At 47.6% G+C, this 138,518-nt stretch overlaps 8 protein-coding genes and 1 non-coding gene across 14 annotated transcripts; 4 read left to right on the top strand and 5 right to left on the bottom strand.

The window, feature by feature from the left end:
- The first annotated feature begins 20,425 nt into the window (after positions 1-20,425).
- Positions 20,426-22,160, top strand: LOC121172057 (cytochrome c oxidase subunit 6A1, mitochondrial). Its single transcript, XM_041003851.1, has 3 exons — positions 20,426-20,571; positions 20,733-20,878; positions 21,886-22,160. Exons 1-3 carry the CDS (start codon positions 20,469-20,471, stop codon positions 21,967-21,969), a joined length of 333 nt encoding a protein of 110 aa, XP_040859785.1. The 5' UTR covers positions 20,426-20,468; the 3' UTR covers positions 21,970-22,160.
- A 1,799-nt stretch (positions 22,161-23,959) lies between these two features.
- On the bottom strand, positions 23,960-27,105 carry TRIAP1 (TP53 regulated inhibitor of apoptosis 1). The gene is made up of 2 exons (XM_041003771.1): positions 26,905-27,105; positions 23,960-24,757 (listed from the first exon to the last, which is right to left on the bottom strand). Exons 1-2 carry the CDS (start codon positions 27,049-27,051, stop codon positions 24,674-24,676), a joined length of 231 nt encoding a protein of 76 aa, XP_040859705.1. The 5' UTR covers positions 27,052-27,105; the 3' UTR covers positions 23,960-24,673.
- On the top strand, positions 27,090-31,533 carry GATC (glutamyl-tRNA amidotransferase subunit C). Of its 2 annotated transcripts, XM_041003770.1 has the most exons (4): positions 27,118-27,239; positions 27,318-27,490; positions 29,662-29,765; positions 31,052-31,533. In XM_041003770.1, exons 1-4 carry the CDS (start codon positions 27,159-27,161, stop codon positions 31,102-31,104), a joined length of 411 nt encoding a protein of 136 aa, XP_040859704.1. In that variant the 5' UTR covers positions 27,118-27,158; the 3' UTR covers positions 31,105-31,533. The 2 variants fall into 2 exon arrangements, with proteins under 2 accessions (XP_040859703.1, XP_040859704.1); XM_041003769.1 differs by lacking the exon at positions 31,052-31,533 and having other exon boundaries at positions 27,090-27,239; positions 29,662-29,991.
- Positions 31,534-32,302: 769 nt separating this feature from the next.
- On the bottom strand, positions 32,303-41,890 carry SRSF9 (serine and arginine rich splicing factor 9). Its single transcript, XM_041003733.1, has 4 exons — positions 41,553-41,890; positions 36,418-36,578; positions 34,767-34,939; positions 32,303-32,800 (listed from the first exon to the last, which is right to left on the bottom strand). The coding sequence occupies exons 1-4, from the start codon at positions 41,738-41,740 to the stop codon at positions 32,657-32,659; spliced, it is 666 nt and encodes a 221-aa protein (XP_040859667.1). The 5' UTR covers positions 41,741-41,890; the 3' UTR covers positions 32,303-32,656.
- Positions 41,891-42,140: 250 nt separating this feature from the next.
- DYNLL1 (dynein light chain LC8-type 1) lies at positions 42,141-59,450 on the top strand. Of its 2 annotated transcripts, none has more exons than XM_041003808.1 (3): positions 42,141-42,209; positions 57,577-57,714; positions 59,053-59,450. In XM_041003808.1, the coding sequence occupies exons 2-3, from the start codon at positions 57,583-57,585 to the stop codon at positions 59,188-59,190; spliced, it is 270 nt and encodes an 89-aa protein (XP_040859742.1). In that variant the 5' UTR covers positions 42,141-42,209; positions 57,577-57,582; the 3' UTR covers positions 59,191-59,450. The 2 variants fall into 2 exon arrangements, with proteins under 2 accessions (XP_040859742.1, XP_040859741.1); XM_041003807.1 differs by lacking the exon at positions 42,141-42,209 and adding an exon at positions 57,232-57,377.
- Positions 59,451-62,524: 3,074 nt separating this feature from the next.
- COQ5 (coenzyme Q5, methyltransferase) lies at positions 62,525-75,460 on the bottom strand. The gene is made up of 7 exons (XM_041003799.1): positions 75,266-75,460; positions 70,913-71,062; positions 69,273-69,494; positions 65,530-65,636; positions 64,113-64,201; positions 63,402-63,513; positions 62,525-63,318 (listed from the first exon to the last, which is right to left on the bottom strand). The coding sequence occupies exons 1-7, from the start codon at positions 75,456-75,458 to the stop codon at positions 63,217-63,219; spliced, it is 975 nt and encodes a 324-aa protein (XP_040859733.1). The 5' UTR covers positions 75,459-75,460; the 3' UTR covers positions 62,525-63,216.
- Positions 75,461-79,968: 4,508 nt separating this feature from the next.
- On the top strand, positions 79,969-110,532 carry RNF10 (ring finger protein 10). Of its 4 annotated transcripts, none has more exons than XM_041003867.1 (17): positions 79,969-80,590; positions 88,868-89,064; positions 94,353-94,552; positions 95,517-95,607; positions 96,787-96,971; positions 97,051-97,187; positions 97,937-98,097; positions 100,009-100,134; positions 101,268-101,544; positions 101,758-101,891; positions 102,793-102,910; positions 103,129-103,230; positions 104,192-104,347; positions 107,621-107,721; positions 109,427-109,484; positions 109,578-109,736; positions 110,249-110,532. In XM_041003867.1, exons 1-17 carry the CDS (start codon positions 80,431-80,433, stop codon positions 110,320-110,322), a joined length of 2,436 nt encoding a protein of 811 aa, XP_040859801.1. In that variant the 5' UTR covers positions 79,969-80,430; the 3' UTR covers positions 110,323-110,532. The 4 variants fall into 4 exon arrangements, 3 of the variants coding, with proteins under 3 accessions (XP_040859801.1, XP_040859800.1, XP_040859798.1); XM_041003866.1 differs by having other exon boundaries at positions 110,246-110,532; XM_041003864.1 differs by having other exon boundaries at positions 101,253-101,544; positions 110,246-110,532.
- Positions 110,533-111,946: 1,414 nt separating this feature from the next.
- POP5 (POP5 homolog, ribonuclease P/MRP subunit) lies at positions 111,947-114,582 on the bottom strand. Its single transcript, XM_041003868.1, has 5 exons — positions 114,506-114,582; positions 114,278-114,420; positions 113,050-113,199; positions 112,831-112,914; positions 111,947-112,743 (listed from the first exon to the last, which is right to left on the bottom strand). Exons 1-5 carry the CDS (start codon positions 114,523-114,525, stop codon positions 112,625-112,627), a joined length of 516 nt encoding a protein of 171 aa, XP_040859802.1. The 5' UTR covers positions 114,526-114,582; the 3' UTR covers positions 111,947-112,624.
- A 4,359-nt stretch (positions 114,583-118,941) lies between these two features.
- LOC121172127 lies at positions 118,942-119,045 on the bottom strand. Its single transcript, XR_005886207.1, has one exon. It is a non-coding gene; the product is annotated as a small nucleolar RNA U13 (small nucleolar RNA).
- Between the last annotated feature and the right edge of the window lie 19,473 nt (positions 119,046-138,518).

Here is a 138,518-nt window from a genome sequence, read left to right as displayed (position 1 = left end):
GATCTAAGGATGTCAACTGAGAAGGAGAAAAATGAAAGTATAAAATATTCATCAGAGCTATTCATCACTGCAAATACTTGGAAGCAATGCAGCACTTCATTAGCAGGGGAATGTCTAAGGAAAAAATTGCTTGGAGGTCTGATTCAATGGCTCTATTGGCTAAATCCTCCCCCTTCAACTGCTGGGATATCAGATAGACGCTGGTTCATGTCCCAGCAGCCCCGCTTCGCATCCAGCTCCCTGCTTGTGGCCTGGGAAAACAGTCAAGGATGGCCCAAACCCTTGAGACCCTGAACCCATGTGGGAGACCCAAAAAACCTAGACGAGGCTCCTGGCTCAGTCCTATCTGTTGTAGCCACTGGGGAGTGCTTCAGCAGATAGAAGATCTCTGACTGCTTCTCTCTGTAACCCAAACAAATGAACCTTTTTTTTTTTTTTTTTTTGCAAGTATGAACAGCCTTTATTGGCTACCACGCAAAATAGAGGATTACGACAGCTCCTTGTACTGCAGAAGCATCCGTATACCCCCTCACCTCCCTCCCAAAACAAATGAATCTTTAGGGGCCTGGCGCGGTGGCGCAAGTGGTTAAGGTCCTCGCCTTGCACGCCCGGGATCCCATATGGGCGCCGGTTCTAGTCCCCGCAGCTCCACTTCCCTTCCAGCTCCCTGCCTGTGGCCCGGGAAAGCAGTCGAGGACGGCCCAAAGCTTTGGGACCCTGCACCCACGCGGGAGACCCAGAAGAGGCTCCTGGCTTCAGATAGGCATAGTATCGGCCGTTGCGCTCACTTGGGGAGTGAATCATCGGACGGAAGATCTTCCTCTCTGTCTCTCCTCTCTGTATATCTGCCTTTCCAATAAAGAAATAATAAAAATAAATCTTTAAAAAAAAAAAACAAATGAATCTTTAAAGACAAATAAAATCATACTTGCAAAATGTTTATGAAAACATAAAAAAAAAAAAAGGCCCAGTGCAATAGCTCAGTGGCTAAATCCTGGTCTTACACACACCAGGATCCCATACGGACTCCAGTTGTGTTCCAGCTGCTCTAATTGCCATCTAGCTCCCTGCTTAATGGCTTCAGAAAGCAAAACCTTGGGACCCTGAACCCGCATGAGACACCAGGAAGAAGCTCCTGGCTCCTGGCTTCAGATCGGCTCAGCTCTGGCAATTGTGGCCACTTGGGGAGTGAACCAGCAGATGGAAGATCTTTTTCTGTCTCTCCTTTCTATAAATGTTTTTTGAATAAAAATAAATAAATCTTTAAAAAAGAAAGAGAGAGAGAACATGGGAGAGCATAGCAAAATATCACGTGAATAAAAATAAAACACAAATTCATATGTGTAGAAGAAACAGTTTAAGAAAAGACCAAAATTAATTTCCCAGAGAAAACTGTGTAGAAAATATCCAATTTATATCCTAAAATATAAATACTATCCTAACAGAAAGGTTTGAGTGGTATTTACTTTCTAACTTTCCTGTAATGGAATCGTTTCTGTTATATTATTCTAGCTATATATTTTTTTTTAAGTTACAAAATGTATTTAGAGATAAAACCAGAAGTTGTTAACAGTGGTTGTTTGGGATGGTATTTAAGGGATATCTATTTATTTGACAGGCAGAGTGATAGAGGGAGAAATCTTCCACCTGCTTGTTCACTCCCCAAAGAGTCACAATGGTTGGGCTGAGCAGGCTGAAGCCAACAGCCCGTACTCTGCCCACATCTCCCACGTGGGTGTCGGGGTCAAACACTTGGGCCATCTTTCACTACTTTCCCAGGCACAATAAAAGGGAACTGAGCAGCTGGAGTTAAAATTCCAGGCTCGAGGGCTGGCACGGTGAAGTAGCACCCTTATCCTTCACCTGTGGCACCAGCATCCCATATGGTGCTCTGTTTCTGATTCAGCTCCCCGCTAATGGACTGGGAACGCAATGAAGACCTTGGGCCTCTACGTTCATGAGGGAGACCTGAAAGAAGCTCCTGGATCCTGGCTTTGCCTTGACCCAGCCTTGGCCATTGTGGCCACCTGGGGAATGAACCAGCAGATGGGAGATTTCTCTCTCTCTTTCCCTCTCTGTAATTCTGCCTTTCAAATAAATTCATTTTAAAAATTTTGATCACAAAGATAAAAGGTGAGATAAAAAATTATTATTATTAATGGTTAAGTGCTTATTTTAATCTACTTGATAAACAGAGTGACAGAAAACATTCTTCCAGCCCCTGGTTCACTTTCCAAGTGACTGCAGCAGCCAATGCTGGGCCAAGCCAAGGTAGTAACCCAGACCTCCATTAGGTCTCCAGGTAGGTGGTAAGGACCCAAGTACTTGAGCCATCATCCATTGTCCTCCAGGTGCAGCCTGGACTTCAATGGGCATTCCCCTATGGATTACAAGCACACCAAATGGTGGCTTAATCCACTGCACCACAATGCCAGATCCTGAGTACAAATTCTTGATCATTCTTTACCTGTTACATTCCTTCCCCAAATATAACTGTTACCACTTTCATGTGTGTTTTTCCACATTTAGTTAGGATTATTAATTTAGAAAATAGAGAATCAGACAACTTATTTGGGGACTTGCTTTGTTATTCAATATAATACAAATTTTAGGATATCTTTGCATGTATGACATGTTCTTCAATGACAACAAAGCATTCCGCTGTAATGTTATCTTATGGTTCACTTCATTAATCCCCTGTTGATGGCCATCAAGGTCGTTTCTGGCCTTTGCTTTTAACAATCACTACAAGCAAGAAATCTGTTTCTACCATGTACCTGCATGTGAATATATGGGCAAAACAAACTTTTGGATGTGCAATTGTTGGGGCTCAGTGGTATGTGTATTTTGGGTTTCAAGTTTTTACCATCCCATTACAAAAATCTGTATTAAAAATCACATGAAACCGGCATAGTAGCCTAGTAGCTAAAGTCCTTGCCCTGCATGCACCAGAATTCCATATGGTCGCCAGTTCTTATCCTGGCAGCCCTGCTTCCCATCCAGCTCCCCGCTTGTGGCCTGGGAAAGCAGTTGAGGACGGCCCAAAGCCTTGGGACCCTGCACCCACGTGGGAGACCCAGAAGAAGCTCCTGACTCCTGGCTACACATTGACGCAGCTCTGGCCATTGTGGTCACTTGGAGAGTGAATCATCGGACAGAAGATCTTCCTTTCTGTCTCTCCTCCTCTCTGTATATCTGCCTTTCCAACAGAAATAAGTAAATCTTTTTTAAAAACCATATGAAAAGGAAAAGAAATGGAAAAAAAACAAACCCAATGTTAAATTGTACTGAAAGTATGCCCTGTAAGTGTGCAAAATAAGCAAACACAAATAAAGTCAAAACAACTTTGCATTGAAATAAATGATCAAAGTAATTTACCTGAATATTAAAAGTAATTCGGGGAGGGCAGGACCATGGGTGAATTATATTTTCATTTTCTGGGTATTAGTGAATATGAATTTTTTTTCTGATCAGAAAACAAAATTAACTTTTGAAAATTAAGGACAAAATGCAGCACATTGTCTCTGTAATAAGTCGAAGGTGAAGACATGGGTAAAGAAAACGTGAATAATGTGTCCTGCCTCCATTCCAAACTCATCCCCTGAATAAAAATACTAAAAGTCATGCTTTTTATCCTAAAGCATCTTTTCATCTTTTTTTTTTTTTTTACACTGGAAAAGACAAGATGAAGAAAAGATCTTTAGAGAAAAATATATATATATATTTTAATTCCATCTCCCTTCCCCGGCCCTGTACCCGGTCATCCAAGACTTCCTCCCATTCTGCCAAGCTTTGTGCTCTTGTTCTGCACCCCAGCATCACCCCCTCACTTGGGGCCCTGTTCCCAGGAGACACCTGCGCCTCGGCCTTGGCCGGGCTTCAGCACAAGTCCAAGGCCAGGCCCAGGACGTGCCTGCCTCAGCTCAGGCTGGCCAAGGCAGGGGAGAAACAGCCGCTTCCCCAGCCTGGGGAGCAAGGGGCCCAGGGCCAGGCCTCCCTCCTGGCGGCTTTCTCTCGGAGTAATTAAGAGTGAAATCCCCCTCCTGGTGACCCCGTGCTCCTGGCCCGGGCTGATTTACACATGAAAGGTCTACGCAGGGCCTTGGCTTTCTCCTTTTCACATTCACAATGAGGCACGGCCTAGAAATAAAACCTCGCTGAGAAACAAGAGACAAGAGGCTTCAAAAATGTCTTTGTGTGTGTTAGAGAGAGAACCACAGAGAAGCCCAGGAAGGAGAAGAGTGTGGAGGGCTGTTCTAAGGACACGCTCGCGGAACCTGAATTTTTTGAGTGCTTACTGTGTGCCCGCCAGATGTGGGCCCCACATCTGGATGGAGGAGTCGAGGTTCCGAGAGGATCACCCAGTGAATGAGGGGGAGGCTGGGCCTGCGGAAAGGGTGTGCAGGCAGGTGTGAAGGACACTCCCAGCCTTAGCTGAGAATGGGGCTGCGTTTATCAAAGCTACTAACAAAAACGAAAATAAAAAGGAGATGGGGGCTTTATACGAGGTGTTCCACAGCTCCACCGGCTTTATACAACTCTTTTCTTCTCCCCTCTTCTCCTTTCCTCTCTCCTCCCCAACTCTCCCTTTCCTCTCCTCTCAATTCAAAAGGTACCAAGAAAGAAGGAAAGAGAGACAAATAGAGACCTCCCACCCACTCACTCCTTCCCTCTCCCAATCCCTGCACCAGGAGCGGGCACTGCAGCCTGGGACACCCACTGCCCATAGCAGTGCCCAGCATCCAGTCCCACCCTGCTTCTGATCCAGCCCTCTGCTAATGAGATCCAGAGGCAGCTGCTATTGGCTCAAGTCCTTGGGTCCGTGCCACCAACTTGGAAGGCCCAGATGTTGTGGGCACTCGGGGAGTGAATCAGTCAGTGGAAGATCTCTCTTGCCCTCCCATAAGTGAAAATTAATAAACATCATTTTAAAATGCCTGTAACCAGCAGCTGCATTCCCTGCCCCCCTCCCCCTCAAAAAAAAAAAAAGACAGGCACCCTCATTCTATGTGTCCTCCTTGTAAACAGTCACCTTCTGGGCATGTCTGTTTCACTCATCTGTATCCCTAGTTTCTGGCGCATAGCAGGTGAAATGGCTGGTACATTCATGAGTAAATGCATTGATGAGTTCCTTTCTCAGGTCTCAAAGGGAATCATGCCTGTGTTGTTTGGGGTTTGGCAAGTGTCCCGGGCACCAGAAACGGGAGGGGAACAGAACCAGGCAAGCCCTGCGCAGATGAATGGAAAGGCCTGACTTCTCTGACTCGTAGAGCCCTAAGAAGACAGTCCTGCTGTGAGCCCAGCAGGGAATCCCAGGGTAGTAGAAACAGCCAGACTCCGAGGACAGATGGGGCTTTTTTTTGGGGGGGTGGAGGGGATGTGTGTAGGAGACATGAAGGATTGTGCAGTCTGTCTGATTTGTTTGAGACTCCCTGGGGGTGGATGGGACACACGGATGTGATCAGGTCTTAGCTCTGTTACTTCTCAGTTGCTGTTCAGCCTCACCAACCCTCAGTCTCCACATCTGCAAAGTGGGTAGGGAATAGAATAGCAATGACTTATACTTTATTTGGGGAATACAAGGGGTGCCTCATAAACATTTCAAGTTTTCTAACATCTTTTCTCCCTTCCAAATGTATTTTCACCTCCGCCAGAGCTACCAATCATGAATGCCTAGTAGTAATGTTAAAAACTCATTCCTAGTGGGCCCAGCATGATAGCCTAGTGGCTAAAGCCCTCGCCTTGCATGTGTCGGGATCCTATATGGGTGCCGGTTTCAATCCCAGCAGCCCTGCTTCCCCATCCAGCTCCCTGCTTGTGGCCTGGGAGAGCAGGTGAGGACGGCCCAAAGCCTGGTGACCCTGCACCCGCATGGGAGACCCAGAAGAAGCTCCTGTCTTCGGATAGGCTCAGCTCCAGCCACTGTGGCCAACTGGGGAGTGAACCATTGGACAGAAGAGCTTCTTCTCTGTCTCTTCTCCTCTCTGTGTATCTCACATTCCAATAAAGAAAAAAACTTAAAAAAAAAAAAAAAGATTTCTAGCAAAAACAGTCCTATTAATCACAATAGCAACCACCCCTGACAGGCAGCAGCTGTCTGCTCTATGCTTCCTCAGTGGTATCTCATTTAATCTTCCCTATTATTCTGTAAGGTTGGTTGAGAGGACACAGGTCCAGAGAGGGGCAGTTACTTGTCTAAGGGCACACAGTGTCCTCCTTGGGAAGCCGGAGAGATGGGAACGTCTGTTGACTTGAGGGATCAGAATTCTCTAGAGGGCTTGTTCCAACACACAGCACTGGCCCCACCCCCAGCGGCTCTGAAGCAGAGGGCTTGGGTGGAGCTCAAGAATGTACATTTTTAACAAGTGCCAGGGTGATGCTGCTGCTCTGGTCCTGGAGCATGTTTGAGAGCCACAGCCCAATACCACGCTTTCCCCACTGTCATTATCCCAATTAGGCGTGTTATGTCACGTCCAGCCACATACAATAGGCTTGATTCGAGGAATTTGAAGTCTAGCATTGTTCGGTTAGCACGTGGGATATACAACCCTACAGTTTCTCCTCTCTCTCTTTTTTTTTTTTTTTAAAGATTTATTTATTTTTATTGGAAAGGCAGATATACAGAGAGGAAGATCTTCTGTCCATTGATTCACTCCCCAAGTGAGCACAATGGCCGGAGCCGAGCCGATCCAAAGCCAGGAGCCAGGAGCTTCTTCCAGGTCTCCACATGGATATAGGGTCCCAAGGCTTTGGGCTGTCCTTGACTGCATTCCCAGGCCACAAGCAGGGAGCTAGATGGGTGCCCATATGGGATCCCGGCGTGCTTAAGGCAAGGACTTAAACCACTACGCTATCGTGCCCGGCCCAGTCTCTTCTCTTTTTAAGATCTATTTTATTTATTTGAAAGAGCAGCAGAGAGAGAGGTAAAAGAAAAGAAAGATGTCTCATTCTGTTGGTTCAATCTCCCCCTCCCCCCACAGCTGCAATGGCCAGGGTCATGCCATGCTGAAGTCAGGAGTCAGAACTCCGCCCAGGTCTCTCACCTGGATGGCAGGTGCTTCTACAGGAAACTGAATGGCAAGCGGAACAGCCAGGACTCGAACCAGTGCTGATGTGGGAATGGCGACATCATACTAATCTACTGGACCACAATCCCAACCCCTTAAGCTAGTCTTGCAAGAAAAAAATTAAGTGCTTTAAAAGTGCAAAAAAGTACTCAGAATGCATGAATATGTAAATTGTCCCTCCAGCTGCTCAGAGAAACAGCGTTCTGGGTGAAGAACTCAGCAGAGTTGACCCTGGTCTCAAACAATATTTTCCCCTGCCTATTGCAAAATCCAGGATGATGCGATGCCCACAGTACTTGGCAGGTTTGTCTCCATTATGACCAACCACTGATTTCTACTGACTCCAGATGTGACTGTGTCACATCAAGAATCAACAGATTTGGTTCTCCTCTGTCAGTCATTTCCAGTATACACAGCTTAGTGGTTAGCCCACACATTCCATGTTGGAGAGCCTGGGTTCGATGCCCAGCTCCAGTTCCTGCCTCCAACTTGCTGCCAGTGCCACCCTGGGAAGCAACAGCAGAGATCACCCAAGTAACTGAGTTGTGACATGAAGTGAGTTCCCAGCCCCATAGACTAGCTGATGGGAGCTCTCTCTGCCGTGTGATGGCATATGACCAACAAGAGAAATATGAGTTGGGAAGGCAACCGGGAGTCTCTAAGTACAACTGCATGATTTGGAAAGGTTAAAAAAATTTCACTGGTACAATCGGTATACAGCCTTATGGAAGGCTCAATGCTAAAAATGAACACGTACAGAAAGTCAACTTTGGATGATTATGACATAACAGCGCAGGATCGTCCACTGTAATGACCATATTCTGGAGTGGGTATTGATCGTGGAGGAAGCTGTGCACGAGGAGAGACAGAGGAGTCATGGGAAATCTCTGCAACCTTCTCCATATGGCCAGAGATTTCAAACTGCTGCAAAAATAAACCTTATTTTTCAGAGGAAAAAAATAATACCTCATAAAACCCCAGCTAGTCCACGGTAAGTACAGTAGAAATGAGAAACAAACTGTTGTCATATATTGCTGAGGTAGTTGGGTCAGGTGTGGCTTGCATCATGGAGGGGTGCTGAGTGGGGAAGGAGAAGAGCATCTAAAAATCTGGACCACCAGGACCATTTAAGAAGCCTCACCTAAGAACAGATGTTGGGGCTGGTGACTGCATCTCTGGGTTCAGTACTTGGCTTCGATTCTGTCTCCATCTTCCAGCATGGAATAGGCAGTTGAATCCCCGCCAGCCCTGTGGCAATCCGGACTAAGCTCCGGCTTCAGCCTTTGAGGGGAGTGAACCAGTGAATGGAGTGCTTGCTCCTTAAGAAATGAAAAGTTTTGAAGAGGAAAACGGAATGAACCCTAAACTAGAACTCAGTGGGGTTGGGGTTGGGAGGTTCATATAATTCCTGAAGGTGGGGGAGGGGAGGGTACTCAACCATTAGGTCCAGCTCAGGCTCCAAGGTAAGGCCTCAAACCTGGGAGCAAGAATCTTCATTCAAGTCTCCCATCTGGGTACACTGGATACAAATATTTGCACTATCCTCCTCAGCCTTCCTCAGCACACTAGCAGGCAGCTGGGTTGAAAGATACAGGATGTGGGTGTCCCAGGTCACCTGCTGCACTACAGTGCTAGGGGGCATTGTATATTTGCCAGGTACATATTGATGATGGTTCTCTCTCCTGCCAATTAGGCCTAATGTTGGCACAGAACTCAACAGCCAAGAAAGCATGTTCAAGTGTCTGTCATTGGGCAGCAGACATTCCTGAAGTGAGTCTCAGGATGGGGCGGAGCAGGGTGGGAGGTGAGGCAGGGTGGTGAGGGGAGAACAGAAGGGCTGGAAGGAGGGCTTCCAGGAAAGCAGGGGCTCAGATACTCAGCGGGAGCTTAGAGGCAAAGCAGGAGGTGCCTAACTACCCCCAGGGGACTGTGCTGGCCAGGCAGCTGGAATAAAGCCTGAGGTCCCTACCCTTCAAGGTAGAGATGCCTTGGGGCGGGAAGGGGAAGTACATTTACACAGTGGTCTAGTTCATCCTGAGCACAGGAGGCCCATAGGACATTTTTGGCGCTTGGTTGAAAAAATGAGAAATGTACGAAATTAGAAACCCAGAGGGTTGTGGTGCAGGGGGTCAAGCCACTACTTGCAATCCCAATGCTGGCATGCTGTAAAGGAGTGTTGGTTCCAGTCCCTGCTTCCAAAACAGCTCCCTGCTCATACTCCTGGGAAGACAGTTCCTGGAAAGGCTGCATGTTTGGGACCGTGCCACCTACATGGGAGATCCAGGAGGAGTTCCTAGTTCCGGGATTCAGCCTGGCCCAGCCCTCACTGTTGGCAGCCATTTGGGGAGTGAACCAGCAGATGGAAGAACTCCTTCCACATTTTCCTTTCTCTGGCCTTTTAAATGAATAAATCTTAGAAAGAAAAAAACTTGGAACAGGGCTCCTTGCCTGCCTAGACTCAGTTTTCCCACAGTTCAGTTAACTGACAGCTCAAGCCCCACTGTGGATTCCTCAGCAGGATCCAGGGAGCCCTGAGTCGGGGAAGGGTCTGACTTCCTTCCGGCTCTGATGATGATAGCTATAATAATGACGCTAATAAGAATAATTGGACCCAGATGTTTCAGGACTTCAACTCTGGGCCAGGCACCATGCTGAGAGCTTGATGGCACGTGCCCACCCCAGGAGACAGGCAGGGAGGGCCATTACCATCATAGATATGCAGATGAGAAAACTGAGGCTTTGAGGCTCAGTAACTCACTCCTGCTGCCCAGCCAACAAGGTAGGGTCCTTGGTTTCCAAAGCAGCATTCAGGATTCCAGAACCTCAACTCTCTCACCTCCCATCCAGGGGACCTAGAAACCTCCTGCAGTCACATGGCCCTCTCAAGATCAAAATCCCTGTATATGCAGAATGTCATTAAAGCTAACAATCATTCATTCAGCACGTGTACATGGGGCTGGTGTTAAGCTTTTCCCCACAATGCCAACATCTTATGAGTCATTCCAATCTCCCACGACTCCACTTCTGATCCAGCTCCCTGCCAATACGCCTCAGAAAGCAGCAGGAGATGGCCCAAGGGCTTAGGTTATGGGACTCACGTGAGAGATCTGGATGAAGCTTCAGGCTCCATCCAGCCTGGCTCAGTCCTGGCTGTTGTGGCCATTTGGAGAGAGAACCAGCAGAGAGATCACTCTCTTGGTCTCTGTAACTTTCTTGAATAAATCTTGAAGGGAGGAGGCGGGGAGAGGGTGTGTATGTATGACCAGTTTAAGTCCTGGCTGCTCCACTTCCCATCCAGTTCCTTGCCTGAGGTCTGGGAAGGCAGTGCAGGATGGCCTAAGTCCTTGTGCCTCTCACTCACATGAGAGACCTGGAAGAAGCTCCTGGCTCCTAGTTCTCTCTCTCTCACACACACACACACATGCTTGCTTTTATTCTTTGTCTCTCTGTCTCCTTCTCTCTAATTCTGTCTTTCAAATAAATAAATAACCCTTTAAAATAAATGATGAACCCAGTGTGATGGCCTAGTGGCTAAAGTCCTTGCCTTGCATGCACCAGGATCTCATATGGGCGCTGGTTCATATCCTGGTTGCTTTACTTCCCATCCAGCTCCCTGCTTGTGGCCTGGGAAAGCAGCTGAGGACAACCCAAATTCTTGGGACCCTGCACCCACGTGAGAGACACAGAAGAAGCTCCTGGCTCCTGGCTTCAGATTGGCTCAGCTCTGGCCATTGTGGCCACTTGGGAAGGAAGACTTTCTATTTCTCCTTCTTTGTAAATCTGACTTTCCAATAAAAATAAATCTTAAAAAAAAAACTTTTAAAAAATAATGTGTGATCATCTCCTATGTGTCAGGCATACAGCAGCTAACTGGGCCTCAAAACATTCATGGCCCTTGCCCTCACACAGCCTGGCTTATCACCTTGTTTCTTTGATGGCCCCTTGCACCAGATACAGGTGTGACAATGTTGATACTCAGGCCCTACTCCAGTTTCACAAACTTTTTTTTAAAGATTTTAGTTTTTATTGGAAAGGCAGATATACAGAGAGGAGGAGAGACAGAAGAGAGGAAGATCTTCTGTCCATTGACTCACTCCCCAATTGGTCACAACAGCCGGAGTTTTGTCGAGCCAGGAGCCTCTTCTGGGTCTCCCACACGGGTATAGGGTCCCAAGGCTTTGGGCTGTCATCAAGTGTTTTCCCATGCCACAAGCAGGGAACTAGATGGAAAGTGGGGCTACTGGGATTAGAACCAGCACCCATATGGGATCCCGGCGCTTGTAAGGCAAGGACCCTGGCCACTAAGCTATTGCGCTGGGCCCTCACAGACTCTTTGAAGCTAGAAACTGCATCCTACAAGCTTCCCCGATGACATAAATATGAGACATGCAGAACACCCAACTGGAGCTGAGGCCTCCTAGACAAGCAAGCACTCAGCACACACATTGAGGGAAATTTTTCATAGGGACAGTTGAGGCTGCTGGGGAAGGTTTCCTGGAGGAGATAATCTTTAAGGTAAGATCTGAGAGGTTGAATAGGAAAGACAGGCCAAGAGAAAGGGGAAGAGACAGAACAACAAAGAAGTCACAGTCCTGGCCCTAAGCAGTTCACAGGTGAGGAGCAGGGTCAAGGGACAGTGGCCTGGCAGAGTCATGCTCCCAAGGGCTGTGAGAGCCACAGCCTGAGCAATCAGGGGTGACTTCACAGAAGCAGCGCCTGGAGGGAAGCACCTGCTTCATCACACCTTGTGTGAAGAGAACAGGCCAATGAGCATGTCAGAGCTGGTCTCCAGGGACGGTGGCACCTCCTACAGGGTGGGGGAGGCTGACCATCCTTGGATCTGATGTGGTTTTCATCTCCATTGTCAAAGCTAAAGCCTCTGTTTGTTTGAACAAAGTCCTTCAATGTGGAGTCCCCAGTGCCCAGCAGTCAACGGTGACATCTGAATAAGTGGAGAATTCCTTTGAAATGTGACCCAGAGAACACCTGCTTCTTAGATCCCTCCTCTTTCAGAGGATGCTGTCCCTCCTGGAATAACCGGCGTGGCCACCATGGATGACTCACGGTGTGTTCTTTGTTGCTTTCACATCATTTCAAAAAGTAGAGAGATGGAGACACAGAAAGAGATCTCCAACGTGCTGGTTCTCTTCCCAAATGGCTGTAACAGTCACTGTTGGATCAGGGCAAAGTTGAAGCCTGGAATTCAACTCAAGTCTCCCAAGTGAGAGGCATGATCTACTTGAGCCATCACCTGGTGCTACCCAAGGTGGACACGAAGAGCTGAACACACTTCCAGGTGGGAAGTGGAGCCAAGACTATCCCAGGGGCTCCAACAAGGGATGTGGCCAACCCCAATGCTGTCTTATTGTCACCCTTGATGACTCATCTTTAGGTGAGCATAGATTTACATACTGTCATAACTATTTCCCAATGATCTGTTGTTGGACATATGTTACTTAACCTTCTAATATCTCAGTTTCTTCCTTTGGCAAAAGAAGCTAATCAAAGTACTTAATTTCTGTAAAGAGTTATTTTGAAAATAAAATCAACTTCCACATAAAAAATAATTGTTTATCTGCATTGATTTGAAAAGCACAGCAACAGAGACAGACAGAGATAAGTAGAGATCTTCCATCTACTGGTTCACTCCCAAAATGTCCACAACGGCCAGGACTGGGCCAAGTCAAAGCCAGAAGCCAGGAACTCTACCCAGATCTTCCACATGGGAGGTAGGAACCCATGTACTGGAGCCACCATCAGCAGGAAGCTAGAACGTAAGAGTAGACAGCTGGGGTTTGAACCAGGAACACTGATATAGAATGTGGGTGTTTCAAGTGGTGGCTTAATCTGCCGCCCCCATGCCCATTCTGATGGCACTTACTATCTCAGCAAAAAACAACAAAGAAAAAAAGTATTTGTGCTAAGAAGAAAATTAACATGATATCTAGAGGTTTTTTTTTTTCTAAATCTAATTATATGAAAGAGTTATAGAGAGAGAGTAAGAGACACAGAGAAAAGTCTTTCAGCCACTGGTTCGCTCCTCGAATGCCTGCAAAGGCCAAGGCCAGGCTGGCCAAATCCAACATCAGGAATCCAGCAGATGATGACTGCAGTAACTGAGTTCCTGCGGATCACATGGGAGACCTGGATTGAGCTCCTGGTTCTCAGCTTTGGTCTAGCCCGGTTGCAGCCACTGCAGGCATCTGGAGAGGGAAAACGTGGATGAGCGCTCTCCTCTCTCCCCCAAAACAAAACAAACAACAAACTGTGACATGCTACATTGCACAGTAAGAATCCAAACAAGAAACAAAGTCAGCTTGTTTACAAAATCTTGATTAAGATTTTGTGCTGCTGGGATGAACAAGAGAGAGAAGGCCCCTGCTCTCACGGAGCCCCTAGTTTACTTAGAAGTTAGTGAAAGCGACTGTGAGGAAGCAGCAAGAGCAAAGGCCCTGAAGATGGAAGGGGCTGGCAGATATCAGACAACAAAATGGAACAGTTGGACAGGAGCTGGAGACAGAGTTGGGAAGAGGCTGATGTAAGATGGAGACCAGAGGCCACTGCGGTGGAGATGTAAGGGGGATGGAGTTGCCACGGAGGCCCTGAATGCCAAGCCAAGCCAATGAGTCAGTGCAGAGGAACTCTACCTAGTTCTAGAAGAAGCAATGGTCTGGAGCAAATATTTCTCCTAGTGGTTGTGATGACCACACCCAATCCTGGACTACCTGGACTTGATTCCCAGATCTGCCTCCTGACTCCACTTTCCTGCTAAGGTAGATTCTAGGAGGCAGCAGTGATGGCTAAAATAATCAGATTCCTCAGGGCAGCATTGTAGCATAGTAAGTTAGGCTGCTATCTGTGAAACCAGCATTGTATGTAGCTGCTGGTTTGAGTCCCAGCTGCTCGCTCTGCTTCCAATCCAGCTCCTTGGGAAAGCAGTGGAAGCTAACCCAGATGATTGGGACCCTGCATTCACAGGGTAGCTTCAGCACTGGCTGTTGTAGCTATTGGTTAATGAATCAATGAATGGAAGACCTCTCTCTGCCTTTCTAAATAGATATATATTTTTAGAGACAGACCCATAGTCCTTCCCATATTGTAAAAAAAAAAAAAAAAAAAAAAAAGATTGAGTAAAAGGCAGTAAAAAAAAAGGTGCTTCTGTGTGCACAGACTGCACAAATGCATGAAACTTGCAAATGTGGGAACCTTTGGGAATGGAACCAGAGAGGCTGCAGCATAAGAAATGATTGTTTTTCATTCTTTTCTTCCCCTTTGGTAATTTGAACTTAATATATGGATACTTAAATAATTTATTTAAATTAATCAATTCTGCTTATATGAAAGGCAGAGAGAGAGAGAGAGATCGAGCTGCTAGCTGACATCCCAAATGCCAGCAACAGCCCAGCCAGCACTGCCCCAAGGACTTGAAGCATTAGTACCTGCTGCCTCCCAGGATGTACAATAGCATGGAGCTGGAATCCGGGGTGGAGCCTGGACTTGAACTCAGGCACTCCCACACATGATGTGGATGTCCCAAAGCAGGTCTTAACCAGTACACCAAAGGCCCACCCTCTTAATTATTATTAAGAAAAATGCAGCAGCTAACACTCTGCTCTGATAGGTTAAGTCTCTAATTGGGATGCCAGCATCCCATATGGGAGCCAATTTGGATCCCAGCTGCTCCACTACTAATCCAGCTCTCTGATAACGCATCTGGAAAAACAGAGAAAAATGGCCCAAGAGACCTGGAAAAAGCTCTTTGGCTCCTAGCTTCAAACCAGCTCAGCTCTAGCTGTTGCGGCCTTTTGGGGAGTGAACCAGTGGATGGAAGATCTTCCCATCTCTGTTTCTCCCTCTGTCTGCAAATCTGCCTTTCAAATAAAACCAGAAAAATGCACACTGATTGAAAACACAGACTTTTGCAGATTTGAATACGGCTTTTGTCAAACTTAAAAATCAGTTTTTGTTTCTCCGAGCTGCTTTTTCGTCATGTGTAAAATGGGGATACCAGTTCTGCTTTCATGGAAGCTGTGGAAAAGATGAAATGCAATAATAAATACCAGCGCCAGCACAGTAGAGAGAGCAGAGGCTAAATAAGTATTAGCAGCAATAATTGTTAGTTACTGGGTGCGGTGGGTGAAGCGGCTGAGATTACAACCCCTGTGAGTGTGGGTCAGACTGCCTGGCTTCCACCCCACTCAGCCCCAGGCCTGCACCCATTTGGGGAGTGAACCAGCGAATGAAACATTCTTTGTCTCTTCTCTCTCTCTCTCTCTCTCTCTGCCTTTCAAGTCCAGATAATTTTAAAGAGAAAAGAAAACAACCCAGTATTATTTTCCTCAGGCACACACAGGCGCTAACACGCTCCCCTGAGGCGGGGTTACCTGTCAGGGCTCCTGAGGGGCACTCCGGGGAGTGAGGGTGTCTCTTCCCGTTCTCATCCAGGCACGCAGCCCCAGTCTCTGAGGGGAAGTCCTGAGGAGACCCCGAAGCCTGGCAGGGGCCCCCCCGGGTCTCCTCAGGAACAGGAGAGATCTGTTGGCCACGTTGAAGGTCGCTGGCTTGCGACCCGGCTCGCTCCCGGCTTGCGGGCGGAGCCCGCGCATGCGGAGCCTGCCACCCACCGGGCGAGAGCGGCACTGCAGGCGAGGGGCCCCGCGCTGCCCCGCCCGCTTGCTGGCAAGGCTGGCTCAGCGCCTTGAATGTGCCCAGCCAGCTCCGAGGGGTTCCTGCCCGCAGAGGGCTTACAGTCTAATGCCGGATTGTTGGTAGCGGCTTAATACCCGCTTCTCGGAGGAATTCTTTGTTCTTATCACGCAACTGCTTATAAAATAAGTAACGGTGCTTCAAAATTTCTTGGAAAATAGTATTTGAGAGATATCCAGTTTGGGCAAAAAAATTTGGAAGCGATGTGACTTTTTTCATAATATGTATTTTCTGTTAACTTTTTGAAAATCTCATGTATTTGTAGCAGAACGTTTTTGAAAGCAGTAAATAGTAATTCTCTCCTATTTTTATTTATTTTCTTGCTTATTTATTTATTTATTTTTAAAAGCCAAGTGGTAAAGAGAGAGCGACAGGTCTACTGTTCACTGAATCACTCCCCAAAGGGCCACAGCAGCCAGTACTGGGTCAGACTATAGCCGGCAGTCAGGAGCTCCATCCGGGTTTATCACATGATTATGCAGACTCAAACATTGGACCGTCTACTGTTGCTTTCCCAGGCATATTAGCAGGAAGCTGGATCAGAAGTGAAGCAGCAGGCACTTGAACAGGTGTTGTAATATGGGATACCAGCACTGCAAGTGGTGACTAAGCTACATGCCAACCCCTCCTGATAGAACATTTAAAAGCTAAATATTAAAATAATGAACACTTAGATATAATTTATGTTAAGCTATGAGTATAGTCCTTATAGGTTTTTAGGAATTATTACAAATATGAATTATAATATTTTGTAAGAGTGGACAGAGACAGAGAGACAGACAGACAAATCTTGGCCTGGTTCATTTCCCAAATGCTTAAAACAGCAAGAGATGAGGCAGGCTGAAGCCAGGAGCCAAGAACTCTGTCTGGGTCTCCTACCTAGGAATAGGAACCTAAGGATTTGGAATACTACCTGCATCTTACCCAAGCATATTAACAGGGAGCTGGATTGGAAGCAAAGCAGCCAAGACACTCAAATCAGTACCCAAGTAAGGGATGCTACAGCATTGCAAGCAGTAGCTTCGCCCAGTATGCCACGACGCTGGCCCATTTGTTATCAATTCCACGTGCCAGTCGATGACTCATGAGCTCAGTTGCTGTTTGTTGGACAAGATGTTAAGTGCTGTACAAACACTATCCCATTCAGTTCCTCCACAAGCCTCATAGGAGCCCTGCTTTGTTCCTGATACCAGCTTCCTGTCAGTTCACACTCCGGCAGACGGCAGGTGATGGCTCAAATACTTGGTTCCTGTCACCCACGTGGCTTACCCAGCTAGAGTTCTGTGTTTGGTTTCAGTTTGGCTTGACCCCCGCTGCTGTGAACATCTGGAGAATGAACCAGAAGAGCTCTGGTGTCTCCTCCCTCTAGTGCTTCTCCTAAGATTGGGCTGTGGCTCTTGGCAGACAACTATTTATGGGACTGGGAATTGAAGGTTCTCTTGGCTGGAAGAATCCACAGTGAACAAAGCAGGGAGGATGCAGGCCTGTCCTTGGCTAGGGAGCCTCACTCCTTCACCCCCACTCCCACGTACCCTTTGCCCACCAGCAGCTGCCTCCGCAGTCAGCTAGCTCTCTGCGTCAAGGGAAGACAGTGTTAGAGAGAGAGAGAGCGCGCAGAATGTGGTGGCCTCAGTGTGAGGGTAAATATCACCAGCTGGCAGGATGACGTCAAACCCAGGTCTGGGTGGCTATGGCCTTGGGGAGGTTCCCAGTGTGGAGAGATCTGGAATCCAGGGTAGGGGTGAGGGCAAGGCAGGGGCAGGTGGCAGAAGGGAACACCCCAGGAACGTTTTGTGTGATTCCATCTACCTGTTAGGACGATGCCAATGATGTTTGCTTTCCAACAGGAAGTGGCGGATCCTTTTCTGGCTAATTGTTATTCATGGCAACAGGTTAGTGCAAGTTGGAATCATCGCCCCCCACCCCCAAAACCCAGCAAGCCCCCATGTAGGGCTTTGAGGGTAAAAAGAATCATGCAGAACTGCTGGGGGTCCACCACTTGCCTGAGGCTCTTGCGCATGGGGTCATTTCCTGCACATCCCAGAGTTCCTGTTTTCCTCAGCAGAAAAATGGGGTGAACGGCACCCATTTCCAAGGGGAACTAGGATTCATGTGTACTCAGTTGGCGTCTTCCATGTGCCAAGTGCTGGAGTTATACCAGCAAACAAGACAGTCCCTGCCCCTAGTGGTGTTCGGCAGAGCAAGGCAGATAACAACCCCCTAAATATTTAATAGGGCAGATGGCAGGAAGTGCCTTGCAGATGGGGAAGGGGCTGAGGGGGAGGGTGGAGTGTCAGGGCTGTTGTCCTCTAGGGTGGTGTGGGAAAGCCATGCTGGTAAGATGACTTTTAAGGAGAGATCTGAGCAGAGTCAGGAAGCAACACAGAGGGCTCTCTGGGCAAAAACACTTCCAGGCAGTGTGTGTAAAGACCCTGAGGAAACACCATGCTTGGTGTGAGAAGCCAACATGGCTGGACAAAGTGGGCATGGGGTCAATGTGATAGCTCAACTAGTTAATCCTCTACTTTGCAGCGCTGGCATCTCATACAGGTGTTGGTTCATGTCCTGGCTGCTCCACTTTCCATCTAACTCCCTTCTTGTAGCCTGGGAAAGCAACAGGGGATGGTTCAAAGCCTTGGGACCCTGCACCCTCATAGGAGACCCAGAAGAAGCTCCTGGCTTCAGATTGGCTCAACTCTGGGTGTTGCAGCCATCTGGGGAATGAACCAAATGCAAGATCTTTCTCTGTCTCCCCTTCTGTCCATAAATCTAGGTTTCCAATAAATATAAAATAACAAATTAAAAAGGAGTGGGCATGGCATGGTGGTGGGCAGGATGATGGATAAAGGTGTTTAAGGAAAGGCTGGGTGGGGTCTGGGGTGCACTCTGAGTGAGGTAGGAGGTCCCTGCCTGTCATGGAGAGGACAGATGACACAGAAGCAGACAGCAGGAGGACAGGTTAGGAGGTAGCTGCCGCTGTCCTGGTGAGAGGGCAATTTATGCCAAGTGCCTGGCATAGATACTGACACAAAGTAAGTGGTCAAGAAGTACCAGGCATGGGTGGGCGCTGGAGAACTGTACGTTAAGCCAGTGCTTCGAGCATCCGCCTTCCACCTCACACTGCCTGTGCTGAATTCCAGCTACTCTTGGCTTCTGAGGCAGCTTCCTAATCGTGCACCTGGGAGATGGAGGAAGAAGGCCACCCTGTCCCCACTGTTCATCTTCATGAAACTGCCTGACCTTGAAATGTCCATTTTACACTACTTACCCAAGGTCGCAGAGATAGTAAAGGAAGGAGATGTGATCCCAGTGTTCTCACACTGGAGCCCTTGTTTGTTCCTGAGGCACGAGGACTCTCAGAGGGTCTGCAGGTACACTTCATGGCCACTTCTTCCCCCCAACAATGCAAAACTGTGTGTATTTACTCACAGCTGCATTTTGAGGGGAAAGAATGTAAAGCTTTCATTATTTTGCTTTTATAAAATATATTAACATTACAAACAAGGAGCACACAGTCCATTGTTGTAGTTTGATTACTTTCTTCCATTAAAAAAAAAAACACATTTACTTATGTATTCACAAGGCAGAGTTATAAAGAGAGAGGAAGAGACAGTGAGATCTCCTATCTGCTGATTCACTCTTCACATAGACACAGCAGCAAGGCCTGGCCAGGCTGAGTAAAGACAGGAACCAGGAGCTTTTTTTGGTCTTCCACATGGGTGGTGGAGGCCCAATCCTATGGTGAACCAGCTGCTGAGTCCTGGCTGCTCCACTTCTGATCCAGCTCCCTGCTAATGCAGCACAGGATGTCTAAGATGGTTAAAGTGCTTGGGATGCTGCATCCATGTAGGAGACCTGGAAGAAGCTTCTGGTTCTTGGTTTCAGATGAGTCCAGCTCTGGCTACTACGAACATTTAGAAAATGAACTAGTGGTTGGAAGATCTCTCTGTGTCTTTCCTGTTAACGTAGCCTGTCAAATAAATTACATCTTAAAAAAAAAAAAAAAGAATCGCATAGATAAAAATTTAACAAATGATACAATACTGGGGGCAAAGGCAGGACCAAAAGTTGAAAATACTGAGCCAGGATTAGAATCCAGACCTTTTGGTACTCATTCCAGGGTTCTTTCTGGTTCCAGTTGTCATTCATTCATTCCACATAATTGCATTAAGCACTTGCTACATGCCAGGAACGCTATAGCGATAGACTCTTGGCATCACAGAATTTATATTCTGGTGGGGGGGACAGGGGCAAAATAATGACGACGACGATGATGAAATCAAGTGCCACGAAACACAGCACGCAGAGGATAGCGAGGAACTGGAACGGCGTTTTAGATAGGACAGTTTATGTGCCGTCGACGGACTCAAACCAGGAGGGTGACCCCAAGACCACGACCCTCACCCAGGTGGGAAATCCAGGGAGAGCCCAGAGCACGCGCATGCGCACGGAGGGAAGGCGAGGCCAGGAGGGAGGAGCGCATGCTCCTTCAGCCTTGCCGTTCTTGAGCCCCAAGCCCAGGATTTTGGCAAAAACTCGGTCAGGCAACGAAAGACAGTGCGCAGACTCCTTAGTCCCGGTTGATGTGAATGAAACGTCCGTCAACCAATAGGAGCATCAGTTGGAGGTTATAGTCCCACCCCCACGGTCTCTTCCCTACTTCCGCTTCCGACATTCAGGCGGTCTAGGGCAAAAATGGCTGCGGCAGCTTGGTCCGGGTTTTCTCGGCTTCTTGTTCGGTCCCGCCTCCCGGTGGGGCGGTTAATGTCAAGTGGCGCCCACGGCGAGGAGGGCTCAGGTACAGGGGCTAGGGTCGGGGCGGGAGGTCTCAGCCTCCTTTGGTTGAGGCCGGGCGGGACCGTGACCTTGGCTTTGAGGGCTTTGCGGGGGAAGGAGAGTGGAGAGCCGGTGGAGGGCCCTGGCCCGGCCGGGGGCTGAGCGGTCGTGGCCCCTCCGCAGCTCGCATGTGGAAGGCCCTCACCTACTTCGTCGCGCTGCCCGGCGTGGCCGTGAGTATGCTCAATGTCTACCTGAAGTCGAGACAGCACGACGAGCACGAGCGACCCGAGTTCGTGCCGTACCCGCACCTCCGCATCAGGTCCAAGGTACGCCCCCCGGCAGCCTCTCTCCTTGTAAAAACCCATGCATTTTCCTTGGAGTCGCTTTCCGTGGCCCTTTGGAAGACCCCCCTCGCGTGCGCGAACTCCCTGAAGGACCTCGCATCTTACACAACAGTGTCCCTTGTGCAAAACCTGCAAGGTTGGGAATGGGCAGGTCAGGTGGCTCACCTTGCCAAGATCCGAGCCGCTGGCAGGACCGGCAGCTTCCTCCTTTCCCATCTTCTCAACCCCTGGACCCCGAGTTGATGCAAATACGTGTAGTCGCCTGTTTAAGTCGTTGTTTGCTGTATTTGCGACAAAGGCCTTCGATGCTTCTTAACTGTCACAGCACTTACCCTCTGTAAGACTATCCGAATAGAATCTTCATGTAGACTCGGGCTTTCTGGGTCTTTGAGCCCTAATTCCACCCTTGCACGGGAGCATTAGAAGCTGAGCAGGGAGGGTTTTTGTTTTTCACCAACAGTGTGGACGTCCTGGGGTTGGGAATTCCTGTTTTATCTTTCGCAGCATCCTCGGCCTGTGTCCACTAGATGGCAGTATCATCTTGCCAACCCGCCCTCCCTCACTCTCCCCAACCCCATCCTCTGAGGTCCCCAGATAGGTCCAGAGCCCCAATGCTTCTTCAGAGATGATTTGAGAGTGGGCTGCAGTTTCCCAGTCCAGAGGTTGCCTCAAGTCTGGGGCGGAGCCCCTGCAAGTCTGCATTTAAACAAGCTAAAGCATTTCTACTGTACCCACTGCTACCATGCTGACTTGGGTGGCTAGAAGATTGCATTTCCATAAACTCCAGTAGTTACCAGGGAGAGGCTTCAGAGCTTGATTTTTCTAATATTTGCTAAAAGAAGGGCTTCCTTCATGGCTATTAAAGAGCTCCCTTAAATTATGGGAAGGTTGAAGTATGCAGCAGTTAACAGGCTGATGGTTGACGGGTTGTATTTACGACCCGATCTGTCACAGTTCTGCAGTTACCTAATGACATCTTCACTCCACAGCCCTTCCCCTGGGGAGATGGTAACCATACCCTCTTCCATAACCCTCATCTGAATCCACTTCCGACTGGCTATGAAGACGAATGAAGAGGACCCGTACCTTCACGGGCACCAGGGACCACGGCACTGGTTTGGACCACCACTCTGCATGTGGACCAGAAGAGGACATGGGACCTTAAGCTCATCTTCCTTCCTTGTATTAAAAGATGACGTCATCCTGATCTTCCATCCCTTGGCCTGTGGCAGGAGATGGCCTAAATAAATAACTTAAACTTCAATCGGGTGGCATTCTTTAACACACTTTGGATAAGGTTTTAGCATTGATGCTGTTTTTGTTTCTGCAGTGAAGGCGTGTGGCTGCTGTTCCAAGTGTTTTAGGCTCCAGTCAGCCTGCTGAATAGCTACGACGGGCTTTTGGTTCCTTGTCCTTGGGTGGGGAAGGAGAGCACGAGTTCAGGCCTACAAGCATCAGGCAGGTCACTGACAGGTGAAGGGCTGCAGCTGACACCAGGAGACCCTATGATTCTGAATCCTCCGAAAATGCTCAGTTCTTACTTTTGAGTAAGACTTGTTTTGGCACAGTGGCAGCTGGCAAGTTCAGAAAGCTTCAGGTTAAAAAAAAAAAAAAAGGTGGCACATATCTGCCGATAGCATTGGCTCTGTTGATTCCTGAAATAAAGTATCTTATAGCCGAAAGAACCAATGGTTACAAAAACACCATAAAAGGGCAATTTCCTTTTCAAAATTACAATTGCAGTAGCTGAGGCACTTTTCAGCAAAAAGAACTCAAAATAGGGTGAGGAGCTATCACAAAGAATTGGTCTCCCATTAGTGATTTAAGATGTTAGTCGTTTTTGACAGGATGTGTCCATAAAAGCACAGTAGCTACTTAACAGGGGAGAGTAGCATTAGGTACCTGTTTTCACAGTTCTGCCAATCAAGGAGCTAGTATATGGTTGGTTTACAGCTAGTTCTCTGTCACAGCTCGGCAAGAAGGCTTCCCAGAAGGCACAGGCTACAGGATATTCTGGCAACGCAGAATTGAGGTGGATGGAAACGTGTAAGGAAGAGTCCTGCACTCGTGTCCCTGTGAGTCTAACAGCCGTCATGCTGAGGTCCTAGAGCGCTGTTTGGTTGTGGCTGCTCCAACTTTGGATACCTGACCTGTTGCAGGGTTCCACATAATCTGTGAATAACAAACCTTAATAGGTTTTGGAAATAAAGATTAGTTAGGCAGCCACATGTGAAGCAGTAATTGGTAAACTGGGGAAAATATGATAGGGTTTAGATCATCTGTAAAAAGTTTTACAGTATCAGTGTAAGACTACTGTAGAAATACATTTCAGAAATCGGGTTTCTAACTGCCATATCAAACCACCTGAGACCAATTGGCTTTTCTTTTTCGCTTTTAATTTTATATGATTTTTTTTTGGTGGTGGCAGGGGAAGATTTACAGAGACAGCCAGGGCTGAGCCACTCCAAAGCCAGGAGCTTCCTCCGAGTTTCCCATGCCAGGGCAGGGTCCCATGGCTTCAGGCCATCCTCAGGGAGCTGGATGAGAAATGGAGCAGCTGGAACACAAACTGGTGCCCATATGGGATCTTGGTACATGCAAGGAGAGGACTTTAGCCACTGGGCTATTGCACAGGACCCCTCACTTTTAAACTATTATTATTCTTAGAAAGATTTGTTTATTTTTATTGGAAAGGCAGATATACAGAGAGGAGGAGAGACAGAAAGGAAGATCTTATGTCCAGTGGTTCACTCCCCAAGTGAGCACAACGGCTGGAGCTGAGCCAATCCAAAGCCAGGAGCTTCTTCCAGGTCTCCCATGTGGGTGCAGGAACCCAAGGCTTTGGGCCATCCTCGACTGCTTTCCTAAGCCACAAGCAGGGAGCTGGATGGGAAGTGGAGCTGCCGGGATTAGAACCAGCACCCACATGGGATCCCAGCACATTCAAGGTGAGGACTTTAACCACTATGCTATCACACCAGGCCCTCCTCACTTTTAAATTATTAAAAACCCTCCCCAGTGTATGTGTGAGTGCTGTGTGGTAACAGGAATATAATGACACACTCAATGTTACAATTTATTCCATCTTCATAATCACAGGGCAGGTAATCAAGGCCAAATACCCTTCCCCCCTTAGATCACCAGAAGCAGCATGTGGCATTTGTAGGATCTGCAGTTGGATTAACGGATTCAGGCTGAAATCAGGCAAGAGCAAATGTGCAATTCAGGTTTCTCCTTCCATGACAACTCCAAGCGTCTTCATTTCTGCTGAGCTTTGAAATGGTGATTGCTGCAACATTGCAGAAGGTCTCCCCTCTTAGGCTGACACCTCTGGTTAAGGCAGGGAGCTGTGACTGTGCTCCCAAAGCATTTGTTCCAGCCATTGTGCGCGGAGCCCTTGTCAGAGCATCAGCTTCCTGAGGAAAAGCCTAACAGGTGGTTCCGATGACCCCGGTGCAGTGCGTGGAAGTCAGGCCACCGCCACCATCCTGACTGGTTGACCACTATGTACCTACAAGGTATATTTAAAGCTGTTCCCAGGGTCTAGGATGCAGTTCCAACAAATCGTCCATTTGAGCACGATGAGGTTCTGCCAGATGCCAGAGCAGTCCTCTTAAAGCAGCAGATGCCAGTGGTTCCCTGGTCTCTTACAAGTGAGGAAACCGTGCCCTCCTGGAGCCCGCGGCAAACCCGACGGCTGGGCTCACAATACTGGTTGACGCAGTTCCAGGGTGCTCAGTTTCCTGATGCGAGGGATACAGCTGCAAGGTGTCAAGATTAAGAAGAGCCTTCAGGCTTCTCTTTGCCATGGCCCATGAACTCCAGTCCTTCAATGGGAATCTCTTTCTCCTTGATTGCTTTCTGAGGAGAAAAGAGAACACGTTGTGACGTGGCCCATGTGGGCGCACATCCTTCTCAACTATGTAAATAACATTCAAAATCATTTTAAAACGGTCTAGATGATGCACAAGGAGATAGGACGGCACAAAAGGAAAATCAAACCGTAGCACTGGGTGAGCATTCGCCTGGTAGTTCATACCCGCCCCTTCATCCTACCCTGCGATTACTGGGTTTGATTTCCATCTCCCATTCCCAGTTACTCTAGCTTCCTGTTAATGTACATATTGGGAAACAAGAATGACAGCCCAGGTAATCTGCTTCCTCCCACTCACACGAGAGTTCCCAGCTTTGGCTGGGTTGCAGGCATTGAGGAAGTGAGCAACAACATGAGATGAACATGGCTCAGAGTCATCATTCAACTGCTTCTAGAAAAAAATCACTTATCTAAAAGACAGTGTGATACACACATGTACACCGTCACAGACCTCCATCTGCCCACTGACTGCCCTTTTGCTCAGGGAAAACCCAGAAGCCTGAAACTCCATCCAAATGTCCCACACAGAGGGCAGGGACCCTGCTAAGCGGACCTTTGCTGTAATCCCAGCTGTGTTAGCAGAAAGTCATATCTGAGTGGGTTGCTCAGACCCAGCCAGCCCTCCGTCATGAGCCGCAGGTGCCTCAAGCGCTGGCTTGACTTGCTGTACCACATACCTGACCCAAAGCACACACAGCACTTTTTGCAAATCAGTTTTTGTAGATACTTTTTCAAGATTTACTTATTTCCATTGGGAAAGCAGATTTACAGAGGAGAGACAGACTGCTGATTTATTCCCCACAAGGACACAATGGCTGGAGTTGAGCTGATCCAAAGCCAGGAGCACTGAACCTCTTCCGGGTTTCCCACGCGGGTGCAGGGTCCCAAGGCTTAAGGCTGTCCTCGACTGCTTTCCCAGGCCACAAGCTGGGAGCTGGATGGGAAGCGGGGCTGCTGGGATTAGAACCGGTGACCATGTGGGATCCCAGTACATTCAAGGCTAGGACTTTAACTGCTACTGTGCTGGGCCCACACATAAATAAATTAAAAAAAAAAAAAAAAAAAACAGAAATGCTTGGGTTCAAAGATAGGTTCCAGGACTTCCTGGCTACTGCCCTTGAGCCAGCTTTATTTTTTTTTTTTAAAGATTTACTTATTTGGGGGGCCCAGTGCGATAGCCTAGTAGCTAAAATTCTTGCCTTGGATGTTTCAAGATCCCATATGGGCACAAGTTCACATCCCAGCTGTTCCACCTTGCTGATCCAAAGCCAAGAACCATAAGCTTTTTCTGGTCTCCCACCTGGGTGCAGGGTCCCAATGCTTTGGGGAATCCTCTACTCCTTTCTCAGTCCACAAGCAGGGAGCTGGACAGGAAGTGGAGCAGCCAGGTCACGAACTGGCGCCCATGTGGGATCCTGGTGCTTGCAAGGTGAGGATTTAGCCATCGTGCCATCACCTCCACCCCGGAACTTCAGTCTCCTCTTCTCATGGAATTACTGTGAGGATACTGTTTAGGTTAACTTATCTGAAATGCCTGGCTCAGCACTGTTCTTGCTCACGCAGGGCAGCTGCACACCGCTGAGCCAGAATGAAAATTCCATAGCTACACCTGGAGGAGTGGTTGAGAAAAACGGGCCAAGAATCGGATTTTAACAACAAAACGATGGCCTTCTAGTGTCGAAAGGCTACAGAAAGGCTAGGAGTGTGCCCCGCCATCGCCTATCGGGAATGGTGGGAGAGGCGGTGGCTAATACACGGTTAACCCCACCGTGTCCCACTCCCCGAGTGCCTGGCTTCCACTCGTGATCGTGTCGCCCCCAGTGCAGACCCCAGCGGGGCAGCGGGAGGGGCTCAAGTCACCGCGGAGACCTGGACTTGGTTCCCAATCCCTTGACTTCTGAGTGTCCAGTCTTCACGGACAAACCACGTAGAACTGTGCCCACTGTGTTCTAGAATCGGAATCCAAACGAACGACAGGATGTCATCTTGCCCCCAGGAAAACACAGCAGGAATAATCTTAACTTGGTCTTTCGGAGAGACGCCCGGTCGGCCTCGGCGGCGGATGGGAGGGAACAAGACACCTCGCCCGGCCTGAATCCCCGTCGGGAAGGTGGCGGAGCCCGCTGGACCTCACCTGAACACACTGCTGGTAGCGCTTGAAGAGTTCGGTGCACGGATCCCCGGAGCCGTCCCCCTTGAGGAACTTCTCAGCAAACCAGCGATTGAAGCACTGGTCGTACTCGCGTTTCATGTCCGTACAAGCCTCCCCGACGCTGTTCATGGCGATGGCGGCGCTGGCGGCGAGGGCGGCGCACCCTGATGTCGTCACTCGCAGGCGCGTCGCTCCTCGTGGACAGTGTTGTGGTTTCCTACGGGAGCCACGAAGAAATGTGGGCGCGGGGCGTGTGTCTGGGCCTTCGGGCTCCGCGGAGTGCGTTCCGGGGCTTCACCTCCAAGGGGACTGCTCAGGTAAACGCCGCCGGGGACGTTTAGGCAGGGCTGGCGGAGCGGACCCGCTCCATGACCTTTCTGGATTCCGTTCCCCAGGGAAGTGGCCGGGTCCCGGCCGAGGTGATCGAGCACCTGGAGCGTCTCGCGCTCGTGGACTTCGGCAGTCGCGAGGCCGTGGCGCGGCTGGAGAAAGCCATCGCCTTCGCCGACCGGCTGCGCGAGGTGGACACGGACGGCGTGGAGCCCATGGAGTCGGTCCTGGAGGACAGGTAAAGGGGCGGCTCTGTCCCCCCCACCCTCTGACCACCAAACCCTGACTGAGGCACCTTCGCCTGCCGCCGAGAGGTGACGGTGAAAAGTCCCACTTCACGGCGGGGAAAGGGCCCTGAGTGATGAGACTGGATCAATACGGATCCTGTCACTCCCGATTACAGAATCACGTGAGCAGATTGCCTGTCACGTTTTGTCCTCTCGACCTAGTTCCATACAATCATCCCCCCTCCCCCCCGCTTCTGGAACCGTCTCTGCAAGGTCAGCCTGGCTGACCTTGTTTTTGCCCCTTGGAGACCTGCGTGGCCGTCACTTTTCCTTCCCACCCTCCCAACCTTGCCTCTTTGATATCAGCTTATTTCCTCGGGGAGTCCCACGCTGGCCATTCCAAATCCTCGCTATCCCTCCCAGTCAACAACTCCTTATCATGTTGCGTTTCTTTCCAGATCACTTTAATTATAAGGCCCAGAGAATAGTGGAAGACTTCTTCCCTCCCCCCTTTTTTTAAGTGATTTATTTGTTTGAATGGGAGAGTTATGGGGTGGAGGGTGGAGAGAGAGGGAGAGAATCCTTCCATCGCTGGTTCACTCCACAGATGGCTGCAACAACCAGAGCTAGATCATGAAGAACCCAGGAGCCAGGAACTGTATCCAGGTTTCCCCTGTGGGTGCAGTGGCCCACGCAGTTGGACAATCTTCCACTGCTTTCCCAGGTGCATTAGCGGAGAAATGTGTTGAAACTGGACAGCCAGGACTTGAGCTGACAACCATATAGAATGCTGGCAGTTTAACCCACTACACAACGTCAGCCCAGCGAGACTTTTTTTTTTTTTAAGATTTACTTATTGGGCCTAGCACAATAGTCTAGTGGCTAAATCCTTGCCTTGCATCTGCTGGGCTCCCATATAGGTGCATTTGTGTCCTGGTTGCCCAACCTCCCATCCAGCTCCCTACTATGGCCTCAGGAAAGCAGTAAAGGATGGCCCAAAGCCTTGGGACCCTGCACCCGTGTGGGAGACTTGGAGGAGGCTCATGGCTCTGGATCAGCTCAGTGGCAGCCACTGTAGACACGTGGGGAGTGAACCAGCACACAGAACATCTTTGTCTCTCCTTCTCTCTGCAAATCTGACTTCCCAGTGAAAAAATAACTTTTTAAAGATTATTCTTATTGGAAAGACAAACTTACAGAGAAAGATCTTCCATCCACTTGTTTACTACCCAAGTGGCCACAATGTGTATATACCGGGCCTAGTGGGAAACTTTTAAGCATCTTGCCCAAGGAAAGGCACTTTTGTATCGATTCAGGTGGCTAAAAACCCATTAATCTTTTTTTTTTTAAAGATTGATTTTATTTTCATTGGAAAGGCGGATTTACAGAGAGGAGAAAAGGCAGAGAGGAAGATCTTCCGTCTGATGGTTCACTCCCCAGGTACCGCAACGACTGGAGCTGAGCCAATCCAAAGCCAGGAGCCAGGAACTTCCTCCAGGTCTCCCATGTGGATGCAGGATCCCAAGGCTTTGGGCCATCCTCAACTGCTTTCTCAGGCCACAAGCAGGGAGCTGGAAAAACCCATTCATCCTAAGCATACCTGGATGGGCTTAGATTCTGGTACCATCATTTCAGAGGCAGTATTTCTCCCATCTGTTTTCTAGCTGCTTTTTTCACTCTGGCCATACCATGCTACCTCCTGCCCAACTTCTGGCCCACCTCAATTTGCAGGGCCTTCTTGGTTTTGGGACTCTGCTGCACCTGCCTGGAGGTGTTTCTGCCCATTCTTTACCAGTGCCATCACCTGTTCTAAATACAAGCTCTTTACCAAGGCTGGCTAGGTGCTCTATATTCCCTCGACAATCTTTACTTCTCTTAGATATAACACGTAGTACTATAATCTCTGCCCCAAATTAACTTACACATAGTGGTCACTCAAAAATGGTTGTTAAACACATCAATTCCAAGGAATAATTACCACTTACCTCACTTGGTTGTTATGAGGATCTGTAAACTCAGCACTGTTGTTTAGTCTGCTGCAGACCACGCTTCTGTCATGGAGCAGTCAGTGAGCATGAAATCTCAAAAATATGCTCTCTGTTCTCCCATTCTTGACTCTCTCCACCATGCCCTAGAATCCCTGTGCTCCAAGAAGGTAACCTTGAACTTCCGGATTTTGCAGATGTTTATACTTGAGATCTGACAATGTGGTAGAAGGCAACTGTGCTGAAGAACTACTACAAAACTCCCACTGCGTCCTGGAGGAGTATTTTGTGGCCCCCCCAGGTATGTGTTGCCCAGAATGGTTTACAGTCCAGTCTCACAGTGACCTAAGGAATGAAGTAGGAACTGTGAGGACCAAAGATGCTGTGTGGAAGCATTATGAAAAGGACCGAGTGCATACAGATGGTGGCATTCAGGTGGAAGGAGAGGCTTGGGGCCCTACTCACCTCTAGGTACTAATCAGTAACCAGAATGAAAACAGAACTGGGGTTGGGGTGCACAGCATGGGGGCAAATCTAAGCTCATGTTCCTGCCTATATTTCTGACTGTATTGAAGGCTTCTCATTTTGTGCCAGGAGGAGAAGTGATTTCATTTTCTCAGACAGCCTAGATACCTGGCATGTTGTAGGGTATTTCCCACATTTTCAGGATTGATAATCAATTCAAAAAAATTCTAAAAGATGCCATGCAGGCCAAATAAAACAGCCTGTGAGTGTGGGTGGATCTGTATCATTAGCCTCATGGGAAATATTTCAAATGGAAGTCTTAAAGTAATTGGGCCGGCAGTAAAGCCAGGGGCCCTTGGGAGATTGGCTGTTTTTATCTCTCCTGCAGAGGGGGGTGTACTCAAGAGTTGGTACTCACTGGGCATTGGGACAGACCAGCCAAAGCCTCCAGTACACTGCTTTCCTAATGTCACCTTCCAGTTCAGGACATTCCCTAAGAGGAAGCCTCCACATAAAATACCACATCTTCCTCAAAACCAACCGGTTAAAGGAAAGCTTTGTAGAAACTATTGAACTAAATCAAAATGATTTGGATATTTGTGACATCATTCATAGGCCAAACAAAAATTAGCAACTTCAAAACTTCCTACAGCTGTGTTAGAATTGCGAGTTCTGCCTGCAGTTGCCTGGGCAGGGCTAAACCAAATGACTTCGTGGCCCTCATACAGACTGGGACAATGTCCACTATCCTAGAGCCAAACTCTTCTAAATATGGCTGCTGAAACAGGACTTTACGATCTCTTTCTCAGAGCCTGGCCACAGGCACTGCTTCATTCATACTGTCTCTCAAACAGGAGCTTGCTTGACTTTGCTTCTTGGGACAAACTAAGTTCAGAGGCACCGTTTTCGTCTGCACCTCTATCTGCATATACACACATGGATAATTAAACAGTTGGCTTCTTCAAAAGTGCACTGATTTGCTTTCACTTAAATATTTGGACAAACAGGATACTATTTACATTTAGTAACTGTATATTGTCCAGGACAGACCAGGTTAGCTCAGTTGAGCCAGCTGGTTGGGAAGCTTTGCTCTAACGTTATCTCATTACTATTTTCAAACAGGAAATATCCCTTTGCCAAAGCTGGACGAACCAGAGCCCTCCCCACATAGCTGATGAACTGCCTTGGGAAGGGAGCAGCCTGTGAACACGGACAAGCACCATGATGCAGTCTTACTGTAAACACTCATGTTCCCATTTCCTTCAGTCCCCTGGGGGAAAAAAAGGAACCATCTCTTCATTGACTTTTCCGAAGATTGGGAAAGGCCTTGCCAAAACGGGGCATTAAGTCCCTGGTGCTGACAGAAATAAAAGCAAACATCAGCCTCCATGAAATGGATCACATATTTCACTTACAAGTCTGTTTAGCATTGTTCTCCCTCATCTCCCCCTAAAAAAGACTGGCTGCCAAGCTGCATAAGTAACTGTTCTGTTTAGATGACTGGAAGGCACACAGCGCTAGGGCCACTGGGTGAAACCATCATTTTTCACTGCTGTTTCCATGGACTTGAGCAGCTTCATCTCTATTAAACGTAACCTAAATTTGTTTGTGGGTACCTACTTTGTTCCAACCACAGAAGCAACTTTCTGTCAAGATCTGAAGCGAATTCTAAGTAGACTAGAACTTGGGGACTCCTCATTTAGACCCACTTGTCATTCTGCAATGTGATCCTGCACAAGCAGCTCGGAGCCCGAGACAAACCTGTTCTTCCTTTTCCCTTCCTCTACCCTAGTGCTCCCTTTTCCTTCAGCCCGCCTTAATTTTTTTTTTTACAAAAGATTTAGTTATTTTTATTGGAAAGGCGGATATACAGAGAGGAGGAGAGACAGAGAGGAAGATCTTCTGTCTGCTGATTCACTCCCCAAGTGGCCGCAATGGCTGGAGCTGAGCCAATCCGATGCCAGGAGCCAGAAGCTCCTCTGGTCTCCCACACGGGTGCAGGGTCCCAAGGCTTTGGGCCGTCCTTGACCGCCTCTCCCTCCCCCCCCGCCCCGCCCCCATCAGGCCACAAGCAGGCAGCTGGATGGGAAGCAGGGCTACCTGGATTAGAACCAGCGCCCACATGGGATCCCAGCACGTGCAAGGCAAGGACTTTAACCACTATGCTATCCCGTCGGGCCCAGCCCGCCTTAATTTATAAGCTTGGCCTGGAATGGTAAGAGAATCCTGAATCTGACCAGAGCACGCCTCTTTATCACCAAATACAGTTACCAACTATTGTTTCTTACCAAGTACATATAAATGGCTAGAACTCATTTTCTAAGTGTGCCTCTTTGGTGAAACTTATTAATTAAGGACAACCACACATGTCAATTACTAAACGTTTAAAATATATTTCTAAACAGAATGGGCCGACTCAGTCACACTAACTGCTCATCTCCATAGCTGAGCAACCTACAAGACACAGCACTGACTCCCCCTATCCGCCCCCAATAATCTGGGGTGAAAATATACAGCTTGCTTCTGAATCACAATTTTTTGCAGTTTAAAACATTTCACTGCTTAGTATGGCCCTGGTAGAAATTATGCAGGTTTTTTTTTTAATTTCCTTAAAAAAAATTAAAAAAATGTCCTAAGCCGCTAAATCATCAATCTGGAATGTAGATTCTGAGCACAAAGCAGCTCAGTTCATCTAAAAAATAAAGGAAAAAATTCCCATCAGCTGTCTCAGTAGGATCTGAAAGGAGAGAAGTAGTGTGGGGAACCCCTGCTTTGGTATGGAGAGTCACGACCCCTAGATCCGGAGCGGGACCGTGAATAGCCATAGCTGGTGCTTCTCTCAGGATAAACTCGAATGTAGGAAGTTTCGCCCTGAAATTCAAATAAAAAGATATATAAATATTAAGCACTTTTATATGTCTGGCACAATGTTATTCTCACAACACGTACTCTTAACTATCCCATTTCAGGAACTGAAGAAAAACATTAATTGCAAAATGTGACACAAGGAGTAAATGGCAACCTGGGGACCTCCCTAAGGGTCAGGAGCTGGGCTGGGTGCTTTGTAGGTCAGCTTCCTGGCAGGACTTTTGGTGTGCTGTTATCTGAACATTTCATATTGAAGGATGCAGGATTCAGAGCAACATCTCAGCCAAGAAATTAATAAGCAAAAATGAAGTCCTGTGTGGGGTGGCCTATCTTCAGGCCCTATACCATCAGGCAACATTCTCATTTATTATGATCAAAGAAGCCAGCAGCTTTGTCCCCTTTGGCCAAAGACAGGGATTTACCCCTACTGAGACCTATTTTTTTCAGTGTAACTGAGGTCCAAGTGCTGTTTTGTTTATGCTACAAATTCAAGCTCTAGAGGACAGCCTCAGCCAAAAAACTGGTAAGCCAAACAAGCCATAAAACGGATATTATATGAATTCTCAAAAAAAGAAATAAGCCAAGATCCAAGTTCCCCAGGCTTCCTTAAGTAACACAGCAGGTCAGAACAAAATAACCAGAAAGAAACAATGTCCAGATGGTAACAAAATATCCAGTGTCAAAAGGAGTCACCATCCAAACCAAGCAGAAACCAGCAGCTGCCAGATGGGTGCCAGTTCATGTCCTGGCTGCTTCACTTTCAATTCAGCTCCTTACTAAAGCACCTGTGGCCCAAAATCTTGGGCCCCTGAACCCACATGGGAGACCCAGAAGAAGCTCCTGGCTCTAGGTTTCTGACTGTCCCAACTCTGGCCCTTGGGGCCATTTGGAGAATAAACTAATAAATGGAAGACCTGTCTCTTCCTCCCCTCTCTGTGCTCTGCCTCTTAAGTAAACAAATTTTAAAAACAAAGAACTTAAGCTCTAAGAAGGAAGGGATCAACTACAAGAAAAAGAGTGACTCAAATTTCAAAGAGGATTCCACTCTGGGAAAAGAAAATGACTGTCAGCCCTGTGGCAGTAGCTAACAAGGAGGAACAAGAGATGGGACAGCCAAAAGCTGAGTTTACTTAGGGACACTGATGTTTAAGCAAGGTGGCACAGAATAGCTCACCCCATTATGGCAGACTACACCAGTACTCCCACATTAATGGGCCAGGTGGCCAGGTGACTGGCCCAGCAGTTAAGATACCAGTTGGGACACCTGTACCCTGCTGTGCCTGAGTTGAGCCCCAACTCCTCTGCTTCCAATTCAGCTTCACTAATGTGAATCCTGGGAGAGAACAGATGATGGCTCAGTGCTTGCGTCCCTGCCACCCACATGAGAAACCCAGATGGAGCTCTATGTTCCTGGCTTTCAACTGGCTCAGCACTGGTTATTACAGGCATTTGGGGAGTGATTCCACAGATGAAAAAAATTCTTAATTCCTCTTCCTCTCTTTCAAATAAAAGGAGGAGGGAGGAGGAATACACTGCTATGACTGCTAGAGGACTCAGGAATGGCAAATTCCTTGACTTTGCTTAAGACACAGTTTCTTTTCAAAACTTATTTTATTTGAGTTAGAGATAGATTGAAAAGAGTTCTTATCCACTGGTTCACTTGCCACATGCCTGCAATAGCTAAGGGCTGAGCAAGGCCAACGCCAATAGCTGGAACCCCACCTGGATTTCCTAAATGGTGTCAACAGGAAAGAACTAGGAACACAAATGGAGCTGAGACTTGAACCTTCAAAGTGAAACGCAGACCCCCAAGTGACATCTTAACTGCTAGACCAAACATCCACCCCAGGGTATTCTTAATGGTGCTGTGAAGTCATCACATGTCAAATGCATGGCTTATTGCTACGTCATCTAGGTCAGGTTCAGGTACAGACCTGAGTACAATGCCCTTAATAAGAGAGGGACCCACCTCATGAGAGCGGAACTTGGTGTCATCCAGCTTACGCAGGGCGTATTCCATATCTTCTTTTCTAAGATATTCAACCATCCCCATTCCATCCTTCTGTACATCTGCGTAACAGACATCCCCAGCTTCTCGCATATGATCTTTTAGGTCCTGCCAGCTGCCTGATGGAGGAAGTCCTAGACACAGGGAACACAAGAGAAGAGCCCACCTCCTTTAGCCGTGTGACTGCCCCGTGAAAAACCAGCAATCCTTTCTCTGTGAATCACTTAAATCCTCAGGGTCCCTACATCACAAATCTTGATAAGGGACATGAACCCAGAGAAGAACACCAAAGCCTAAGCAGTAAACCACTTTTAGAAACTGGTCCTCAGCTAGTCTTTCAGAGCTCGAGCCTTTCCAGCAGCCTTTCCTGCTGGTCTATCTCATTACAGTTCTAGCATCTCTGAGAATTCATAGCCTGTTTTTTTTTTTTTTATCCTTTGTAAACAAAACCAAACTCCCAAGACTTCAACTTCAATTCTTTCCATCGTGAAATTTATCAGCACCAATTACTTCTTGCCTGGCTGGATTTCCCAGGATATGGGAAGTTTTGAAACAAGCCAAAGAAATACATCTGGAGGTAACAGAAATGAACATTTTAAAAAAGAGTCAGCTTCCTAGGAGGTGTGGATGACTGAGAAACTAGACCAAGTGCCTCTTAAGAGATGACCAAATTCTTCACTACAGGGGGGGGAAGGTAAGACTCAGATGCTAGTACTAGTCCGGAGTCATACACCCCTACCTGATGCATTGAAAGGGAAATGTGCTCCTGCCTTCAAAGGCTGTGTTTACTGCTCACTGCTCAGGACTGCAGCCATTTCCTAAAAGTGTTCTAAGCAGGATTTCAGAGCAGCATGGAGAGAAAAAAAGATAATGTATGACATCCTGAAGGAGGGAATAGAGTTCTAGGGTTAAACATTACAATGGGGACACAAGAGAGGCAGTATCATTCTAAGTACACTGGAATCTGCTGGGATTGTGTGCCATTCACCTCGTAAAGATGCCGGGTTCTGTCATGTTTTACTCCATTCATACAACTAAACTCCCCTGCCATGTTCAGAAGGCCCAGACCTTTACTAGTGTGTCAGTATTTCAAAGACACATTTCTAAGCTTACCATTTCATCACATGTAAATGCTAGATAGAAACAGTCTATACTTCCCAATGTAATCCCCAAGATTCCAGAAGGTATGGAGCCTTTGCTTTTCTTAATAGCAATTCCAAAATCATCACAAATTCTAGCCCCTTTCAGGTTCCAAGGTTAGACAGATTACTTAATTCTGGCTCCGGGAATGCCTATCCAGCAAGTCTGATACCCAGATCCACTACAAAAGAAAATGTATTTGGAACTCCCGCTTGCAAGGTTTTCCAGCAGCTTCCCTATTCACCACTAGAAAACCTGCTCATGTTCTTTGAAGGCTGTCCTACCAACACAGTTTCTTTTGCAAGATACGTGCCTCCCTGGGGAGAGCCTTACACTGTAAAGTGGCACAAGCTACTGTAGATGGCCCTGCTACCCCAAGCAAACAAAGTGTCCCAGCTAACGTTTCTCGGAGGCCAGCTGCTGTGGTAAGGATTATACATGCACCATCTGATTCAATTTGCAAGGACCTTACCTGAAACAAGAACTCGGAAATCGGATCTTCTTGTAGGTGGTCCGGTCCTCCCACCACGGGGCCACCCACCTCGACTCCCATAAGTCCTGGGGAACTCCACACGAAGCCGACATTGGCCATAATCGTAACCATTCCTTCCATAAATTGCATCCTCGGCATCTCTGCAAAGAAAAGTTTAGAGTTAGTGCTGCTCAGGTGTCTAAGTGAGTTCCCAGGGAGAGACACGAGTAACAACAAGGAAAGCCAGAATGAGAAGAAAGAAATAAAATAGGATCTTGGTATACCTCTGCTTCGGTTTGAAGATCTTTGATGACACCGGAATTAAACTTCAGAAGCGTAACATACAGGGTTTTCTAGGTACAAAATGATAATGAACAGGAGCCAGTGCTGTGGAGCAGTAGGTTAAGCTACTGCCTGCAACACTGGTATCCCATAGCCACTTCCAATTCAGTTCCCTGCTAATAGCCTGAGAAAGGCAACAGAAGACCGCCTAAGAGCTTGGGCTCCTGCACCCATGTGAGAGACCTGGATCGTGTTCCTGGTATGTTTATTTGTTTAAAGGTTTATTTACTTTCCTTTGAAAGGCAGAGTTACAGTGAGATAAGAGAGGTCTTACATCTGCTGCTTTGCTCTCCCCAAATGGCTGCAATGGCCAGAGCTGGGCTGATTGAAAGCTGGAAACCAGGAGCTTCTTCTGAGTCTCCCACAAATACTCTGCTGCTTTCCCAGGCTATAAGCAGAAAACTAGATCAGAAATGGGGTAGAAGAGACATGAACTAACACCCATAGAGGACGCCAGTGCTACCAGCAGAGGATTAGCTTGTACAGCCATCAGGCCAGTCCCACGATCAAGCTCCTGGCGGCTCCTGTCCGGCCCAGTTCTGGCCACTGCAGCCAACTGGGAATTAATCAATAAATGGGAGAGCTCTCTTCCTCTCTCTGTGATTCTCCCTTATAATAAATAAAACCAATCTTTTTAAAAAATGATAACAAATGAGAGACCAGTACATTGGTGCAACTGACTAATCTTCCACCTTCAAGTGCTGGCATCCCATATGGGCACCAGTGGACCCACTAGCTCCACTTCTGATCCAGTTCCCTGCTAGAGGACTAGCAAAGCAGTGGAGTCTGGTCCAAGTCCTTGGGACACTGCCCCCGTGTGGGAGACCAGGAGAAAACTCCTGGCTCCTGGTTCCAGATCAGATCAGCTCAGCTACAGCTGTTGCAGCAATTTGGGGAAACATACCAGCAAATGGAAGATCTTTGTCTCTACTTTCTTTAAATATGCATATCCAATAAAGATAAATCGTAAAGCAAATGAATAAACAGTACTTACAAAAGAGCTATATCAGAGAAAACTATTGACAGATGACTTTGGTAATAAACCAAAATAAACCAGCAATTTCTCATACTCATACTCATACCATACTCTAACATTTTTAATATTTTTTCATAAGCCTAGCATCTTAAAGCCTATTAAAACACACACACACACACACATTTAAAAGGTAGGCTTGGAGGACCTGGCTCAATGGCTAAATCCTCAACTTGCAAGCACCGGATTCCATATGGGCACTGGTTTGTATCCGAGCTGCTCTATTTCTCATCCAGCTCTCTCTTATTGCCTGAGAAAGTAGTAAAGAATGACTCAAAGCTTTGGATATTCTATACCCATGTTGGAGACTTGGAAGAAGCTCCTGACTTTGGATCAGCTCAGCTCTGGCTCTAACAGCCATTCGGGAAGTGAACCAGCAGCTAGAAGGTCTTTCTGTATCTCCTTCCCTGTGTAGATCTGATCTGCCTTTCCCATAAAAATAAATAAATCTTTATTTAAAAAAAAAAAAAAGAAAGAAAAAGCAGGCTGGAGGGGCCCAGCGAGGTGGCCTAGCAGTAAAGTCCTCGCCAGGATCCCATATGGACATCGGTTCTAATCCTGGCAGCCCTGCTTCCCATCCAGCTCCCTGCTTGTGGCCTGGGAAAGCAGTCGAGGACGGCCCAAAGCCTTGGGACCCTGCACCCGCGTGGGAGACCCAGAGGAGGTTCCAGGCTCCTGGTTTCAGCTCAGTTCAGCACCGGCCATTGCAGTCACTTGGGGAGTGAATCATCGGACAGAAGTTCTTGCTCTCTGTCTCTCCTTCTCTCTGTATATCTGACTTTCCAGCTTGGGCTGGTGCTACAGTGTAATAAGTTAAGTGTTCGTGATTGTCTGTGTTGCCAGCGTCCCACCTAAGCACTGGTTTGACTTGCAGATGCTCCATTTCCAGCTCCCTGCTGGTGTATCTAGGAAAGCAGCAGAGAATGGCCCAAGTCCTTAAGTCCTTGTACCCATGAGGGAGACGAGAGGAAGCGCCAGGCTTCAGACCGGCTCAGTCTGGCCAACGCAGCTGTTCAGGAGTGACCAAAGGTTAGATCGTTCTCTCAATATTTCTGTAAATCTGCCTCTCAAATAAAAATAAATAAACCCTTAAAAAAAGAAAAACTAGACTCAAATATGATCAAGTAAGTGTATGTTCTCTTAAGTGTACTTTTGCAGTAAGCTTTGAAGAATTTAGTTGTCAAAAACCACTCTTCATACAATTCTGGTAAGAGGTAAATATTTAATAGTTACTTTAGGTTTTTCATAGGGCTTTAGGAGAGCTGGGATTGCCAAGCTGATTCTCCAAAATGGCCTCAGCGCTTGGTGGACAAGTAGAAGTGAGGGCAGTGTCATTGTTACATGTGCAGAACTCTGTACAAGATTTTACGACCAAGGCAAAATAGCCCACATTTAGTGCAACCTTTTTTTTTTTTTTCTTCTTTAATTTTCCCTTGGAAAGGCAGATATAGAGAGGAGGAACAGAGAAACAGATCTACCAACTGCTGGTTCATTCCCCAAGTGGTCACAATGGCCAGACATGAGCCAATCGGAAGCCAGGAGCCTGGAGCTTCTTCGAGGTCTCCACGCGGGTGCAGGGTCCCAAGGCTTTGGGCCGTCCTCTACTTCTTTCCCAGGCCACAAGCAGACAGCTGGATGGGAAGTGGAGCAGCTGGGATTAGAACTGGCTACTATATGGGATGTTAGTGTTTGCAAGATAGAGATTTAACTACTAGGCTATTGCGCCAGGCCCACAACCCTAATCTTGATAATGAATTATGCGGGGAGAGGTGAAGCTGCATGGGCTTTAGAGTAGACATTGTTTCAAAGATTTACTTATTTATTTGAGAGGCAGAATAATGGAGAGAGAAGAGAGGAAGACACAGAGAAAGAGCTCTTCCGTTTGCTGGCTCACCCCCCACATGGCCTCCACAATCAGAGCCAGAACTGCATCCTAATCTCACGTGAAGCGGCCAGAGCCCCAAGGCATGCTTTGCTAGCATATTAGCAGGGAGCTGGATGAGAAACAAAGCAGAGACTGGTACCGTGGCACAGCAGGTGAAGCTGCTGTCTGCACCAGCATCACATATCAGCCAGTTGAGTCAGGCTGCTCCAGTTCAAATTCAGCTCCCTGCTAATGAGCCTGCAGAGCACCAGAAGATGGCCCAAGGCCCTGGGATCCTACCACCCATTTGGGAGACCCAGTTCTGGGCTTGAGCCAGGCCAAACCGTGGCCACTGCTGTCATCTGAGGGGCAAATCAGCAGAGCGACACTCTCTCCCTTTCTCACTACTACTGCTTCAAATAAATCTCTGGGAAAATGAATACATAGAAAGAAAAAAGAAACTGAGCAGCCAGGACTCGAGCTGGCACTCCAATGTGAGGGTGCAAGAGTCGCAATCAACAGCAACTGCGCCCCAACCTCAGCTCCTTGACACTGGACCTGGAGGAAGCTCCTGGCTCCTGCCCTGAGCCAACCATTGCAGCCAGACAGGGAGTGAACCAGCATGCAGAGGAAGACACCTGACTCTCAAAATCAACAAAGGTAGACTGTGAGTATAAATGCAACTGGGCTCACCCTGTTCTGCCACTTCCTGGTGGTATCATTTAATCAAAGTTTCCATTTCTAATGTAAGAAGAATGCCTAACGCATAATGTTACTGCAAAAATGAAGCAAGATACTTTGTGTGCAATGCCTTGTTTAACACTGGGGAACTATCAATATTAGAAAGGAAAAAGTTTTCTTTTATGAAAGGAGGGAGGGAAAAAAAACGACCAAGTAGCAGATCACGCAGTAAGTTTGTATTCCAAGGGCAGAACAAGTAGTTCAAGTCTGACCTTGATCCCATCCGGGGGGACTCCCATTTATGAACAATTAAACCCTCAATGTTCTCATCTTGTAAAAGGCAGTTTATGGTGGCTGCCTCACAAATGGCTAAAAAATGCTAAACATACAATAATGGGACTTGCCACATAGGGGCTGTTCAAACACACACGCGTGAGTACTAAGCTGGGGGCAGCCTTTTGAAGCGACATGGGTTAGGAGTGAGGCCCAGAAGAGCCTTCAGCCTTCCTTCTTTCCTTCCTGCCTCCCCCTGGATCCCTAAACTCTCTCCAGGTTCCTGACCAAGTGGGACATCCTTCAGTCATTCGAGGTAGGGGAAGCTGGGGAAGGAGAGAGCAGGTTCCTATTTAACCCCAGGAGAGCCCAGAAGCACCACCCACAGTCCTGAAAGCTCCCTATCCCACAGGGTTGGCAGACCCTCCGTCGACAGCTTAAAGATCCCACGCTTCCACGTCGCCTACATCATCGGAGCCTCCCTCATCGGAGGAGGAGGGCAGGAAATCCCAGAACCTCTCAGTCTATTCGGGACCCAGCCGTCCGCCAGCTCCTCTCACGCCAGCGCCCTCCCGGTCGCGCGAGGTGCCCAAGCCCCGAGCTCTGCTTCGTCCCCGGGCGCGAGGTGTAGGGCGCTCCCTTCTCACCATCCCCGAGGCCGATCCCGGCGGGCTCGGGACCTCCAAGCGAGCAGACGGTGTATTTTATTTATTTATTTATTTTTAAAGCAAAATAATAATAAAGGAAGTGACGACGGAGCAAAGGCCGGCCCGAAGCCCGCGGAGAGAAGGGAGAGGAGGCCTCCACCTCCACCCGGGGGCGCCATGAAAGGCGGGGGGGTGGGGTGGGATGGAGGTGGTCCGCACCGAGGGGGAGGGGCGAGCCTGCAGGGGAGGTGGGGGACGAGGCCGGGCGGCGGCCTCCGGGGCCGGGGGGTCTCACCGCGGGTCCTCGAAGCGCACGAAGGCGAAAGGCACGAGGCCGTGCCGGTTCTTGAGCTCGATCTCGCGGATGCGGCCGTACTTGTAAAACAAGTCCTCCAGATCCTTCTCGCGCACGTTCGTCGGCAGGTTCCCCACGTAGATGCGCCCGTCGCCCTCGCCGCAGCGATCGTCCACCCAGCCCGACATCCGCACCGCCCGACGCCGCCGCGGGCCCGCCGCAGCCCACGCCGCCGCCGCCGCCTCCTCAGCCCCGGGTCCCCCCGCAGCGTCCCCGCGGGCTCGGAGGAAGCGCTCGGCCGCACTGCATTGTGGGAACGCGCCGCGGAAGCCACAGGGGAGACGGAGGCGATCGCGCGTGCGCGCGGGCCGGCGCCCCCTGTAGGTGCCGGGGGCGGCCCCGGGAGCCTCCCGGTCGGTCCCCCAAGACCCGGCTCCGTCGCCTAGGCTTGGGCGGAGGCGGCCTCAAGCCTCGGTGACTCCTCTCGTCGGGTGCCGCCTACCTCACAGAGCCCAGGGGGTGGGGAGCGCGCGGGGCCGGCGGCCGTCACTCTGCGTGCGGGGCACCGGAGGGAAGGAGTCAGGCCGGGGCGCCAGGCTGACCTCTGGACGGTCCTCACGAGCCCCCAACGTAGGCTGTCGCGGCCCCCAGCCTCAGGTCAGTAGCCCTTGGGGCCTCGCGGTCTCCATTTAGCTTACGAGATGAGGGAGTGAAGGGCGCCTGCTTTTTCTGACCCGTCTCGAACGTGCCTGTGGCTTTCGGTGCTTATAATCTTTATAAACAAGACAGAAGGACCTGCCTCCCCCCACCCCCACCTCCGATATCCAGGGGGAGAAAAGGAAGAACACCCCACCACCAAAGTGGGGTCACGCTTAGAACACACAGTCTGCCGTCCGATGTGAATACTTGCGGTATCGGGTAGACACACACCCACCTTGACTTTGGGAGCACAAAAGAATCTTCTGGCTTCAGATCAGCTCAGCTCTGGCCATTGCAGCCACTTGGACAGTGAACCAGCAGATGAAAGATCTTTCTTTCTGTCTCTCCTTCTCTCTGTGAATCTGACTTTCCAATGAAAATAAATAAAACTTAAAAAAAAAAAAAAAAAGGAAAAGAGTGACTGGGTTTGATACCAACCTCCGGCCTCTGATTCCAGATTCCTGCTAATGGTTTTCCTGGAAGGGAGGGAGGATTGTTGAAGTAGTCGGGTTCCTGACACCCTTATTGGAGACCCAGAATTGACTTTCTGGCTCACAGTTTTGACCTAAGCCCAGCCGGCTTTAGAAAAACAGATGTTCTATCCACTGTTTTACTCTCCAAATGGCCGCAATAGCAAGAGCTGAACCAGGATGAAGTCAAGAGACAAGATCCCCATCCGGTGTCAGGGATCCAAGCACTTGGACGGTCTCCCATTGCTTCCCAAAGTGCATTAGCAAGGAGCTAGATAGACTAAGCAGTGGACCAGCTGGGGTTTAGCCGGTATCTGAGACAGTGGTTTAACCTACCACCTGACAATGCTAGCCCCTCTCCTTGGATTTAGAAGACATCTTTGACCTTGGCCAACTGGTTTTTTGTTTTGTTTTGTTTTGTTTTGTTTTGTTTTGTTTTTATCTTACATACCAGAATATTTTATTGTAAATCATAAGATCTTCAAGAAAACTCATAGTGATACTCGTTTTAAGTGTGGATTGTATTTTAAGCTCAGTTAAACAATGCTGTTACTTAATGTTTATTTATTTTTTTTTTCATGTGCTCATTTTTATTTTGACATTCTTTACATAGTTAATTAGGGTAAGAAGGTTCAAGGGCTACATGAAAGTGGATAATACTAGTATGTTTTCCATATTGTTACCTTCATGTTTAAAGGGGGTTATTTAAGGGAGAAGGCCCACCCATTTTCCCACCCTCCCCAGATCCCGGATGTAGGGCATGCGCTGAGGTTCTTGCTCAAGTGGTTTTGATATTGCAACAGTTATGAATCGTTGTCAATCTTGCCACTCCAAGCACTATGAGGGCTTTGAAAAATCCACTGATTGACATAGGACCTTGGCCAACTGTTAAACGTTAATGGCTGCCTTAACAGTGGTTGAGATGCTACTTGGGACACTGGCATCCCATATTAAAATGTCTCTGTTCAAATCCTTGCTCTGGGTCCCGGCATGGTAGCCTAGTGGCCAGGGTCCTCACTTTGCACATACTAGGATCCCAAATGGGTTCTAGTTGGTGTCCCTGCAGCCTCGCTTCCCATCCAGCTTCCTGCTGTAGCCTGGCAAAGAAGCAGAGGATGGCCCAGAGCCTTGGGACCCTGTACCTGTATGGGAGACCCAGAAGAGGCTCCTGATTCCTGGCTTCAGATCAGCTCAGCTCCAGTTGTTGCAGCCACTTAGGGAGTGAATCAATGGTTGGAGGCTCTTTCTTTACTCTTCTCTGTATGTTTGACTTTTCCAGTAAAAATAAATAAATCTTTAAAAAAAAACCAAAACCTTGCTTTGCTTCCAGTTTCAGCTTCCTGTTAATGCGCACCCTAGGAGGCAGTAGGTGAGGGCTCAAGCAGTCAGTTCCCTGTCACCCATGTGAGACACCTAGACGGAGTTCTTGCCTCCTGGTTGCTGGCTTAAGCCTGGCCCAGATGTGTTGCCGGCATTTGGAGAGTGAACCAGCAGGTGGCAGATCCCTCTAAGTATTTCTGTCTGGATCGCTCGCTCTCCTCTCTCTGCGTGTGTATCTCCGTCTCTTCCTGTCTCTGACTTCCGTCACTATCACTCTTTGTTTCTCTGCCTTTCAAACAAAATGAACATAATTTTTCAAAATGTTATTTTTGATGATATTTACATAATTGATCAGGGTAGGAAGGGTTGAAGATTAGGAGAAAGCAGGTAAGACCATTACTTCCAAATTTTCTTTTTGCTTCTTGTATCTGAGGGAAGGTGGTAGATGAAGGGAGAAGTCGCAGCCGCCCTCCCAACTGCCTCAGTACCCAGGGATGGGGAACGGCCACCTGATGTCATCCCAGGGTCCCCGATGTGGAACATGCGCCAAAGTTTCTGCTCAAGTGGTTTTGATAGAACTAAAATGCTGTCCATCCTACCGATCCGTAGATGAGGAAATCCTTCCAAGGTCCATTGGCTGACACAGTCCACCTTAGAGTCTCTATTCGCCCAGGTATGTGCTGTCAGTGCTGGGCTGGGGGAGTTAACCAATTTGTTCTGCCCTCGTTCCTCTGCTGTGGTACCAGATGTTCTCTGCTGGCCCCAATGGACTGCCCTATCCTCCATGTGCATCTGGGTATGCTGTCCACTGCTCCGTCTGAGTCGCTGGGGAGGCCCAGTTCTGATATATGCACTCCACAGTCAGACCACAGATCCTGCAGTTTTCCCCATGTTGGAGTAAATGAACAATATTTTTAAAAACAGTTTTCTTTTTTTTTTTTTTTTTTGAAGATTTATATTATTTTTATTGGAGAAGCAGATTTACAGAGAAAAGGGAGCTAGAAAGATCTTCCATCCACTGGTTCACTCCTCAAGTGGCCGCTGCAGCTAGAGCTCAGCTGATTTGAAGCCAGGAGCCAGAACCTCTCCCAGGTCTCCCACGTGGATGCAGGGTCTCAAGGCTTTGGGCCATCCTCTACCTCTTTTCCCCAGTTCATGGCAGGGACCTGGATGGGTAGTGGGACAGCCAGTACATGAACCAGCGCCTGTGTGGGATCCCAGTGCATACAAGGTGAGGACTTTAGCCAGCAGGCTACCGCACCAGGACCCTGAACATAATTTAAAAAAAAAAAATTAAGAGTTAATATACGTCTAACAGCAAGCCGTTTACTCTCTGCCAAAGAGCAGGGCAGTGCCCAAATTCTTAAAATAATAATAATTACTAGTGCAGATTAAACATCCTGTGAACCTGCACAGCTGGTTTTCTCCTTTCCCCGTGACATCAGTCCTCTCCGGCATCCCAGCAAACTGTTTCCTCCCCTGTCAGTTCGGCCGTGAGCCTTTCTCTGAGATCCTGGCCCTCAGCAGCAGTGGGTAGGAACGGAAGAGGTGGGGGAGCAGATAGAAGTGGGAAAATGAGTCATCTTAGAGGAACGGGTCCTGGCTGGCAGGCAGAACCGTGGGCTGGGTCATGGTGGAATGTGTTGCTGGTCACGGTTCCCAGGGTCTTTCTGTCCTGCTTTGCCACTGTATTTGTGTGAATGGATTAACTCAAACATTTCTGCGAATACCTGGGTGGTGCAAGGGAGGAAGGGGAGCAGAATGAGCTGAACTAGAGAGAATCTGAGCTGGGAGCAGGGTGGATGGAATGGGAGGGAGGTGCAGAGAGTTTTAAGGAAGCAAGTGCCAAGTGTGGGAGGATGAAAAGACAAAGATGAAGATAATTTTAAGGTTTGCAGCCTGTCGTGCCTGTCATCCTCCTTTGCTGGTTCCTGAAGACAGCAGGAAGCCTTGAACATGGCTCCCAGTCAGTGTTGGATAAAGAAAGAACTCATGTTTTCTTTTGATCTGGCCGAACAGGTGGGAACTCATGGCCTCCATTTCGCTAAGGTTGTTTCTAATTGTGAACCAACTGAACTTGAAGCAGCTCAGCAGCTTTCTCATTTGTTTAGTTTTGCTACCTTGTTCTGTTCAGCAGGAGAGTCCTCAGCTCTTTCATATAAGTTTTTGTTTTTCTTGGATTTATCTCCTCTCCCCTAATCTCTACTTCCTGACCCTGATTCTGCAAAGTTGTGAACTTTGTATGCACAAATTACACCTGAAGATAAAAAGGCTTTTTTTGTTTTGGAGAAAATATCAAGGAAACACTGACCAATAAAACTTTGTCCAGTAAGGGAAACATTTTGTATCTGAATTATATGATAGTCTAGCTCTGCGAAGCTATTGAGCATTTCATATATGGTTATTGCAACCGAGAAGTGAAATTTAACTTTTTCCCTAAATATTTATCTATTTTTATTGCAAAAGCAGATATACAGAGTGAAGGAGAAGCAAAGAGAAAGATCTTCCATACACTGGTTCATTCCCAAAGTAGCCACAATGGTTGGTGCTAAGCCAACCCAAAGCTGGGAGCCAGAAACCTCTCCCAGGTCTCCCACTCGGTTGCAGGGTCCCAAGGCTTTGGGCCATTCTAGACTTTCCCAGGCCACAAGCAGGGAGCTAGAAGGGAAGTGGAGTAGCCAGGATTAGAACCGACGCTTGTAGGGGATCCCAGGCGTGCAAGGTGAGGACTTCAGCCACTAGGCTACTGTGGTGGCCCCAGAACAGGAATTTTTTATTATACTGAAGTATATATAATTAGAATTTTAGTAACCAAATGTGGCTAGTGAGTAGGGACATGGGACAGAACAGGAATTCATCACTTTCAATGGTCTCACATTCTGTTCAGAAAGGTCTAGAGTTACTGGAACAAGTCCTTCCCCTTTTTGGCCCTACTGTGTTGACACAAAGTAGTTGCATAAACACCTTTTTATTTTATTTTACTTTATTAATTTTATTTATTTTTGATGATAATTGATTAGGATGATAAGGGTCAAGGGCTACAGGAAGGTGGGTAAGATCACCAAAACACCTGTTGATTTTATTAACCAGTATGTGAAAGAGTTCTTCTGACTTCAGTGCAAACCTGCAAATGGGCTCATCAAATTCAACAGATTTTATTTTCTAAACCCCAAATTCCTGTCCTTTAACATAAAACTTTTCCCTAATTTTTTTTTTTGCTAAACATCATATTTTTTTAGATTTGTTAATTTTTAATGGAAAGGAAGCTTTACAGAGAAAAGGGGAGATAGAAAAATCTTCTGCTGGTTCACTCTCCAAATGGCCGCAATGACCAAAACTGAGTCAATCCGAAGCCAGGAACCAGGAGCTTCTTCTGGGCTTCCAATATCAGTGCAGGATTCCAAGGCTTTGGACCGTCCTCTACTGCCCTCCCAGGCCACAGGAAGGGAGCTGGACAGAAAGTAGAATAACCAGGACACGAACCAGTGCTCATATGGAGTTCTGGTACGTGCAGAGGGAGGGATGCCCTCCCTAAACCTTTTTTACATCCTGTCAAATAACTTGGACTCTTACTCTAGGGCACTGTTAACTAGAAACACAAACAAAAGGTTAAATGGGGTGTGAAAAGATGAGTAACAGCCTCAAAGATGTTTTTTGAAGCAGCAAAAGGATGCATTTATTTTAATAGAACCCTAACTTTTTTGGACCCACATCAATTTTGTACTAAGCAGATTTTTAATGAACTGTGTCTTGACAATTTGGTAATGGTGCTGCCAAGGCAAACAGATTTCTTAAAGGTGAAAAAAATAAATAAATAAAAAATGTATCTGGAGGATTTTTTTTTTTTTTTAATATTTTAGGGGAAGAAATCCACTAAATGAACCAAGAAGCTTCTCAGCCACATGTCGCTCAGTGCTAACACGTGCACAGTGGCTGAATTTCCTTGTGTCTGGCACAGGCTCCCCTCTCCCCCTCCAAGCCAGCACATGTGCAGGGCTTCTGTGAATGTCACATTGACAAATGTTCCCTGGAGCCAGGCAGCTGGGAACCAGTTTGTTGTTGTTGTTGTTGTTGTTGTTGTTATTGTGCCTGTCTCCTGGGTTGCTAGTTCTTCTTGCTGAGGTGCAATCATTGAAGCCAGGAAGCCAGGGTTTTCCTTCCCTCCTGGTAAGCTGCAGCCCCCAGAACCCTGACATCTCAGGGTTCTGAACATGGCTTATGGGACTTCAGATGGCTTCCCCTTCCTTTGCCCAGTCCCACATTGTTCATTCATTTGGTTAATATTTACTGAGCCATGCAAGTGCATGGCTCTGTGTTCACATGCTAAGTGCTAGAAATACAAGACTGAGTCAGACCCAAACTCTGCCCTCACACCATTCACAAACAAAAAGGCAGTTACAGCCAAGTGAGAGACAGTTGGCCTTCTGCAGCTATGTGAGCCATATCTGTGGATCCAACCACTGAAAATGTCTGAGAAAGAAAATTCCAGAAAGTTCCATAAAATAAAACTTGAATTTGTCACTTTGAGTGTTATGCTGAATTCATGTAAATGAAGTGGTGTGGAGGCTCACCTGCTGTGGTTTTATCGGGTTTTTGGAAGTCATCTAAAAATGAGCTTAAAGTGTACAAGAGAGGGTGTGGACATTTGATCTGGAGGGTGTGGACATTTGACACTGACTGGGATTCCTGGATTTGATACTTAGATCGACTCCCAATCATAGCTTCCTGCTAATGTGCACCCTAGGAAACATTCTGTCACCCACGTAGTGAGAAATGTTCATGGTATATGAACCACCCACATGGGAGCTTGGGGTTGAGTACCTTGCTCTTGGCTTTGACCTGGCCCAGGCACTACCTGTTGGAGGTACTTGGGGAGTGAACCAATGGATGATACCTCTGACTGTCTCTTTAGTTAAATAAAGTTTAAAATAAAGTAGAATAGCTCTCTGATTATTTTAAGAATAAATAAAATATTTGAGAGAATATACATAGGTTATTTGCATGTACTACATAGTTTTTTTAAAGGTAACCTTGCTTTTAAAAATGTTTAAAGATTTCTTTTGTTTTGATTGGAAAGGCAGATATACAGAAAGAAGGTGATACAGAAGGAAAAATCCTCTATCTGCCGGTCTCTCCCAAAGTGGTCACAATGGCCAGAGCTGAGCCAATCCGAAGCCAGGAGCCAGGAGCCTCGTACGGGACACGAACCCGTGCCCATATGGGATCCTGGTACATGCAAGGCGTGGATTTACCACTAGGCCATAGTGCCTGGTTCATACTACAAACTACGTAATTTTACATAAGGGACTTGCACATCTGTGGATTTTGGTATCTTCAGGAGTCCTGGCACCTACCTCTTTACATACTCTCCCGGTGACTACCAAGTCTAAGTCTGAGTGCTATAAGAAATATAGTACCAAGCCCAATGACTCAGTTGGCTAAATCCTCATTTTGCATATAGTAGGATCCCACATGAGTACTGGTTTCTGTCCTGACTGTTTCACTTCCCACGTAGCTCCCTGCTTGTGGCCTGGGAATGCAGTCAAGGACAGCCCAAAGCCTTGGGACCCTGCCCCCACATGGGAGACCTGGAAAAAGCTCCTGGCTTCAGATTGGCCATAGCAGCCATTTGGGGAGTGAACCAGATTTACTGTCTCTCCGTAAATCTGATCTGCCTTTGCAATAAAAAAATAAATAAATCTTTTTTAAAAAGAGAGAGAAATATAGTACTTGGTACTCCTGCTCTACTGTGCAGTCTGGTATTCAGGAAAGACTTTCTAGAGGGAGTGGCTCTTACCTGGACCTGAAGAACCAGATGGTGTTAGGCAGGTACATAATGAGAAGAAAAGCATTCCAGGCCAAAGGGAAAGCAAATGCAAGAAAGCTGGGTAGACAGAAGAGAGTTGGGTGCTTTGGGGAAGTGAATTCATTGAGCACAGTGAGAGCATGGTGTGGCAGAGGGATTGTTCCTTCTGTCTCTGGAGCCACAGAGACTTACAGGAAGAAGCCCCAGGGTACAGCAGGGACTGGCTGGTCTGGGTTGCACATATAAACCCTAAATAGTTCAGCTGTCCAGTGGAAAGCAGTGAGTTGCCTTTGCCAGACAAGTGTTTATTGTATATCCCTGAATAGGGTGATTGTAAGGGGAAGGCAATGCTCAGGGCCGGAGGTGGAGGGGCCTGTAAGGGGTATGGCCTCCCAATCCCTAACACGCACGGTACATAGCTAGGGAATACTAGGGGAGCCAGCCAGGATTCAGCAGAAATCCAATGATCCCTCCTAGTGTGACAAAAGAAGAGCTTCTGGGGTGGTGCGGGGAAGTGGGTTCAAAATGCTAGCATTTTTACCAATAGTCCATATTTCCCCAAAAGCTTGAGGCACCCAGTGGATCTCATTGCCTGTCTATCGAGGGCTTGCTAGGTGGGAAATGGATCATTTTGGAGACAGTCCATCCACCTATATACATTCTTGCCATGACCTTCAGACCTTGCCCCCAACAAGTTTCTCCACATCTGCTATTTCCCTGCCTATCCCTATAGGGCCTGCTGTGTCTGAAGGCCTCTGTATTGCTTCTTCTAGGTCTCTGCTCCAGCTGTTTCTGCTCCCTGAACATGGTTTCTGCCTCCCCAGTCAATGCCAGGTCAAACTTTCAGCACCCTGACTTAGTCAAATAGTGATGCTCAGACCCGTTTTCCAATCTAGAGCTTTCCTCCAAGTTGGTACAGCTAGAAGGCCAAGTTGTCCTCCATTGCTCCTTTTACTCCAACAGTAACTTTTTTTTTTAACTTTTGTTAACTTTAAAGTTTATTTTACTGGAGAGAGGATGGAGAAGAAGAGAGATTTGTTCTGCTAGTTCACTGCCTCCAGTGCCTACAAATAGCCAGCAATGGCCCAGACCAAAGTCAGGAACCTGGAATTTAATCCTCATGTGGGACCATGTGGGTGGTACCCATGTGGGTGCCAAAGCCCAAAGCACTTAAGCCATCACATGATGCTTCCCAATATGCCTTAGCAGGAAGCTAGAATAGAAGGAGACGGAACTGGGCCAGCTCCTAGTAATGCCTTCTTAAATGTGGCTTTTTAAAAAAGTCTTCCCTGCTTCTCAGGTTAGAGCAGAGCTCCCGTTAATAACTCCATCCTGCATTCATCAAAACTGTCATCACATCTTATGTTCATCCTTCTTCAGCCATTGCCCGCTTCACAGGTAAAATGTAAACTCACTAGGACGAGAGCCAGAACTGACTTGCTTGGCTGATGGATTTAAGTACCTCGATGGTGACTTTGTACCAAATAGTTGCTCAATAAATGTCTATTAAAAATGACAGTAAGAGACAAGGAAAGAGCTCCAGACCTCATCCTCTGCATGACCCAAGCACTTAGGAAAAAATTTAATAAGCCATGGAGCTTCTCTTGGGCGGGAGCCAAGGGAAGTCCATCTCTATATAGCACCTAGCTTGGGGCCTGGCCCAATGCAAATGCTCAGAGGAGATTGCTAGCTGACTAGGCATTATCTTTTCCATCTACACAGATTCCATCCTCAGTAGTGATCTCATCCAGCTCTATGGTTTTAAATGCCATCTATAAGCTGATGACTCCCCAAATGATAACTCCATCCTGGCCCTCTTTCCAGAACTCACGTATTTAATCACATGTTTGACATGTCCACTTGGAATGTCCCATTAGCATCACCAATGTATCATGGCTCCAACAAAATGTTTTGTTGTCTCTGCCCACCTTACCCATTTTTTTCTGAGATTTTTTTTTTCTTTTTTTAATTACAAAGTCAGATATACAGAGAGGAGGAGAGACAGAGAGGAAGATTTTCTGTCCAATGATTCACTCCCTAAGTGACCGCAGTGGCCGATGCTATGCCGATCTGAAGCCAGGATCCAGGAACTTCCTCTGGGTCTCCCACACGGGTGCAGAGTCCCAAAACTTTGAGCCATCCTCCACTGCCTTCCCAGGCCAGAAGCAGGGAGCTGGATGGGAAGCGTGGTGCTGCCGGGATTAGAACCGGCGCCCATATGGGATCCTGGTGCATTCAAGGCAAAGACTTTAGCCACTAGGCCACGCTGCCAGGCCGACTCCTGGTTTTGGTTATGGTTTTTGTTTTTGTATTTTAAGATTTATTTTTGGGCCTGGCATGATAGCATAGTGGTTAAGGTCCTCGCCTGGATGTGCCAGGATCCCATATGGGCGCCGGTTATCATTCCGGTAGCTCCACTTCCCATCCAGCTCCCTGCTTGTGGCCTGGGAAAGTAGTCGGGGATGGCCCGGAGCATCCGGCCCTGCACCCAAGTGGGAGACTGGGAGGAGGTTCCTGGCTCCTGGCTTTGGATTGGCGCAGCACCGGCCGTTGCGCTCACTTGGGGAGTGAATCATCAGACAGAAAATCTTCCTCCCTGTCTCTCCTCCTCTCTGTATATCTGACTTTATAATAAAAAATAAATAAATCTTGGGCCCGGCACGGTGGCGCAGTGGTTAAGGTCCTCGCCTTGCACGCCCGGGATCCCATGTGGGCGCCGGTTCTATCCCGGCAGCCCCGCTTCCATTCCAGCTCCCTGCCTGTGGCCCGGGGAAGCAGCAGAGGACGGCCCAAGGCTTTGGGACCCTGCACCTGCGTGGGGGACCTGGAGGGGTCTCCTGACTTCGGATCGGCATAGCATTGGCCATTGCGCTCAGAGATCTTCCTCTCTGTCTCTCCTCTCTGTATATCCGCCTTTCCAATAAAAAAAATAAAAAAATAAATCTTTAAAAAGAAAATAAATAAATCTTTAAAAAAAAATAGAATTGGCACCCATATCTGGGGATCCCATGGCATTCAGGGCGAGGACTTTAACCACTATGCTATCGCGCCGGGCCCTAAATGTAATTTTTAAGAGATTTATTTGTAGGTCAGAGTTACAGACAAGGAGAGACAGAGGGAGATTTTCCATCTACTAAGTCACTTCTCAGATGCCAAAGCCAGGAGCTTTCCTGGGTCTACCAGGTGGGACAACTTCCATTGCTTTTTTCAGGCCACTGACAGGGAGCAGGAACAGAAGTGGAGCAGCTTGAACTCCATCTAGCACCCATATGGGGTTCCAGTGTTGCTATGCCATAACACCAGTCCTAGTAACTTTGTTTTCTGCTAATATTCTCCAGTGCACTGGAGCTTCTCAAACAAGGAAGAACAAAGCAAAACAAAGCCATCTTTTGGTCCAAAATGTTGATAAGCACCAAAGTGGAGAAAGTCATGGTTTTCTTAACACTAAATAAAATTGATAGTTATTATCATGGATCTTTGCCACATGCCAAGTACTGTGCTGCCTATTTGATGTACACTCTGTCACTCAATCCCCACTGTTGTCCCTGAGTAATAAGAACTTTGACAATCCCCATTTTATAAATGTGGAAACAGACTCAGAGGGACGGATTCACTTGTACCTTAATAGGGGCAAGTCAGGGATGCTCACCCCAGACTGCCTCTTTTTTTTTTTTAAAGATTTATTTTTATTATTTTTGTATTGGAAAGGTGGATATACAGAGAGGAGAGACAGAGAGGAAGATCTTCCATCCGATGATTCACTCCCCAAGTGAGCGTAACGGCCGATGCTATGCCGATCCAAAGCCAGGAGACTCTTCCGGGTCTCCCACGCGGGTGCAGGGTCCCAAAGCTTTGGGCCGTACTCGACTGCTTTCCCGGGCCACAAGCAGGGAGCTGGAAGGGAAGCGGGGCTGCCGGGATTAGAACCGGCGCCCATATGGGGTCCCGGGCGTGCAAGGCGAGGACTTAACCACTTGCGCCACCGTGCCGGGCCCCAGACTGCCTCTTAACATCTGCCCTGGGTTGTTCTGTCTACTGACTGGGGCCTCTTTGGCTTCTTTGGATGTGCCTGACTTGATCTGATGTCCTCATGAAGAGTGTCAGTCCAGTCAGGTGATGCATGGCTCTTGGCCAGAATGGTGGGGAAGAGAGTGTTTCACTTCCAAATTGTCTCCTTCTGTCTGGCGTTGCTGTCCCTGCACTGCAGTCCAGTCCTTGGCTCCAAAGCTTAGCAACCTTGCCAGCCCCAGGTTAGTGCCAGCCCTTCTCTATGGGGAGGAAGCTTCTGGATTTAAGTCTAGTTCTTACACTCTCCCATGGAATGGGGTTTCTTGAATCAATCCTGAAGATGCAGACTTGTCTTCTGCTTTCTTTCAGGTAAAGGAGTGTTGGGGCTGATAGGTTTTTTACAGAACTTCTAGTTCAAGAAAGTATTGAAGGGACCTGGCATATTGGTTTAGTAGCTAAATCCTCGCCATGCAAGTGCCAGGATCCCATATGGGCACCGACTTGTGTCCCAGTACCTCCGCTTCTCATCCAGCTCCCTGCTTGTGGCCTGGGAAAGCAATCAAGTATGAGCTTCTTCCAGGTCTCCCATAGGGGATACAGGGTACCAGGGCTTTGAGCTGTCCTCAACTGCTTTCCCAGGCCATAGGCAGGGAGCTGGATAGGAATTGGTGCAGCCAGGATTAGAACCAGTGCCCATATGGGATCCTGGAGTGTGCAACGCAAGGACTTTAGCTATTAGACTATTGTTCCAGGCCCTCATCCTTTATTTTGTGTTTTTAAGTTTTGCTTATTTAGAGCGGGGCATTTAACACAGTGAGATGCCACCTGGGATTCTTGCATCCCATGTCTGTTTGTGTTCTGGCACTATGTCATTTTCTGCTTCCAATGAATGCATAGCCTGGGAGACAGCATTCATGAATGATTCTAGTGCTTAGATACCTGCCACCCATGTGGATGACCTAGATTGAGTTCCAGGTGCCTGGCTTTACCTCATGTGTTATAAATCATTTAGAGTGAATCAGTGGATGTAAAATATGATAGGACCAGCACTGTGCCATAAAGAGCTAAGACCCTGTATTGCTGGCATCCTATATGGAAACTGGTTCAAGACCAGCTGCCCCACCTGTGATTTAGCTGCCTGATGATGCGCCTGAGAAAGCAGGGAAGTTGGCGCAAGTGCTTGGGTTCCTCTACCCACGTGGGCAATTTGGATGAAGCTCTTGGCCTCTGACTTCAGACCAGCCCAGTTTCAGTCATTGCGGCCATTTGGGGAATGAACCATCAAATGGAAGACGTGTCTCTCCTCTCTTGGTAACTCTGCCTTTAAAATAAATAAAATAAATCTTCTTTGTTTTTAATCTGGTATTTTGGGTAGGTCTTGTGGCTCAGTGGGTTAAGCTGCCACTTGGGATGCCCACATCCCGTATCAGAGTGCTGGTCGGAACACTGGCTCCTCCATCACTGATCTAGCTGCTTCGTACTGCAGCCAGGGAAGCAGCAGGTGATGGCTCAAGTGCTTGGACACACAGATGGAGTTCTCTCCTGGCTTCATTCTGATCCAGCCCTGGCCGTTGCAGGCACTGAGGGGAGTGAACCAGTGGTTGGCGGGACTCTGTGTGTGTCTCTGTTTTTCAAATAAATAAATTTTAAGTGCCCCCCCTTAAAAAAAAAAGATGAATCTTTTTAAATTACATACTGACTTTTTGAATACCTACTACATGCCAGACGTTGAATTAGATGCTAAAAATAAAGCACAAAGAAAACACAACAGGGCCAGAAAGACAGAAACCAAAACCAATCAATATCTAAGCTGATTCCTCTGATGCGGTGAGCGGGGCACATGTAATGGAGGAAAGAAAAAGAATTGCAGAGAGCAGCTGAAGGGTGGTAGCAATGGGAATTCAGGGAAGGTGACACTGGAGCTGGAATCTCAGGGAGGAGAGGGCCAGGCAGGAGGCAGGAGGAAGGTGGTCCCTGGCACAGCTGTTGTGGGGAGAAACTTGGTAAGCGGCCACTCAAGTAAACAGCTGCCATTTTAATTCCCTGAGTCACTTCACTCAGCCCTTTTAACCCAAACCAGCAAACCTAGCCAAGCCACAGATCACAGGCATAAATCTATAGAAAGATACTTCAAAACGCTTCTGAGAAAAAAAAAATTAAAAGATCACTTGTGTTGCAAAAAATTTTGAGATCCATGCACTTTTTCATACTATACATCTTCAGTTGGGTTGCTGCAAACACCTTGTATGTGTGGACTCCATTTGTGTGTTTGTGTGTGTGCTAAAAGAAATTATCTTTTCATTCCGTTTTCCATGGAATATAATGTATGTATGTGTGAACGTATGGATGTATGCATCGCCACAGCTTCAGGTTCTGGTACCATTTGATTCCACAGCTCTAAATTTTTGTTTTCTCTTTTTTTAAAAGATTTGATTATTCATCTGAAAGGCAGAGTTACAAAGGATTAAGGAAGGCCTGAGATTCTCCATCTACTGATGGATGGCACACTCCCCTAAGGGGCAGCAGAAGGCCTGGCCAGACCCAAGAGGCCTAGAGCACCATCCAAGTCCCCCACATGTGTGGGCAAGGGCCAACTTCTTGGGGCCATCTTCACTGCCCTCCCAGGGACACAAATTCTCAAGCAGTAGAAGCACTTACTCCCAAGGTTAAAAACTGATTTGCATGTGTGGTTCCCAGAGAAATCCTCATTACGCATTGCCTTGGTCAAATTGCTGTTACTCAAGGCTAATAAGAGCTGGTGGTCAAGATTAAATTGCGGGAAGGATCTGGCTCCGTAGTTTACTGAACTAGCCACTCCCTCACGGAGGGTCAAAAACGAGAGTATACTTCAGGTGATTGCGGAAAGTGTAGTTAAAAGATGTTTATTCAGGACCGCAAGTTTTCTCAAATCCATAAACTCTAATGTGAGGGGCGAAACCACCTCAGTCAGAATCTTTACATTCAGCTGGGGGAGGGGTGCAGGTGAGGCGCAAGAGTCGGGGGGACTAGTCATCCAACTTCTAGAGACTGTCATTGAAGAACGCAGCCTGGAACGCCTTCTGTGACTCTAGAATCATCTCCTACCGGCCACTCCGACCCCCAAGGCCGGGAAGCGAGCTCCCCTCGGGGTCCACCCAGCCGGCCGCGGGTGGTCCTCGAGACCCGCCGGGCCTCACCTTCCGGGCGTGAGGGCCTCACCGCGTGAGGTCCATTGCCCGGGCAACCGACGCCGTGAGCGGTGCATTGTGGTCTGCAACAAAATGCAGGAGAAAGATCCCGGGGAAACCATTGAGTTCCTGGACCAATGGGAAACTTTCGTCAGCTGCGTTAAGCCAATAGGGTCGTGGGACGGGCGGGGCTGGCGGGAGTAGGGCGGGGCCTGGGTTTATAGGCGGTGGCGACTGGCGTGGGGCGGCTTAGATGCGCCACGGCTTTGGTAGGGACGCATCCTTTCGCCTGAGCTGTGCACAGTCTGCGTCTTCCCCCGGGAGACCGGTCTAGTCAGCCCGCCGCGGCTCCACGGTAAGAGACTCGGGACCCCGAGGGGGTCCTGGCTGCTTGGCTTTTCCGCCTACGGGACTTGCCCTGCCGGGGCGTTCGTCGCGACCCAAGCAACCAGAAAAGTGGGTTTGGGGGGCGTAGTCCCGCGGTGGAGCGGAGCGGGACTGGACGCGCGGCCCGGACCCCAGCTCCTCACCCCCTCGTCGGGACCTCCCCGCAGGTAACCATGTGCGACCGTAAGGCAGTTATCAAAAATGCGGACATGTCCGAAGAAATGCAACAGGATTCGGTGGAGTGCGCTACTCAAGCGCTGGAGAAATACAACATTGAGAAGGATATCGCGGCCCACATTAAGAAGGTGAGGACGGGGCGCGGGGCTGGGCGAGTCGCCCTCCACTCAGACCCTGCCCGCGCCGGGGCCCGCGCCCTCGAGCGCCCGGCAGAGATGTCCGGGCGTGCGGGGCGGCTCGGGAGTAGAGGCTTCTAGAAGGACGCGAAGGAGTTTTTGCGCTCTCGTCTGGAACAGCAGACCCTCCGCGCGCGAAGTTTCTGGGTTTTGTTTTGGTGTTTTAAGCTTGCGGGGAGGGGGGGGCGGGGAACGCCACCTAGCAACGGTTTCCAGGCTCGGAGAACCGAGGTTTCCCCATCGGGTCGGATTCCTGAGCGCGGAGGATCCATCTGGGCGTTCAGGGGGCGGGGAGCTGCGGGGGTGTCTGCCGCGGGGCTGCCTGCCCTCCAGTGGGGAAAGGGGTCGGCGGCCTGGGTGGAGGCTGCAAGACCCCTGGGCGAGCTCAGCTTGGGGGAAGGGAAAGAAGTGGCAGCCGGAGCTACCTAGGTCCTGGGGGGTGGGGGGGACCAGGACAGCGCAGCAGTGCGTGCAGCCTCTGGGAACCTCAGTTCCATCAGAGATTCAAGAAGTTTCTGCACAGTATGCGATAGATGTACAGTGCAAAAAAAAAAAAGGAGTTTCTAAAATAATTACCTTAGCGTTCCTGCTTGTGGTCACCTACTGAAAAATTTAACAGATAGGCTTGATCCCCGAACCCTTTGGGGTGAAGGGGCAAAATGTTTCTGCCACTTGTTCGTCTTGGACCAGGTGGCAGATGAGCACCTTCAGGGTAATGTGGACAGGAGGGCAAGTTAGGATTAAGGATAAAAATTGGCCAGTTCGTTGTCAGGTTCTGCTACCCGCATTCTTGCGTGGTGACAGTGGCTGCAGTCCCTAAAATGTTGATGTGCAGCTATGTGGATTGTGATGTTAACTGAAGCTTAGTCCTTTTGGGAATCTTGTTTACAGCTAAGATCCTTCTGATAAGGGGAAGGATTAAATGTAGTATTTGGCTAAATTGTCACCTGTTTTGGGTGCATGGTAAATAAGATGTGGTTGTGTTTGCATTAAACATGACTGACCGGAACTTGGTGTTGAATATTAGCAAGTGTGAAGGTGTGATTGCCGTTTCGATGAAGATGCCCATCTGAGGCTGACCTGCCTCGGACCTCAGCTTCCGTCCCATCTTCGCTCAGACTGAGCTGTGCTTGCATTAACACGTTGTGTAGGCGACTTGGAGCTGGAGAACATTCTTTCATTCTGAGACTTTGCAGCTGCTAATTTTTCTTTCTGCCTCTACAGGCTCTGACTTACCAGGAGGTAGACTCTTCTGGCTTATTACTAAAATTGCAGTGTTTTCTTTTCCAGGAGTTTGACAAGAAGTACAACCCCACTTGGCACTGCATTGTGGGGAGAAACTTCGGCAGTTATGTGACACATGAAACCAAACACTTCATCTACTTCTACCTGGGCCAGGTGGCCATTCTTCTGTTCAAATCTGGTTAAAAGCATGGACTCAGCCACAAACCCAGTGATCCATCCAAAAACAAAAACTGCAGCCTAAATTCCAAATATCAGAGACTGCCTTGCCAAGGGAACACCTCAGTCTTTGAACCCTCATTGTGTTTTGTGCAGGGCATTCTGTGTACTAGTTGTGGTTATAAAACAGTTAGCCAACAACAGCTTACATTTGTATTTATTTCATACTTGTCTTCCCCATGTTTTTTTCTCAGTTCATTCCTTTAAAAGAATAAATATTGGAGATGCATTTATTTGAGTGTGGCTAGTTTGTTCAAGTAAGCAGTGAAGATGCATCTGAGCTGGCTACCCAGGGGACCTGGTTGGGCTTGTGAGGCCTTGAAGTAAGTTACTGTGGGATGTAATAGACGAGCTGTGAGTCTTTGTGATTCAGACCCATCCCACATCTGTTGGTGCATGGTGAAGCTTTCATATGGTAGAGCAGCTTTCGTAATCTGGAGGGAAGATAGCCAGTATCTGAGGAGTGCTGCTGTTCACATATTCAGAAATGGCTTAGGCTGCAGGGTGTGTGGATGGGTTTCTAGCGTTGTGTAGTTCAGTCGCCGTGCCTACTGAATATTGCAAGAAGGATCTGGACTTGGCATTAGTTGTTAATTTCACCGGTGGGTATGGCTCTTTGTTTCAGAGCTCTAGGATGTAATTGGGAATTCTTAAGCATCACAACAGTTTCCCTGAGGAGAGGGTAAAGACCTCATCTTTGGGCATTTACTTACTAGAACATACCTGTTTAGAGGTTCTGATGAAAGGCATGCTTGGACTGGGGAGGGCTTTGCAATAGAGGACGTGTTACTATTGTGGCCCTTAGGGTGGCCTGAAGCAGGAGACTGCCAGAGGGGTGATTTGGGTTGCTATTAAATAATACAAGTGTTCTATCACCTTTCACTCTTTTAGTGACCTATAATTTTGATGTCCAACAATATGACCTGCAAAGTTATCTTGTCCAGCTAACTGGTTTCCAGAGGGACAGTCTGAAGACCCTAAAAGCTGATTCAAGGTCAACTCAGCTGGACCTTGGGGTATCTGTAATCTACTGTTGGGAAGTTGGCAGCTTTTGACTTTTTAAACAATTGGTGTTTATTTTTTTTTTTAACATCAAGTATTTACTGGAAAGGGAGATTTACAGAGAGGAGGACAGATCTTCAATCCACTGGTTCACTCTCCCAAGTGGCTACAACGTCGGGGCTGAGGTGATCTGAAGCCAGGAGCCAAGAGCTGCTTCCAGGTCTCCCACGTGGGTGGCAGGGTCCCAAGGCTTTTGGCCATCTTCTGCTTTCCTAGGCCACGAGCAGGGAGCTGGGCATGAAGTAGAGTCCCCAGGACATGAACATGTATGGGATTCTGGCATATGCAAGGCAAGGGATTTTGCTCTGAGCCACTGCACCAGGCCTAGCTTTTTAACTTTTTTTCATCGGCTGATTGGCACCCCAGAGAGCCACAGTGGCCAGGGTTAGGCTAACTTCATCCAGGTCTCCACTTCCCAAGAGCTCCAGCAGGGAGCTGGATCAGAACGGGAAAAGTGAACCAACAACTATGAGATGCCACTTGGGGCAGTGTTGTCCACTATGCTAGAATGTTGGTTCCCACGCCCCCCCCCTTTTTTTTTTTTTAAGATTTTTTAATTTTATTGTAAAGTCAGATATACAGAGAGGAAGAAATCTGTCTACTGATTGACTCCCCAAATTGCCAAAGTGGCCAGAGCTGAGCCGATCTGAAGCCTAAAGCCTCTTCCAGGTCTCCCACGCGGGTGCAGGGTCCCAAGGCTCTGGGCCGTCCTCGATTGCTTTTCTGGACCACTAGCAGAGAGCTGGAAGGAAAGTGGGACCTCTAGGAATCAGTGCCCATATGGGATTCCAGCATGTGCAAGACAAGGACTTGAGCCACTGCGCTACTGCGCCATGCCATACCTAGTCCCTTGTCTTTTTCGAATAGGCTGTGAGAACACTGTGTTGCTGTGAAAAAAGGGATCAGCTTGGTTTAAGCTGTTCCTTCCGCGGACCACTGTGGGTAAATCTATGCGCAAGTGAAGCTGTAATCCTATGTGGGTGGCGGTTCTAGCTCCGTGTGAATGACCTAAGAAAGCTGGGATTTGGCCCAAGTGCTTCTGGTTCCTGCTTTGACCTGGCCCAACACTGGCCGTAACAGTCATCTGTTTGTTCCTCATCTGACCATTAAAAAAGCCCTCCAGTTAATTTTTTTTTTTTTTTAAAGATTTATTTTTATTATTTTTTCATTGGAAAGGCGGATATACAGAGAGGAGAGACAGAGAGGAAGATCTTCCGTCCGATGATTCACTCCCCAAGTGAGCGCAACGGGCCGATGCTATGCCGATCCGAAGCCAGGAGCCTCTTCCGGGTCTCCCACGCGGGTGCAGGGTCCCAAAGCTTTGGGCTGTCCTCGACTGCTTTCCCAGGCCACAAGCAGGGAGCTGGAAGGGAAGCGGGGCTGCCGGGATTAGAACCGGCGCCCATATGGGATCCCAGGCGTGCAAGGCGAGGACCTTTAACCACTTGCGCCACCGCGCCGGGCCCAATTTTTTTTTTTTAAGATTTATTTATTTTTATTGGCAGAGAGGAGGAGAGCTAGAGAGCAAGATCTTCCATCCGGAGGTTCACTCCCCAAGCGGCCGCAACGGCTGGAGCTGAGCCAATCCGCAGCCAGGAGCTCTTCCCAGTCTCCCATGGGCCATCCTCCACTGCTTTCCCAGGCCACAGGCAGGGAGCTTAATGGAAAGGGGGGCTGCTGGGATTAGAACCGGTGCCCATATGGGATCCGGGCGCATTCAAGACGAGGACTTTAGCTACTATGCTATCATGCTGAACCCTTCAGTTAATTTCAAAAGCCAATACACTCCCATTGGCTGAAAACAAAAATTTTTGTGTTTTGTCAAATACTTTTGGCTACTACTATTTTTTTTTAAGTTTTTTTTTTTTTTTTTTAATTGGAAAGTCAGATTTACAGAGTGCAGGAGAGACTGACATAAAGATCTCCCCTCCACTGGTTCATTCCCCAAATGGCCGCAATGGCTGGAACTGAGCTAATCCAAATTGGCTAGTTATGTCTGGAATTTTCTCTGTGGTAGACAAGACCTTGTAAGTGAAGCAAGACCTTGTGAATGTTTCCTACTGTGCTGGGCCAACGTCGGGCATATCTGAAGCCGTTTCACATAGCCCTAAACTAAGCTGTTTGCAATTGAACTTTGCAATTTCTTAGAAAAGCCCCTCAAAAACCCGAAGACATACACATAAATGGCCTCATTTTAACACCAAGCACTAGAATATAGTAAGGAGATAAAAGTTTTTAATTTTCTATAAAACTCTTCAAGAAAAGTATTTACACTGCAGTCTAAGTTACAGATATCAAACTGGCACACATCTAGGGATCCATCCAAATGGATTCTGACAAGCTATTCAAGACAGGAAAGTAGGAGTCGACTGGTACATTGATTTTTTGAACAAGAATGATTTTTTTCATGACTGACACAAATCACTGCAAATACTTACTTTAGGCCCACAACGATAAGCTTATTTTATTGTAAGCTTATGAATTGGTTCTGCACATTATTCTAGTAGTGCCTTTGGTTTCTGACCCCTAGACCCATTCCTAGGCTAAAAGGTTAACTCAATTGTCTGAGTTTTCTGGTTCAAGTACATCATCATGGGATTCAAATGACCCATTATTATTCAGAAAAACAACATGGACAGAGAAGTTGTAAATCTCTCCCAAAACCTGCTTTAGTGCCAGTCACACACACCAGGACCTGAGTGCAAACCACAGAGATCCAGGATTAAGTTTCCCTGGGAGGCCTCGAAATGGCTGTTCATAACAGCTAGAAAAACAGCCACAGGATCTTGTTCCTTTCACTCTGAAATGCGCTGCTTCAAAACATGGTTCTCATATCCGTACGAGAAGATGCTCTGCTTCTGTCTCAGATGATCCTTTGGTTCCAGACTTGAACACATTGTGACTGGTTCCCGCTCCAGGATAGGAAAGGAACTAAAGTTTGAAACCAGAGTGAATGGCCACGATGCCTGATGTTAGGCTTTCATAAGTCACCTTCTGAAAACCTGCATCTTCTATCATCCCCTTGAACTCCTCCTAAAACACAAGGAAAGACACAGCGAGGGTTGCGTGGACTTCAGCTCTGGAGCCTTTGTAAACAAGCCACAGACGTGCCATACCTGACACGGAAAGCGCCGGATGCTCTCTATGAGGTACTGGTAGGACTTCCAGTCCCCCGCGATGACCTCTCCCAGGACAGGAATGACTTGGAAGCTGTAGAGATCATAAATCCTAATAGAAAAAAAAAAAAAAAGGTAAAAGATTAATATGAGAAAATGCCTTGATTTCTTCCTTTAGCAAACCCAAGGAGGTCTAAGCTTGGGAGTCATAAACTCAAATACACATAGGAGTCAAGAAATTATGTGGGTCCTGGACAAGTCCGATAGGTGTCACTTTTTTGTATCTTTCACTGGGTGCTGCCTGAGGGCCTCTTCCCGAGCTATGTGGTCTGTACAGTAGGGAAGTGGCAGCGAAGTGAAAAGGGCAGTTATGACTCCATTCTGCCTGCTGCCGGAAGGGATGCATGGACCTGTCCAGAATGGCCATGTATTGACTCCTCAAGTGAAGCTGGAAATCCACATTTTATATAAAATTTCCTAATTCTTAAATACAGACTTGTCCAACTCTTAAACGTTGAAGGAAATATAAATGTGGGACAGCCTGAGTCTAGTTGCTTGTCTGAGAGACTCTTCCAACCTGGGAATTGTCATTCAGAAGTGGCAGTGTCCTTAAGGGACCTATGAAATTCATGCGTACAGCTTACATCCCCTTTTGGGAATGGGAAACCCTTGGCTAGACAATGAGGGTACGGCCGTGTTAACAATGCCAACCTGGATATGAGGGGATTGTTCACTTGGCTAAATTCCAGACAGAGAAACCGTCCTCCTGGTTTTAGGACTCGATGGGCTTCCTGCAGGGCCTGAGTGAGACAAGGAACAAGAGCACACATCCCTCAGCAGACCTCCCTTAGTTCAGGGAGGCGAGCACAGTTTTAGCTTCAGGAGAGCACTGCTGTTTCCACAAACCCCTCGTTCATTCTCTGTTGGAAAGCTGTGACAGCAGAAGCAACACTGAATGTCTGAGATGGTGCACGCATTCTGCCGTACTTGGAATAACCTAAACTGACTACAGATTGGTATAATTCCATGCAGGGCAACTTGAGAATTACCCAGCAAAAGTACACTGAATATCTTCTTTGAACTAGGTATTAATACTTCAAGGAATCTACGTAACAAATACTTCTATGGAAAGGATATGTATATGAGTCAGTCACTGTGTGGACAGCTCATAGTAAACCAGCCATGAATGAGTCTGGTTGTACTGTGTGTCTATACAAACGGAATCCAGCCAGCTACTGTGAAGAACAGCTAGTGCCCTTTACACAATCACATGGGAAAATGAAGGGATAGTTAAACTACTTAAAAAGCAAAAAGGTCTCTCATTTGCTGTTCACGCCTCAGTTGCCCACAGCAGCTAAAACTGATGAAAGCTTAGGCCAGGAGCCAGACTCAATCTGGATCTCACGTTTGGGTGGCAGGGACCCAGGTGCTTGAGCCATCACCAGCTGCCTCTTAGGGTATGTATTAATAGTAAGTTAAAATTCGAAGGTGAGGGCCGAGCACAATAGTGTAATGGTTAAAGTCCTCGCCTTGAATGCACTGGGATCCCATATGGGCGCTGGTTCTAATCCTGGTAGCTTCACTTTCCATCGGATGGAAGATCTTCATCTCTCCTCCGCTCTGTACATCTGCCTTTCCAATTAAAAAAATTCGAAGGCGAGCTGGGACTATCCCAGGCACTACAATACGCATGTATCCAAAGTAGTAATCTTTTTTTTTAAGATTTATTTTACTTTTATTGGAAAGGTAGATAGATATACAGAGAGGAGATACAGCGAGGAAGATCTTCCGTCCAATGATTCAATCCCCAAGTGAGCGCAATGGCTGATGCTATGCCGATCCAAAGCCAGGAGCCTCTTCCGGGTCTCCCACGCGGGTGCAGGGTCCCAAAGCCTTGGGCCGTCCTCGACTACTTTCCCGGGACACAGGCAGGGAGCTGGATGGGAAGCGGGGCCGCCGGGATTAGAACCGGCGCCCATATGGGATCCCGGGCGTGCAAGGTGAGGACCTTAACCACTTGCACCACCACGCTGGGCCCCCAAAGTAGTAATCTAACACCAAATGCCCAGTCCAAGAGATATTATATATATATATATGTGTATACAGGCTGAGGAGCAGCTGTTCATACCCGATCAATGTGGGTGACATTCCGGATCCCAAAGGCAATGGTGTAGATGTCAAACTTGTCATCATCAAAGGGCAGCTCTTCAGCATCTCCCAGGACCCAGGCAAGTCCTGAAAGACAAAAATCAGCTGTGTGTCTCAACATCATTTGCATGACACTTTTTTTTTTTAAGATTTACATAGAGGAGAGAAAGGGAGGAAGATCTTCCATTCGATGGTTCACTCCCCAAGCGGCTGCAAACGTTGAAGCTGAGCCAATCCGAAGCCAGGAGCCTCCTCCGGGTCTCCCATGCGGGTGCAGGGTCCCAAACTTTTGGGCTGTCCTCAACTGCATTCCCAGGCCACAGGCAGGGAGCTGGAAGGGAAGCGGGGCTGCCGGGATTAGAACCGGCGCCCATATGGGATCCTGGCGCGTTCAAGGCGAGGACCTTAACCGCTACATTATCACGCCGGGCCCTGCATGACACTTTGATGAGGACATGATTAGAGTTTGGTAAGGCAAAGAGAACACATCAAACTGGAGTCCTAGGTGGCATTTTTAGTCATTCCTATGCAGGTGCATTTAACTTAGCATCGAGGACAGTCCAACAGCTGAGCCATGCTACAGAAGATGGATCACAGAACTGGAAAGGAACCTATCTTTTCCAAACCTTTGTTCTCCACACTTCAGGACAGAGTACCAGCAGCCAGGGAAACACGTGTGCCAGTGGGAGGAAGGAAAGAGAGGGCCTTTGTCTGCCTTCTAACCATTGTCGCTGCGGAACAAACGAGGCCTTCATTTTGGGGATCCAGTGGGCTGAGAGTCTTTCCAGGCAGCTCCTTCTGGGGGTGGGAGGAAGAATTGAGCTAAAATAACCAGAGACACTCATGATGGAGGCGGGCAAGAGAGAAGTGCTGATGTTAACCTGAGAGACTTTCTGGTCTCGGGGCCACGCGGTGCCTCTCATGATGGTCGTATGCAGTGTCTGGCCAACTTGGCAAGGTAGTACAGTGACTTCATAGGCCTGGGGAAACAACCTACAGCTTCCAGGATCGTCTCTTTTATCTGAAAGATTTGGGGCCAATGATATTCTACAAGATGAAAGTAAAAAGTCATCCCAGTACCTATAAAACTGTGTCACATAGTGCAATGTAATTAATTAATAATAATAATAATAATAAAAAGTAAAAAGTCAAATGGAAAAAAATATATACATTTTTAAGCTTGGGCACAAATTCCATTTTGAGCTTGCAATGGGCTCCTGGAGACTTGCGGGCACTCGTCTCTTTGCCACTGTTATCTACTTTGGGAAACTAGCAAAGAACTGTTTCATGGTATTAAAATATATATATATATATATTTATTATGGGTCCAGTGCAGTAGCCTAGTAGGTAAATCCTCCCCTTGAATGCACTAGGATCCCATATGGATGCCGGCTTGTATCCCAGCGGCCCTGCTTCCCATCTAGCTTCCGGCTTGTGGCTTGGGAAAACAATCGAGAATGGCCCAAAGCCTTATGACCCTACACTGGCATGGGAGATCTGGAAGAAGCTCCTGGATCCTGGCTTTGGATCGGCTCAGTTCCAGCCTTTGTAGCCTCTTGGGGAGTGAATCAGTGGACGGAAGATCTTCCCTTCTGTCTCTCTCTCCTCCTCTGTATATCTGATTTTCCAATAAAAATAAATAAATCTTTAAAGAAACTTATTAGAAGAGGGAGCTTTTATCCATTGATTTATACCCAAAAGGCCAGTGCTGGGCTGAAGCCAAGAGCTGGGAACCCAACCCACATCTCCCATGAGAACAGCAAGAAGCCACCCTCTCACTGTCACCACTGCCTGCCCAGGTCCACGCGTGCAGGAGCCAGCGCTGCATACGGAACCCGGGTCCTCTGACATGGGTCCTGCAGCTATCATTGCTGGGGTAAACAGCTGTTTCAGGGGTGTTTTCTTTATGTAAGTTAGATCCTCAGAGAAGCAAATGCTGAGACCGAGAAAAGCATGCAGTTATTTATTTTTTTATTTAATGGAACAGACAGAAAAACAGAGTATCTTCCATATGTTGGTTCACTCCCCAAATGACAATTAGGGATGGGCCAGGCTTGAAGCCAAGAGCTCAAAACTCAATCCAGGGGGCCCTGTGGCGTGGCCTAGCGGCGGTGTGGCCTAGCAGCTAAAGTCCTTGCCTTGAACGCCTGGGATCCCATATTTGCGCTGGTTCTAATCCTGGAAGCTCCGCTTCCCGTCCAGCTCCCTGCTTCTGGTCTGGGAAAGCAGTTGAGGACGGCCCAAAGCCTTGGGACCCTGCAACCGCGTGGGAGACCCGGAAGAAGTTCCTGGCTCCTGGCTTCAGATCGGCATAGCATCGGCTGTTGCGCTTACTTGGGGAGTGAACCAGCGGATGGAAGATCTTCCTCTCTGTCTCTCCTCCTCTCTGTATATCTGATTTTCCAATAATAAATAAATCTTAAAAAAAAAAAAACTCAATCCAGGACCCCCATGTGGGTGGCAGCAGTAACCTTGCTGCCTCCAAGGGGTGTGCCTTAGCAGGAAGCTGGAATCCTAAGAGGAGCTGGGACTGAACCCACGCTCTCAGATATGGGTGTTCCATCTGTGTCTTAACCACTTACACAAACAACTGCCCCTGTTGTTTTGTTTGCTTGGTTGGTTTCTCCTTCCTTGTTTTTGCTGGCAGGATGACACTTGAAAATGAAAGAGGATGACTAACTAGGAAAAAGCCTTTGGACCTTACAGCAGACCTGATGATACCTCAGGCTGCCCAACAGGGGGCGCTGGAGCACAGACTGGCTCTGAAGATCCCATCCGTGAACTGTGCAGGCCCTAGGAGCCCTGCAGAGCTCAAGGGTCGGCTGGGGACAGCCAGGACAGGGCCTGGCCTCACCGGAAAGCTAGACAGAGACCGAAGGTGCTAACAGTTGGAAGCTGTTGGTTAACTGTACCCTTTGTGGCTACAGCATGATTTCTTTACAGAAAATCCAAGCACCCTGGCTGCCTTCCGTGTCAATCAAATCATCCTACTATTGACAGAAGAATCAAATGGTGCAGCACTAGAAATCATACCCACAACTGCTGGGAATCGACAGCAATCTGGCTCAGGGACCAAGAGCTGAGATGGGAAAATTCAGCCCAAACTTGGGTTCTTTCATTTCAAAACTATGTTGTGTGGGTAGGTGCCATGGCTCAACATACTAATCCTCCACCCTGTGGCACCAGCATTCCATATCAGCAGTGGTTGGTGTCCCAGCTGCCTCACTTCCCATCAAGCTCTCTACTCGTGGCTGGGAAAGCAGCGGAGGATGGTCCGAAGCCTTGGGACCCTGCACCCGTGTAGGAGACCTGGAAGAAACTCCTGACTTCGGGTTTCTGGTCAGCTCAGCTTTGACCACTAATGCCACTTGGGGAGTGAACCAGCAGATGGAGAACTTTGTCTTTTTCTCTCTTTGTAAATCTACCTATGAAATACAAAATAATAATTAGGTTTTTTTAAATGTATGCCTTGGGTACGTAAGATGCTGAACCTCATCGGGCTTTGGTTGTTATCTCACCATGACATAGATAATACAGCTGAACAGCTTGCTGAAGTGAGGTATGCAACACCATGCCAACTGACTCCAGTCCCAGGTCACCTTTAACCCTTCCCTGTCCAGCCTTGTACATTAGCAGGAAGCTGGAATCCCGAGAGGAGCTTAGGATTCTGCCTAAGTGCTGCAACACAAACATGTCCTCCGGGTTGGTTTTCCGTGGACTCACCAGCTTTGTGCCCCTGAGCCATGGCCTTCTGCTTTCCGACCCTGAGCATCTCCTTGTTGATGTCACAGATCACCACCTGGGAACCGCCCAGGGGATCCTCTGCATTCTGGTACTTGCTCGCAATTTCTTCCCAGGATAAATTTTGTTGGGCCCTTAACTGCCTTTTCTGCTTTCCTTGATGCTGCGCCTGAACGTAATTAAGGAACCGGAATGCAATGTCACCTGTGGGAAGTCAACAGGAAGCGAAATAGAAGTAAAACAGTAAAAGCTTTCCTAAATCCAAAATGAGCAAGAAATGAAACGAATATATGAAAATCAAGTTTCTCTTTAACAATAACTTGCTTTTTTCAACTTAAAAAAAAAAGGAATATTTTATTTTTACTGGAAAGTCAGATATACAGAGAAGAGGAGAGAGAGAGGAAGATCTTCTGTCTGCTGATTCACTTCCCAAGTGGCCACAATGGCCGAGGCTATGCCGATCTGAAGCTAAGAGCCTCATCCGGGGTTCCCATATGGGTGCAGGGTCCCAAGGCATTGGGCCATCCTCGACAGCTTTCCCAAGCCACAGGCAGGGAGCTGGATGGGAAGCAGGGCTGCCAAGATTGGAACCAGCAGCTACACAAGATCCCAACACATGCAAGGCGAGGATTTTAGCTGCTAGGCTACTGCACCGGGTCCTCAACAACTTTAAGATTCTTTTCAGAAAACTGATTAAACATGAGGCCAGTGTGGTGGCTCAATAGGCTTATCCTCCACCTGCAAGAATCAGCATCCCATATGGGTGCCAATTTGTGTTCTGGATACTCCACTTACCGTCCAGCTTTCCACTTACGGCCTGGGAAAGCAGTGGAGGAGGCTCAAGTTCTCGGGCCCCTGCATCCACATGGGAGACCCAGAAGAAGCTCTTGGGTCCTCTCTTCGGATCAGCTTATTTCTGGCTGTTGAGCCAGCTGGTTACTGAACCACCAGATGAAATATGTTTCTGTCTCTCTGTAAATCTCTTTTCCATACAAATAAATAAATCTTTTAAAAAATTAAGCTTTTGATACTTGATGTGATACAAAAGGATTAAGCAGAAAAAATTACCTAGACATTCTTTTTTTTTTTTAAGATTTATTATTTTGGGCCTGGCGCGGTGGCCTAGCAGCTAAAGTCCTTGCCTTGAATGTGCCGGGATCCCATATGGGCACCGATTCTAATCCACTGGCCCCGCTTCCCATCCAGCTCCCTGCCTGTGGCCTGGGAAAGCAGTCGAGGACAGCCCAAAGCCTTGGGACCCTGCACCCACATGGGAAACCTGGAAGAGCTCCTGGCTCCTAGTTTCGGATTGGCTCAGTTCCAGCTGTTGTGGCCGCTTGGGGGAGTGAACCATCGGACGGAAGATCTTCCTTTCTATCTCTCCTCCTCTCTGTATATCCGCCTTTCCAATAAAAACAAATAAATCTTAAAAAAAAAAAAAAAGCAAAGCACCCACTTGGAAGTCTATGGTATTCGAGGGAAGAGCGGCATGCACACCGTTCTCTAGTTCCTGAATTCCTGAATTTCAGCTCATGACGGGTCAGACAGCACATTCCCACAGAAGACACTGCTTCCTGTGGCAGATGCTCAGTGCTACCCCAGGGCACCAAGGCCACGGTCACCTGTGCCTCCAGCAACATCCAGCAGCTGGGTCCCAGGCAGTGGGCGCATCTTCCGGAGCAGCAAATCCTTCCACACACGATGGATGCCGAGGCTCATCATGTCATTCATCACGTCATACTTCTTGGCCACACTTTCAAACACCTGATAGACTGGCAGGGGGGAGAAACACACAGCTGTTATTAATAAGATCAACTTGAGGAAAATGCTAGATGAGAAAAATACCACTGTTTCTCCTAGAACCAGGTGGCTGCCATGTGAGGCTAAGCCACATTGTCTGACGCCTAACCCTACAACTCAGTGTGGTCTCTACCCCTCTTTTTTAAGATTTATTTTTATTTTTATTGCAAAGGCAGATATACAGACAGAAGGAGTGACAGAAATATTGTCCGTCTGCTGGTTTACTCCCCAAGTGGCCACAACAGCCTGAGCTGAGCCGATCCAAAGCCAGGAGCTTCTTCCAGGTCTCCCACACGGGTGCAAGGTCCCCAGTCTGGGCTGTCCTTCACTGCTTTCCCTGGCCACAAGCAGGGAGCTGGATGGGAAGCGGGGCCACTGGGAATTAAAACTGGCACCCATATGAGATCCTGGCATGTCAAGATGAGGACTTTAGCCACTAGACTAATGTGCTGGTCCCAGTTGCTCCACTTCTAATATGGTTCTCTGCTTGTGGTCTGGGAAAACAGCAGAGGATTGCTCAAGTCCTAAGAACCCTGCACCCACGTGGCAGACCTGGAAGAAGCTCCTGGCTCCTTGCTTCAGATTGGCTCAGCTCTGGCCATTATGGCCATTTGGAGGAATAAACCAGTGGATAGATCTTTCTCTATGTGCATCTACCTTTCCAATAAAAATACATAAATCTGAAACCAAAAAAAAAAAAAAAAGAGAGAGAGAGAAAGAAAATGCTGAGGCCAACACTATGGGATGGTGGGTAAAGCTGCTGCCTGTGACACTAGCATCCCCTATGGCTATAAGTGACTTGGTACTCTACTTCTGATCCAGCTCCCTGCTAATGCGCCTGGGAAAGGCAAGGGGAGATGGCCCAGGCGTTTGTCCCCATTGTCCACATAGAAGATATGGATGAAGCTCCTGGCTGCTAGCGTTGGCCTGGGCCTGCGCTGGTCACTGCAGCCATCTAAGGAGTGAACAAATGGATGGACAATTCTCCCTCTCTGTGTTTCTCCTTCTCTTTATGTAACTGACTCTCACACTAATATGTATATTTTCAAAGACAAGTAAAAGGGGTTAGCATCTGGTATAATGGGTTAAGAGACCACTTGCAATGCTGGCATCCCATATGGGTCCTGGTGTGAGTCCTGGCAGATTGATTTCAACTCAGCTATGCACTAATGCACCTGGGAGAGCTGCAGAAGATGACTCAAGTCCTTGGGCCCCTGTAACTGTGCAGAAGATGAAGCTCCTGGCTCCGCCCTGGCTCAGCCCCAGCTGTTGTGGCCATTTAGGGAGAGAATCAGTGGACAAAAGTGCCCTAGTTCTCTTTCTGTCTGTCCTCCTTCCCACCGACTCTCTAGAACTCTGCCTCTCAAATAATTAAGATAACTTAAAAAAAAAAAGCTTAATAATAAATAAAATTTCTGGGCTCAGTGTGATGGTCCAGTAGCTAAATTTTTGCCTCGCACATGCCGGGATCCCATATGGACAATGGATCATGTCATGGTTGTTCCACTTCCCTTCCAGCTCCTTGCTTGTGGCCTGGGAAAGCAGATGGCCCAAAGTCTTGGGACCCTGCACCTGCATGGGAGAACTGGAAGAGAAGCTCCTGGCACTTGGGTGCCACATGGGTACAAGGTCCCAAGGGTTTGGACTGTCCTCGACTGCTTTTGTATGCCATAAACAAGGAGCTGGATGGGAAGTGGAGCAGACAGGATACGAACCGGAGTCCATATTGGATCCCGGTGCATGCAAGGTGAGGACTTCAGCCACTAGGCTACCACTCTGGGCCCTCATTCACTGTTTTAGATTCCAGTGTGTTGACATCACCATTCAAATGTAATGATATATGAGTTGTAATGTCAAGAAGTACAAACTTCATCAGTCTAAATCATTATAGAAGCAAGCTATGAATCATGATGAGTAACTGCACACATCACTTCTTTTATAGACTGCAGGTGACTGTTCTGTAATTCAGTGTATACAGATGGCAAAGCGTGGAGTTGTGTTGCTTCCTTATTCTGTATACCTCTGTCATAATAACTGGATTGATGAGAGCAGAAATGAGCAACAAAAATGACAGTTCAGGGCCCAGTGCAGTGCAGTAGTCTAGTGGCTAAAGTCCTCACCTTGCACACCCAGGATTCCATATGGGTTCTTATTCCAGCTGCTCCATTCCCATCCAGCTCCCTGCCTGTGACCTGGGAAAGCAGCAGAGGACAGCCAAAACCTTGGGACCCGCATGGGAGACCCAGAAGAAGCTCCTAGCTCCTGGTTTCAGATCAGCTCAGCACCAGCTGTTGCGGCCACTTAGGGAGTGAACCAGAGGATGGAAGATTTTTCTCTCTGTCTCTCCTCTCTGTAAATCTGACTTTCCAATAAAAATAAATAAGCCTTAAAAAAAAGTTCAGAAAAGAAATAGTGATAATGTGTAACTTAAAATTAAAATTGAATAATGTTGCCACTGCTGGCACTATAAACTTCCATTATGGGGGCAGAGCAACTTTGTGAAAATGAACCTATTCTTTTTTTTAGATTTATTTATTTTTATTGCAAAGTCAGATACAGAGAGGAGGAGAGACAGAGAGAAAGATTATATATATATATTTATACACACACACACACATATATATACATAGAGAGAGAGAGATACAGATGGAAGATCTTCTATCTGCTGATTCACTCACTAAATGTTGGCAATATCCTGGGCTGAGCTAGGCCAAAGTCTGCAGTCGGAGCAGCAGCTGGGTCTCCCGTGTGTGCAGGTGCCCAAGCACTTGGGTTGTCTTCTACTGCTTCCCCAGGAACAACCGCAGGGAGCTGGACAACAAGCTAGGGCTTGAACTGCTATCCTTATGGGATTAGAGGTGGCAAAATTAACCACACAATACCAGTCCAGGTAATTTTAAAAAACGATTTTGAAATGATACATTTACAATATTCAGAACCTTAGTTATATTAGTTAAATCTAATTTTACATACCAGTATTCTAGGTAAATGTTAGTTTTACCATATAGTTCTCATTTCCCTATACATTTATAACTGACAGCATATATTTCTGATATATAATACTTTTGAAATGTCATAGAACAACTATGATTTTTTTTTTCAACTGTGATGTTTGGTATTAAGATCGCTGTACCAGAATATGATCTGCACGGCCTACATGACTGTGCAAAGCGAGGCCTGCTTGCATTTCACTCTGGGCTCCCAGTTGGATAGCGGACTTTCTGCTCAGCTGCTAAGTGCTCTGCATTTGGCCCCTTTGGTAGCACAGTTACAAGTGTGGTGTTCTGAGAGAATGCCCTCCAAGCTCTCCCACTGATCTGCAGCTTTGGACAGATGATATCTTTGTTTCACATCTGTAAAACTTGAACTGACAGCTGCCCACTCACAAAGTTGTCTTCCTAGGAATCCATGTAAAATAGTTTGAACGGTCTCACACGCTCAATCAACATGCATGCTCATATTTGGCCTTAGGTCACCCCACAGCCGTCAGCAAGCTCCTAATGCATACCTTGCACTGAGGAAATGAGACATGAAAATGAGACATTGTCCCAACTTTCTAGCCAGCCATTCCCATGAAGGAGAGTTTGCATTCAGTACTCAGAGTTACAGTAAGGTGGAACAAAGAATACAGTCCTTAAGGGATGGGAATAGTTCCATTGTGGGGTCTTTTCCCTTATTTCTTGGGTGATCTTAGGTTCAGGGAGGGGAAATCTCAGCGCCTCACGTTCTCCATCTATAAAATGTAATAATAATAATTTTAAAAACCAAAAAAATTTTTTAAAATGTTTCTACAACTTCAAGATCATAAAATGATACAGTTTTATAACAGTCTTCCTGGCCCATGTCCTTATGGGATTGGAGGCGCCAGCCCCTGGTTTAAGCTCTCAGTTTCCTCACGTGGGATGTGGTGACAACACGCACCCTGGGAAAGTTGAAAGGGGAACTGGGAACAATGCGTGCAGCTCGACCCCTCACAAACTTCCCACGACCGGACTTGGAAGATACTCGGCTCTAAAAAGGTCTGCGAGGCAGGGCCGGCGGACCACTCCTCCGCAGTCAGGACTGCACCGACACCACCACCCGAGCACCAACGGGGACATCAATCAACCCCTTAGCAGGGCACACCAGATGGCCGACGATCCGATCACCCCCGAGCCTCCTCCGGCCCCCTTCACCTTTGCCCCCTTTCTCCTCCTCCGAGACAGTCTCGAACCCGAAGTGCGTTTCTGCTGCCCGCTTCTCTTGGGACAAAAGCCGCGCGCCCTGAGGGTCCCCGGGCCAAGAGCTCCGAAGCCAGCAGCCCCGGGTCGCCCGCCACCAGCCCCGACCCCCGCCACTCCACAGGGACCAGCTCCAGGGGGCCGCCATCTTGACAGCTGACAGCACAGTGAGTCAACGCCTGCTTGCGTCACCACAAGTCGACGGCGGCCGGCGGGGGACAGTGTTCGCTTACTGCGTGCAACAACCTGCAGTTAAGGAGCTGGGAATTAGCTCAGGGATCCAGGAACTAATGTTTGAAGCTGACTCGTAATCTCTGTCTATCTGTTTTCCAAAACTGAATTTGAACTTTGCTACCAACCAGGAAATCACGGATGGTGCCTCCAGACACCTGTCAGCGGCCATTTCTCTGAATCCTGCCACAACTCCAGTAGTATCAGCTGTAAAATGCCTGAGTCTCCTGGTTTGAGCTTTGTTTGCACTTTCGTAAAAGAATCAATTAATTACTTAATTAATTGACATGTATCTAAAAGAATTACAGAACGAAAGGGATAGGCAGATCTTCCATCCTCTGATTCACTCCCCGCGTAACACAAGGGCCTAGCAAGTCATGAGCCCAGAGCTGCTTCTTGGTCTCCCACATGGATAAAGGGACCCAAACACTTAGACCATCTTGTACTGTCTTCCCAGGATTGGAAGTGCAGCAGCCAGATCTCCCACCATTATTGCAGACGATGGCTTAACCTACTTTGCTACAATGCCAGCCCTTGGTCTGAGCTTTAAAATACACCTCCCTGACCCCCAGGTGCCAGCGATTTAAACAAAAAGATTGCTACCAATTAAGTTTAAAGATAAATCAGTGTGTGAGAGAGAGAGAGAGAGACCTACTGAATCACTTTTCGAATACCCTCAAGTGGTGGTGACTAGAAGCAGCAGTTAAATTCAGGTTTCCCACATGGGTGGTGGGAATCAATTACTTGAGGTGTAACTGCTGCTGCCTCGGGTCTGTATTAGTAGGAAGCTGGAGTTGTTACAGTGTGGGGACAGGGGTGTCTTAACTACTGAAAAAAAAAAAAGCACTTAAACGCTTCCTGGGGCTGCATCCTCTAAGGGTCACAAGTTCAAGACTTGACTGTTCCATTTCCGATCCAGCATCCCTGTTAATGTAGCCGTTTGGGAGTGAACCAGCAGATAAGATATCTGCCTTTCCATTAAAACAAAACAAAACAAAACAAAACAAAACAAAACAAAACAAAACAAAAAAACTACATCTTTAGGAAAAAAAAATGTGCCTGCTCCCAAGCTGTTGAACCTGTGATATGTCCCTGGATTCTCTTTGAATAAGCTTTTCTGCTGACTCTGAACCAATGAGATTAACAGACTGTTCTTGCAAACCATGTGATGTTAAAATATCCTGAAAAATCAATGTAGCAGAGGCTGTCCTGTGGTCTGTCCACTTTCTCAACCCAGTAGGTTCGTAGATGACTCTTCCAAACGCAGACACCATTCACACTTTGTCACCTGCTGACATTTCTGGGTCCAGCCAGCATGTCATGTGTGTTTTATTTCCACGCTAGATTTTCATTTTCCTTTTTCTTTTTTAATGGAAGGAGTAATGTAGAATATCTTGTACCAAAAAAAAAAAAAAAAAAAAAAGAAAAAAGGCTGGGGGCTGTTGAGTTTTGCTTGGGTTTCTGTGTGTTTCTGCTTTGGTTCCCTTTTTAAATGTATGTTGTCTGTAAATATTTCACAAGGAGCAAGTGCCAAGGAGCCTAAGAAAGTATTTGGGACAGCAAGTCTCTTTCGGGTTTTATACAGCCTCACAGATGGACAGCTCCTGCTTTCATTTGGAGAAATCCGACACTGGGATTTCACTTTTATTTTTATGAATGCCAGAAGGAAGAAATGACTCATACACATGTCCAGACTCTTCACATCTTTGTTAAAGGAAATGAGGACTCATTTCTTATACGTCTGGTTCTGTATCAGAATTTAATATGATGGTATAGTTGATGAAACTGCTGCTTAGCCTCTGCTTCGGTCAGTATTTGGTACCCAAGAATGTGTTTGGTATATCATGTTTCCAGCATAGTTTGGGCACAATGTACTTTTCATTATTTTTTTCCCCTTTGTTTTCTTCTTTCTTTTTTAAAAATATTTAAAGAGATTTAAAACATTCTTTTCAGAGATCTTAAAAAAATTATTTTAGCAACTGGAGTTTTAGCCTAGCGGCTAAAGTCCTCACCTCATACACGCCAAGATCCCATATGGGTGTCGGTTCTAATCCTGGTGGCCCTACTTCCCATCCAGCTCCCTGCTTGTGGCTTAGCAAAGCAGTCTAGGATAGCCCAAAGCTTTGGGATCCTGCACCCGTGTGGGAGACCTGGAAGAATCTACTGGCTCCTGGCTTGGGATAGGCTCTGCTCCAGCCATTGTGGCCACTTGGGGAGTGAATCATTGGACAGAAGATCTTCCTCTCTGTCTTTCCTCCTCTCTGTACATCTGACTTTTCAATAAAAATAAATCTAAAAAAAAAAAAAAGTATTTGGGCCCAGTGAGGTAGCTTAGTACCTAAATTCCTCACTTTGCATCCAGTGATTCCATATGGGCACTGATTCTAACCCCAGCTATTCTGCTTCCCTTCCTGTTTCCTGTTTGTAGCCTGGAAAAGCAGTAGAGGACAGCCCAAGGACTTGGATCGGCCATTGTGGGAAGTGAATCAACAGGCAGAAAATCTTTTTGGCTCTCCTCTCTGTATCTCTGACTTTCCAATGAAAATAAACAAATCTTAAAAAAAATGTTAACACCTGTGTGATTATGAGTAAATTAGCTAGGCATTTTGACTCTTTTCTGATGTTGAAAATGTATTTATTTGAAAAAGTGAGAGAGAAGAGAGAGAGAGACCTTTCATTCACTGGTTTATTCTTCAAATGACTGAAACAGCCAGGGCTGGGACAGGCCTAAGTCAGGAGCCTAGAATTCCATGTGGGTTTTCTACACAAGTTGCAGACGCTCACGTCCTTGGATTATTATGCATTGTCCCCCTCCAGGTGCATTAGTAGGGACCTGGGGTGGAAATGTAATAGTCAGCACTTGAAAAAATACTCCGACATGAGACTCCAGCATTGCAAGTGGTGGCTTAACGTGCTGTACCACAATGCTGTCCCTTAATTCTTGAAATACAAATCTAATTATGTGAGGCAGCCTTTTTTTTTAAAGATTTATTTTTATTATTTTTTTTGTTGGAAAGGAGGATGTACAGAGAGGAGAGACAGAGAGGAAGATCTTCCGTCCGATGATTCACTCCCCAAGTGAGCGCAACGGCCAATGCTATCCCGATCCGAAGCCAGGAGCCTCTTCCGGGCCTCCGAAGCGGGCGCAGGGTCCCAAAGCTTTGGGCCGTCCTCAACTGCTTTCCCGGGCCACAGGCAGGGAGCTGGAAGGGAAGTGGGCTGCCGGGATAGAACTGGCATCCATCTGGGATCCCGAGCGTGCAAGGCGAGGACCTTAACCACCGTGCCACCGCGCCGGGCCGAGGCAGCCTTTTAACCTGCTGATTAAGACATTAGTCAGGATGCCTGTATTAGCACCTAGGTGTGAGACTGATGCCTCATGTAACTGGGCTTCTGTCATTCATGTGGGAGATCTGTATTGAGTTTCTGGTTCCTGGGTTCTGCCTGACCCTGTCCTGGGCATTGCTAGCATTTGGGGAGTGAATCAATGGATGAGTGTTCTCTGTGTGTGTGTTTAAAATGAATAAAGTTTAGTTATGATGAGGGTTAAATGTGATAATCCATGTTAACAGCAGAGGACATTTACTGCTAATGATAAACATTCAGTGATAACCAAAATGATTATTAGCAATAATCATTAGCAGCATTATTTTAATTTTGAAAATTTAAAAAAGATGTAGTTATTTTTCTCAGAAAGGCAGATTTACAGAGAGAAGGAGAGGATGAGAAAGTTCTTTCATCCACTGGCTCACTCTTCAAGTGACTGCAATGTCTGAAGCTGAGCTGATCCAAAGCCAGGAGCCAGGAGCTTCTTCCAGGTCTGCCACGCGGGTGCAGGGTCCTAAGGCTTTGAGCCATCATCCCCTGCTTTCCCAGGTACAGGCAAGGAGCTGGATGGGAAGCACAGCAGCCAGGATTAGAACCAGCACTTACATGGGATCTTGGGTTTTGCAAGGCAACGATTTAGCCAGTAGGCTATCTCATTGGGCCCTGAAGTTTGAAATAGTAAGAATTGTTTATGTAATTAGATGATTTGCTGATAATGAAATTAAGTATTCTATGGAAAATTATTGTAAAGCAATTGACCTGTTATAAAAGTCGTGTAAATCAATTGACATTAATACTGGAATAGGAACCATTAAACAATGAGACCATAAAATTTTCACAGGTACTCCAATGTTTGGTTGGAATGTTATTAGCATACACCTGCTATGTACATAAGCAATATACTAAGAAGAAGGAAAAAAAAAAAAAAAAAAAAAAAACACTAAATTTGACTGGAACTACAAGTCCCGTTAGGCCACGCGCCTTGACAATGAGTGACAAGGCCGGAGATCACTGGACCCGGATGTAAACGAAAACTACATTTCCCAGAGTGCTCATTTCAGACATCTCCGCTATATATACTCCATCCGGGTTCTTCGAGATGCTGTTTGGCGACTCGTCGCCATTCCCGGAGCAGCTCGGCCTCGGCCTAGGGGCGAGTGTCGGTCGCTGTGTCGGAGACCACGGTCCCCGACACCAAGACAGCCAGCTCTCTCTCCTGCCCTTCGGCGGGAGAGCGTGTCCGGCCGGCCGGCGGGGCTCGCGAACCCTTCTTCGCCTCCCCTTCCCCGGCAACCTCCGCCCCGCCAGGCCCGGCCCGGACTCCCGAGCCTCGGCCTCCTCCTCTACAGACACCGCCACCGTCACCGTCGGGCTCGAAAGCCCCACCTGCCGCTTCTCGTCCCAATTTGAGAAGCTAAGGAAGGAAACAAGGAAAAATGTCGCCATGAAGGCCGAGAACCGCTGCCGCCGCCGACCCCCGCCGGCCCTGAACGCCATGAGCCTGGGTCCCCGCCGCGCCCGCTCCGCTCCGACCGCCGTCGCCGCCGCCGAGGCCCCCGTTGATGCCGCAGAGCTCCCCGAACGCCGCCGCCACCACCGCCTCCGACATGGACAAGAACAGCGGCTCCAACAGCTCCTCCGCCTCTTCGGGCAGCAGCAAAGGGCAACAGCCGCCCCGCTCCGCCTCGGCGGGGCCTGCCGGCGAGTCTAAAACCAAGAGCGGTAAGGGCGGATCCGGGGCGGCGGGGGGAAGAGGGGAGCTTCGTACCGCGGGGTCCTTTGCATCATCACTCCTCAAATGAGCGGGGTGGGTGAGGAAGTGGGTGCTGAGCAGGTGCTCGTGCCTGCCTCCCTCCCAGCAGCCCGTCAGTCCACGCCCGAAGGATCTCTTAGGTGGTCTTGCTCCTGGAGTGGGAGCGGGCTGGAGAGGCGGGGCTCGAGGGGTGGTCAGCCTCAGCATCTGGTGTCTCCTATCCTGGTCGTTCCACCTGTCCAAGTGGAGTCGCGGGAAGTTGTCCGTGTTGAGCGTAGGACGGTGCGCAGCCAGGCTCTGGATCCGGCCTTTTTGAAAGCCCTGTGCTTTGCCCGGCCTTGAATGGAGGAGTGTCCCCGCTTGGGAAAGTGGAGCTGATAGAACTGAAGATGTGGAAACGCCAGTGAACTGTGGGACGTGTGGTGGTCACCAGAACCACGCGGCTTTCCTTGCGCCAGGGAACAGCGGTGTCCTCCGGCGTGTCCGAGTTGGTGGTCGTGTCTTGGTAGCATGGCGTTAATGATGGCAATAGCTGTCACGGAGTGAGCTGTCACCTGTGACCCAGGTTCCGGAGTAGCCTTTGCCTCTTGTCACTGCTGCAGTCACTCATCTGTGCAACCAGGTGGAGTTGAGCATAGGGAAGGAAGGAACAAGCTGAGAGGGTGAGACATTGGGAGTTGAGCAAAGTTGTTTCATCGTCAAAGCCTGTGTGCTAACCTCCGCTCTTTCTGATGACATTCAGTGGAAGGAAACTGACATAGAGCAATATTTGGGTTCCTTTTTTTTTTTTAAGATTTATTTATTTTTATTACAAAGCCAGATATACATAGAGGAGGAGAGACAGAGCGGAAGATCTTCCCTCTGATGATTGACTCCCCAAGTGAGCGCAATGGCTGGAATTGAGCCAATCCAAAGCCAGGAGCCTCTTCCGGGCCTCCGAAGCGGGTGCAGGGTCCCAAAGCTTTGGGCCGTCCTCTGCTGGCTTTCCCAGGCCACAGGCAGGGAGCTGGATGGGAAGTGGAGCTGCAGGCATTAGAACTGGCGTCCATATGGGATCCTGGCGCATTCAAGGCGAGGACTTTAGCTGCTAGGCTACACCACAGGGCCCAATATTTGGGTTCCTAAATGTGGAGGTCCAGTTGTTTGAAGTTTTTAAGATTAAAAAACATGCAAGACTGAAAGAATAAAAAAACAAGGCCCAAAACCACTGACCGCTTACTGACCGCTGGGCCTGGCCGACTTAGTGGCCTGTGGAATTCAGCTGGAGACCAGAAGTCTTGGTAATGGCTTTAAGGACTGAGTAGAGAAGAGTGTGGACTCAGGCCTGTCAGCAAGGAGTATGTAGGTGAGTTTTTGCAGGTTTGCACAAGCTTAGCTTTCTTAGGCTGCTAAGGATAGTACAGTAGCCAACGTGGCTTAGTGGTCTGAATGTTTCTCAGAGTAGTTGATAACTTGCTTTTGGACTCTATTCCCAGATGCAGTTTTAAGGATTTGATTTTCCAATCATCTCAGTGCTCCACGAATTTTTCTGGGGTTCCACTTTAAGCCACTAACATACATTCATGAGTCAGCTGCAATCAATGCCTAAGTGTGTTCCTTAACAAGCAGTCGGTGAAAATGTCTGACATCACAAAGTCAACAGAAAAAAAAAAAAAAACAAGTATTTTCCTAGTTATCCCTTGACTTGGAGTGGAAGAACTATGATTACCCTGGAGGGTGCTACAGAATTCTCTTGTAGTTTGACCAAGGCAAATATTTGGCAGTCTTAACATTTCAAGCAGACATGTATAGAATAATTGTTGATTGTTCTGAGTAGTTCTTTTAACAGTTAAAGACCAGAAAATGTACTGAAAATACTTATTTGCCTTTTGCTTAATTAGATTAAGTCTTTTTTTTTTTTTTTTTTTGGTTAAAATATACTTATATTGGGAGGGTAAAACTACAGAGAAGAGACAGGAAAATCTTTCATCCACTGGTTCACTCCTCAAATGGCTGCAAAGGCTGGAGCTGAGCCAATCCGAAGTCAGAAGCCATGAGTTTCCTCCGGATCTCCCACTCGGGTACAAGGTCCAAGAGATTGGGCCATCTTACACTGCTTTCGCAGGCCACAGTAGGGAGCTGGCTGGGAAATCGAGCAGCTGGGGCACAAACTCCACGTATGAGATGTGGGTGCTTGCAGGCAGAGGTTGGACCACGGCGTGGACCCCAACAGTCTGAACTTTGTTACTACTTTATTAGGTTTGTTTATTTTTAGTTGGAAAGGCAAATTTACAGAAAGAGACAGCAGCCAGGACTCGAACTAGCATCCATATGGGATCCTGGCCTGTGCAAAGTGAGGATGTTAGCCACTGAGCCATTGCACCTGGCACAGTGGCTTGAATTTTATTTATTTAAAGATTTATTTTTATTATTATTTTTTTTATTGGAAAGGCGGAGAGACAGAGAGGAAGATCTTCCATCCGATGATTCACTCCCCAAGTGAGCGCAACGGGCTGATACTATGCCGATCCGAAGCCAGGAGCCTCTTCCGGGTCTCCCACGCGGGTGCAGGGTCCCAAAGCTTTGGGCCGTCCTCGACTGCTTTCCTGGGCCACAGGCAGGGAGCTGGAAGGGAAGCAGGGCTGCTGGGATTAGAACCGGCGCCCATATGGGATCCCAGGCATGCAAGGCGAGGACCTTTAACCACTTGTGCTACCGCGCCGGGCCCCAGTGGCTTGAATTTTAAAAAAGAGTTATTTACTTACTTGAAAGGCAAGAGTGCGGCCTGGTGTAATGGCTCAATTGGTTAATCCACCCATTAAAAGCACTGGGCTCCCATGTGGTTGCCAGATCTTGCCCTGGCTGATCCCTGTTCCACTTTCCAAGGCCTTAGGGACCTGGGCAGCAGCATTGAGGACTGTGTTACAAGTGGCAGGCTTACCACAATGCTGTATCCCAGGGCTGGCCCTTAGTTTATACATCATAATTTATACATGATAATTGCACTTACTTATGAGGTATGGTGTGACATTTCAGTGCATGTATGTAATGTTATGATCAGAGTAATTTGCATATTGCTGACACCTCTTGTTCACCTTTATTTAAGATAGTATAAAGCAAGAGCCCAGTGTGACAGATAGCCTAGTGGCTAAATCCTCGCCTTGCATGCACCAGTATTCCATTTGGCTCTGGTTCATGTCCCATTGCTCCACTTCCTATCCAGTTCCTTACTGTGGCTGGAAAAGCGATAGAGCCTTGGGACCCTGCATTCACTTGGGAGACCAGGAGAGGCTCCCGGCTCCTGGCTTCTTTAATCAGCTCAGTTTGGTTGTTGCAGTCACTTGGGGAATGAACCAGCTTACCAAATATCTTTTTCTCTGTCTTTCCTTGTTCTATAAATCTGACTTTCCAATAAAAATCTTAAAAAAGGGAGACAGATTTTTTTTTTAAGATTTATTTTTATTTTCATTACAAAGGTGGATATACAGAGAGGAGGAGAGACAGAGAGGAAGATCTTCCCTCCGATGATTGACTCCCCAAGTGACCGCAATGGCCGGTGCTATGCTGATCCGAAGCCAGGAACCAGGAACCTCTTCCGGCTCTCCCGCATGGGTGCAGAGTCGCAAAGCTTTGGCTGTCCTTGATTGCTTTCTCAGGCCATAAGCAGGAAGCTGGATGGGAAGTGGAGCTGCCGGGATTAGAACCTGGCACATTCAAGGCAAGAACTTCAGCCGCTAGGCCACTGCGCAGGGTCCAAGACAGATCTTTTCTATGCTGGTTACCCATAATAGCCAGGGCTGGGCAAGATTGAAGCCAGGAGCTGGGAACTCAGTCCGGGTCTCCACTTAACTCCCTCAGCTCTGGTTCCCAGGGTATGTCATCAGGAAGCTAGAATCAAGCTGAGCCACACCTTGAACACAGTCACTCCTGAAATGGAATGTCTCCCACGCAAGTGCAGGGTTCTTCAATGCTTCATCCTGCAATGCTTTTCCCCCAATGCTTTCCCCGGCTACAAGCAGGGAGCTTTGTGGGAAGTGGAGCAGCTGGGACAGGAACTGGCCTGCAAATGGGACATTGACACTTGGGAGGTGGAGGATTGACCTCTGAGCGCTCTGACTACCCTGACCTCCCTCTTTTTTTTTTTTTTTTTAAGAATCTTGTCAAGTAAAAAGAACAAGCTTTTTAAATATTTGAGTATTTGATGCCCTTTCTCCTCTGCTACTGTGTGTGAGGGAAAAAAACTGGTTTCTCCCAAATATGTGTGTAACAAGTGGTCATTTGGTTTCTAGTTCTGTGATTAATACACTCAAATCTTTGTTCCTGTTGCTGGCTTAAGTTTGCCCTTTATCTGTATGCAGAAAATAGGCAAATTTGGTTGCCAGGATTTTCTTGATCTTTGTAGCCAGAGTGTGGCATACAACAATTTTGTCCAGTTGCTTTAAATATTTATGTAATCTTTGCTTGGTTGCCTTTCTATAGCAAGGCTAAAATGCAATTCTAATACCATTAACAATGAGGGCCAAGATGGGTGAGGCTGCTTATAGGCAAACACTGCATCCTGGCCGGAATTAGGCTGTTGCCATCCCTCTGGGTGGAAGATCCTGCAATTGGAAGTGAAGGGAAGGTCAGGTGTCAGCCAGCAGTTATTTTGGGGTTGGTGGTATGAGGCACCATTCTGAGGTGCTTCCTGTTGTTCTGGTACCAGAAGTCAGGTTACTGTGCTAATCTGCCTTGGAGAATGATTCTGAGCTGTCTGGACCTGCAGTGTTGATGGCTTTGAAGAGAAAGCTGATTCAGGGCCTATGAGTTGAAGTCTTGGTTTATATGGCTCACCATGTTGGAAGTCCAGTGGGATTCTTCTGATAGGAATGGTGTGGATATATGAACAAACAGGCTTTCATATCATAGAAACTGTCGACTACAATGGTAGGCATTGTGCTGAAGTTTTCTCTTACTCTTCATGATTGTATGAGGAAGAAGAGATGGAGCTTAGAGTTAGTGGTTATTCCAAGTAAGTTCTTACACAGTCCTAAGCAATATTTATAAGTATTAATAAATTAATAAAGCAAGCAGGTAATCTACTGGCATGTACATCATTATCTTTTTTCATTGTGTTACTAATTTCAGCTGGATTCAGTTTGTCATCAGTTGATTCTGTAGTCAGGCTATACATTGCTCTCTTCTCCCCACCCCCACGCTGGTCAACCACTCTGGAGGTTGGGTAAGCAATTTGCATGTGGTTACAGCATGAATCAGCAGCAGGAACTTCCTGGCTAGTATTCTGACCTCAAAGTTAGAGCTAGAAATGTTGATGCCGAATAACTGAGGAAAAACTGTGACCTTTAATTTAGTGTAGTAGGAAAGAGGTAGAGCTGCTGTTAAATTGGTGAGTCCTCTAGACAGTGTGGAACAACTAAGACTGGATGAAGTTTCTAGGTCTTCTGTTTACTCTGGGATTTTGAGTTCTGGACATGAGCCGTTGAACTAATGGTCTTGTTGGCTTTGGAATGTCTTTGCCAGTAGTTCTTGGCAGTTGCTCTTAGCTGTGACTGTGCCTTGGAATCCAACAGGGATGTGTGGCGCTCTTTCCTGGCTGTTCTGGTACTTTAGGGCTAGCTGAAGCTCTTGGATACTGGATATTTCTGACTTTTTTTTGCAGCCAAGCTCCCAAAAACCATTTACTTTTTTTTAAAGATTTATTTTTATTATTTTTTAATTGGAAAGGCGGATATACAGAGAGGAGAGAGAGAGAGGAAGATCTTCCATCCGATGATTCACTCCCCAAGTGAGCGCAACGGCCAATGCTATGCCGATCTGAAGCCAGGAGCCTCTTCTGGGTCTCCCACACAGGTTCAGGTTCCCAAAGCTTTGGGCCGTCCTCGACTGCCTTCCCAGGCCACAGGCAGGGAGCTGGAAGGGAAGCGGGGCTGCCGGGATTAGAACCGGCACCCATATGGGATCCCGGGCGTGCAAGGCGAGGACCTTTAACCACTTGTGCCACCGTGCCGGGCCCCAAAATCCATTTACTTTTTAAAGATTTTTTTTTTTATGAGAAAGTCAGATTTACAGACAGAAGGAGAGACAGAAAACAATCTTCTGTGTACTGGTTTACTTCCTAAGTGGCCATAATGATTGGAGCTGAGCCGATCCAAAGCCAGGAGCAAGAAGCTTCCTCCTGGTCTCCTACGTGGATGCAGGGTCTCAAAGGTCCCAAGGCTTTGGGTCATCCTCTACTGCTTTCCCAGGCAACAAGCAGGGATCTGGATGGGAAGTGGAGCAGCAAGGACACAAACTGGCACCTATATAGGTTCCTGGCGCACGTGAGGTGAGATTTAGCCACATTGAGCCATCGCGTTGGGCCCACCACCCACTCTTAAAACTTTACTGGAGAATATTTCACCTAGAATTTGACTTCATCTGTTTTCTAATAACCTGAAATGGATTAGGTCATCTCATTTGCTATTAAAGGAAGTGAATAAATTCTGCCTAAGGTTGTATGTGTCTTGGCAAGCTGTAAACAAAGCATCTCAAACATAGTATTTTCAATTTTTTATCTCTGCTTCCCAGACCTTCAGTACCTTCAGTCATTAGCTGCCTGGGCCAAGAGATAAAAGCTAGTCTGTTACTTCACACTCTTAGGATAGTGGGAGATGGGAGGGAGTGGATGTTAGCAACTCAAATCATGAATTAAGTGGGTAGTAGTTTTAGTCTGTTGTCGAAGTGAGCAGCCCAGCGTCCGTCAGCAGTATTGTAAGCATTGTGGAACCGCTTCTGTGTCAGTATAAAGAGGAATGAAGACAACCCCCTTGCTCCGAGCCAGTTTGCTTTCTTTTTATTACATTTTTGACAATCTTTACATAGTTAATTAGGGTAAAAAGGTTCAAGAGCAATAGAAAAGTGGGTAAGACTATTTCCATATTTTTCCTTCATGTATCTGAGGTAAAGGGGGATATTGAGGGAGAAGCCCCACCCAATTTCCTACCTACCCTAGGTCCCTGATGTGGGGCATGCTCCGAGATTCTTGCTCAAGTGGTTTTGATAGTTGACCAGTTATGAATTGCAGCCAGTCTTGCCACTCCAAACATGATGAGGTTGTTGAAGAATCCACTGAATGACATAGTCCATCAGAGTCTCCATTTGCCCAGTATTTTGCTGCCAACATATAGCTGAGGTGGTTGATTGACTTGTTCTGTCTTCTGTCTTTTCTTGGTTCTGAGTCCGGCATTTCGCTTGGGGAGATCCCCAAAGAAACTTTGTCTGAGGTGTTCCCAGTCCAAATTCTTCTATGTACTGGCAAGTACAGGACCTTCAGTTTGCTTTCTTAATCCCTTGCAGTGTGGAATCTGGCTGTGCCTAACCTGATGAGGTTCTTATCCTGAAAGCAGGGTCAGATGTGGGAGCATCTGAAACCATCTCTGATGACTGTGTTTGAGGAATGTGTGTTCATGTACTTACCTCATGGATAGGAGAAGAGACAGGAAGATCCTCCATCTGTAGGCTACAGGCAGGGAGCTGGATGAGAAGTGGAGCAGCTGGGATAAGAGCGGGCACCCATATGGGATCCTGGTGTGGGTAAGGCAAGGACTTTAGCCAGTAGGCTGTTGCACTGGGCTCTAGAATGGATTTTAATTTATTTTTTAAAGATTTATTTATTTTTATTAAAAAGTCAGATATATATAGAGGAGGAGAGACAGAAAGGAAGATTCTCCATCAGATGATTCACTCCCCAAGTGAGCACAATGACCGGTGCTGTGCCGATCTGGAGCCAGGAACTTCGTCCAGGTCTCCCACACGGGTGCAGGATCCCAAAGCATTGGGCCATCCTTGACTGCTTTCCCAGGCCACAAGCAGGGAGCTGGATAGAAAATGGAGCTGCCAGGATCATAACTGGCGCCTATGTGGGATCCTGGCACGTTCAAGGTGAGGATTTTGGCCGCTAGGCCACGCCGCTGGGCCCAAGAATGAATTTTTATAAGCGTAATGGTTAAGCCCTGTGAAAAAGTCTTATGTACAGAGCACCTGTATGATTTGGTCTGTTTTTCCTGAGGGAGAGGCTCTCAGGCTGTAATTTCAAACAAAACAAAGCAGAAGCCCACCTCACTGTTTTTTGTCTTGTTCAAAGGACTATTTTTTGACTGCAACAGATTACTTAGAGGTTGTTGAAGAGCTGATTATTAACCTTAGTTAAGCACAGTATTGTTGGAAGGTAGAGAGCGATTCGCTCTTGTCATTTCATAACTAATGACTGTGTGTTTTTTTACTTTCAGATGGAAAGAACTCGAATGGATCGAAGCGTTACAATCGCAAACGTGAATCTTCTTACCCTAAAAATGAAAATTTTAGCAACCAGTCCCGTCGCCCCAATACACAGAAAAGCAAAACTTTTAATAAGATGCCTCCTGAAAGGGGTGGTGGCAGCAGCAAACCCTTTAGCTCTTCTTTTAATGGTGGAAGACGAGATGAGGTATGGAATTTGAGATGTTCTTTCTAGAATGTAAGAGGAATGAGATCTGAGTTTTTTTTTTCTTCCCAAATTTACCAATAATTAGGGAGAGCAAGACATGCAGTAGATAACCAGAATGTTCTTGACTAGTTGAGGATTAACTAGGTTCAGAATTTTGCCTCCTTACTTCATTGAAAGGTTGTAAAAATTTCCTTAAAGGAAGATGTAAACATTATAGGTTGTTGGGGCAGATATTATGTTGTAAGCTGCTATCTGATGCCAGCATCCCATGTGAGTACTGGTTCTAGTCCCAGCTTTGCCATTTCCAGTCTAACTCCCTGCTAACACACCTGGGAAAAGAGTAAAAAAAAAAGACCCAAGAGGGCCCGGCACGGTGGCGCAAGTGGTTAAGGTCCTCGCCTTGCACGCCCAGGATCCCATATGGGCACCGGTTCTAATCCCGGCAGCCCCGCTTCCCTTCCAGCTCCCTGCCTGTGGCCTGGGAAAGTAGTCGAGGACGGCCCGGGGCTTTGGGACCCTGCGCCCGCGTGGGAGACCCGGAAGAGGCTCCTGGCTTCAGGTCGGCATAGCATCATCGGGCCGTTGCGCTCACTTGGGGAGTGAATCATCGGACGGAGGATCTTCCTCTCTGTCTCTCCTCTCAGTATATCCGCCTTTCCAATAAAAAAATAGTAAAAATAAATCTTAAAAAAAAAAAAAATAAGACCCAAGAACTTGGAGACTGGAAGTTCTAGGGTTCTATCACTGTTACATCCATTTGGGGAGTGAACCAGCTAATGGAAGATTGATTTCTATGTGTATGTGTTTTTCTGTCACTTAGCCTTTTTTTGTTTTTTAAAGATTTATTTATTTTTGTTGGAAAGTTAGATATACATAGAAGAAAAGGGACAGTGAGGAAGATCTTCCGTCCAGCGGTTCACTCCCCCAGCTATGCAGTGGCCGGTGCTGCGCCTATCCAAAGCCAGGAGATAAGAGCCTCTTCTAGGTCTCCCATACGGATGTAGGGTCCCAAGGCTTTGGGTCATCCTCCACTGCTTTCCCAGGCCACAAGCAGGGAGCTGGATGGGAAGTGGAGCTGCCAGGATTAGTGCCTGTGCCCATATGGGACCCTGGTGTGTTCAAGGCGAGGATTTTAACCACTGTGCTATCACGTCAGGCCACCATTAAAAAATGGTACTTGGGAAGGCAGGGAATACTAGCCCAGATTCAATTCCTACAAGCCCAATTACACCAAACCAATGTAAGGCTGGACACTTCCCTTTACATTTTCATATCTAGTGGGCAATTTTCAGTCCTTATTCACATTGAGCCTATCAGGATCAGTCAATAAATCTTACCACTTTCTGCAGTTAACTCTGAGTTCTCTTCCTCCTACTGTTCCTGCTGTATATTTTGCTAGTTCCTTGCTATCCTTGACTCATGGCTTAGTCCTACCTTCAGTTTCTTGTGTCTTCTGTGGTTTCCCAATAAATCACTCTACTCCAAGCCTGTAGTATGTGTGCCCTGGGTTAAGCTTTCCATAGCTATTTTAAACGACTGTATTTGTGGTATCTATCCCTTGATTTCTCTCTGTAGTTTTTCTTAAGATTTCTTTTTATTTGAAAGGCAAAAAGGCAAAGTTCAGGCAGAATATCTTTAATCTGCTGGTTACTCCCTAAATGGCAGCAATGTCCAGAGCTGGACCAGTGCAAAGCCAGGAGCGTTATGTGGGGGGAGGTCTTTCGCATGTGTGCCGGGGCTCAAGCATGAGGCCAATCTTCTGCCTTTCCTGGCCTTTGAGAGACAGCTGGATTGGAAGTAGAAGAGCCAGAACTCAAATCAGTGGCCCTATGTATAGAATGGTATCATTGCAGGCAGAGGCTTAAACTGCTATGTCATGGTGCCAGCCAGAGTCTAGTTTTTTTTTAATTCAGTAAGCACTTACCAGCTTACTAATGAAATTCTGATTCATTTTTTTAAAATAATTTTTTTAATTGTATAAAGTTTTTTTTTTTTAAAGATTTTTTATTGAAAGGCCCGATATACAGAGACAGAAATATCTTCTGTTCGTTGATTCATTCCCCAAGCAGTGGCAACAGCCAGAGCTGAGCTGATCCGAACGTTTTGGGCCATCCTTGACTGCTTTCCCAGACCACATGCAGGGAGCTGGATGGGAAGCAATGCTTCTGTGATTAGAACCGTTGCCCATTTGGGATTCTGGAACATTGCAAGGCGAGAACTTTAACCACTAGGGTACTGTGTCAGCCCCTAATTGAAAAATTTTTTTTTTTGGTAATTTTTACATATTTGATCAGGGTGCAAAGGATTAAGGGCTAAAGAAAAATGGGTGAGACTAATTGTGTTTTGAAAGTAGAATTTAAGCAACAAAAGGACTTAAGGCAATGAATGCTGAATGTTGCATTCCAAATTCCTAAGTGGTATTTGGCATGTAGTAGGTGAGAAATTTTTGGTGAGTGGAGAAATTGTTCCGTGAATAAGTCCCTTAAATTTTCCTTCCTTCCTGCTTGCCTGTTTTTCCATTCCTTTCTTCTTTCAAAGCCAGGGTAACAATAGATCTTCATCCCCTGGTTTACTGCCCAGATGACTGTAATAGCAAGGTCTGGACCAGAGTGGAACCAGGAGCCAGGAAGTCTATTTTGGTTTCAGATGGGTGGCAGGGGTCCAAGTAACTGAACTATGTTATGTTGCCTTTCCAGGCAAATTAACAGAAATTGAACAGTTAGAACTTGAACCCAGTCCTCTGGTATAAAATACTGGAATTGCTATCTGAAGTTTAATCCATTGCACTATAGCACTGGCTTCAAATGAGATTAGTTGACCCCAGTGTTCCATGATTTTTGCCGTATTTCGCAGATCACAGTTCAGGTGCTCACTGGCAGCAGCTGACTGGTAACTAATAGATAGGTCAGCCCTACTCTGGACAGTATGCTGTGGGAGCAGCAGCTAAGATAGATACGGTGAGGGGCAAGCTAATTGGAATAAAGGACGTCAGAATCGAGAGAAATTACAGTTTCTATTTCTTTTGCTCCAATAATTCCTCCTGCACGTAAAAAAACCTGAAATATAGTGCTGAAATATAGTACCCACTACCCAAGAATGTGTCATAGTATTTTGTTATGGTGGGAAAGCTTCAAACAATTGGTGCATAATAGGCTCAGCATGTAGTATGTAGTATGTAGTCATTTAAACTAACAGTGTATTAATGCAACATGGTATAATCATACAAAACTGAAAGGCGAAGCGGGATTAGATGTGCTAGCTGACTTACAGCTTGGTTCTGTACCACTTCAGTGTGGGAATGTTAAGGTGACTAAAATATGCTATGATGTGATTTCTTCCATTTTTGTGTACAATAATAGTTCTCGTGTGGTTTGTTGCTACATTGCCACATACACAACTGTTTTGAATCTGCTAATTGAATTGGTTTCTGGGTGCACCAAATATGCCTTTCTTGGTTTTTTTCTTTGTTTTCCTTAAAATATTTTTAAACTTTTTTTATTGGAAAATCAGATTTACATAGAGGAGAGACAGAAAGATCTTCTGTCCAGTGGTTCATTCCAAGTGGCTGCAATGGCCAGAGCTGAGCTGATCTAATCTAAAACCAGTAACCTCTTCTGTGAAAATAGATTTATTTTGAGGGCAGAGTTGCAGAGAGAAAGCTCTTCTGTCTCTTGGTTTACTTCCCAGATGGCTGCAGCAGCTGGGACTGAGTCATTCTGGAGCCAAGAGCTTCTTTCAGGTCTTCTAGATGCATGCAGGGGCTCAAGGATTTAAGCCATCCTTTAACTATGCTGTTTTCCCAGGCCATAAGCAGGGCGCTGAATTGGAAGTGGAGCATCCAGGGAACAAATTGGTGCCTATATTGGATTCAGTCACTGTAGGCTGAAGCCTAGCATACCACACCATTGCTCCAACCTTACACCCCAGATTTATTCATTGTTTATTTAATAGGCAGAGATGATCAATCCGTCTCTCCATTGGTCCATTCTCCCAAATGGCAACAGCAGACATGGCTAGGCCAAGCCAAAGCCAGAAATGAGGAACTCTGTCCTGGTTTGCTGTGTGGGCAAAAGGGGTCCAAGTACTTAAACCATCTTCCTTTGCCTTTCCCAAGCACACTGGTAGAATGTTTTATCAGAAGTAGAGTTCTGGTAGGGAATGGTGGAATTGCAAACAGTGGCTTAAGTTAAGTGTTCCACGTAAGCCCAGCTCATTCTAATTTTTTGGAACATTTATTTGAAAGTGACAGACCTTCTGTTTGATGATTTACTCCTCCAAATAGCTGCCGGGGCTCGGCCAGCTCTTCTCTGTGGGTGGCCCGTGAGCTTGGGCTGTCATTTGCTGTTTGCCCAAGTACATTTATGGGGAATTGAATTGGAAACAGCAACCAGCACTTGAACCTGTACTTTAATATGGGCTGCTGCTGTTGCAAGCAGTACCTTAACCACCTGCTCTGCAATGCTAGCTTCTTGTCAGTTTTGGTTAACAGTAAGTAGTATGTGGGCCTGGCATGATAGCGCAGTGCTTAAAATCCTCACCTTGCATGTACCGGGATCCCATATGGTCGCCAGTTCTACTCCTGGCAGCCCTGCTTCCCATCCAGCTCCTTGCTTGTGCCCTGGGACAGCAGTTGAGGATGGCCCAAATGCTTGGAACCCTGCACCTGTGTGGGAGACCTGGAAGAGCTCCTGACTCCTGGCTTCAGATTGGCTAAGCTCCAGCTGTTGCGGTCACTTGGGGAGTGAACCATTGGACAGAAGATCTTCCTCTTTGTCTCTCCTCCTCTCTGTATATCTGCCTTTCCAACAGAAACAAACAAATCTTAAAAAAAAAAAATAAACAATAAGTAGTACGTGTCTCAGAGGGGAGGCCTTTAGCAGGATGCAGAAGTCTAAGACAGCATTTTAACTGCAAGCCGACTCCAGATGGTGGCTCTGCAGATCCACTTGCTAACAGTGAAAATGTAGGAGTGGTGTGGGGGCACTGTCTAAAGAATGATCCAGTGAGTATGTTTGAAGGTGGCTGGAGAAGTTCATCCTGAGTTTCATCATTTCATGATTAATTTCCACTTCAGGCAGACTAAACAGTTTAAGTAATTTCATGTTAAAGGCTCTTTTTCTCTTTATTGCCATCTAAGCTGTAGATAGGATATTATTCCCATCCAGGAAGGTGGTTTTATTAAGGTTAATATTTTGAGCCATGTAGGAGGAGTTGTACTGGTTTCTGTTGTAAGTCAGTTAAGTGCTGTTGTATTGTGAAATGATCTGATTCATTCTTATTCTCTCTAGGTAGCAGAGGCTCAGCGGGCAGAGTTTAGCCCTGCCCAATTCTCTGGTCCTAAGAAGATCAATCTGAACCATTTGCTGAATTTCACTTTTGAACCCCGTGGCCAAGCAAGTCACTTTGAGGGTAGTGGACATGGCAGCTGGGGTAAAAGGAACAAGTGGGGACACAAGCCCTTCAACAAGGAACTCTTTTTACAGGCCAAGTGAGTGTTACTACTCATGGGGGTTGGGGAGATTGAGTGCCTAGGTACTTAAAGTGCTTTGAGGAGCCTGCCTTTAAAGTGGGGGAGAGAGGCAGAGAGGGAATTCTGCTTTTTCTTTCTCCCTCTGTTCTGGTCATCTACTTTCTCTGTGGATATTCTTGATAGCTTAAAGACTGCAATGCTTACATAAAAGCCTTAGTAACACAATGAAGTAGAAGGAATATTTAGAACTTACTTATTTTTGCTGGAAAACAGATTTACAGAGAAGGAAAGACAAAGATCTTCCACCAACTGGTCGGTTCTAATCCTGCTGACCCCACTTCCTGTCCCTTCTTGTGGCCTATAAAAGCAGTCAGGGGCAGCCCAAGGCCTTGGGACTCTGCACCTGTGTGAGAGACCCTGAGGGGGGTTATGGGCTCCTGACTTTGGTCCAGTTTAGCCCTGGCCATTGCAGCCACTTGGGGAGTGAAGAGTGGGTGGAGGATTTTTCTGTTCTCCTTTTCTCTGTATATCTGATGTCTCAGTTAAAAAAAAATCTTTTAAAAAATACAAAATTTGACCTCAGATTTAGACTGAGGTAACCATTTTATGCTTTGTATAAACTTGAGTATGATTCTAAGCGTTCACTAGCCTTAAAAACGAGCTGCATTCTGGGATTCTGAGGGTGTGGGAAGGAGCTTAGCTGACTGACGGTTGCTAGAGCGAGCAGCCTTAGTTAACTTAGTTCAAGAGAGGCTTATGGGGATGGACTTGGAAGCAAAGGAAACAGGGGTTTAGGTTTCTACTCAATGAGCTTTTGGATTCTGCCAGAGCTCAGAACAGGAACTGAAGTTGTAGTGCTGTGCTTTGTGAACTGTGGGGACAGGTAGCTTGCATGTGACGTCTAAGTGAAGAGGTAATGAAGTTCTGCTAATGGTTCGTTTGTGGGTTCTGACATACTGTCGTCCATCTTCCCTATTTCTAGCTGCCAGTTTGTAGTGTCTGAAGACCAAGACTACACAGCTCATTTTGCAGATCCTGATACTTTAGTCAACTGGGACTTTGTGGAACAAGTGGTGAGTAGCATAGCCAAACCTGGAATCTGTTAATGTGAGAGAGAACTAAAGAAAGGGACTGCAGTGACCTAACAGCTGATGGTAGTGTTTACTGCTAACACCCTTTCTGTGTACCATACATTTTTTTCAGAGGTCAGTCCTTGGTTCCCCTTGGAAGTTCATTTTGTGACTAATTGGTATGGTCTTACAGCGATGGGATGTAAAGGGCTCTTATGTTAAAAGTGTCCAAGTGGTCCTACTGCCCAGTGTCTCAGTCCTAGAAAGTAGTAGTTGGGGTCTCCGGGGGATACTGTTTACCCTCTTACCACATGGTCATTACTTCATTGGCAGCTGTTGGTAGTGTCAAATTAGGCTTCAACCTTGTGATAGATGAATGAGTCATATAGTTGTTTATCAGAACCATTGCTACAATTTAAAATTGGTTTTATTTGAAAGGCAGAGTTGGTGATGGAGATCTCTCTACTGACTGACAGCAGGCTAAGCACCTCTTGGAATATTGGCATTCGGTATGGTCACTGGTTCTTCTCCTGGCTGCTTGTTTTCCTATCCAGTTCCTTGCTAACCTGCCTGGGAAAACAAGAGGTGGTCTGGCACTGCCCGGGCTATTGCTGCCGTTTGGGGAGTAAACCAGGAAGTGGGGAAAATCTCTGTCTCTGTGTCTTTGTCTTTCAAGTAAAGCAAAAATAAATCTTGCAAAGAAACTAACAAAAGTAGAAATTGAGTGTTTGCTGCAGCAGTAAGCTGTTGTTTGGGTGCCTGATTTCCCATATCCGAATGCCTTGCTAGTACTGACATTGATCTACCTTTCAAAAAAATTACATAACTGACTGTAAAGCAGAAGTCTCATTAACTCTGCTGGAAATTACTGATAGATTATTTCTAGACAACTTTATACGTTTTGGTTTTTGTACATATTGAAATCTTTATAAATAGCATCATGGTGATTTCCACAATGTTTTTGTTAATGTAGAACCTCGAAAATACCTGTAATGTTTGTCTTTTTTTTTTTTCACATTAAGCCATTGTGAGTTTTCTTAGTGATTTGCCAAAAGAATTCATGTACATTGCATTTTTCATAGTTTTATGAAGATGTGTTGAAAATAAATTGAAGAAGCTCTAACTTGGACAAACTGTAGTCACTTTTGAGAGCAGTGACACTATGGTTATGTTTTGTTTCAGCGTATCTGTAGCCATGAAGTGCCATCTTGCCCAATATGCCTCTACCCACCTACCGCAGCCAAGATAACCCGTTGTGGACACATCTTTTGCTGGGCGTGCATTCTGCACTATCTTTCACTGAGTGAGAAGACATGGAGTAAATGTCCCATCTGTTATAGTTCTGTGCATAAGAAAGATCTTAAGAGGTGAGGTTGAAACATTTAATAGATTAAAACCCAGTGAGCTGACTGCTTGCTTTGTTCCATCTGAATGTCTGTTTTACAGTGTTGTTGCCACAGAGTCTCGCCAGTATGTTGTTGGAGACACCATTACAATGCAGCTAATGAAGAGAGAGAAAGGGGTCTTGGTGGCCTTGCCCAAATCCAAATGGATGAATGTAGACCATCCCATTCATCTAGGAGGTGAGTATCCTTAGTTTTGGGATACAGTCAAATTGTTGATTAGGCTGTATGTCAGAAATAGAGCCTTTAGTGCAGCTAAAGTTTAGCTTGTCCACATTATTGTGCGGCTTCTGTAGGCTGCTGGGAATTTACTGAGTGGTTTTTTTTTTTTTTTTTTTTTTTATTTTTTTTTAAAGATTTATTTTTATTATTTTTTATTGGAAAGGCGGATATACAGAGAGGAGAGACAGAGAGGAAGATCTTCCATCCGATGATTCACTCCCCAAGTGAGCCGCAACGGGCCGATACTATGCCGATCCGAAGCCAGGAGCCTCTTCCGGGTCTCCCACGCGGGTGCAGGGTCCCAAAGCTTTGGGCCGTCCTCAACTGCTTTCCCAGGCCACAGGCAGGGAGCTGGAAGGGAAGCGGGGCTGCCGGGATTAGAACCGGCGCCCATATGGGATCCCGGGCGTGCAAGGCGAGGACTTAACCACTTGCGCCACCGCGCCGGGCCCTACTGAGTGGTTTTATACTCTTGGCTTGACATGTGGTTCATGTGTGTGTATGTAAAATTAGTTTTATTTTACCAGGCTTCATAGAATTGTCTGCTCTGCCCATAGTCTTGGGGATTCCAAAGTTAGCCAGTCTTAGTATCTATCTTCTTTCTCTTTTCCTTTCTCTTCTTTTTTTGGAAAAGATGATTTTGTGTATCTGAGATGCAAGTACTCAGTGACATAAACACATATACTCTTGCTTGCTTTTTCTTATAGATGAACAGCACAGCCAGTACTCAAAGTTGCTGCTTGCTTCCAAGGAGCAGGTGCTACACCGGGTGGTACTAGAAGAGAAATTAGCACTGGAGCAGCAGCTGGCAGAGGAGAAGCACACTCCCGAGTCCTGCTTTATTGAAGCAGCTATCCAGGAGCTCAAGGTGAGGGAGCATTGGAAAGTTAACACGAGAGATGTTGAAACTTCTCTACTTGATCATGGTTGAGATGAGCTGGTAAATGGTGGGAATAAGTTACTTCAATGCTACCTGGAATTAAGAATGTAGCTAAAATCCTAGTTGGTTCTGTACGTTTTCTTTGTTGAAGGGAGGGAAGAAGTAAAAGCTTTTGAAAAGCTCTTTCTAGAACTGAAAATAATAAGCCAAACTGATTGTGCAAGTGTGATAATGGAGTAGCTTAGTTTAGCTGATACAAGCCAAGCAATTAGATTTCTTCCTCTTTAGGAGTTTTTTTGAGCAACATTGTTGGGCGGCAAGAGTTGCTCATGTATAGGCTTCCATAGGTCCTGTGTCTTCTGGAACAATGGCTGGTTTTATTTGAAAGGCAGAAAGAGATCTCTCATCTGCTCGGTCATTCTTTAAATGCCTGCAACCACTAGAGCTGGGTCAGGCCAAAACCAGGACCCAGATACCCAGTCTGTGTCTCCCATGGGTTGGGCAGAAGATACCCACTGGAGCATTAGTGGGAAGAGAACAGCACTCTGACTGGGATGCCTGTGTTTCATGTGGTATCCCTACTGCTGGGCCAGACACCTTCCCCCAACAGCAAGCTTACTTAAAATTGTGGTGTCAGGATTACTGGTTATTAGGCTTCACCCTTAAAATTTTAGTAGGTTTGGGCTCAGATTAGAGTAGTTTGTGATATAGTGTTTTTTTTTTTTTTTTTTTTAAGATTTACTTTATTTTTATTGCAAAGTCAGATATGTATAGAGGAGGAGAGACAAAGAGAAAAATCTTCCATCCAATGATTCACTCCCCAAGTGAGCGTAATGGCCGGTGCTGTGCTGATCTGGATCCAGGAGTTCTTCTGGGTCTCCCACACGGGTGCAGGGTCCCAAGGCTTTGGGCCATCCTCGACTGCTTTCCCAGGGCACAGGCTGGGAGCTGGATGGGAAGTGGGGCTGCTGGGATTAGAACCGGTTTCCATATGGGATCCTGGTGTGTTCAAGGTGAAGACTTTAGCCACTAGGCCACAGTATACTGGATTCTAGTGCAGTTCTTTTGCTTGTCATTCTTTTGAGAGCCATGACTTAGAAAGCAGTATAAACTCAATTATTCAGTGGTTAATATGTGAAAGCTCCTATGTTGTACTCTTTTATTTATCTTACTAAGCCTCAGATCCTGGTATGGAAGATGCAGCTGTCTCCCACCCTACGCCCCCCCCTCTTTTTTTTGGTAATACTTATTTTTATTTGCAAAGCAGATTTACAGAAAAAAGAAAAGACAAGAAAGTTCTTCCATTTGCTGCTTGACTCCCCAAATGGCCACAGTGGCTGGATCTGAACCAATATAAAGCTTCTGGGTCTCCCATGTGGGTGAGGGTTCCAAGACTTTGGACCATACTCTACTGGTTTCCCAGGCTGTAAGCAGGGAGCTCGATTGGAAGTGGAGCAGCTGGGACACGAACCAGCATCTGTATGGGATGCTGGTACTAGCCCCTATTTTTAAAATTCTCTTTATACTTTGTAGTATTGTAGAAGAACCATATCTGGAATTAGAGCTGTCCAGTCCTGTTCCCCTTTTCCTGTTAACTCTGGTTTTTTTTCTGACATAGTTTATAAAAGGAGACTAATTCTGTGTTCTGTCATCTTGGGAAGCTTTTATGCAGTGTAGTCTGTCAGATTCTCAGTAGGATATCATTTTTTTTGCGCACAAGCTATTTTTTGTTTCCTGATTCCATCAAAGATTGAGGATTGTAAGTGCTCGTCTAAACTGTTCTCAGTGGGTCTTGTTTCCTTTTTATTTTCTGTTGGAAGCGACCATTTTAATCATTTGCCCTTTGAACTTAAATGTTTCTGGAAACAGCCTTTTTTGGTCTTCTCTCTGGTGCCTTAGACTCGGGAAGAGGCTCTGTCAGGATTGGCTGGAAGCAAAGAAGAGGTCACTGGTGTCGTGGCTGCCCTGGAACAACTGGTGCTGATGGCTCCCTTGGCGAAGGAGTCTGATTTTCAACCCAGGAAGGTTAGTGTGTCCCTGTTACACAGCACAGCTACTATTTCTTCTGCACTGCTGCCAACTGGTTGACCCCACGCAGACCTGAACTTCCCAGTAGAAGAGGGGCCAGTGAAGGGGACAGCTAGCAGAAACATAAAAGGAGCTTGGTGCTTTTAAGAAATTATTTCAGAGCCAGATAAACACAGAATTCCCATCCACTGTTGAACTCTCCAAATGTGCACAACACCTGGGGCCAGGTCAGGCTGAAATCAGGAAACAGGTACTCAAACTTGGTCTCCTACCTGGGTAGCAGCACCCAACTACTTGTCACGATTTGAACCCAGACCTTCTGATAGAGTTTGGATATGGCAACCAGCAGCTTACCCAGATGCCTGCCCTGGGAACTTGATTCTTATGTTTACCTTTACCATATAACTACTGTCTTTGTTTAAAGGATGTGATCTTATTTGAAAGGCAGAGTTACGGAGAGGGGAAACAAATCAGTCCGCTGGTTCACTGGTCAAAAGGCCACAGTGGCTGGAGCTTAGCTGATGCAAAACCATAAGCCAGGAGCTTCTTTAGGGTCTCCCACTTGGTTGCAGGGGACCAAGGATTTGAGCCATCCTCCACTGCTTTCCCAGGCTGTAAGCAGGGAGCTGGATCGGAAATAGTAAACCATCATCCATATGGGATGCTAGTGCCACAGCAGAGGCACAACACTGGCCTACCATATTACTACCTTATTATTATTTTTAAAAAGACTTATTTTCCTTGAAAGTCAGAACTACAGAGAAGGGAGGGAGAGAGAAAGGAAAGAAGAAACAGAATCTTTCATCTGCTGGGTCACTCCCCAAATAGCCACAATGTTTGGAGCTGGGCTACTCTGGATTGGAAGTCAGGATCTTCTACTGGATCTACCATGTGGGTGCTGCTTTCCCAGGCTGTTATCAGGGAGCTAAATGGGAAGTGGAGCAGCTGGAACTAACAAGTGTCCATGTGGGATGCTGAAACTGGAGAGAGTGGCTCTACCCACTCACTGTACCGCAGTACTGACTATGAAGTGGTGTTTTATGAGCTGTGCCAATCAGTTGAACCACATTTTTTGTTGACTGTTAGATGCAATCGTATGCTTTCGGTTGATGTAGAGTTTGTTCTCACAGGGTGTGCTAGAGTATCTGTCTGCCTTTGATGATGAGACCACAGAAGTTTGTCCGCTGGACTGTCCATCTTGTCCACTTGCTCTCCCTGTGGTAGAGGAAGAGGAAACAGTGTTGGAACCGGAGCCTGAAGGATTACCAGAGGCCTGTGATCATTCACAATTAGCAGATGACAATCTTGGGGAAGGGACCAATTGTATTGAGTCCAGCCAGGAGGAGCCCTTCAACAAGCCAGACACCACACATCTCAGCAGCTCTCCTTGTTACTACTTTTACCAAGGTAAGGAGCCCTGAGGAAAAGGGCTGGATTGCTGCACAGGCCTCACAAGGCTTGCTGGCTCTAAGCAGTAGTGTCTTCACTAGAGCCTGGAGGTCTGGATTACTGTGCTTTTTGGTGTGGGGTAGGAGAGCCGGGTCTAGTTCCAGGGACAGGGAAAAGCTGATCTTGAAGGCTGGCCAAGGTTGATTGTGTGACAGAATCTTTTATCTTCAGCGGAAGATGGACAGCATATGTTCCTGCACCCTGTAAATGTGCGCTGCCTCGTGCGGGAGTATGGCAGTCTGGAACAGAGCCCAGAGAAGATCTCAGCAACTGTGGTAGAGATCGCTGGTTACTCCATGTCCGAGGTACGGTCGCCGCAGAAGAGCACTGTTGGGATGTGCCTATGCTTAGCTAGTCTGAGGTCTTAGTTGTTGTATTTCTAAGTCTCTTTGTTGGTGGTAGTATGCACATTTTGTTACTGATTGATATGTACAGTCTATTGAGAACTGCTATTGAGAGCTTTAAGGTGAAACAAATGGCAGAATTATCCTCTGAAACACCCACTTGACCATGACATAAAAAGTCTGTGCCAGAGCTTGTGACTGCTTCTGTATAAATAAAGGGGACAGCTTTCTTTTATTGTTCATTATGATCATGAAATCTTACTGATCCATTTCTTCTCTCTATACCTACTCCACGTACCCTTCTCGAGTTCTGAACTCAGCTGGAGCTGGACTCCGGCAGGTTCAGGCCAAGTTTCATTCAGTAGACATCTGCTTTCTTACTTCCCAGTTATTAGTTCTGTTTGGTTCCCAGGTTTTTCCAACAAATGCTGTGTGTATGGGTCATTTTGTTTTTATAAATTTATTTGAAAGGTGGGGTGACATGGAGAGAAAAGATAAATGTTCTGTCAAGGTCCACTCTTAGGCGCCTGCAACATCAGGGTCTGGGTCAGGCTGAAGTCAGATGCCAGAAACTGTCTTGGGCTTCCATGTGGGCAACACAGGCCTAAGTACTAATCCATCTTCTGTTGCCTTGTAGGTACATTCACAAGAACCTGGATCCAAAGTGTAGTAGTAGTTAGGACTCAGTCTGGTACTCTAATGGGTTGCAGGCATTGAAAGCTGTAGCTTTAACCAGCTGTACCACAACTACTGCCTACCAAAACATTTTTATGTGTCCTGTTATATCCTACTTCAGTTGTCCCTAGAAAATTAGGAACAATGAATCAGTCTTAAGTGTTCATTGGTCCCTTTTCCATTGTAGGATGTTCGACAGCGTCATAGATATCTCTCTCACTTGCCACTCACCTGTGAGTTCAGCATCTGTGAACTGGCCCTGCAGCCTCCTGTGGTCTCCAAGGAAACACTGGAGATATTCTCAGGTGAGAATGCCCTCACTCTGCTTCTCCTTAATTGCTTGATTCTCGTGGCTAGAAGCTTTAGTGTGGGAGGAAACTTCAGGAGCTGTATCATGAATCTCAGTATTTCCTAAAGCACTTGACACTTTTGTCTAGTGGAGCTGGGCTTAACTACTTGCCACCTGAGGAGTTACTGAGGTGGCTTGTTGGGTTTGCCTACTTATGATCTGATCATCCTGCAGATGATATTGAGAAAAGGAAGCGTCAGCGCCAGAAGAAAGCTCGTGAGGAACGCCGCCGAGAACGCAGAATTGAGATGGAGGAGAACAAGAAACAGGGCAAGTGTAAGTTCAGGAATTGTTGTCTTGAAATTGACGGCTATGTATCATTGTGTGGAGGCTCTGGGCTGCGTCAGAAGCCACGCTACTTAGGTTCACATCTCAACTTTGTTATTTGTTCAATGCAAATAATGTAGAGTGCTTTCTTTGAAAGCCTGGAAATTTAATGAACTCATGTGAGTCAAAGTGAATGGCACATAGGATTAAGACCTGGTAAGACCTGTTCCAAGGAGAGAATTGGAGCCCTGCTGTGAATCCTGTGGCTGGTCATCTCTTGTGTCCCTGGATCACAGACCTCACCAGGGACTCTTGCTGACAGCTGTTCACACCAAGTTTGCCTGGCCGGTCTGATATTGTAGGCACTTCGACAAATGAAGAAATGTGTTCATAAAGTTGGACTTAAGAGCTCTTCTGTATCAACAACACAGTATCTGTTGATCTTCTACAGTGTAAGCTTCACTGAATCCATGGGGATTAGGATTAGTGTCACATGAGGGCCTGGCTACCCACTGGAAAACCAAATGAAATCCTTACTTGAAGGCACAGGAAAGGACTCAGCTATTAAATTCGTTATTTTATGACAAACAGTAGAAATTGTACTTAACCACATACCTGGGTTACAGCATTATGAGGTGATTTGGCATGTATCCATACTTCAGGCACAGAATATTTTTCTTCAAACATTTTTACTATACAGCCATAGTGCTAGCTCCAAACATTTTTACCATAAAAATACACAGGTAAGTGGAACAGTAGAATTAATACTCAAGTTAATCATCCAGGTTCAGTTATGAATAGTTAGGGCAAAATTTTTGTTTAAAAGATTAGAAAGTTGGGTTTGAAAGCTTTTGTCTGCATCCTCCAGAGCCTTGGTGGGCAGGTGTGCGTGTTGGCTATCCTCAGCTGTTGAACAATGTTGGAGGAATTCTGTTAAGTGGGCGTACCAAGTAATGTCTTTGCTTTATAGACCCAGAAGTCTACATTCCCCTGGAGAATCTACAGCAGTTTCCTGCCTTCAATTCCTATGCCTGTTCCTCTGATTCTGCTTCGGGTCCCACCAGCAAAGAGGGCCAGGAGGCCCTCTCCCTTTCTCCTCTTAGCAGAAGTCCAGGTTCTCATGCAGGTAAACAGAGTTGGAATTTTATACACCCAACCACTGGTTAGTCCCTAAGCAAAGCCTAGCTGTTTGGATTTACACCATTGACCTGGACAGTGTGGTATATGACGTACAGACACATAATCTTCCTTTGGGTTGTTTGAGATGTGTCAGCTTGTCCCATTGACCTTTTTCCTTGGCTGTTCTGATTGTATAGTTCAATAGGCAGATTGTTAAGCCTTGAGTCTTCTGTGACATAGCTGTTTCATCTTATTTAAAGTGTGCAGTTCCTTTCATGCTTGGCTATCCTTGGGTCTTTTTATTGTTTATAAGAGCAAAAATAAGAGGAAATAGCCTACTAAGCTATACATAGGAAAATTTGCAGCTATTGAAAAATAGAAATTTATTTCTTAATGAATAGAAAGGTAAAAAGAAACTATACAGCAAGAACAGACCTACCGTTTATGGGTTGAAAAAGCCACCATAAAGCTAAGCAACTGATTTTGAGTTTCTGTATGTCATTTATGTATAGCTAGTTCACTGATACCCAGGTTCTGTGTCCATGAGTTACAGAAAATAGAGGGAAAAAATTGAGTATTTTGAGCATATACAAACTTTTTCTGTTCTTATTCCCTAAACATTACAGTAGAGCAACCTTTGCCCAGCCAGCATTTAAGTTGTAATATGTATTGTGAAATATTCCAGGGATGATTTAAAGTATATAAAGGGGCTAGTGTATGTAATGCACACTGGTTTGAGTCCCAGCTTCTCTGCTTCCCATCCAACTCCTTGCTAATGTACTTAGGGGAGTAACAGAGGATGGCCCAAGTGCTTGGGCTTCAGACTCAAATGGAGTAATAAGCTCCTGGTTTTGATCCTGACAGGTCTTAGCTGTCGTGGCCATTTGTGGAGTTAACTGGTGGATGGAAAACTCTTTTGGTCTGTCACTCTACCTTTCTAATAAATGTCTTAAAAAAAAAAAAATAGAAGAATGTGAGTAACTTAATGTTCAACTACTATACCATTTTGTTTTGGCCATTTGAGCATCTATTTTTGGTATCCACAGGAGTCCTGGAACCAATTCTTCAGATACTAAGGATGATATAGAAAAATACTGGGATAGGGATGTTTCAAACTAGCAGTAGTGTTCACTGTAACAAAGAGCCAAACTCAGAGTTTGCAAAGATTATTAGCTTTTCTTATTTTCCTTTTAATATGAGGAATATGTTAAAGTGTTAAGAGGAAGTTAAACATTACATTTCAATGTAATTTGAATTCTCTGGTTTTCATCTAACTGCAGAACGCTTTTTACATTTAATAATCTGTAGTGTAGGCCTAGTGCAATGGCTCAATTGGCTAATCCTCCTTACAAGGGCTAGGATCCTATACAGGCGCTGGCTTGTGTCCTGGCTGCTCTAATTTGCCATATAGCTCCCTGCTTATGGCCTGGGAAAGCAGCAGAGGATAGCCATTGCCTTGGGATCCTGCACCAATGTAGGAGCCCTGGAAGAAGCTCCTGGCTCCACCTGGGCTCAGCTGTAGCTGTTGTGGCCATTTAGAGAGTGAACCAGCAGATGGAAGATCTTTCTGTTTTTTCTTTCTGGAAATCACCTTTCTTTTTTTTTTTTTTTTTAATTTTTATTTTTATTGGAAAGGCAGATATACAGAGAGGAGAGACAGAGAGGAAGATCTTCCGTCCAATGATTCACTCCCCAAGTGAGCGCAACGGCTGATGCTATGCTGATCCGAAGCCAGGAGCCTCTTCCAGGTCTCCCACGTGGGTGCAGGATCCCGAGACTTTGGGCCGTCCTCAACTGCTTTCCTGGGCCACAGGCAGGGAGCTGGAAGGGAAGCAGGGCTGCCGGGATTAGAACCGGCGCCCATATGGGATCCCGGGCGTGCAAGGCGAGGACCTTAACCACTTGTGCCACCACGCCGGGCCCAGAAATCACCTTTCTAATAAAAACAAGTAAATCTTAAAAAAAAAAAAACACCTAATATAAGGATTTTTCATAAACTGACTTTTGAGTATGAGTTTCTAGTGTATTTGGGCAAGCAGAATTAAAAGGTTCTGGGAATAGAAGCAGTATCGGGCTTGGGTGACTTTAGAAGGGCCTGCTGCTGGGGGGAGGGAACAGAGTGCTCAGGGAAGAGGGCAGGCAGGGTTGTGGGAAAAGCTTAGCTCCAGAAAGTTGGCATCTTTGGATCTTGTGTGTTTTAGATCCTAACTAAATACATCCAGGTCATAGGCACCTGCTTGCTAGAACAGAAAGGCTGACCTGATTCATACATTTTAAAGGTTTTGTTTACTTATTCAAAGGCAGAGTGATAAAGAACTTCTGTCTGCAGGTTCACTCCTCAAATGCCTGCAGTAGCAGCCAGAACCAAGCTGATGTCAGTTGCCAGGAATTTCACCCAGGTCTTCGATTTGTGTAACAGGGCTCCAGGTACTCGGGCCATCTGCCGTTTTCCCAGGGGCCTTAGGGAGCTTAGTAGGAAGCAGCAGCAAGGATGGTGTGGTGGCTCAACACGTGAATCCTTCACCTTGCAGTGCTGGCACCCCGTATGGTTGCTGGGTATAGTACCAGCTGTTTCACTCCGTATTCAGCTCCCTGAATTGCTTGTGGCCTGGAAAAGCAGTAGAGGATGGCCCAAAGCCTTGGGACACTGCAACCATGTGGGAGACCTAGAAAAAGCTTCTGGCTTCATACAGCTCAGCTCTGGCCATTGCAGCCACTTGGGGAGTGAACCAGTAGATGGAAGATCTGCTTTTCTCTTTCTCTGAAAATCTCTTTCAAAAAAAAAATCTTTACAAGAAAAAAAAAAGGCAGCTAGTACTCCAAGCACATTTTGATATGGGATGCCAGTGTTGCACATGGTGACTTAATGCACTGCATCACAGTGCTGGCCCCTGGTTTCATTTTTTCCTTGCATCAGTATGAGATCAGTCCAAAACATCTAGGCCTAAATCACTCTTTGTGGAAAATGTGGTTCTTCTAAGAAGAAAGTTTTTCTTAGTGCAATTTATTCCTGCAGTAAGGAATTTATTCCTTAGTGCAATTTATTCCTGTGACCTGTGTTGTTGCTGTAATCCTGAAGCTTTCTCTGTGGGTTACTGCTATGAAGGGTCATGGTTTGGTTTTATAAGAACGTAGCGGAGGTAAACCAACTGGAGATAAGGTTTGTCCAGGAGAGTGAGGACCTGAAACTATCCAGATCTGATTCAGGATTCAGCTCTCCTTGCAGACATCAGTTCTTTGGAACTTGACTCTTGTAATCAGGTCTCTGGTTCCATTTCAGACTTTCTGCTGACCCCTCTGTCACCCACTGCCGGTCAGGGCAGTCCCTCCTTCTGCGTTGGGAGTCTGGAAGAAGACTCTCCCTTCCCTTCCTTTGCCCAGGTAAGTTCTTTCCCTGTGAAGCAGCAGTCCAGGAATTTTAGTATGAACTCTGCTGCTTGTTCTTGGGGCAGGGGAGGGGTCTCATTCAAGAATTGTTGCCTCTCATTTGAATATAGTAGATAAACTAAGGTATCTGATAGGAATGGGGGAAAGTTACTGCTGTAGACTTAAGGAAACTGGCCAAGAATAGCTAATAGAATGAATGTTTGTATACTGTTCTTGGACTGAAATTCAGTCAGTGAATTTCAGCTGATCCCTGCCTTTAGGCCCCTTGACTTGGGTGGTGTTTCTGTCATGTAGTTAAAGCATCCTGTTTGTTTTTGAGAAGGAAAAAGTTACACTGTAATTAAACCTGTAATTAAATGGGGGAAATAAGAACTGAAATGCATGTATGCAAGAAATCGTGAAAAGGTTCATGAAATGTTGATATTCAAAATGGTTTAAATACCCTTGTATTAGGAACACTGAAACCTTTCACCTATATTGACTAATTTTATTTTGCTGCATTTGGTTATTTTTTCTAAGTTGAATATCAGTTGTGGACACTTCATTACTAAGTATTTAGGAGAGAACACAGCATTCTCCTACGTAACCACAGTTCTCTTCATCCACTAAAAGAAACTCTGTCTGCCCTTATGACTTGATCTTTATTAGTCTCAGTTCAGGGGCCACATCGATTGTTACGTTCAGTTGCCGAGTCACCTTAGTTCCCTTTGATCCGTAGCATCCCTCTGTGCTGCCTCCCTCTTCTCCACCATGACATGGAGATTTTGAAGCAGCCAAGTCAGTTTTATAGAATGCCCCAGTTTGGAATTGTCTATTTCCTCATGAGTAGGTTCAGTTCAGTTACTTTAAGAGTGTCCGTAAGAGTAAAACATAGATGATATTTTAATTACCTTTTAAGAGTATGATTCAGAGTATGATTAGACCCAAACTCCCAGGGGCCAAGGGACACAATCATCAAAGCAGTATATGATGAAGAAAAATCTGTCCTATTATATACCTTCTACACCTCATCTTGATTAAGGTCCTCCCTTGGGGACCCACACTTTGGATATGCCTACTTGAATCCCAGATTTTTCTCTCAGCAGAAATAAACCCCCCTTCCCCCCGACCCCATGCTGAGTTGCTTAGTGTATAGAGCATGAAAGTTGGCCGTGGCCAAGTGAGATGAAAGTTATTGCTTAAGATAGTCTTGGTATTACTGGCTGTGAACTTTACCAGTGCATGGTTGGATCTAAAGCTAATGATTAAGGAGTTACTGGGAAAGCAAAATTTAAAAAGATAATGGGTCATTATCAGATCAGTGTCAAAATTAAGTTGTTACTTCTGGTGGCCTTAAGTAACTAAGGCTTGATAGTCAGTTTTAAAACTGGAGGGCACTGCACATTGCTTTATACCCCACAGGGTTTCTAAGAAAGGCAGGAAAGTACCAGGATTCCCAACCTGGGAATGACTAAGAGCTTCTTGTGCCTTCTTTGCAATATTCTTTACTTTATTAAGGAGCAAAAAAGCTTGTGCTTTGCTGTAGCAGTGTATTAACTATAGGGTACACAGTGTGGTAAGGAGAGAAAGTATGGGGAAGTCTTTTCAAAGTGGTAGTTACTTGTCTGCCTCTTAACTAGGTAGTGTCAAGGTGGGCATTTGGAAAAGTTGAATAAATGAAAAAAAATGAAAAATTGTCATCTGTTTTCTACTCTGATAGATGCTGAGGGTTGGAAAAGCAAAAGCAGATGTGTGGCCCAAAAGTACTCCAAAGAAAGGTAAGGATGCCTTGCAGGTAGTGGATGGAGTGCGAGCCCTTTCAACAAACCTTGAGAGCTGTTTTTAGAATCCTTAACACTGGTATTTTTCAGATGAAAACAGCTTAGTTCCTCCTGCCTCTGTGGACAGTGATGGAGAGAGTGATAATTCAGACCGTGTCCCTGTGCCCAGTTTCCAGAATTCCTTCAGTCAAGCTATTGAAGCAGCCTTCATGAAACTGGACATACCAGCTACTTCGGACCCTCTCTCTGGTAAGGGCAGAGAACTGGGGTGCTCCTTGGTGTTGTCGGACCCCTGGCACATGGATGGCCCACTCCTGCTGGCCCCAGCAGCCCACAGCATGGGCAAACATTCTGTCTGAGCCTCTGTGTCTGTGTGGCACATCAGATTAATTCTTGAGATCTGCAAGTACAGTCTGAAGACTTTTCCCCCTTGCTCTCTCCAAGAGTCAGACAGATCACCTGTGGTTTGAGTTGAGTTCATAAAGGGTGGCTTGGGTGCAGCAGTTGGTTCACTGTGGTATTTGTGATTACACAAGAATAACGTTAATGATGTGTGCATTCTCTGCCCATAGTGTAATGATTATTTTGGCAACAACTGTATGAAATGGTTATAACTCAGGGTAGTAAGGGGACTTGCCAGAGACAAATGCCTGGTCTGGTGTTTGGATCCAGGCTTAGCTGGCACTCAGATTCTAGGTTATGAAAAATGCAAGGGATAATGGGGCTTTCCAGACTAACTGAAATTTGTTTCCCTTCAGAAGAGAAAGGAGGAAAGAAAAGGAAAAAGCAGAAACAGAAGCTCCTGTTCAGTACCTCGGTCGTCCATACCAAGTGACACCACTGGCTCTGGCTGCCTTCTCCATTGGGTTTTTTTTCCCCTGTGCTTTGATTTGCTGCTGTAATTTTTAAGTGTTTTGAGTTTGAAAAGATTAGCTTTGGGGGGAGGGGGTTTCCACAACGTGAGGGGGAACCGAGATTTTAAATACAGTGTATTTTCCAGCTTCTCGTCTTTACACCAAAATAAAGTATTGACACTCACAAGAGATCTCTTCCTGCCAAAAGTTTAGTTTGTTGCCAGGTCAGTCTTGGCCCATGTGTAGTTTTTTTCAAGCCAAAATAAATGAGTCCCTTCCTTAAGCTTCCTTTGGAGCTGTTCAAACCCGAGTGGCACGTCAGTGCTTCTGCTTTCATCATACCTTGCCGTTAGTTATCTTTCATTAAAAGTAGCTGAGTCTTTTCTACCTTTTCGGTTCTTGTCAGAGGGAAGGGAACAAAATGAATTTAGGATACCCAGCTGGAGTTGCATTTTGTTTCTCTGCAAATGGCCAGGCTGTGGTGGCAGATTTGGATTGCCAGTTTGATGGATAGTTTGTACTTGCCACTTGCATGTGTGGAGGGTTTTGTCTCACTTGAAAGTTAGGAAAGCTGCCACTGTCATTAAGAGGCCCTGGCTCCTGCCCACCCACAGGTCGAGCTTGTTGGAAGTAGTAGGGGTCTGAATGGTAGGGACAGGATTTGGCATTCCTTCAGAACAGGGTAGGTTGAAGGGAGTAGGTTACCCACTGCTTTCCTCTTGCCTAGAGCAGCTCTCTTATGTCTTGATTTGAGTGATGTGAATTCTTTTGCTGCTTAATAAAGTGACCTATAGGTGTTAACAGAATGTGAAGGCAAAATAGTTGTAATAAATCACCTGCACAAGCAATGTGAGCTTTTGTTTTTGTTTTGTTTTTTTTTTTTTTAATAGTTCATTACAGCTCAACTAGACATCAAAATGTGTAAATATCAAAATCTTAAAATAGGTTATGTAACAGCTTCTGAGAGATCAGGCAGTTTGGCCATCATGAACTGATGTCTTATAAGGCCTAGATGACTGTTAAGCTGGGCTTAGCTTTAACCTGTTTTTCCTTAAAAAAAAAAAAATAATAATTTACTTACGAGGCAGAGAACTCTCCCATCTGTTGGTTCAGTCAGGCAGGAGTCAGGAACTGTGTGGGTTTCCCAGGAGGGAAACAGGAGGCTGGAATTGGGTCTGGAGCTGGGACTTGAACCCAGCACTGTGGATATGCAGCAGCTTAACTACCACACCAAACACCCACACTCCCCCAATATTTTTTCTTAACTAGAAAATTTAAGGTCACCTGTGGCACATGGAAAGGTCTTGGTCCTCGTTTCAAAGATGTAGGTGCAGGGCTGGCACAGTGGCTCAGGCTTGCTGCCTGCAATTCTGGCCTGTGAGTGAGGCAGGCCATGTGTCCTCAGGTGTAAGGATACTGAGCAGACTGCAGAAGATGAGCAGGCTGGCAGCCACAAGACAACCAGCCAGTTCCACAAAAGTGCAGAAGCTGCTTTCTGTTTTTATTGGGGTGCTGAGGCAACAGTTGTTTGCATGTTAGCCAGGTATTTGGTATTTCTGAAGTCTATCATTACTGAGACTATGGATCTGTATTAAGGTTGGTTGCTATGTCCCCATGTTTATTGACTTCATTTGTTTAGGGCTGCATATCCAGTGTAATACTCAAATTCCATCCAGTGGGGCTGGTGTTGTATGGCATCCCACATCAGAATGCAGTCTCAGGTCCCAGCTGTTCCACTTAAGATTTGGCTCCTGCTAATGTGGCTTGGAAAGCAGATGGCTCAAGTATTGGGGCCCCTGCTACACATGTGGGAGGTGGGTAGAGTTCCCTGGCTTCTGTCCTCGGCCTGGCTCAGCCTTGACTGTTGAGGCCATTTGGGGAGTAAGTCAGTGGATGGTAGATCTTTCTGCCTTTCAAAATTTTTTAAAGACAATTTGTCTAGTACCATAAGAGGGGAGGTTGTGTTCACAGAAAAGCCAGTGGTGTATGGAAGAAGAGACCTGGTCAGGCATGGAGTGTGTGAGCCTTTTTTGTAACCTAATTCTTGGGCTCAGTGCTACAGAAACCAAATATTAAGCCTACTCTCAGCCACACAGACACAGAAATATCTATAAATGTACAGTCCTTACAACCAGTAGGACTACTTAGCCAGGAACACAGTAAAAACCACTTTGGTGTTTTCAGTGAGCATGGCCTCCGTTTTAAGCTGTAGAAGATGGTCCTCTGGTTGACTGTCCTCCACTCTGAGATCTCGGACACAGTGAAGCCTGCTGGGTGGTCGGCTCACGCCATGGCCTCAGCTGCTTCCTCACCTCCACTGTCCGGAAGCTCTTCCTCCCCGGATGATTCCTCTAGTAATAAACAGCTTCTGTTGACAGACTTCTGGATAGCTTCCCGCTCTCCTGCCGAGGCAGAGCAGAAATCAGAGAAAGCCTGGCGAGGGATCGCTCGGCTCCAGTGCAGCCAGCCACTCAGGGCTTCGTGCTTACCTTCATCGGTGCAGTTCTGTAACAAGATCAGCAGCTGCCTCCTGTTGTACTGAATCAGGAACTTCTGACATGTCCTAATGGTACCTGGCACCAAGGGTTTTGGGGATCAGTGGCTCGTGAATGAGGGCTAGCAAGCAAGCAGGAAGAATGCACATACCAGAGAAGGTCCAATTCTGAACCTGTCCGTGGGGATTCGTCATGTATCATGTGCAAACGTACCTCCCACGTGTAAGGTGTTGAAAAAGCAAGAGTAGCGGTGTCCTTTGTTCTCCAAATACGTGATGAAGGGCAGGGCTGACCACACCAGCTGGTAGAACTCCTTTCGGCATCGAAGCAGCACTATTCCAGTATAGGCATTGAGGTATCGAACTACAAAGAAGGGATCGTTTTGGAAAAACTGGATTCACAGCTTAAAACCCTTAGGGTAGAGCCAACGTTGTGCCAGAAAGACCGTTGCAGTGACGAACTTGGGATGCACCACTGAGGGAAAAAAGGATCCTAAAGAAAACCACTTCCTATAGGACTTCTCATTTATGGAATAAGGATGACCAATCTGACTAGCATGTCACTCAGAACTGCTTAAAGGAATCTAGAATCTAAAATGCTCCTCTATTGAACTAGTCACTGCAGTGGGAAGAGGGGGAGGAGACCTATCCTGCATCAGGAAGATGGTTTTACTACATCTGGCCCGTGGCTCTCCCCTGGTGCAGGTTGCCCACTTAACCATCCAGGAGTCAATGACTGGGGCAGCCAGCAAGAAGAGCCTTTGGTGCCCATCCAACCTGCACATGGGGATACCCAATCGTTTTCACATTACAAAAAAGGGCATTTCTGGGGGTGATTTTGACAATTTTTTTTCCCTTGCACATGTGGTGACAATGTGATTGGCCAAATAATGACTCTTACAATCACTAGGTCAGGCGCGGTAGCCTAGTGATTAAAGTGCTCGCCTTGCACGCACTGGGATTCCATATGAACACTGGTTGTGTCCCAGCTGCCCCACTTCCCATCTCACTCCCTGTTTGTGGCCTGGGAAAGCGTGGAGGACGGCCCAAAGCCTTGGGACCCTGCACCCACATGGGAGACCCAGAAGAGCTTTAGATCGGCTCAATTCCAGCCATTGCGACCACTTGGGGAGTGAATCAGTGTTCGGAAGATCTTTCTGTCTCTCCCTGTCTGTAAATCTGACTTTCCTATAAAAATAAAGCCTAAAAACAACTACACGACTTGCCTCATTAAGTGCATTAGTATCTCCCAACATAACGAATGCCAAGCAGGTGAACAGGATTACTGTCCAAGGTCCCACTGCCGGTGGGCTCCTGCCGTTAGCTCTCAGGCTAACTTCGGATTCGTCCAGACTTCTTGCCGGAGAGCCCCGGACGAGTGAAGAGGCAGCTACTGCAATGAGGGTTGTGCCCTTTCCAAATCCCACCCAACGCCCTCGTACCTGCAAAACCGATGGAGCAGGCGGCCGCGCCGAAGGTTCCATGCACCCGGGCGATCGTGTCCCGTACGAGGCCGATCAGCACACGGTCCTCCAGAGTCAGGCGGCAGCGGGGGTCGTCAGACACCACTTCGCAGAGCAGGTACCTGCCGCGGGCGACCGGGCATGAGGGCGCGAGTCGGGGCTACGGAGGCCGGGGAGAGTGCCTAGGGTCGGGAGGCAGCAGCTTACCTGTGCTTGAACCGCACCATGGCTTCTTCCCTCACACGCTCGCCGGATGTTGGTGTGCCCCGCGCCCAGGGGAAGTTGGCTTTCACCATCGTGCAGCCACTCGCAGAGGGAACTAGGAGAGGAGGGCGGAACTAGAAAGCTGAGAGGCCGAGCTCCGTGTCAATCTCCCTCAAGCTCCGCCTCCCCCGGCGCTTGGAGGCGCGCCTGCGTGTTCCGGCCGCGCTGGAGTCGGGCTGGCGGAGAGGGCTGGGCGATGCTGCCCCGGACGGAGCTCGTCTGGCCGCGGAGGACCTGAGGGGCCGCGGAGGACCTGAGGGGCTGCGGAGGACCTGAGGGGACCCGGAGGACCTGAGGGGCCGCGGAGGACCCGAGGGGACCCGGAGGACCTGAGGGGACCCGGAGGACCTGAGGGGCCGCGGAGCACCTGAGGGGACCCGGAGGACCTGAGGGGCCGCGGAGGACCCGAGGGGACCCGGAGGACCTGAGGGGACCCGGAGGACCCGGAGGCGGCTGCGTCTCCCCGGCCTCACGAGGGCGCCGGGCGCGCCTCTCAGGTTAGAGCTCTGACTTGGGCCCGTCAGCCCGAACGTGTTCTCTCAGCGTTTTTCTGTTTACAGAAACAGTCAGTGGTCATGGTACTTTCCATTCAAAGGAGAAAAACACACAAACAGGGAAACATGAAGAAGTCAGTGGAAACATGCTGTAAAAGCGGTGCTGAGAGTAGCTGTTGGTCGGCCGCCTGGAATCCCGACTCAGCCAGGCACTGCTGGAATTAGTGGGGATAATCATATCGATAATGATAGTAAGATGCTCTGCCCTTTTCATCTCCTCAGAGTCAAGTTTTCCAGAAGTTACGTGACAGGTGATATGAAATGCCATATTTAAACTTATTTTTAAAAGATTTTTTTTTTTAATTGGAAAGCCTAATATATAGAGAAGGAGAGACAGAGAGGAAGATCTTCTGTCTGCTGATTCACTCCCCAAGTGGCCACAATGGCCAGAGCTGAGCCAATCTGAAGCCAGGAGCCAGGAGCCTCTTCTGGGTCTCCCATGTGGGTGCAGGGTCCCAAGGCTTTGGGCCGTTTGCTGCTTTCCCAGGCTGCAGGCAGAGAGCTGGATGGGAAGCGGGGCTGCTGGGATTGGTACCAGTGCCCCATATGGAATCCTGGCGTGAACAAGATGAGAGTTTTAGCTGCTAGGCTACCGTGCTAAGCACTAAGCCTTTTTTTTTTATTTTAATCTTTACAGTGAACATTGATAATTCTCACCCACAACAAAGTGCTTTCAGATTCTCAGTAATTTAAAAATGGGAAAGAGAACAGCTTTTGTGAATTGTTCCCCGTGGTAAATGTTTTCCCTTTTAGTAAGAATAAAGGGTCATACTGTCTAGCACTTTTTCCTTTTCACTTGAATATCTTTTAACTAAACAGATTTTTTGTCTGGGCCTGGTGCAGTAGCCTAGTGGCTAAAGTCCTCACCTCGCATGCGCTGGGATCTCGTAGGAGTGCTGGTTTGTGTCCTGGCTGTTCCTCTTTCCATCCCAGTCACTCCCAGTTGTGGTCTGGGAAGGCAGTAGGGATGGCTCAAAGCCTTGGGACCCGTGTGGGAGACATAGAAGAGGCTCCTGGCTCCTGGCTTCAGGTTGACTCAAAATCTTTGTCTTTGTCTCTCCTCTCTGTAAATCTGACTTTCCAGTAAAATAAATAAACAGATCTTAAAAAAAAAATATCTGTTTGAAAGTCAGATTTCAGGGAATGGCACGCTAGTCTAGTGGCTAGAGTCCTTACCTTGCACGTGCCAGGATCCCGTATGGGCACCAGTGTGTATTCCGGCAGCCCCGCTTCCCATCCAGCTTCCTGCCTGTGGCCTGGGAAAGCAGAAGAGGACGGCCCAAAGCCTTGGGACCCTGCACCTAAATGGGAGACCGAGAGGCAGCTCTGGGCTCCTGGCTTCAGATTGGCTCAGCTCTGGTCGTTGGGGCCACTTGGGGAGTGAATCAGCAGACAGAAGATCTTCCTCTCTGTATATCTGACTTTCCAATGAAAATCATCTTTTTTAAACAGACTGAAAGAGCTAGAGGAAGATACAGAAAGAGGCTGACCTGCTCACTGATTCCCTCCCCAGGGGCCACCACAGCCAGGGCTGTGCCAGGCAGGAGCAAGGAGCTGCTTCCGGATCTTGCATGGAGGTGGCGGTGGTAGCAGAGGCCTGAACACTTGGGCTGTCTCCCACTAGTTTTCCTAGGCCATTCCAGGGAGATGGATCGGGAATGGAGCAGTCAGGACTAGAACCAGTGCTCATATGGGATGTCGCAGGCTGTGGCTTTATCCGTATGCCACAAGACCTGTTCCTAAATTTTTATTCTTACTGCAGCGTAAGATGCATAAAGTCCGTGTGCGTAAGTGTAGCCCTCAGTGACTTTTTAGTGGCTTGTGTAACCATCACCCCCATTCAGGGCAAGAAAGCATTTGCAGAACCCCAGAAGGTTCCCTGAGCCTTCCAGACTCTTGCTGGAAATAGCTACTGTTCTGACTCCATCAGGAGAGAGGTCCTTCATGAAAATCTCTTCCAGCGTTCTCTCCCTCAGGGCTGCGTTCCTCAGTTCAGCAGGTGTAGGATTTGTTCCTGTTTATATGTTCCTGCTATCTCATCTCCTAGGATGCCATTTTGTCAGCTATGCAATTGGTCAGTTTCTTTTCTTAAGATTCATTCGTTTGATAGAGACAGACACACAGAGACACAGGAAGAGAAAGATCTTCCAGGCACTGTTTCACTCCCCAGATGCCCACAGCGGCCGGATCTGGGGCGGCCCCGCTTCTCCTGGGTTTCTCATGTGGCTGCAGGGGCCCAAGCACTCGGGTCATGTTCTCTTGTTCTCACAGACTGTTATTAGCAGGGAGTTGGATGGGAAGTGGAGCAGCCAGGATTCAAATAGGCATCCATATGAGATGCCAGCGTTGCCAGGGGCGTCTTTATCCGCCACAACATGGACTAGCAATATCCTCTGGCCGGACGTGTGGTCAATGGTTAGATTTTCTTATAGACTCGATGCTTTGATACACCTTAAAATGGGGTCAATTGTACCTATCCAAGGCTGTTTGTAGAGTTACGGCCTTGGCTGGGCCTGTGAGGCCCGTGAGGGGAACTGCGGCTATTATGGTCCATTTTTGCGAAGTCTAGAATGGGCTCTGGATTTTCTCACTCTGCTCTCTTGTTGTCCACTGGCCAAAAGGAGGGAAACGGAGGGTGGAGGTGTGTACCTTGTCCCTGCAGCGGGACCGCTTGCCCCGCAATGTCTCCGTGTGGCCCGCAGAGGGCGCCAGAGGCCCGCAGTGCGGGGAGAGCGCGGGCCCCGCCTCTAAACACGCCCGCAAGTTGCTCCCTGTCAAGTTGTTTAGTCCGCACCAACGTCGCGCTCACAGTGTAGACGGAGTTGGGGTTCAGATCAACGTCACGAGTGGGAGTCGAACTAAGGAGCAGGCTCAGAACCCGAGCCAAAGCCAGCCAGCTGGAGTCCATGGCTCCGTCTCAACTGAAGTCCTGTGCACGGTTTCAGTTAGCCACTGCGTGTGATAAGAACAGACTACAGCCTTTGGTTCGAATCCCCTCGCTGGCACTTACCAGGTGTCGTCGGGGATTCCTCACATGTGCAAAAAGGAAACAGTAGTTCCTAACTGGAAATTACTAGGAAATGAACTATAAGCAGAGTTCCTCAGGCACCGCGCCTGGCACAGGGAGTGCGGAGGAATCGCTGTTGCGAATGAATGAATGGTTCCTTCGCCCCGGCACGGTCTCCCAGCAGGTCCAGCCCGCCTCCCCACCCCCGAGAATGGGAGCCGTGCGGGGTGGCGCCTCGGCAGCTCCCCGTGGTAATTACCCCGCGCCAGCCGCTAATTACACGTCTCCTAATGAGGCCGGCGGCTGTTGGCAATCACCGGGGTCCCCGCTGCGCGGCGCGGGAGGCCGTGGGGGAAATCCGCCCGCGGAGGCGTGGAGGGGCGGCAGCGTCCTCCCGGGGCCTCGATGGGCTGTGCTCCGGTGGTGCCTGCACCCCGAATGCCCTAGCCCGCCTTTCTCCCCGCCGGCCTACCTCAGAGCCCTGATAACCCCGTCGGATGTGCCAGGGGATTTGGGGGGCTCCGAAAACTGACATGAGGGTCACCTCAGGATGCACGCTGAACCCAGGCTGTCTCACCCTTCACGGTGTCCCTGGACCAATGGGAAACTGACCGTTGTTATTGTCCTTATGACAAGGGCCTATTCTTTAAATTTTAAAAATTGATTATTTTTGAAGGATTTATTTCTATTTGAAAGGCAGATTTATTATTATTTTTAAGATAGAGAAGGTTTTCCATCCGCTGGTTCACTCTTTAAATGGTCATTGTAGCTAGAGTTGGGCCAGTCTGAAGCTGGGAGCCAGGAGCTTTTTTTCCCTAAGTCAGATGGGTGATGTGCTGGCGTCTTAACAAGGCTGGAGGGAGGCAGATGTCACACAAACCTGTGCAGACCCAATCATCACGCTTATGGACCACAAAAGGATGGGGAGCCAGGAGCTTAATCCAGGTCTCCCTTGTGGGTCTAGGGTCCCATCTTCCGCTGCCTTACCACACCATAAGCAGGGAGCTAGAAGTGGAGCAACCAAGGCACGAACTGCGCCTGATATGGATACAATGCCATGGGTAGAGGATTAGCTGCACCAGCCCCTAATTTTATGTATCTATCTATCTATCTGTCTATCTATCTATGAGGCAGAGAGAATGCAAACTCTTATCCACTATTTGTCCAAATGCCTGCAGCAGTCCCCGGCCCCGCAGGATCAATCCAGGTTTCCTACGCGGGCAACAGGGACACATCACTGCTGTCCCGGAGGAATCGTATTAAGCAGGCAGCTCAAGTCAGGAGCCGGAGCGCAGAATCAAACCCAGAGTCTCACATGTGCAATCATTCTTTTAAAGTTATTCTTAATAACTTTAAAATTATCATCTTCTGATAAAAAAGATTTATTTAATTTTATCAGAATGCAAGATTTACAGAGAAATGGAGAGATACACAAAAAAATCTTTGATCTGCTGGCTCGCTCCCTAAATGGTCACAGTGGCTGCAGCTGCACCGATCCAAAGCCAGGGAGCCTCTCCTGGGTCTCCCACGTGGGGACAGGGTCCCAAGGCTTTTTGGGTCATCGTCTACTGTTTTCCCAGGCCACAAGCAGGGAGCTGGATGGGAAGCAGGGCCTCTGGGATTAGAACCAGCACCCATATGGGATCCCGGCTCTTGGACATGGAGGATTAGCTACCTGAGCCAACACGCAATCCTGATGCTTGGTTTGATTGACCCCATCTCACAGACGAGTAAACTAAGGGCCAGAAAGAATAAGCAACTGGCCAAAGTTTTGCTTAGCTACAAGAACAAGGTGAAATTTAGCTCAGGCGTTCTGTGTTTCCTCTTTATTTTTTTGAAAGATGTATTTATTTATTTGAAAGGCAGAATTAGAGGGAGAGACAGAGGGATTTTTCATCTGTTAGTTCTCTCAGAAGGCTGTACTGGCCAGGGCTGGGCTGGTCAGGATTTTCTTCTGGGTCTTCCAGGTGGGCGTCAGGGAGCCAAGCACCTGGGCCAGCCTCTGCCGCTTTCCCAGGTGCATTAGCAGGGAGCTGGATCGGATGTGGAGCAGCTAGGAATTGAACTGGGGCCTCTATGGCATGCCCGCGTCACAGGCAGCAATTTAACCTGTTATGCCACCATGCAGGCCCCATTATCATGTGGTTTTAGACTGAATGTTTCTGTCTCTCCAAACTTTATGTGTTGAAGTCCTAACCCCCAAGTGGGCATTTGGTAGAGTAGTTAAAATACTGCTTGAGGTACTCACATACTATACTGGAGTGCCTGAGTTGATGTTCCAATTTGTTCACAGCTTGCTGTGAATGCACACCCTGAGAGGCAGTTGGTAGTGGCTCAAGTTTTTGTTCTAAAAGTCTCTGGCTGCACAGACCTGTGACTGTGTTAGCTTGGAGCCTGAAGGAATTCCCGTGCCCAGTCCCCCAAGTACTACTTGCTACACCTTGTCTGAACTTTGAAAGTGGGCCTGTTTGTGGGTGAGGAGTCTGAGCCATGCTGGTAGGCTGGCCGAGAGGGCTCCACTTTCAAGCCAGTGCCCCTTCTCCTCATTCAAAGTAGCCTTCCAGGCTAGGGGCGGTGGGCACAGACGCTGGGCAAGTGGTCCCAGGAGTGGCTGGGTTTGGGTCCCACCTTGGCCTCTCTCCAGCTGTATGATGTGGGCAAGTCACTCCTCCTTTCTGATCTCCAGTTTCCTCTCTGGGAGAGCTACATGTCTTACCCCGTGCCAAGTGCTGCAGACAGAGCCTGCCTCCTCAGGAGTACCGCAGAAGCGGCCGGTGTTTCCATGTTGTTTCTTTCAGGCCCAGAGCGGTTCCTTCTCCCAGCTGCTGACTGCAGCCAGAGCTGCTGCAGGCCTTCCCCAGAGGGCAAGCCCAGCTCTGCTCCCCTCCACCCCTCTCCATGCCCGGGTGTCCAGCACAAGTTCCCTGGAATCAGCTGTCCCTAGGTACCTGCTGCCTGGAGGCTGGGAGCAGAGCCCACCACACTGCCAGAGCTAGAAAGAGAGGTGGAGGCACAGGGCTGGCATGGCCCTGAGCCAGGCCAAGGGCGTGTGATGCCACGGGCAGCCTCCCAGTTCGGGATGTTCCCAGCGTCTTCCCACCGCTCACGCTTGGAGCGAGAAGGGCCTCAAAATAGCTGTCGCTTCCCCAGCACGGCGCTAGGCCAGGGACAGGAATAGGCATCTGGGGGAGGCTGCCTCAGCCTCCCTCAGGGCCTTTGGGGGAGGCTTGGAACAGGCAGAGGCCAGACACCACCACTACCCCATCCTCAGTATGGAGGAGAAAGTGCAGCCTACTCTGTGCAGTGACCTACCCCTGACAGTCCAGCCCATGTTCCCCAGCGAGGGCCGACCTCATTCCAGCCCAAGCCCAAGTCGTTAGACCAACAGTAATGCCCTTTAACACTAACTCCTCTTTTGGCAGGGGAAACTGAGGCACAGAGAGAGGGTCCTGTGCTTGGGACCACACAGCAGCTGGGTAGAAGCCAAGCCGATGGAAGACTGGGGACTTTGAGAGACAGCACAGGCTGAAAGCTGATGATCCAAAGGCAGCCTGCCTGGTTGACATTCAGCCTCCATCATGATCTCAATCCTGCAAGCCCTGGGCCTCAACTTCATCACCTGTGAAATGGGTCCAAGTGATCACACCCAGCTGCTTTAGTGAGTGAGTACTTGTTTCTGTTTTTTCATCAGATTCCTCACGTCCTTTGGCCCTGTGGCTATGCACCTGCTCTATGTCAGGCACGGTGCTAGGCCCAGATCTCCGGTAGGTCATGATGTAAACAGAGGAAACTCAGCTGATGTCTCAGGGACCTGGCAGGTGCTGACCACTCTGCCAAGTGATTTTTACAAGTGTTATCTTATGTGATCCTCTGAGGGGATTCCGATAAGGGAAGTAGGATCAATGAGGAACAGTCCATCCTATGTTCAACACAGCCACGAGGTAGCAGAGCCCATATCTGAGACTCGGTCTGGCTTCCTATGAAGTCCTTGCGTGTAAGCACTGCACCGCCTGCTTCACTGAGGAGATGGACAAGCAGATGAGTTGTTACGGTCAGGTTGGGACGAAGTTCTGGGGATACGGAGTGACCAGGACCCTTTAGGAAGCAGAGTGGCTGGGCAGGCCAGTACATAGCCCCGTCTCACTGCTGTACCTGGTCCCAAAGAGATGTGAGATGATATGCAGCTTTGGAGTCATTATTCTCACCTCCACTTCCTCTGGCCTTTCCCTAAGCACCCTGCGCTGGGGTCTGAGAACACCAAAAAGACTTTGCACCTGATGTGGTGAGCCCACCAGATTGCTGAAAAAGGCACGAGCACCCCCAGGGACTGTGACTGTGATGGGGGTACGAAAAGGGGCACATGGGTGCTCTCTGGAGCTGGTGCTCTCTGAGCTGAGGCCCAGAGGAGGAAAAGAGAGAGGAAGGGACAGAGAATGCCCTAGGTACAGGCAGCAGCTTATGCTAAGGCAGAGACGGGCAGTTCCGGAAGTGTGTGTGGAAGGGGAAAGATAGGCTCCCTCTGGCTGTAAGGGAAGGTGGAACTCAGGTCGGGGGACCTCAGGGAGGGGTGAGCCCAATGAGGAAGTGACCACCTAGAAGGACAAAAAGATTTGGACTTGGGTGGAGGGGACAGGAGTACAGGGAGAATGGGAGACCTGGATGCTGTCATGGAAGTTCTCTCCAGTAGAGTTGGTTGTCTTGTTGCATAACACATAGTTCCAAGACCCGGACTTAAAGCAGCAGTTTACTGTTTTTTTCACAGGGTCAGAGGGCAGTTCTGTTTCGTGTGATATGTCTCAGTAGGGTGGCCAGCGGAGGCACTGGGACAGTCTGCTTGTCAGTGCTGGCTGTGAGTTGGGAGGCCTTAGGGCCCCTCCCCATGCCTCGTCTGGGGGGCTCAGCCTTCTGCATGGCAGCTGGCTCGCAAGGAGCAGAATCCGCCTCACCTTGCCTGAGTAGCTGGCCTCGAACATCACTTGTGCTCCAAGTCAGTCCCAGGAGCAGTGTAATCCACAGGGGGAGGAAGGTGGGCTCTACCTCGTTGGACTAGCCCTGGAGTCGGGCCACGGGGTGGCAACGAGCAGGATCTAGGCACCCCAGCACAGCAGGTGGGGTGGTATTGGTGGGAACCCTCATTTGTGGCAAGGCCAGGGACGGTGTGGATTCAGAGTGAAGAGGGAGGAAGGACTTGAGTCCTCTTGTGTCAGCTGCCAAGGGGCATTGCCAGAGGAGACCAAGCCCACTCCCTGCTGCGGGCACTGGATGGCACCATACTTTTCTTGTGTATCTCCCGGAATTGCAAGGAGGATCCAGGATGTCCCTGGAGGACTAGCGCAGTTCCTTCCCATCGCTGAGTGTCTGCTCCGTGCACTCCCCTCACTTGCTCCACATCCTGCACTGCTGGAAGTTGCTTCCTTTGCTTTCCTCCCAACTTGTCAAGCCGTGACCTGCCTCAGGGCCTTTGGATTCCATGTTTACCTCATCTGGAACCTTATGCCTCCTGGAATGCCCCTGGCTCACCGCCTCTGTGCTCTGGGGCCACCCCCTTGAGGGCTCTTCCTCGGACACTGCCCTACCGAGAGCTCCCCCTAGAGGCCAGGATGGAGCCTGCCGGCTTGCTGCTTGTTAGCTGTAGGACAATGGGCAGGTGACTTAGCCTCTCTGCACTAGTGTCTCCCACTATGAAGTAGAGGTAACGATAACAGCACAGGGTTGTCATAAGGATGAAACCATTCAGCATTGGCAGAAGAGGCACTTTATAAATATTTGCTTTTATTTCCATAGTGTGTAGCTCTTCTGAAATTGTCCTGGTGGTTGGTTTCTTTTCCCCAGTCACAGTGTCACATTATAAGCCGCTTGGAGGTGATGATGGTCTTCTTTGTTTTCTTTGCTTTGCCTGAGAGAGCAAGCTCCCATCCGCTGGTTCACTTCCCCCCAACTGCCAGTCAGGAATGGAACCAAGATTGGGAAATTCAATCTGAATCTCCTATGAGTGAGTGTGGCAGGAGCCCAGATACCTGAGGCTTTACTGGCTGTGTCCAGGGTCTGCATGAGCAGGGAGCTGGAATCAGAAGCCGGGGCTGGAAATTAGCTACCTGGACATAGGAAATGGACATCCTAAATGGGCATCTTGACAGGTCAGACGCCGACCCGAGTTCTGTTTCATTAAGTGCTGTGTCTCCTGTGGGCATGACAGGGCCTGCCACATGGTCATCAGCAGTGGCTGGATAAGTGAATGAGTGAACGTGCCAGATGGTGAGGTGGCTGTCCTTGTGTTCCCACACAGGCCAGCCCGGCTCGCATTTCTTGACCTTGGCTTTTGTGTTGCCCACCTGACATTGTCCAGGGGAAGGGAGGGAATAACTCAGAGTGGCCCTCTTCTGCTGTCCCCGTCTCTCACTGCTGCCTGTACCTCCCAGCTGCAGAGGAGCCTGGGAGCGAGAATCCTGACTCCCCAACACTAGCCTCACCTCTTTTGCCTCCCCTTGTTCTGCAGCTGGGCAGAACAAGTTCCTGAGGTCTGGAAAGGAGGAGGAGTTGCCCAAGATCCCACAGCTATCCAAGGCCAGTTCCTTCCTTACCAGCTCCATGGGTTCCACCCCTAGGACTGTGTCTATTGTCCACAGGGAATCAGCCTCCTTGTAAGGAGCCCCGAGAGGCTGTGGGCGAGGGGACCTGCCTGCAGGAATCCTGTCACTTCTGCTCATTTATCAAGTGGCTGCCCTACGTGCCCTTGGCTCTTTGAGCCTCCAGCTCCTTTGTCCCCCACCTCCTGCACCTAACAGGAATTGTCTCCCCACTGTTCAGGTAAAGAAGCTGAGCTTAGAGTGATTTGTGCAGGGTCCCACCCTGCTGTGGAGGGATTCAACCCCAGGCTGGATGATTTCATGGCTTGCCTGCTTAGCCATATGTTACATTCAGCTCTGGGCATACAGTGGGCATTCAATAGTTCTAAGCTGTTAGTACTCCTCGGACTGAGGTCCCAGGAAACCCTGGCTTCCCAGGCTCCCATCTCCTGCTAATTTTCCTTGCAGTCATTGCCCGCCTGGAGAGACCCAGGCCCTGCAGCACCTCCCAGTTCTGGTGTTGGGAGTATTTGCCACCTCGGTTAGTTCCCAGTTTCTCAACAGAAGCATGAGCTATTTTAGGGTCTTGATGGTTCTCTCCGGCTGCCTATGATCCCCGTGCCTGGTTGCAAACACCTCTTCCTTACACTGCTTTAAATGTATCCCAGTTCTCGGGTTTGGGGCACCTCCAGTTCTAGCCCCAGCCCCAGCGACGGCCCCTGTTCTCCAGAAGATCCCTACTCCTGACCCGGTTGCTCCTGCCTTCCTATTATTTGGGACTGTCGCCTGGGAGCGACAACCATAGCTTTCCCTCCACCTTTAGGATTTTCCTAGACTTGTGGTAAACCTCAGCCACCACTTGGATGTGAATATTTTTGGCCAATGTTCCTGGTCCTTCTCTCTGGGGGAATGGGGAGCCCCAGTGTCACTCAGCCCTGGGAGGGGGTGCTTGGGCATGCCCAGGGACACATTTCGGGTTCTGGGGAGACTACCAGCCTCTGAAAAATCTCCCAGGGGGATGCAGGACGCCTCGTCCTTTCCATCAAATTACGTCACCCTGCGTGGGGCTCCTGGCTTCCAGCTCTGCCAGGGCCGCCCGTAGGCCTGGCTCGCTTTTCAAAAATAACTCACTGAGGCTAAGGCTCCTTCCGGGATGTCCCTGGCTGTGGGTGAATTTTTTTTTTTTAATGCAAGATTTCTAGAAGCTTCTGTACCTGTGCTGCATCACTCACTGGTCACTAGTGCCAGACTGACATGGCTAAGCTGCTGTGCTGCTGTTTCAGCACCTGTTCCCTTCAGAGAGGTGCGACAGGTGGAGCCTCATTCATTGACTCATTCACTCCGACATTCAGCAAGGCTCCATCGAGACTGCAGAGCGCCCTCTGGGCCGCCTCTGCTGATTCCCCGTTTGCTCCCGAGTTAACTCTGTTCCGCTTTGCTTTGCTGCTTCCTTCTCTATGGTGAGAATGGGAAGGCGGGAGAGACCAAAAAGAAAACAGATGGCAGGCTCCTCTGAGTGTGGGCGGGGCGTAGAAGAATCACAAGGGCTAGCGGGTTGCGCTGCTCAGGGATTAGCTGCTCACGGTGGGACCTGAGTCTTCCCTAAAGGCAGGCAGCAGTTACCCTGCCCAGCACGGGTACTGGAGAGAGTACTTGGGTACTTGGAGGAAGCTGTACCTTCGGGTCCGGGGGTGATGGGGGCCTGGAGTGCCCTGCAGGCAGGAGGAGAGAAAGCAGAGCACCTGCTCTCCCTTGCTGTCCTCCAGGGCCCCGCCTTGGCCAAACCTGTGAAGAAGCCAGAGGATAGGAAAAGACTGCGAGTCTGAGCGGGTCCTGATGGCGCAGTCTGAGGGCAGCGTGGTGGGCACAGAGCAGCTGGAAACAGACAGGAATCAAGCGGCTTACCAGTAAGAATGGAGAAGGAAGAACAGCTGTTTGGTGCAGTGGTTTGGAGCAGAGTGTCTGATTGGAGTCCCGGCTCCACTTCAGATCAGCTTCCTTCTAAACGCACAATCTGGGAGGCAGCTGAGGATGCCTCAAGTACTTGGGTTGCTGTCGTTCAGGTGGGAGACACCGTTGGAGTTCCAAGTTCCTGCCTTTGGCCTCACCCAGCCTCAACTGTTGCAGGCATCTGGGGAGTGAACCAGGAGATGGAAGGTTTCTCTCTCTCTCTGCCTTCTAAATAATTCGGTAAATGCTAGCACACTAAACAGAGCCTATAAAGTTACTTCCAGTCTATGTTTCTAGGGTGTTTATGAAACCTAAGTGAATTTTGTGTGTTTCTAAGACATCTCATTGAGTACATGAAGATATTCTAAGTCCTCCATCCATACCAACTCCACCTAAAGTCTGAAACATTTCAATTTCTAACATTTCATATTTTAAGCACTCAAACCTAATATCATCATCACCTTGTGCCGTTTCTGTGGGCCAGGCGTTGGGGACAGCTGAGCTGAGTGGCTCTGGGTGGCTTATGAGGTTGTAGTCAAGATGTGACTTAGCGATTAAGCTTCCCTGACCCACATCTGAATAACTGGGTTGGAGTCTGCTCTCCTCCTGCCTCTGGCTTTCTGCTAATGCAGACCCTGGGGGGCAGGGGTGACAGCTCAAATCCTTGAGTTCCTACCATCTACGTGGGAGACTGAATTGGATTCCTAGCTATGGGCTTTGGTCTGGCCTGGCCTTAGCTGCTATAGGGATTTGGGGAGTGAGCCCACGATGTTAGAACCCGCCTCCCTCTGCATCTCAAATCAGTTTTATTTATTTATTAAAGATTTGCTTATTGCAAGGGACGATTTACAGAGAGAAGGAGAGTCAGAGAGAAAGATCTATCTGCTGATTCATTTCCTAAATGGTCACAATGCCTAGAACTGAGCTGATCCAAAGCCAAGAACTTATTCTGAGTCTTCTATGCAAGTGCAGGGTCCCATGGCTTTGGGCCATCCTCAACTGCTTTCTCAGGCTTCAAGCAGGGAGCTGGAAGGGAAATGGAGCAGCCAGGATATGAACCAGTACATATACAGGATATGGGTGCTTGAAGGGGAAGAATTAACTAATTGAGTCATTGTACTAGACCCAAATAAATCAAATTTCTTTCTTTCTTTTTTTTTTTTTTAAAGAGATGTCAGCCAATCACCTAAAGTCTGGAATGGGACTGAAAGATCCAGTTGGCCCATTTGCAGACTGGTGGCGGTGCTGGTAAAGGCAGAGACCTCAAGCCTTGGCACCCATACTTCCCTACAGTGCTGCCTGAGTGTCTTTGTAATATGGTTGCTGAAGAGGGATCCAATCACAGCGGCTTCCCTGGGATGCAGGGCCTCGTCTCAAACACCCCACAGGCCATTGTTACCCCGGCATCCTCTTGATAGCACACAGGTCAGCCCTACTCAGCGTACATGGATGTGGAAGGGGCTGGGGTGGGGCTGAAATGGGGCAGAAGCTGAATTCTAGGAGGCAGGAAGCCCTATAGACCCACTGGGGTGCTGACAGATACGGTTCTCAGTGAAGTAGCTCATTTAAAACCTGCCAGTAACTGTGAGGTTGATGGAAAGAACCCAGAGCCCTCTGTGCAAGTTTGTCATTGTCGTTAGTCTCCCTTTACGTGTGAGACAGCAAGGACATCCCCAAAAGTAGACGAACTTGCTCCACAGTGCACAGTTAAGTGTGTGGCAGGTGTAACCCAGGTGAAGTCTTATCTTTCAATTGTATTTGAATATAATTCAATATACAGTAAGGCATCCAGGGGAGAGACAAGAGCATCTTCATTCCCCCAAATTTTCCCTAGTCCTCTTTGCATTCCGTAATCCTGATCTACTGCAGGTAATTACTGCTCTGCTCTCTGCTATTGGACTGTTCAGTCTTCTCTAGAATTTAGTCTTTGAGGGTACTTCAAGCTGGCCTGATTGAGGTGCGGCACAGACCAGACAGGAACCACATCTGGGTTTCCTACAAGGGTCCAGGGGTCCCAGGATTTGTCCTCAGGCCATTAGCAGGGGGTCGAATCAGAACTGAAGCACCTGGGACACAAACAGGCATGCATATAGGATGCCGTCGTCACAGGCAACATCTTTAACCGCAATATCACAACACCAGCCCCTCCACAGATTTTTGCTCATAAGTGCAGTTTTATTTTATTGTTTTTTCTTTGCGGTTGACTCCTGTTGCTGAAGGAAAATGCTCACAATGTTCATCTACATTGTTACTTTCATCAGTCACTCTATCACCGAGTAGTATTCCAGGTGTATATGGGGGTATACATAATTTCTTTAGACCTCCCTATTCGGTGACATTTGGATTGTTTCCAGTGTGGGGCTGCTGTGGAGTTCATGGCCACATCTTTGGTACAGACCCACATTTTTCATTGATCTCGGGAAAACAGCCAGGGGTACTTCTCCCAGGCCAGATAGTAAGTGTATATTGAATTAGGTAAGAAACTGCCACAGTTTTCCTAGTGGAATTTGTGCCATTTTACACTCCTGCTAGCAGTCTAAGAGAGCTCCAGTTGCTTCATGTTCTTGCCAGAACTTGGTACCACCAGTCTTGTGAATTTTAGCCACTTTGCTTAGTGTATACTGGTGTCTCATTGTCATTTTAATTTGTGCTTCTCTGCCAGCTAAAGACATTAAAGACATGAAGTATCTTGTCTTAGGCTTATGGGCCTTTTCTCTGCTTCTATCTTTTTAATATTTATTTATTCTTAAAAGATTTATTCATTTTTATTGGAAAGGCAGATAAGATTTGCAGAGAAAAGGAGAGACAGAGAAAAATCTTCCATCTGCTGGTTCACCTCCCAAATGGCTGCAGCAGTCAGAGCCGAGCCAGTCTGAAGCCAAGAGCCAGGAGCTTCTTCCACATCTCCCATGTGGGTGCTGGGTCCCGAGGCTTTGAGCCATCCTCTACTCCTTTCCCAGGCACATTAGCAGGGAGCCAGATCCGAAGTAGAGCAGCCAAAACATGAACCCGTGCCCATATGGGGTGCTGGTGCTGCAGGAAGTACTTAGCCTATTATGCCATGCATGACATCAGCTCCAGTAGGTTTAGTTTTTATATTTAGGGCCTCTACTTCATTTAAAATTCATTTTAAAAAGATTTATTTCTCTATTTGAAAGACAGTTTCAGAGAGAGTGAGAGTCCATCTGTGTATATGGCAAGAGGTAGAGTGTCATGGTTCACGTTTTTTCTTCCGTATAGTGCTTCAGTGTCAGCATTCTTTTTCTTTGAGTTTTTTTTTTTTTTTTTCAAAAATCAATTTTGGTTGTATTGTGTGGGTCTCTCTGGACTCTTATTCTAGCTCGTTGATCTATACATCTATTGTTAGGCTAATACCATGCTCCCTTAACAATACAGATTTATAAGAATGATCCTTAGAATCATGTAACATGAGTTCTCCAGCTTTGTGTTGGTTTTCAAGATTGTTTTGGTTATTGAAATTTGTTTATATTTCCCTATATAATTTAGGATCTATGTGACAATTTCTACCAAAAAAAAAAAAACAAAAAAACAAAAAACACTGCTGAAATTGTGGTAGGGATTCTGTTAAATCTGCAGATAAATGTGGAGAGGATCGATGTTTTATTCTTGGATTTGGTATATGTATATGTGTGTGTATGTATATCTGCATTTATTTAGATCCTCTTTAATTTCTGACAGTAAGATTTGGTTGTTTCCAGTGTACAGATCTTGCACCTTTGGTAAAATATATCCATAAGTATTTTATGGCTTAGGCTATCAGAAGTGCTATGTAAATGCTGTGCTTTACACATTTAATTTCCCAGTTCATTACTAGTATGGAGAAATACATTTTTATATATTGATCATGCTAAATGAAATCAATTGATTTTTTTCAACATTTCTGTGCATTTGCCTTTGGTTGAGAGGCTGGTTTATTCCCTCAGTAGCCACAAACTGGGACTGGACTGAGTCGAAACCAGAGGCTGGGAGTTCCATCCGGGTCTTGCAGAGTTGGTGGCGAGAACTTAACCTTTTGTACTAGCACCTGCTGCTTTCCAGGCTGTGTACGTTAGTTGAAAACTGGAATTAAGAAGGGAGTTGGTGCTTGAACCCAGGTACTCTATATGTGATCAGACATCCTAGCCAGCATCTAATGGCTATGCCAAATGCCCAACCTGTAAAATTCTTTTTTTTTTATGATTAATTTTTATTGCAAAATCAGATATACAGAGAGGAGGAGGAGAAACAGAGAGGAAGATCCTCCATCCGATGATTTATTCCCCAAGTGACCGCAATGGCTGATGCTGAGCCAGTCTGAAGCCAGGAGCCAGGAGCTTCCTCCAGGTTTCCCATGTGGGTGCAGCTTGGGCCGTCCTCGACTGCTTTCCCAGGCCACAGGCAGGGAGCTGTATGGGAAGTGGAGCTGTCAGGATTAAAACCGGCGTCCACATGGGATCCCAGTGTGTTCAAGACGAGGACTTTAGCCACTAGGCTACCGCGCCTGGTCCCTGTAAAATTCTTAGTTCAAGCTAAGCTGCTGCCCTGCAACATCAACATCTCATATAGATGCTGGTTTGAATTTCCAGGTGCAGGTGATGTTCTTTTTTTTTTTTTTTTTTAAGATTCATCCGTTTTTATCAGAAAAATTTATTTCTAGGGAGAAGGAAAAACAGAAAGATCCTCCATCTGCAACAACCAGAATTGATCGAAGTGAATGCACCTGGGAGAGTAGCAGGTGGTGGCCCAAGCGCTTGGGCCCCTCCCACACCCATGGGAGACTCAGATGAAGCCCAGTCTCCTAGCCACTGCAGTCATCGGGGGAGTGAACCAGCAAATGGAAGATTTCTTTCTCTTACTCTGCCATTCAAGTAAATGTTAGATTTGCCTACCACCTATGAAAAAGCAAACATCAGTCAATTGTTAAAAAGATGTAGAGACTTTTATTGAGATTCGTTCTCGGGCCTCCTCTCCATGCTCGAGGAAGGAGATAGGGGTGCAGAGAAAAGGCAGGCAGGCTGGTACAATTGAGGGTTTTATACCCCTTTTGGCGTGGTGACGTGGTTGCTGGCACAGACTCTGCTTGAGCCCTGATAAGGTAAGGAATGTCAGCCGAGGCTCATCACTGGCCAGCTGGTGCCCTGATAGCCGCTGACCACGTGTCTGGCTCCTGTGGCCCTTACCAATTCCAGGCTGAGGCCAGAGTGATGGTCGGGTCTGAAGCCCTGCCCGCTTCTGCACCCGTGACAGCCATCAGTAAATAGATCATTTTTAAATAAAAGGGTCAGGTGCAGTGGTCTAGTGGCTAAGTTCTCACCTTGAACACGCCCTGGGATCCAACATCGGTGACCCCACTTCCCATCCAGCTCCCAGCTTGTGGCCTGGGAAAGTAGTCGAGGACAGCTCAAAGCCTTGGGACCCTGCACCTACATGGGAGACCCGGAAGAAGCTCCTGGCTCCTGGCTTCGGATTGACTCAGCTCCAGCCATTGTGGTCACTTGGGGAGTAAAATCATTGGATGGAAGATCTTCTCTATTTCTCCTCCTCTCTGTATATCTGACTTTGCAATAAAAATAAATAAATCTTAAAATAAAAAAATAAAATTAAGTGATCCATTCTGATAGTTTTGTTCTATCATATATTCCATAGGTTTTTCTACATACATACTGCTATTGTGTCATGTGTGAGTGAAGAACTTGCCTTTCACTGCTGTTCTTGTCTTGTTTTCCTGGCTAGAACCTCCAACACCATCTTTCCCAGACATAATGTGAGCAGAAACTCTTGCCTTGTTCCCAGTCTCAAGGAGGAAAGTGCCGAAGTGCTTTATACACTGAGCATTAAACGTGTGAGCTGTAGGTATTTGGAAGCTGCCTCGAGCAGGTGGAGGGATTCCCTTCTGCTCCCGCACTGTCAGTGTGTTTGCTTTTGTTTTTTCCATCAGGAAAGGGTGTGAATTTTATCAATTTTTTCCCCACCTGAATTGATGTGATCATGAAGTAAACTTGCACATCTTTTATTTTTTTAGGGTTTTATATATTTTATTGGAAAGAGAGATTTACAGGGAGAAGGAGAGATAGAGAGAAAGATCTGTCCACTGGTTCACACCCCAAGTGAATATAATGCCCAGAACTGAGCTGATTCGAAGTCAGGAGCCAGGAGCTTCTTCTGGGTCTCCCATGTGGATGCAGGGTCCCAAGGCTTTGGGCTATCCTCGACTACCTTCTTAGGCCACAAGCATCCCTGCTTGAGCAGCCAGGACGTGGATTAACATCCATATAGGATCCTGGCATGTGCAAGGCGAGGATTCAGCCACTAGGCTTCCACGTCAGGCCTGGATATCTTTTTAAAGAATTCAGGTGAAATTCATATCATATGTTGGTAGTTAACTTGCAGGTGAGCAGTTCAGTGACATTGCACAACCGCCAGCTCTACTCGGATCCAGAACATTTCCCCATAAGTAAGCCTGAACTGACTTCTCCTGAAATATGGGCTCCCTATTTCCCTCTCCTCCCAGACTCAAACTCCCTCTCCCCCACATTCCACCTTGTGGATTTACCTGTCCAAATAGGTTGTGTAAACAGAATCATAATATATGACCTTTGTGTCTGCTGTCTTTCACTATAAAGATTTGTTCATTTGAAAGGCAAAGCAATAGAAAGAGAGATAGACAGACAGAATGAGAATATCTTCCATCCATGGGTTCACTCCCCAGATGCCAACAGTTAGAGTTAATCCAAGCTGAAGCCAGGAGTCAGGCTCTCTGTCCAGGTCTCCCAGTTAGGTGGCAGGAGCCCCAGCACATGGGCCATCTGCATCCTTCCTGGTACATCAGCAGGGAGCCGTATCAGAAGTGAAACCGCACTCCCACATGAGATGCAGGCATCCCACTGAACCTGCTGCACCACAGCATCCAACCCCAGCCTTGGGTGTTTGACATTCAACCCTGCTGCAACATAAATTAGTACATTGGTCCTATTCCTGGCTAAGTGATATTCCATCAGTAGGTGTATACATAACCTGGTGTGTTTACCCAGATATATTCATTTTTTTTTTAAAGATTTATTTTTATTATTTTTTATTGGAAAGGCGGATATACAGAGAGGAGATACAGAGAGGAAGATCTTCCATCCGATGATTCACTCCCCAAGTGAGCCGCAACGGGTCGATACTATGCCGATCCGAAGCCAGGAGCCTCTTCCAGGTCTCCCACGTGGGTGCAGGGTCCCAAAGCTTTGGGCCGTCCTCAACTGCCTTCCCAGGCCACAGGCAGGGAGCTGGAAGGGAAGCGGGGCTGCCGGGATTAGAACCGGCGCCCATATGGGATCCCGGGCGTGCAAGGCGAGGACTTAACCACTTGCGCCACCGCGCCGGGCCCGGGATATATTCATTTTTAAAAAGTGTATTCAGAGAGTCAGAGAGTGAGCAAGCAAAGATGCATCTGCTCACTGGCTTGTTCCCTAAAGGCCTAAGGACAGAGCTGAGAACTTAGTGCAGGTCTTTTAAGGGATCCAGCCACCTGTGATGTCACCTGTTACCTCCCAGGGTCTGTGCCTACAGAAGGCCGGCATTGGAAACTGCCTGCCCATGCATTCTGATGGGGGACATGGGTGTCTTAATCACCAGGCCAGTGCCCATCCCAACCCAGATATATTCTTGTTTAAAATGTTTTTAGATTTATCTAAACTTATTGGAAAGGCAAAGTTACAGAGAGAGAAAAGGAAAGACACAAAAAGATCTTACTTCTCCCCGGATGGCCTCAGTGGCTGGAGCTGGTCCGAACCGAGTCCACAAGCCAGGAGATTCTTCGGGTCTCCCACGTGGCTGCAGTTCCTCTGCTGCGTTCCCAGGTGCATTAGCAGGGAGCTAGACTGGAACTGGAGCAGCTGAGACACCAACCAGGGCCCATATGGGATTCTGGTGCCACAGACAGTGGCTCTATCCACTACACCACAACCCAAACCCCCAGATACAGTCTTGAGCCCGATTCTGTGCTGTCTCCCTGTGTGTGTGGGGTGCTGTGTTTGGTTGTACAAATATATTGGTTATCAGGCCAGTTGGCTTGTATGTGTAAGCGAGTGTGGCTTAAGTCCCCTAGAGCTTAGCACGTTGTAACAATTATGTATGTCCATCTCCGATCACTCCAGGGCTCCTAGGAGGGCCTGATCTGTTCATTCATGCCCCCTGTCCCAGGGTATTTCCCTGTACTGTCAGCTGAATTGTTGTGTTTTAATCTGGGAAGGCTTCCTGAAGGAAGCAGCCATGGAGTCAGAGGAGCTGAGCAGTCTCCTTCAGCGTATGGTGACTAAGAACCACTGTCATGTATCAAGCACTGCCAGGTGGCCAGAGCCAACGTGAGCATATTCACCTCCCCTGGGCGCTCGGCGAGAGGGAGGGAAGAGACGTGAATTTGAACACCCACACCCCTCACGACTGCCTTACTCTGCCTCTCCAAGCCTGACTCCAAGTTATGGCCAGTGACATGCTGCTCCACATTCTGTCTTCTTTTGGGTCTAGCCGGGTCCGGGTGGGATTGCAGAGTGACAGAATGACAGCGTGGCTACCCCGGTGTCTTGTTAAGACCCTTTCACCTCTTACCTTCCGAGTGCTTAGTCTAAGTGGCTGGCACCTGGGGGGTCTCCGCTGTCCTCCGAAGCCTCCCCGCTTGCCCCAGCACCTCTTCCCCCTGGTCCCCGGCTCCTGGCGTTAGCCCCTCTCGCTCCTCGGGCTCTGCCGCCGGAATCTGTGGGGAAAGGAGCAGGGTTGTAGCTAAATATAAAGCAGGCTGTTCTAGTTTCCAAATAGAACAAAGGAGCGGGGTGTTAAGTTGATTTTTATAAATAAAGAGAGAGGGAGTGAGAGAATATTTTTTCGAGATGTTTAATAAAATCGCCTTCGGAGAGGCAGGAAAATCACTGGGCTGTGGTGGGAGGGTTTGGAGGAGGGTGGGGAGGGGAGGAAAGGGGAGGAGAGAGGAGGGGAGGGGAAAGGAAGAGAGCGTATGGCTGCTTGCTTCTCCGTGCCAGGAGCAGAGAGGGGTGCAGGTGCTTTGGGGACACCGAGGTCCCTGGGAGGAGGAGGGTGAAGATGGAGAAGGCTCGCGGTCATCCTAGTTACTAGGTAGTGAGCGCCTACTGTATGTTAAATCCGGCGCTGGGTTTCTGTAACTGCTCACTAAATGCAAGTCAGAATCTCCTGTCATCTGGGGCCTTGGGATGGAGCCCCCGGCTCCCAGCTGCCCACCTCTTCTTGTTCTCTTCCCCCTCCCCCCACCCCGCCCCAGCTCTCTCTTTCCACCCCTGTGCACAGCAGACATCTTCTTCTCACAGCTTGGGTACCCCCACCCAGGGCTCGCAGACAGCCCCTCGCCATCCCTCAGGTCTCAGGATAAACCTCACTTTTCTTGTGATTAATGCCTGTGCTGGCCCCAGGCCCAACCCCATTTCTGTGACTCTTCCCTGATCTGTTGCTTCTGAAATGATTAGTCTGCCTGGGATATCCACCTTCCTGCCTCTCTCAAGGAAGCCCCAGAAGTCAGACTTCATCTTATCTGTTGCAGCATGGACCCACTGCAGAACCTGGTTCTTAGCAGACCTTTGTGTGTGTTTACAAAATGGATGGTGAGGGGCCTGGTGTGGTAGCCTAGCAGTTAAAGTCCTCGGCTTGCACGCACCAGGGTGCTGTGATCCCATGTGGGCACTGGTTCTAATCCCGGTGGCCCTGCTTCTCATCCAGCTCCCTGCTTGTGGCCTGGGAAGAAGTGGAGGACAGCCCAAAACCTTGGGATCTTGCACCTGCGTGGGAGACCTGGAAGAGGCTCCTGGTTCCTGGCTTTGGATCAGCTCAGCACCAGCCATTGTGCTCACTTGAGGAGTGAATTAACAGATGGAAGATCTTCTCTGTCTCTCCTCTTCTCTGTATATCTGATTTTGCAATAAAAATAAATAAATCTTTTTTTAAAATGGATGGTGAGTGAATGAGGTACAGAGAAATGAAGTCACAGCTCGGAAATGATAGTCAGGAGGGAGTCCAAATGTGACCCACGGATACATACCCTTTCTACAGTTTATTTATTTGAAAAGGAGAGAGAGACATATTTCATCTGCTGGTGTACTTCCCAAATACAACAGTTAGGGTTGCGCCAGGCTGAAACCAGGCGCCAGGAATTCAATCTAGTTCTTTCACATTGGTGACATGCTTCATTATTTACTCACTGCTTCATTAACAAAGAGCTGGAGTGTAAGTGAGCCCAGTGGGGCAGGCGTTGTACGTCAGTGTGGGATGCTGCTGCTTGGGATGCTGCATTTCACACTGGAGTGCCCGGATCGAGTCCTGGCTTCTCTGTGCTTCTAATCCAGCTCCCTGTTAATGTGCCTGAGGGGTAGTGGTGAAACCCCAAGCCCCCAGGAGACCCACATGGAATTTCTACCTCCTGACTTTGGCCCGGTTTGGCCCAGGCTGTTGCAGTCATTTGGGAAGTGAACCAGCAGATGGAAAATCTTTTTTTCTCTCTCTTTTAAGATCGTAATTATTTCTTCAAAAGACTGAAATACAGAGAGAGAGAAAAAAAACATAAATCTTCCATCTGCTGCTTGTTCACTCCCCAAACACCTGCAGTGTCCAGGGTTGGGCCATGCTGAAGCCAGACACCTGGAACTCCAGTCAGGTCTCCTGTGTGGGTGACAGGGGCCCAAGTACTCAGGCCTTCCCAGGCATAATTGCAGACAGTCAGATTGGAAATGGAACAGCCAAGCCTTGAACCAGCACCCATGTGGGTTACAGTGGCGCAGGTGGCAGCTTAAGCCACAGCATCATAACACCAGCTGCAAGACTTCTCTCTCTAAAACGTCTTTAAAAAGAAGCAGAGCAGGGCCCGGAGCGGTGGCGCAAGTGGTTAAAGGTCCTCGCCTAGCACGCCCGGGATCCCATATGGGCGCCGGTTCTAATCCCGGCAGCCCCGCTTCCCTTCCAGCTCCCTGCCTGTGGCCTGGGAAAGCAGTCGAGGACGGCCCAAAAGCTTTGGGAACCTGCACCCGCGTGGGAGACCCAGAAGAGGCTCCTGGCTTCGGATCGGCATAGTATCGGCCCGTTGCGCTCACTTGGGGAGTGAATCATCGGACGGAAGATCTTTCTCTCTGTCTCTCCTCTCTCTGTATATCCGCCTTTCCAATGAAAAAATAATAAAAATAAATCTTTAAAAAAAAAAAAAAAAAAAAAAAAAGAAGCAGAGCCAGTACTAGAACCCTGGCATGCTGACGTGGGATGTGGCTATCCCAGTGGCCACTGAGTGCTGAGCCAAATTCCTGTCTCCCTCTCCTCACTTATAGCAGGTTTCCCACAGCAGGAAGAAGATGAATTTAAGGGGACATCCCTGGAACATGAAGCTTGGGCAGAAGTTGGCAAGGCACAACCTTGCAGAAACACAGATGGGGGATGGTCATGGAAGCCAGATGTTACTGTAGTCACCTCCGCCCTTGCACAATAAGTACAACGTGTGGAAGGGGCTAAACGAGCAGACAGCTCCTTTCCAGGAGCCAATAGTTCCATAGGGAGCTTTACTCTGCAGGACTCCAAAGAAAGCTAGTGTGGGAGGCAGAGGGATTCTCCCTCTAAGAGCCTGAAGGGATGACCATGCTCCCCCTTGCTAACCCCATCTCTCTCCTTTTGCCACACCATCCCCACCATGCCACTACATAGTGGGGTTGGGCAGGTATACAGCAGCTGTTCCCCGTACCCAGTGCTTCTGTCTGTCCGTCAGCATCAGATTCTGTCCCCTAACCCCCTCGGGCAGAGGCCTTGCGCACGTCACAAAGTACCCTCTGAGTGCTAGTAGATTCTTCCTGTGGAGGATGATGGTGTGGTTGGAATGGTGTTGGTCCCTGCTG

The sequence above is a fragment of the Ochotona curzoniae genome, unplaced genomic scaffold, assembly GCF_017591425.1.
Source record: "Ochotona curzoniae isolate NIBS_2020 unplaced genomic scaffold, NIBS_Ocur_1.0 scaffold_274, whole genome shotgun sequence".
Taxonomy (NCBI): Eukaryota; Metazoa; Chordata; class Mammalia; order Lagomorpha; family Ochotonidae; genus Ochotona; species Ochotona curzoniae.
Note: the sequence above shows the minus strand (reverse complement) of the source record. Positions and strands in the feature narration are given on the sequence as shown.

What these genes read in the sequence shown, in the direction of transcription:
- LOC121172057 (XM_041003851.1), top strand. Translation starts at nt 20,469, where the DNA reads ATGGCTGCGGCAGCTTGGTCCGGGTTTTCTCGGCTTCTTGTTCGGTCC. An exon ending in CCACGGCGAGGAGGGCTCAG is followed by an intron (nt 20,572 to 20,732) that starts GTACAGGGGCTA and finishes GCCCCTCCGCAG; the next exon opens with CTCGCATGTGGAAGGCCCTC. An exon ending in ACCTCCGCATCAGGTCCAAG is followed by an intron (nt 20,879 to 21,885) that starts GTACGCCCCCCG and finishes TTCACTCCACAG; the next exon opens with CCCTTCCCCTGGGGAGATGG.
- TRIAP1 (XM_041003771.1), bottom strand. Translation starts at nt 27,051, where the DNA reads ATGAACAGCGTCGGGGAGGCTTGTACGGACATGAAACGCGAGTACGAC. An exon ending in GCTACCAGCAGTGTGTTCAG is followed by an intron (nt 24,758 to 26,904) that starts GTGAGGTCCAGC and finishes TTTTCTCCTCAG; the next exon opens with AAAGCAATCAAGGAGAAAGA.
- GATC (XM_041003769.1), top strand. Translation starts at nt 27,090, where the DNA reads ATGTCGTCACTCGCAGGCGCGTCGCTCCTCGTGGACAGTGTTGTGGTT. An exon ending in CCTCCAAGGGGACTGCTCAG is followed by an intron (nt 27,240 to 27,317) that starts GTAAACGCCGCC and finishes TCCGTTCCCCAG; the next exon opens with GGAAGTGGCCGGGTCCCGGC. An exon ending in GAGTCGGTCCTGGAGGACAG is followed by an intron (nt 27,491 to 29,661) that starts GTAAAGGGGCGG and finishes CGGATTTTGCAG; the next exon opens with ATGTTTATACTTGAGATCTG.
- SRSF9 (XM_041003733.1), bottom strand. Translation starts at nt 41,740, where the DNA reads ATGTCGGGCTGGGTGGACGATCGCTGCGGCGAGGGCGACGGGCGCATC. An exon ending in GTGCGCTTCGAGGACCCGCG is followed by an intron (nt 36,579 to 41,552) that starts GTGAGACCCCCC and finishes TTTTCTTTGCAG; the next exon opens with AGATGCCGAGGATGCAATTT. An exon ending in TTTCCGAGTTCTTGTTTCAG is followed by an intron (nt 34,940 to 36,417) that starts GTAAGGTCCTTG and finishes CCCTGTGTCTAG; the next exon opens with GACTTCCTCCATCAGGCAGC.
- DYNLL1 (XM_041003808.1), top strand. Translation starts at nt 57,583, where the DNA reads ATGTGCGACCGTAAGGCAGTTATCAAAAATGCGGACATGTCCGAAGAA. An exon ending in TCGCGGCCCACATTAAGAAG is followed by an intron (nt 57,715 to 59,052) that starts GTGAGGACGGGG and finishes TTTCTTTTCCAG; the next exon opens with GAGTTTGACAAGAAGTACAA.
- COQ5 (XM_041003799.1), bottom strand. Translation starts at nt 75,458, where the DNA reads ATGGCGGCCCCCTGGAGCTGGTCCCTGTGGAGTGGCGGGGGTCGGGGC. An exon ending in GGCTCAGGGGCACAAAGCTG is followed by an intron (nt 65,637 to 69,272) that starts GTGAGTCCACGG and finishes TTTGTCTTTCAG; the next exon opens with GACTTGCCTGGGTCCTGGGA. An exon ending in TCCGGCGCTTTCCGTGTCAG is followed by an intron (nt 63,319 to 63,401) that starts GTATGGCACGTC and finishes CTTGTGTTTTAG; the next exon opens with GAGGAGTTCAAGGGGATGAT.
- RNF10 (XM_041003864.1), top strand. Translation starts at nt 80,431, where the DNA reads ATGCCGCAGAGCTCCCCGAACGCCGCCGCCACCACCGCCTCCGACATG. An exon ending in GGGACTTTGTGGAACAAGTG is followed by an intron (nt 95,608 to 96,786) that starts GTGAGTAGCATA and finishes GTTTTGTTTCAG; the next exon opens with CGTATCTGTAGCCATGAAGT. An exon ending in CATAAGAAAGATCTTAAGAG is followed by an intron (nt 96,972 to 97,050) that starts GTGAGGTTGAAA and finishes TCTGTTTTACAG; the next exon opens with TGTTGTTGCCACAGAGTCTC.
- POP5 (XM_041003868.1), bottom strand. Translation starts at nt 114,525, where the DNA reads ATGGTGCGGTTCAAGCACAG. An exon ending in ATGGTGCGGTTCAAGCACAG is followed by an intron (nt 114,421 to 114,505) that starts GTAAGCTGCTGC and finishes CGCCCGCGGCAG; the next exon opens with GTACCTGCTCTGCGAAGTGG. An exon ending in CAACACCTTACACGTGGGAG is followed by an intron (nt 112,915 to 113,049) that starts GTACGTTTGCAC and finishes CCTTGGTGCCAG; the next exon opens with GTACCATTAGGACATGTCAG.